Here is a 144,179-nt window from a genome sequence, read left to right as displayed (position 1 = left end):
TCTGTTGAAGACATGATGGCTGGATTGGAATCCATGAGTGTTGATGCCAGTGTTCCAATGGTGGAAACTGCACCCTGATGAAGATTGGATTAGTTGATGGTCTTGGAGTGGTCTCTGTATTGATTCAAAGGCATTTCTAACTCCTAGGTATGTCACTCTAGGTGTGTGCAAAACCCCTTGATGTTTGGACTTGATCTAAGCCTTCAAATCCACATTTTGAAGTTGCTGTCTTGATTGGTCGACTCATTGGTCGATTGGACCAATCGACCAATTGGTTCTGAATTTACTAATTTGGTCCTGTCTCTTCTATTTAAGTCTAATCTCGGGAATACTCTGCCTCATCTGCCTCCTAAGCCTCTGGAACGAGTCAGAACCCTAATCTAATCCATTCCCTTGCATTCTTTGGTGATCTCTCACAAAGACTTGTAGAATTCTTCATCCTCCTATAGCAAAGGTATGATTTCACTCACTCTTTCTTCTATCTCTAATTTTCTCTCTTTAATTCTGTTCTTCGTTGAGATCAGGAACAAGATGATGCACTCTTGCAACCATCTATTCCATGATCTCATCATGTTCTTTAAGATCCATGATCATCATGATGATCTTAACCTCAGCCAGTGGAATCTTCAAAACCCTAACCCTAATCCTTTGAAACCCTAACCTGTGTGATCATCTGGAGAACTTTTGGTAACCTCCCTTGTGAAGGGAAACCTCTTGGGTGACATTGTGTTAACCTAAACTTAATCATCTATATTTTCCTGTTTTGATAGTTAACAATTTATCTCCTCTCATCCAGAGCTCTCAATTATTTTTCGGGGGAACCAAAAAGGGTGAAACCCTAATTTTCTGGGATCAAACCAAGAACCCCTAGTTTGATCATGGTAACCCAATCAATGTGTTTTCCTTACTATATCTGTAATCTTCATATCCTAGTTCTTTTATCTTTGATTATAATATTTTTCCCTCATAATCTATGTTTAACCTAGTAGGTTAACCTTTTTGTTCCTAGGTTACAACTTGGGAACTTAATTTGATTTATGAATTGATATCCTCTATACCCTAGAATACTACCATGATAATTTCCCTCTGATTTGTACCCTTTTGAACCATCAAATTCAGTTCTTAATTCTCAAAATTCGGATTCTTGTAGGCCACTGTCTCCATTGGTCGACTGGTCCAGCAGACCAATCAATCGACCAATGAGTACAGCAACCTCATTCTTGGTCTGTTTCGATTGATTTATGATCTTTTCCTTTATGCATCTTTCCTAACATGTTGTATGCAGTTGTTTAGGACTGTCTTCTTAGGTTTAGTCAAGATCATACTTGATTCTTTAAGTTCCTATCCAAGTTAGAAGGTAAGGACAGTTGATTCCTTAACTGCATTGATTGCTTGTTCTCTGGATTCTACTTTATGAAACTATGAGATTACCTACTGTTGTTGTACTTTAATTCTGATCTCCTACTATGGGAACAGTAGCACTTGTTTATATTGTCTTTTTATTATTCATGATATATGAATTACTTATTATTGCCCAATCTGATTTTGCTTTTACATTCTCTTGTATATGATGAACTACTGGTTGTGTATGTCATGACTATTCTGAGAATGTGTTTGCTTAAGTTTGGTTTGGATTGGGGAGTATCCTTTTGATGTTTTTGTCCTTGGACATCGGAGGGAATAGTATGGGATGTTCTCCGAAGATGCCCATCAACGCTTTCCTGAATCATTGGTTGTCATACCTAGGGATGTCTAGCAGTGTTTGGCTAGGATATACCCCTATTATATCAGACCTGATTCGGAAGGGTATTGAGACCGAACGACCCATGGTAGCAATGGGGATTCATGGGCGCTCAAGACCGGTGAGTTATATCCGTGAGAGGATGGGAATCACATTGTGGGGGACATTTATTGGAGGGTTGCATATGGCTAGACTTGGGCTCATGGGCGCTCGAGACCGGTGAGTTATATCCGTGAGAGGACATGAGAGCTTCCCGTTTACCATATGTGGATAACCAATAGGGTTGATGAGTCCGGTGAGTAATATCCGTGACTCTAGTGTGAAGGATACCGGAAAGGATCCCAAGAGGGGAGGAATGGAAGTATCTGGAACTGACTTGATGTAACTGACTAGATGACTTGCATTGGGCTAGGCTTTTCCCTGACATGCGCCGATACTTATGCCAAATGGTTGTGAGAGAGTGTGTTGACTTAACTCCCTACCATGGTTTGTCCGAGAGGGATGCCCGGACCCACTACCAACAGGAGCCGTATGCTTGACCTACCCAAAGAAGTACGGTGCTATGACTTAAAGCATGTCTACCATAGAGACCAGCATACATAGAGTTTAGATGCATTCATACTTTATCTGTTTCATACTGCATTGCATCATGTTATGTTTTGCCACATGTTATCTATGATGTTATGGATTAACTACCTTACTGAGTTTCTTCGAAACTCATTCCTTTTTGTGTATTCTTTGTTTAGATTATCCTGCAGGTACAGATTATTATGACGAGCAGTACAGTGAAGCGCAAGCCGATGAAGCGTATTACACGTAAGGTGCTGGCGACGATCAAGATTACTCTAATGATCCCCCGGCGGATCAAGCTGCGTACTATGTTTGAAGGCAGCATAGAGTTAGAACAGATTCGTTGGATTGACGAAGTCCATACTTATGAAGACGTTATCTATAGACTAGAAGACGCTTGATCTTAGTTTATTTCTTAATATATTTGTTTCAGTTGTATTTCCTTTTAGACTTTCATACTGCGTTCCGCTATATTGGTGGAGTGAGTTTCCGCCTCACTTTACTCCTTTTGATATCATTGGATATCTGGTATCTTTTTCGCACTCTGATTATACTGATTATTCATTATTGTTTTGAACCTTTGTTTATAATATTAAACCTTGATTATTTCCTGTTTATGATTATGTTATTGTATATGTGGGAGGATGATTTCCTCGATACTTGATCTTCGGGGTTGTGGATCACACTGTCGGGTATGCCAGTTAGGGTACCGGCTGGGAGGATGTGACATAGGCTCCCAAGGTCTTTGAACACGTGCATTTTCTCTTTCAGCTTCTTCCAACTTCTTAGCATTCTGAACCACCTGGGCATAACTCTCAAGAGGGAGGAGGGTGAGGTATGTCGTTAAAGATGGCCGCAGTCCTTTGAAGAATTTCTTTGCTTTCGCATTGTTAGGCTTTATCAAATCAGGGGCGAAAAAGAACAACTCTTCAAACTTCTGCTGGTAGTCCAGCACAGATAGGGAACCCTAAGCTAATGCCATAAACTCTGTCTCCTTGGCATCCTTCACTACCTCGGGGAAATAGTTCTTACAGAAGGCTTCCTTGAATACTTCCCAAGAGACAACACCAACATGGAAGGTTTCTAGAATGGGGCAAGAAGAAGTCCACCATGCATCCGCTTCCTGCTGAAGCTTCTACTCGGCGAAGAGTACTTTCTGTGCATCCGTACACTGCAAATGCCGGAAGGCCTTTTCTAGTTCCCTTAGCCATCTGTTAGGGAACAGAACATCCTTTGATACACTAGTGAAGGATGGCACCTGCAGTTTCAAGAAGCTCTCCATTAGCCTGGTATGCGGGGTTCCAGCGAACCTCTCCATATACGGGGCTGCCATGCCGGGGTTACCATGCCGACCTGCACGGTTCTCCTCCCGAAGATTCACAAAACCAGCCATCATCTGATTGAACAGAGTTTGCTGCTGCTGCATCATGTTCATCATGACGCTAGCAATGTCCTTGAAGCTTCCAATATCAGGGGCATTGGGGATGCCATTTGTAGTATGGCTGTCTTCTTGGGTTCGTTGGTTAGACCCCCCAGCAGGTGTCTCTTTGTTACCGGTACTACCGGAGCCGACAAGACGATTTCTCAGAAGAACCATTCTACAAAAGAAAGTTAACCACCACGAGACACGAAGATTCATCAAAACTCACTTGACCATATGATTAAAATGCTCAAATCATACATAGGTTCATCAATATAATAAGCAAATAATCAATCATTGGTCAAAATCCAAAATATTCACCAAAAATCCAATTTTTCTCAATTTTATTAGCCTTGGTCGACTGGCTGGTTGACTGTCAGTCGACCAAGCTCAACAGTAATGAAAAAAAAAAAAATCAGGTTTTTAACTTCATTTCTCATTTCTAACTCATTTTTCTTGTGGAGGGGCTCTGGAGAGCGAACTAGTAATCATTTCTAAGGAGATTCCAAGTGGTTTGAAGCTTCCACAACATCAACACAACAAACATTACTCAACCAAGTAAGGAAATCACTATTCATCATCTTCTCAATTGATTTCTTCACTTAGATATCTCAAAATACCATGCTAAACTTGTTGTTCTAAGTTAGAAACATGTTCATGCACAGTGGCGGAGCCACGTTGGGACTGGAGGGGGCCATGGCCCCCCCCCCCGTATTTTTTGAAATTGTAAATATCCTTGTTTTTTTCCTTATTTCTCTATCTTTAATTGTGAAATACCACTATTTGGCCCCCCTCCAAAAATTAAAAATAAAATTTTAAGATAAAGATGATGGGTACAAATGTCATTCATAATCTTTATCTAATGGTTATCATTAAATCCCTAGTTTTAAGGAATAAAAGGTTAAATTCTAATTAAAAACTAACTCACGATCCATGAATTTCTCCATATATATTCTCTCCTATTTTCATTTCTATTTATTCTCTTGTGAATCTCTTCTTTTATTCCTTTTTTTTTTCTCACACGTCTCACAAAATATTGAAGTAGTTAGCAAACTTTGGAATTTTCCTAAATCTTCTCCACATCAGGTATTCACTCTCTCTTTTTCAAATTATTCCTTTCTCTCTCTCACACTCACGAATTTTCTATTGGAATTTTTCCTAAATCTTCTCCACATCAGTTATTCACTCTCTCTTTTTCAAATTATTCCTTTATCTCTCTCACACTCACGGATTTTCTATTAATTTACCTAATTTTTAATGTAGACTCCACATTAAAATATAATAATATATTCTGAGATGGGACCTATAGTGAGTCCCACATTGGCCCACATACATTCGGGCCCCCCCAATGTTCAATCCTGGCTCCGCCCCTGTTCATGCATGCTTAGAAACATAATCCCATAGTTTTCATGCAACAACCATGCTTAAACATCAAGCAAACACAAAATCTCAACTTGCTTTCGTTAACGTAGCCGAAAATTTCCAAAATTTAGTAAAACTTCGATTTCTCCCAAACCGCTAGGAGTTTTAACACCAAATTTGATGCAACACATTCCAAATGACATGCTACACACTACCATGCAATTCGTTTCAACCAAATTCAACAATATCAAAAATCCCCAAATTTGACCTAAACGTCGAAATTCCTCTTTTCTAGCTTGTTGAATTTTCAACTTTAGGACGCGATTTCGACCGGTTTTCTTCCAACAAACTTCACAATCGTGCAATTCTAAGTATTGTGCATATGTCAGTATACTCAATTTCAATTTTCCCCAAATTTGAAAATTTTCAAAAAATTATGAAAACGCCCTTTATGTCAAATTTTCGGGTAATCTTCTAACATTGACTTGTTGATCTTTTCTACATATATTTATACACTATGGAGAGATGAGGACGAGGTGGTCGAGCTCGAGGTAGGGTAGTGGGAGCCAGGAGAGGTAGAGGTCAAGTGCCTTTGCTGCCACGAGCGGAGGTGATCGACCGACACAACTTCGTTACACCGTTGGCCGAGTTCCTCTACGAGGTATACTTTGGGCATTGTCACATAGAGTATGGCCGACCATTTCAGGTTGGAGAGTTGAAGACATTTCGGATCGGGGAGAGATTTGACACTTTGGGATGGGCACACCTACTTACTGAGGATTTACCGGTGTACCCAGAGTTAGTTCGACTGTTTTACAGCAATTTGACATCTTTTGTGGAGGGTCCAGCTGATCAGATGGAGTTAGTGATAGCAAGTTAGGTTAGAGAGACTCAGATCAGATTTACTACTCGTACGCTAGCAGAGATTTTGGAGGTTCCACATTGTCCACATGCATGCGTGTGGATATTAGTAGGGGAGGATTTCAGCAGACACATGCTTCCATACGAGTTGTACGAGATATGCATGACACTCTGGAATGATTATAGGTGTTATCAGCCTAGGAACAGGGGCTAGATAATTCCATCGGCCAGGGTCATTGGGCAGATTGTAGGGAGGAGCATCATACCGAGAGCGGGACAACATCATGTGGTTACGGTGATGGATGCCTTGCTCATCTATCGGATCTATATGGGATTTGAGATCGATCTGGCTTATATTATATAGAGTGTTAGGAACCTTTGCTTTAGGATTATATTGACATGCATCTTCAGGTATTTTGGGGTAGACCTGGATGGTGAGGAGAGAGTTGTTGGAGGTGCGGGGTATTCCATCGGCACGAGGACTATTGGACTAATGTAGTTAGATCATATCGATAGGTCTCCCAGTCTAGGGGACGAGTCGGAGTCCGAGGATGATGATGAGGATGTTCCTGCAGAGGAACAGGCTGGGGATGATATAGGTATGCAGTCGGTCCCGATGATCAGGGGGTTCCTGCGCCACAGTTTGAGGTCGGGGGTCCATCACAGGCTGCACCAGAGGCACCGGATCTGTATGCTTAGATGTTGTCTATGACATCCATGATGGAGAGGATGGGGATCAGACAGGAGCATTTGTTCGAGAGTTTAAGAGCCAGGCAGACTCATATGTACGAGAGGATGGAGGCGAGTCAGACACAAATGTATGAGAGGCTGGAGGTGAGGCTTGCACAGATAGAGTCTAGGCAGGATCAGATGCAGTCTCAGCTCACTCAGATCACTGAGGATGTCAGAGTACCCAGAGATCGGCGACGGTCTCCTAGATAGATAGATTGTATTAGGATTTCAGTTTATGCTTTCCATATGTAATCCGTTGTAAAACTTATTTAAGTTAATGCAAGGTATTTTTTGTTTCATCTATTATCGTGCATTATTCGCTTTTCTTTTTCGTTTCATTAAGTGATGATTGTTAAATTACAATTATTGTATGTTATTCAACAATTTACTTATGCTTCATTAATTCGGTTTCTAGTCTGAGTTATCTATTATTCACTTCTAAGAATAATTGAGTCACCTTGGATCTGTGACTCAGAATGTTCCGTTGTCATTTCTGTGGTTGGGGCCTTACTTGATCGTGGGCTCTGATACCACTCTGTCACATCCACCCAGCCGATATCCTATCTGGCATACCCGGGATGTGATCCACAGCCCGAAGATCAAGATCGAGCGGCCATGCTTCCCACATAATCATGAACAATATAATCAATGTTTAAAGTAAATAATAAACAGATCAAGTGAATAAGAAAATATAATCAATTAGAGTGCGGAATTTATCAAGTATCAATTACACATAATGGAATCTCAAAAGGGAAAGAGTGATCAGGAGTCACTCCTTCAAATATAGCGGAATGTGGTTAATCAATCTTAGTTACAACCAATATCAAGAATAAATCCATAAGAGTTAAAGACAACATATCCAGGTGTTTAACAGTAATCTAGGGAAATGGGGCACTACGCAAAGGTTTCTTCTATTTTTATGATTGTTTCTTCATAAGTGTGGACGAAGTGAACCCAGTGCGGCCACTCCCTCACCATGGTGGGGCTAACCCTGGTATGAACCATAATCCACCTCGGCACAATAATCCTGACTCTAATCCTAGTCATCACCAGAAGGGTAGTATGCGGGATCATAGCTTGTGTCGTAGAGTGCGTCATCAGAGTTGTCACATCCACACAGCCGGTATCGTATTTGGCATACCCGAGATGTGATCCACAGCCCGAAGATCCAGATCGAGCGGCCATGCCTCCCACATACACGATAACATAATCATGAACAATATAATCAATGTATAAAACAAGCAATAAATAGATCAATTGAATAAGAGAAGATAATAAATCAGAGTGCAGAAATATTAAATGTCAACTTCATATAGAGGTAGTCTCAAAGAGAAGAAGTGATCAGAAGTCACTCCTCCATCAATAGCGGAAATGTACTTAATAAAGTTAAGTTACAATCTGTGCCGAGAACAAATCCATAATAATTAGAGTGAAGATATCCAAATGATTATAGTTATCCAAGGAAATGGGGCCTACACATAGGTTTCTTCTATCCTAATGATTTCTTCTTCAAAAGTGTGGATGAAGTAAACCCAACGTGGCCGCTCCCTCACTAATGTGGGGCTAACCCTGGTACGCACTATAATCCTCCTCGGTATAGCAATCCTGACTCTCCGTGTAGCCATCACCCAAAGGGTAGTATGCGGGATCATAGCTCGGGTCATAGGATGTGCCATCAAGGTCTTCTGTACCTGCAGTATAATCTAACAAATTGCACAAAAGGAATGAGTTCAAAAGAACTCAGCAAGGCAAGTCGTTTCATAATACACAGTTCATTCAACACAAGTCACAATATGATGCAATATGATATGAGACAATGATGAAATATGATTATAATCTTAAGTATGCTAGTCTCTAAGGTAGACATGCTTTAAGCCATAGCACCATACTTCTTTGGGTCATCAGTCACTCCCCCTCAATCATAAGATATCTTGGGTCTGCCGTGGTAATTGGGTAAGGTCCTCATCAAGCCATGGTTGGGGATTTAGTCACCACTCTCTCACATCACCATTGGTATAAGTATTGGCGCATGTTGTGGCGAAGCCTAGCCCAATGCAAATCATCTACTCAGTCATATCATGTCAGATCCGGATACTTTCCCTATGGCACCAACCAACTCGGTTCCGTATCCTTCACACTAGAGTCAGCGTATCCTATGGCACCGACCAACTCGGACTACGGACTCATCAACCCTATTGGTCATCCACAACTGGTAAACGGGTTGGTTACCAGTCTTAAGCGCCCATGAGCCCAGATCTATCCATTTGCAACCCTACCAACAAATGGCCCCTTTCGGGTATCCGCAGTATAGTTCAAGTCCTCTCACGGAGTGGATACCGGTCTTGAGCGCCCTTCAACCATACTCTACCACGGGTCGTTCGGTCTCAATAACCTTCTGATTCGGGTCTGATACGACAAGGGAAAATATCCTAACCATACACCTAGACAATCCTATACATGTCATCCAACAACCCGGGAAAGCGTCGATGGACACCTTCGGGGAATATCCCATACTACTCCCTCCGATGTCCAAGGACAGAAGTGTCGAAAGGACACTTCCCAATCCCAAGTCATACGTAGTCAATCACAAACTCAATCTCATTATATTATACTAAATCAATGATTCATCATATAAACAAATACATATCATAACATGATTGATCATATATAAAATCATAAGGTAAAATTGAACATGATATTCTAAATGATATATACATTCTATTACTGATAAGAAAACACATAACAGTCATGTATAGTAAAGGAATACTCATATGAACATAACCATTAAGTTCCCATAATGTAAGCATGTAGATATAATTAACATACTTGAGTTAACGACTGTCCTTACCTTAATCAAGTTGTAAATAGATTCAATGATTACCAAGTATGGTCCCAAAATCAGTGTTGATACCCTAGATAATCATACAAGTAATGTCAGAGAAGAAAGCAACTGAATCGGGGTTCAAACTGATCAATTCGGCTGAGTACAGGGCCTTAACAGCTCTTAGTTGACTGGCTTGGTCGACTGTCAGTAGACCAAGCAGTCGACTGTCAGTCGACCAAGACTTGTTAACTTCAGGACAGCAATGGAAACTTGATCCGAAACTGCCCTTCTGGTGCTCCGATCGTCATGAAATTTGGAGTGCATGTTTATAACAGTAAGAGGATACTACACACTAATTTTCATGATGATCCAACGGTTCAATAAAAAAAATACCCAAATCGAAATTTTAGGTTCTATATGATACTTAACAAGAATTAAATTGGAATTGATAGAAATTGTAAATGATGATAGGAATCAATCAAATGAGTGTTAAGAATCAAGCTAGAATCTTAATTTCATCATTGTCTAAGCTTATCATGCATCTACATATCAGATTTGAATCAAAATAGGTTAGATTGAATAGAATCAAAGTGATGGAGTGCAATTAATCTCATTTGAATCATAGCATAGCAAGAGTGGGGGAGGATTAAGGAATTAAAAGGGGGAAACTCATGGTTAAGTGTTTGCAAGGTTGCAGCACTTCAGCCATGGTTTCAAGATCATTAATTGATAGAAAAATGAATAGATTAGAAGAGGAATAGAAGAATTCATATCTTGAGTTGATGATTAATGTATACAATAATGATTGGAGTCAAAGATCTTCCCAAACATCAAGGAATAGCCCAAGAGAGTGTCCAACCTCGAGCTCTGGAGTGCCAATGATTAGTTTAGGTCCTCATTCACGAGTTCCAAAAAGGTAGGGGCAAAATGGGAAGAGATTTAGTGTAATTTCGAATTCCATTACTCTTGGTCGACTGGCTGGTCGACTGTCAGTCGACCAAGCCATGACAGCAACTTCAGGAGTGGATTCGAGAGGCTATACAGGGTCAAATCGAGCGGGGTTTTCTCCTACAAGTCAATCAACAAGTCTAGTTTCAGAAAATACCTTCGGATTGATCACAGGGTTCCAGGAAGTGCTTCAACTAATTCAATCTTCATCGATGCGCAGATTTTCACCCAATACTGACAATGTGCTCAAGTGAGGGCATCATTGTCAATGTCCATAGGCTCAACATCAAGCATCGAATCATCCACTAAGAGGGCCCACAGGTCTCTTCTACCACCACTTCGGGTCTTCGGACCTGCAACAGTATAAAATCCAGGCCGGGTCAGGGTTAGGATAAGGCCGGATTTTACAAGAGTCTTCTACACCTGCAGGATAATCTAACAAATTACACGAAAGGAATGAGTTCAAAAGAACTCAACAAGGCAAGTCGTTTCATAATACACAATTCATTCGATACACGTCACGATATGATGCAAGATGATGTGAGACAATGATGATATATGATTCTAACCCTAAGTATGCTAGTCTCTAAGGTAGACATGCTTTAAGCCATAGCACCATACTTCTTTAGGTCGTCTGTCACTCCCCCTCAATCATACATGATATCTTGGGTCTGCCGGGGTATTTGGGTAAAGTCCTCATGAAAACCGTGGTTGGGGATTAAGTCACCACTCTCTCACATCACCATTGGTATAAGTATTGGCGCATGTCATGGCGAAGCCTAGCCCAATGCAAGTCATTTGCTCAGTCGTATCATGTCAGATCCATATACTTTCCTTATGGCACTGAACAACTCGGTTCCGTATCCTTCACACTAGAGTCAGCGTATCCTATGGCTCCCACCAACTCGGACTACGGACTCATCAACCCTATTGGTCATCCACAAATACTCATCTCGGATAGTATCCTGCCAATCCAAGGAAACTTCTTATCTCAGTCACATGGTCTTTCCCAATCGGTAATAGTTTGCACTTTCTCCGAGTCAACACGGATACCTTCGGCTGAAACAACATGGCGAAGAAACACTACCCTTGAGAGCCAAAAGTCATACTTGCTAAACTTAGCATAGAGTTTCTTTTCTCTCAACCTTTGTAAATAACATTATAAACATGCTACTGTAATTACAGAAGTATCATGATGTAAAGAAAATGAAACAGTAGTAGCTAGATCATGCATTAATGTCATATCACAACAAGACATGTAAATAGGCATATTGTGAGTTGGAATACTCACCTTGAAATCCGAACTTACAACCTTCAAGTAAGAGATCAGAGAAGAATTCCAAAATCACCTAAACAAGCTTAAACAAACATGTATAGGTCATAATAAACAAATCCAAAAGATTGGAGTCGAAATGGAGCAAAACTGAGAAATTTTACTGTCAACAACTCCTTTGGTTGATGGCATTGACCAAAGAGGATCGACCAAACAGACACAATACGGATAGAATACACTAGATTGGTCATAACTTCTTCGTTTGATGTCCAATTACTCCGAAATTCGAAGGGGAGTTCCACACAAACTTACTAAGACTATCTATGGTGATTCAAGCATCTAATAATGGAATGGATTTCTAACAAAACCCCTTTTAGGCTAAAACCATAGATCAACATACAAATGCTAGAATGAATGGGGATTCATTCAAGGAGACAGAATACAGTAAATCATGCTTAGAAAATGATAAGAAATAAGTCTACTATAGGTTAGGATAGAAAACTACAAGGATGTTGAATCATGTTAACAAAATCAATCAAAAACATGGAGAATTGGCATTTGGCTTCAAGGAATGCATAGAGTGAAGGAGAACTCACTCTAATTCAAAGGAAGTCAGAGGTTTGGTGATCACAGTAGTGTGATACCTTCCTCATGATCAAAACAATAAGAATTTACAGTAAGGAGAAGAGATTAGAGAAGAAAGAGGTAGAACACTAACCTTGAATGAGAGTAACCAAAATAGAAACTTGGTGGAATGCTTGAGGATCTTCCTTAACTTGAGAAGGAGGCTCTAGGGTTCTTCCCACGTTCTCCAGTAGTTTAGAGGCCAAACATTTAGGTTTAGAATGAGGTTGCATTATATAGGAGGTCCAAAATCTAAAATTTCCAAAAATAACAAATTATGTTTTCGGGGCATGCTTGGTCAATGGTGCTTGGTTGATGGGATTGACCAAGCAATTCCCCTGTTTCAGAATTGCTGAATTTCGGATCTCCAAGGCTAAAACTGACACTTAGGCCTTCAACCAACTTAGGGAAAAGTTTGACCTGACTTCTTTGGACCTTCTAAACATATCCACACTCAACTCAAAGTCCGACTTCAAGGTCAAACAGCACTCAAGTCGCTTCTTCTTTCAAAACAAATAGGGTGTCTAAGCTAGGGTTTGGGCTGGATTTCACATGCCGTCTGTGGGAAATGCTACAGAAAGTCATGGTTACTAGATCAGCGGTGGCTGCGACTTAAGGGAATCAAAATACTCATCCTCCACCAGTAGGAGACATCCTAGAAGGAGATCTTCTTAAAGGAAGTCGTGCTCGAGAAGTTCGCGAAGATGAAGGATTGGTTAGAGATGAACGTCTTAACAACCCAAATAACCTTCAAGAGAAGATGAATTAAATGCATATTCAATTTCTGCAAATGCAACAAATGCTTCATACGGTGGTGAGGCATTTGGTAGCTCCTCATAATCCTAATATTCATGATCAAGAGGAGGCTTGAGGACGCACACAAAGGATTGGGGTACGACTTTCTCCAATATGGGGATGTTCTCCTCAAAGAAATAGATAGAAAACCGAAGGCCAGAATTATAGGTAGGATCCTCGAAGGGGTCTTGAAGGACAACCTAGAGAAAGAAGAACTGGAAGATTGCCCAGAAGAGATGATCAACATGATCGGGCACAGGAGAGTCGAACTGGAACTCTCACCAGGTTAGAATGAGGGGTCTGCACGCATATGCCAACATCCTAACGTTCTGGTCGAGACAGCATCCGAACAGAGGCAACTTGGGTGGTACATATTGATCAGGAATTGGCAAATATAAATAAGAAGTTGGGACAATTCATAATAGGTAAGAGAACTAATGATATTTATTCAATCATCAGAAAAACCCCGTTTGCAGATGCCATCACTAGGTTCGAGTTTCCTCATAATTTCAGACTCCCAACCTTCTCTTCATTTGATGGTTCTGGAAATCCTATTGCCCACATCAGCTATTACCAGCAGACAATGACCGTTGCTAGAAATTCTAACGCAATTCTATGTAGAGTGTTCGGATCTTCACTCACAGGGGCAGCACAAAAGTGGTTTTCGAACCTTCCCTTGGGAAGAATTGCCGATGTTGAAGAACTGGCTCGAAAATTCATCGGTCGTTTCCAAAGTGGAATTCAGACCAAAAAGACAGGGGAGGCGTTGTTCACCACTAAACAAGGAAAGAACAAATCTCTTCTGGATTACCTAAAAAGATTCAATAAAGTCACCATGGAGATTGAGAACTTGGATGAACAGGTGGCCAAGACTGAACTCTTCACCGGACTCACCAATAGAAGACTCTTGGAGCTGTTACTTCAAGATATGCCAACCACATATTCCGAACTGGTACTGTCACATCCACCCAACCGGTACCCCCATCGGGCATACCCGAGTATGTGATCCACAGCCCCATGGATCAAGTATCGAGCAACCATGCCTCCCACATATGCGATAACACAATCATGAACAATAATAATCAAGGTAAAAGCATATAATAAAAGAATCATGGATAAGATAAACAATTAATCAGAGTGTGGAATAAAATGATACCAAAGTATATATAAATCAAATGAAGAGAGAGAGGGTGGAAAGTCACTCCCTCAATGGCAGTGGAAAGTAGATCATTCAAGTTAAGGTTACAAGTCCAAAATTTAAAGAGTAAATCCACGAAAGTTAATTATAGATTCAAGACTTAAAAGAAGAATTTAAGAGATGGATAATTAAACAAAAGATTCCTCTGTCACATAAAATATGTACTCATAACTATAAATATCATAAGTCCAGCACAGCTGCTCCCACACCCATGTCGGGCTAATCCTGGTGTGAAGCATAATCCTCTTCGGTACCCTCACCGTGATCTTCGTAGTAGCCACTACCCTGAGGATAGTATGACTCATCGTAGGGTGCCTCGAAGGACGTGCCATCAGTCTCTTCAAAACCTATGGAATAGTCTAACAAAACAACTGCACAAAAGGAATGAGTTCAAAAGAACTCAGCAAGGCAGTTAATCCATAATACATAAGCCATATGATACAAGTCATAATAGGATGCGAAATGATATGAGACAGATGATGCAAATATGATTCTAACTCTACATATGCTAGTCTCTAGGATAGACATGCTTTAAGTCATAGCACCATACTTCCTTGGGTAGGTCTCAAATCACTCTTCCCTTAGTTATCTCGGTATCTTGGGTTCTCCGGTGGGAATTGGGTCTTGCATCCCTCGGGACAATCCATGGTTGGGGTTTAGGTCACCACTCTCTCACATCACCATTGGTATAAGTATTGGCGCATGTCACGGTAAAGCCTAGCCCAATGCAAGTTATCTACTCAGTCATATCATATCAGATCCAGATACGTCCATTCTCGCCCCTGGCGATCCTTTCCGGTATCCTTCACACTAGAGTCAAAGATATTACTCACTGGACTCATCAACCCCATTGGTCATCCATAAATAGTAGATGGGAAGCTCCCATGTCCTCTCATGGATATGACTCACTAGTCTCAAGCACCTGTGAGCTCAAGTCTAGCTATTTGCAACCCTACCAAAAATGGCCCCTTTTAGGTATCCGTAGTATGATTTATGTCCTCTCACGGGTTGGTTACCGGTCTTGAGTGCCCATCAAACCATACCACTACCACGGGTCGTTCGGTCTCAATACCCTTCCGATTCGGGTCTGATACGATAGGGACATCCTAGCCATACATCTAGACAAGTCCTATGTATGTCATCCAATAATTCGGGAAAGCGTCGATGGACACCTTCAGAGAACATCCCATACTATTCCCTCCGATGTCCAAGGACAAAAATATCAGTAGGACATTCCTCAACCCCAAATCATACTTATCCAATCACATTCTCAGTTCATCATATCACACATACATGATATATCACCATATTGAAAAACATATTGTATCATCTCATAATCAAGTATATAAGTAAATAACAAGAATTAAATATACATGATATACAAGAGTAAATAAACATGTTGCTACTGTTACAAGGTAACTACAGTAGTCATATGATGTCCAAATACAACTAATAAGCTAAGCCTACTAAGTTGTCAATATCAGTGTATTAATCACATAGTCTATGTCATATGGGTATAAAACTGTCCTTACCTTAATCGAATCGAAAATAATAACAAGTACCACTTAGAATAGTCCCCAACTTAGTGCTTGAACCCTAGACAACATATATGCAACATTATAGAAGGAAACAATCAAATCGGAGATCGAATGGAGCAAAACGAGCAAGTATAGAGTTTATGTCCTCATCTGGTCGACTGGCTGGTTGACTGACTCAGTCGACCAATATGAACAAGAACGGGATGAATAGTGAATTTGGCCCGAAACCAATCTTCCAGGGCTCGGATCGATCCGAAACTTGGATGGAATGATTGTAATAGTATAAGGACACTACACAACAAGTATTAACATGATCTAATGGTCCAATTAGGAATACCCAAATTGAAACCCTATGCTCTATATGCTAAACATCAAGAATTGAATTGGAAATTGTTGCAATGGCAAGGAATGATGGGGAATTAGCTAAGGAAGTGATAAGAACTAGATTACAATCATAAACCAATAGTAAATCAGACCTAGCATACATCTACACATCAGTTTAGATCAAAGAATAAGTTGAAATGAAAGGAATCAAGGAAATGCAATGCTAGTCATTGTAATGGAAGCATAGCATAGCAAGAATGGAAGGAAAACAATGGAAATGAAAGGGGAAACACATGACCAAGTGTTTGCAAGGTTGCAACACTTTAGCCATGGTCTCAATAGCAAGAAAGAGTAGAGGAATGAGTAGAATAGAGGATGAGAGAGAGAGAAATCATACCTTGAGGAAGCAATGGAGATGAAATGCAATGATTGAGACCAAGGATCTTCACCAACTTCAAGAAATGGCTTTGGGAAGGTCACTCCTCGTTCTCTGAAGTCCCAATGATTAGAATAGGGTTCTATTCACGAGATCCCAATAAGTAGGCTTAAAATAATCAAGAAATTTGTGATTTTCGCATTTATTAGTTTGCTGGTCAACTGACTGGTCGATTGGGCCATTCGACCAAGCAGTCAACCAAGCCTGAACAACAACTTTAGACAAGGAATTGGAAGGCCAGACTGATCCAAATTGAGTTGGGTTTTCTCCTACAAGTCAATCAACAAGTCTAGATTAGAGAAATACCTTCGGAATGAGATCGGAGTGCATCACGTACTTCAACTCAGCTTCCCCCTTTCTAGGTGCAGTTTCTCACTGAACACTAACAATGTATCTAAGTAAGGGGCATCATTGTCAATATCCACAGGCTCTGAGTCATACACCGAATCTTCAACTATGAGGGCCCACAAGTCTCTTCTTCCACTACTCAGGGTCTTCGGACCTACAAACAACAAGGGATCCGGGTCGGGTCAGGGTTAGGATAGGGCTAGATTTCACAGGTACAAAGATGTCAAAAGCAAGCTGAAGTAAAGAAGATCCTTGACACATGCCAAGGAGAGATCAATGCCTCAAACAAAGATTAGAAGGTTATTGAAAAAGGCCAGGGGTCTAAACCGCCCAACAATGATCAGAATCGGAAACCTCATTCGAGATGGAGGGAACGATCACCTTACCATGCGAAGTACACACCCTTGAATACTCCATGTCAGAAATCTTGATGCAAATCAAGAATCTGGATATCCTTAAATGACCCCCAAGGATGATAGCTAAACCTTGAGAAAGAAACATGGAAAAGTATTGCCATTTCCATAAAGATTACGAACACTACATGAATGAGTGTAGGCATCTGAAGGCATATATTGAGAGGTTAATATCTTAGGGGCACTTGTCCAACTTCGTAAAGGGACAAGGCAATGAACAAGAAAGAAGGAAGATTGTTGAAAAAAGAAGGGAGCGTTTGGGAAGTAGAGACCGTCGAGCCGAAGCTCCTCTGTCAAAAAAGGGTAAAGAAGCTGTTGAAACTAGTCGATCTCCGATTCTTACCATCTTCAGGGGCCCAAAGCCCGAATCCCTCGGAAGATTGAAGGCAAAATCCAAGTTTGTTGGTTCGGGAGAGGAGTAGAAGAGAAAAAGATTGAACATAGATGAGAGTGTTACGTTCAATGAAGAAGATGAAAGAGGTGTATGCACACCTCATGATGACACGATCGTGATCGAAGTTGAGATCAGTCGTTGAGAGGTGCATCGAGTGTTGTTTGACATAGGATTGTCTGCAGATCTCTTATCATATGATGCCTACCATAAGCTAAGGATGGAAGAAGATTTGTTAAAGCCATCCTCTACTCATTTATATGGATTTGCTGATCATCAACAATTGCGGAAGGATTAGTACAGCTGGACCTCACGGTGGGAAATTTTCCCAAGGAAACCACTATTCAGGTAAACTTTTTAGTTGTTCGGGAGTTACTAGCTTCTAATGTCATCCTTGGGAAACCATCTCTTACAAAGCTGGGAGCAGTAGTTTCAACTAAGCACATGAAGACCAAATTCCCAATTGATAAGGGGATTCGAGAGCTAACTTCCCGATAATGCTATGTTTCCTATCTAATGGACAAAGCTGGGCCTAGGAAGGCTACGACCTTAGCAATAGAAGTTCGTGATGATTAGAGCGAGGATGAGATGTAGAGACCTGAACCTATAGAAAAGCTAGAACTAATCCAGTTGGACCCTGAGGACTAAAGAAAAACAACCCACATTGGGTCCGAACAATCATAAGATTTCAAAGAAGAGTTGAAGAGTTTTCTTCAATAGAACATAGATGTGTTCACATGGTCAGCTGATGACATGCCTAGGATAGACCGAACAGTTGCAAAACACAAACTTTGGATAGATCCGAAGGCCAAGCCTGTAATCCAAAGGAGGAGGAATTTTTTAATAGAAAAGCACGAGACTATCAGAGGTGAGGTCAAGAAGCTGAAGAGTTTAGGCTTCATCGGACCTATTGAATGTTCGACATGGCTGGCCAATGTGGTGATAGTCAAGAAATCAAATGGAAAGTGGAGGATGTGTACCAATTACTTAGACCTGAACAAGGCATGCTCGAAAGACTATTATCCTTTGCCCCGAATAGATCTCCTGATCGATGCAACTACTGGGCATGAAACTCTGAGTTTTATGGACGCGTATTTGGGCTACAACCAGATCTTGATGAACAAGGAAGATGAGAAGTTTACAACTTTCATGACCAATCGTGAAAGTTTCTATTACAAAGTCATGCCATTCGGGTTGAAGAATGCGGGAGCAACTTATCAAAGGCCAGTTAACAAAATCTTTGAAGATCTTATCGGGAAGAACATGGAAGCATACGTGGATGACATGCTAGCGAAAAGTCTACGATGATCGGGACATATTATTGACTTGGCAGAGGAATTTTTTGTGAAATCCAGCCCTACCCTAACCTTGACCTTGACCCGGAACCTTTGATGTTTGCAGGTCCGAAGACCCGGAGTGTAAGAAGGAGAGACTTGTGGGCCCTCTCAGTTGAAGACTTGGTGTTAGATTCCGAGCCCATGAATATTGATAGTGATGCCCCTTACTTGGATGCACTGTCAGTGTTCGGTGAGAAGCTGCACCTAGAAGAGGGAAAATCTAGTTGAAGTACCCAATGCACTTTCGGACTCTATTGGAAGGTAATACTTTAATCTAGACTTGTTGATTGACTTGTAGGAGAATACCCACTTCAATTTGAGTTGTTCCTTTCAATTCCCTGGATCAAGTTTGCTGTTCTTGCTTGGTCAACTGATTGGTTGATTGGGCCAGTCGACAAAGCCAATCGACCAAAGGATTCCCAAATCCAAGAATTTGTTGCTTTTTGGATATTCTCTTCTCTACTTAAGTGAGCCTCATGACTTGAACCCTATTTTACTCATTTAGCTTGTTAAGAATGAGGGGAGAGCTTCCCAAGGCACTCTGTTGGTAGTAGTGAAGGAATATTGCATTCAATCATTGCCAATCATTGTCTCTTGCCTCCATTATCATCTCTAAGGTATGATTTCTCTCTCTTGCTCTCTATCCTACTCTATTCCTTTCTCTTACTTGCTGTTGTAACCTTGAAGTTGGTGCTGCAACCTTGCAACCACCACTTCAAGTGTTCATTAAAGGCTAATGCATAAGCTCTTTCCATTCTTACCTATGCTATACTCTCATTTTGATTCTTGCCTATGCATTTATATGATTTTCTTCTTAGCATTTTGTATTTCTTGTCCTAAACTGAATTATGAAGCATGCTAAGTCTGATTTCTGTGCTAGCATATGATCCTAATCTATTGCATATCAATTCCCCCAGCTAATTCCCTAATTTCCCTTGCAATTGCATTTGATTTCATTGAAGACTACGATTCTTGCATATAGAACTTAGGGTTTCAATTTGGGGATTCCTATTTATACCATTGGATTATGCTAATTACTTGTTAGATAGTGTTCTTATACTGTTACTATCAATCCCTCCAAGTTTTGGATCGATCTAAGCCTAGGAAGCTAGGTTTCGAATCAAAATTCACTATTCAGCCTCGCACTGTTTACTTGGTCGACCGATTGGTTGATTGGGTCAATCGACCAAGTCAGTCAACCAATTGGTTGCTGAACTGTGTGCTTCACCGATTTGACCCGTTCGACCTCCGATTTTCCTGATTTCTTTTCTAATCTTTCATATATGTTTGTCTAGGGTCTATATTCTACCTTTGGATCATTCTCTTGTGATTATCGGATTGTCATCATCGCAACTCAAGGTAAGGACGGTTATCTCCATATATGCATAGACTATATGAATCTTACACTGATATTGGCAACTTAGTAGGCTTAGCTTCTTTGTTGTATTTGAACATCATATGACTGTTGTACATACTTTAGGACTGTAGTACCATATTTATATACTCTTGCTTATTATGATTATGCATTCTTGTCAATTTCATATATGATGGATCATGTGATGTTATGACTTACTTTTCGATATGATGAAGTATTACTTATGTATGATGTGATGAAACTGAGAATGTGATTGGATAAGTATGATTTGGGATTGGGGAATGTCCTACTGACATTTCTGTCCTTGGACATCGGAGGGAATAGTATGAGATGTTCTCCGAAGATGCCCATCGACGCTTTCCCGGATTATTGGATGTCATGTATAGGAATTGTCTAGAAGTGTTGGCTAGGATGTCCTTGTTGTATCAGACCCGAATCGGAAGGGTATTGAGACCGAATGACCCATGGTAGTAATGTGGTTTGAGGGGCGCTCAAGGCCGGTAACCAACCCGTGAGAGGACATAAATCACCTTGTGGATACCCGAAAGGGGCCATTTATTGGTAGGGTTGCAAATGGCTAGACTTGGGCTCACGGGGCGCTCAAGACCGGTAGCCAACCAGTGAGAGGGCATGAGAGCTTCCCGTTTACTATTTTTGGATGACCAATAGGGTTGATGAGTCCGTAGTCTGAGCTGGTTGGTGCCATAGGATACGTGACTCTAGTGTGAAGGATACCGAACCGAGTTGGTTGTAGCCATAGGGGAAGTATCTGGATCTGACATGATACGACTGAGTAGATGACTTGCATTGGGCTAGGCTTTACCGTGACATGCGCCAATACTTATACCAATGGGGATGTGAGAGAGTGGTGACTTAAACCCCAGCCATGGATTGTCCCGAGGGATGCAGGACCCAATTACCAATGGTGAACCCAAGATATCTTCAATGTTTGAGGGAAGAGTGATGGAGACCTACCCAAAGAAGTATAGTGCTATGACTTACAGCATGTCTACCATAGAGACTAGCATGTATAGAGTTAGAATCATGTTTGTATCATCTATTTCATATCATTTTGCATCATGTTATGTTTTGGATCACGTGACTTATGTATTATGGAATAATTGCCTTGCTGAGTTCTTTTGAATTCATTCCTTTCTGTGCAATTGTTTTGTTAGATTACTCTACAGGTGTAGAAGGATTTGATGGCACCTACCTAGAGACGAACCCAGATGAGGCATACTACCCTCAAGGTACTAGCTACCATGAAGATTACAGTGAAGATACCGAGGGTGATTACGCTTCGTACCAGGATTAGCTCGACACTGGTGTGGGAGATGCCGTGCTTGGTCTCATATGTGTACACCTACGAAGATATTTTGTATAAGACCGAGGAAACGATTGTGTAGACTTTTTTGTTATTATTCTCTTTTTAAGTTTTGGATTTGTAAACCTTTGATTGATCTACATTCCAAATCTACTAAGGAAGTGAATTCTGCTCACTCCCTCTCTCTTTTGATTATATACAATGGTATCACTTATTTTTTGCGCTCTGATTATATTGTTTCTTGTCCTTATCATGATTTCATTATTTATATGCTATGACATTGATTTATTATTGTTCATGATTGTGTTATCGCGTATGTGGGAGGCATGGTTGCTCGATACTTGATCTTCTGGACTGTGGATCACATACCATAGTATGCCAGTAGGGTACCAGCTGGGTGGATGTGACATTTTAAGTCTTAAGAAAATACCAAATGAAGTTGAACCTAGAGAAATGTGCATTTGGAGTATCCTCAGGAAAATTCCTAGAATTCATGGTTTCTGAAAGAGGGATGGAGGCTAATCCAGTCAAGATACAAGCTTTCATCGATATGGAGCCTCCAAAGACCATTCAGGACATACAGTGCCTAAAGGGTAGAGTTGTTGTCACACCCCACCTAGTCGGATCGAGTCATACCCGAATACCCTTGGGGGTGATACACCGCAAGATCTAGGTTCAGTGACAATTCCATACAATACATGAATGGGCAAGAAATAAACAAGTTCAAGTATTTAATAATGAAGAATTAAAAGAAAGGATTACAATATCCAAAACTTCCTTTCAAAAACTAAACATTAGAGTTCTAAGAAAAGAAAGAATGTATAATGTTGTAGTGGAAAATCATTTAAGAAACTCTAAGGAAAATAATCTCCATAAGAGCAGTCCTGGCATCAACAAGAAGTATCATGTGCCTCCACTTCCTCTCCAATCTCACCGTCTTGATAGCCACCTGATAAAGGATCCTCAATGTAGGAAGGGTCCTCATAACCTGTAGAGTAGTCTATAGAACAAACAAAAATAAAGGAATGAGTTCATAGAACTCAGTGAGGTAACTAACAATCACATCATATATTCATCCATATTCCATATCATAATTCATAAGACAAACATGTATTTAATAATATAAATAAACAAATGCAAAGTGAGGATATGAGGTTCCTAACTCTATAATGTAGTTTATAAAGTAGACACGCTGTTGGGAAATGCCATGTCAGCATTTGCCACATCAACCTCTATTGGTTTTGATGATAATAAGCATGAATTACTAATGGCTATATTGAGTTATGATGTTTTAGTTCAAGATGAGAACAAGTGGACCAACTCCAAGTCAAAGCCATATGCAAGTCAAAGCCAAGATCATGCCAAGATAGACATGAAGATGGACATGAAGTCTAAGTCAAGATGACCATGCCAAGATGGACATGAAGACCATTGCACAAAATCAAGTCGAAGATCAAGTCGAAGATCAAGACTTAGGTTGAATTAGGGCTCAGGACACTCTCGCATACACATTCATGTAAATGCATCAATTATATGTAATTCATATTACTAGAGTGACCTAGGACATGTTAGTGAGGTGTACAAAATTCACCTCATTTGAGAGCAACAACACTCACACTTGATCACCCACTCCCCAAGTGATCCTAAAGCTCTCAAATTGCAAGAAAGCCTTGTGCTTTGCCTTTCACCTTTTCCCCAACCTTGAAGAACATACCAAGGTGTTAAAGTAAGCTTGTGGAAGTCAAGCTTGAGGCAATTGAAGGCTTTGGCGGTGCATGCATTTCATATCTTGAGCATACAACTCTTATTGCATCACACACACACAAGAGGTAAAGTGTCACACCTCTTGTTAAGGTAACATCCTTCTCTTGTAATTGTTTTCAATTCTAGTCTAGGTAGATTAGAATTGGTTTTGGGTAATCTTGCCCGTGAACAAAGATTGGTTGGGTGCTCTTGCCCGTGAACAAAGATTGAAGAGGGTGCTCTTGCCCTAAGAAAAACAAAGATTGTAAAGGGTGCTCTTGCCCCGTAACAAAGATTGTAAAGGGTTTGATCTCTACCCATTGTATTGAAAGAGAATCATTAGTGAAAATCTCTCTTGAGGCCAAGAGAGGAGGGGACGTAGACTTGTAAAGTTGAACCACTATAAATCTTGTGTTGTGATTGCTTGTCATTGTTTAAATTCATTTGAATTCTCAATTTACCTTGTATTTCCGCACAAACCGAAAAATTGGGACAATCCACTAGTTGCAACCTAATCACCCCCCTCTAGGTTGCACCAACAATTGGTATCAGAGCGGGAGCTCAAATTAAGATTGAAATCAATTTTTAAAAGAGTCAAAGATCATGGCCTTTCCTTTTTATGAAGTTCCTTCAAGAACCGAAGGTCTTAACACCGCTAGACCTCCATACTTTGATGGAGAAGACTTTGCCTATTGAAAAAATAGGTTTGAAGACTTTGTGTGTGCACATGATATCGATGTGTGGAACGTTATAACAAGTGGACCAAATGAGGTTCTCAAAACAGATGAACATGGCCATAAGGTACCCAAACTTAGAACCGAGTGGACTTCGATCGACAAGGTCAAAATTCAATTAAACCACAAAGCTAAAATGTTTTTGCAATGTGCGTTAAGTGAAAAAGTCTACAATAGATGTGGCATTTGCAAAAGTGCCAAAGAAATTTTTGATAAGTTGGTAGTCACATATGAAGGGACTGATCATATCAAAAGGATGAACCTAGACATCTACATGCTTCAATATGAAGAGTTTAAAATGTTAGATTATAAGGATATTACTTCTTTATTTAGTAGATTTACTAACATTGTGAACAAGTTGTATAGCCTTGGAAAAGAATTGGCAAATGAGGACATAACTAGAAGAATTCTGAGAGCTCTTCCACCCTCATGGAGACCCAAAAGGACAGCAATTCAAGAAGCGGGGAATCTGTCTAAAATTACCATTGATGAGCCAATGGGATCTTTGCTAGCTCATGAAGCGGAGCTTGAAGAAGACAAGCAAGCAAGCGTGCAGCAGGATTGAAGGAAGAGGTCCATAGCTCTAAAGAATGCCACCAAGGAAGAAGAAGAAAGTGAGAGTGAAGAAGAAGACTTGGACGGTGAGCTCTACCAAATCGCCAAAGAGTTCAAGAGACTTCTCAAAAAGAAAAGAGGGAAGTATCTTCACAAAGGAGAATCCTCTAAGGAGCACAAAGGTAAAGATCCTTCTAAGAAAAAAGGTTATGTTTCTAATGTCACTTGTAACAAGTGTAGGAAACCGGGCCACATCAAGTCCGAGTGCCCGTGTATGGCTAACATATCCTACAACACAAGTGAGGAGGAAGAAGAGGAGGAGTCCAAGGAAGAAAGAATCAACTTGGCTCTAATGGCAAAGTCCATGCAAGAAGACCTTGAGGTAAATTCTTCCCATAATCCTAATTCCATTAGCAATAATGATAACGGATTAATAGATGACATTGATAGGGACAACTCATTTGGAGTATTGTTCAAAATTATTAAGGACCCTGAAAAAGGGTATTAAGAAAGAGTATGTCATTCTCTTTCCTTTTATGCATTCATGTAGGGGGAGAGTGCATATGTGAGGGAGAGAAGTTGTTAACTTATGCATTAATTCAGGGGGAGCATAAGTTAAGAAGGGAGAATTATTTTGAGGGGGAGCACTTCATGCTCTTCATGCTTGTATCAATGACAAAGGGAGAGTTAATTGAGGGAGAGCATTTCATGCATTATTTTTGTTGATAACAAAGGGGGAGAGTTATTTGCGGAGAAGCATCTCCTATATTTTGTTGATAACAGAAGGGGGAGAAAAATTCTATAAATTATATAATTTTTGAATTAGATAATTCATTAGCTCCTATATTGTTTGTTGATGACAAAAGGGGGAGAAAACCGCATGAATGAATTAGATAATAATTCATGGGGAAAACATGTCATAACATGCATATGAATGAGCATCGACTGCTATTAATGATCATTCATATTTTCCCTCATTCATGTGTTTGTCATCATCAAAAAGGGGGAGATTGTTGGAAAATACCATGTCAGCATTTTGCCACATCGGCCTCCATTGGTTTTGATGATAACAAACATGAAACTTGAATTCACCATGTTTTGATGATAACAAACATGAATTAGAATTCACCATGGAAAAACATGAAAATAACATGCATATGAATGAGTGTTTATTTGCTATCATTCATATTTTCCAATAATTCATGTGTTTATCATCATCAAAAAGGGGGAGATTGTTGGGAAATGCCATGTCAGTATTTGCCACATCAACCTCTATTGGTTTTGATGATAATAAGCATGAATTACTAATGGCTATATTGAGTTATGATGTTTTAGTTCAAGATGAGAACAAGTGGACCAACTCCAAGTCAAAGCCATATGCAAGTCAAAGCCAAGATCATGCCAAGATAGACATGAAGTCTAAGTCAAGATGACCATGCCAAGATGGACATGAAGACCATTGCACAAAATCAAGTCGAAGATCAAGTCGAAGATCAAGACTTAGGTTGAATTAGGGCTTAGGACACTCTCGCATACACATTCATGTAAATGCATCAATTATATGTAATTCATATAACTAGAGTCACCTAGGACATGTTAGTGAGGTGTACAATGCTTAGGGTTGACCAAAAAGTCCAAAAACCCAAGCCATGTCCCAGCCCCAACTTAAGTCAGCAAAATAGAGTTCAGACGGACAGCCGTCTGAGCAGACGGATGTCCGTCTGTACTGATAACTCTGTTTCTCAGAGAAAAACAGAAGGCCGGACGGAATTTCCATTTGGCGGAGTGACGGATGTCCGTCGAGCTGGAGTCCCAGGCAGACGGATGACCGTCTGGGCGGACGGATGTCCGTCTGAGCCAGTTCAGGCCAGACGGACATCCGTCTGGCCCAGATTTGACTATAACGGCTAGTTTAAAGAGAATATCCTCTACAGCTGTTTGCAACGGATACTTTTGAGACGGATGACCATCTAACCAGACGGACGTCCGTTTGGGCTGAAAAACAGGACAAAAATGTGACCGTTTTCTATTCGTTGGGGATTGGGTTTTGGCACTCAAAGGTGCTCTATATAAACCCAATTCACCTCATTTGAGAGCAACAACACTCACACTTGATCACCCACTCCCCAAGTGATCCTAAAGCTCTCAAATTGCAAGAAAGCCTTGTGCTTTGCCTTTCATCTTCTCCCCAACCTTGAAGAACATACCAAAGTGTTAAAGTAAGCTTGTGGAAGTCAAGCTTGAGGCGATTGAAGGCTTTGGTGGTGCATGCATTTCATATCTTGAGCATACAACTCTTATTGCATCCACACACACACAAGAGGTAAAGTGTTACACCTCTTGTTAAGGTAACATCCTTCTCTTGTAATTGTTTTCAATTCTAGTCTAGGTAGATTAGAATTGGTTTTGGGTACTCATGCCCGTGAACAAAGATTGGTTGGGTGCTCTTGCCCGTGAACAAAGATTGAAGAGGGTGCTTTTGCCCTAAGATAAACAAAGATTGTAAAGGGTGCTCTTGCCCCGTAACAAAGATTGTAAAGGGTTTGATCTCTACCCATTGTATTGAAAGAGAATCATTAGTGAAAATCTCTCTTGAGGCCAAGAGAGGAGTGGACATAGACTTGTAAAGTCGAACCACTATAAATCTTGTGTTGTGATTGCTTGTCATTGTTTAAATTCATTTGAATTCTCAATTTACCTTGTATTTCCGCACAAACCGAAAAATTGGGACAATCCACTAGTTGCAACCTAGTCACCCCCCCTCTAGGTTGCACCAACACACGCATTAAGTTATACACCAGTCTTCTTTGGGCGGTCTCATCACTCTTCCCTTGTGGCACTCAAGCACGTCTATTGGGTTCTCCACGGCTATTGGGTAAAGTCTCATCGAGCCATATTTGGGGATTAAGTCACCACTCTCTCACATCACCATTGGTATAAGATCTGGTGCGTGTCAGGGACACCTAAGCCCACTGCAGGTTCATACAGTCTCCTACTACAATGGTCTAGATATCTCCCCTCACGCCTAGTGCTTTGTTGGTTCAATACCTTCCCACCTATGAATGGAATCCTCAATGGGAGGCATTTGTTGGATCCCATTTGTAAAATCCAGCCCAAACCTAGCCTGGTCACCCCTTTTGTTTTGGGACAAAGAAAGACTTGTTTAATGTTAGACCTTGAAGTCAGACCTTGATTTCAATGTTGTTATCCTTGAAAGCCTTAGGAGGCCATGTCCGGCCTTATCCTTACCCTGACCCGGCCCGGAATTTGTATTGTCTGTAGATCCAATGACCCAAAGTGGTGGGAAAAGTCCTTGTGGACCCTTTTGGTTGATGATTTGGTGTCGGAGCCCAAGCCCATGGACATTGACGATGATGCCCCTCACTTGAGAGCGTTGTCAATGTTAGTTTTGAATCTGCGCACTGAAGAGGGGTGAATTAGTTGAAATACCTAATGAACTTCTGTGCACAATCCGAAGGTATTCTCCGAAACTAGACTTTTTGAGTGAACTATAGGAGAAAACCCCATGCAATTTGACCTTGTTTAGCCCTCCAAATCCCTGTCCGAAGTTGCAAAACTATGTTTGGCAAATCCTGCTTGCGCATCGAAGAAGGTGAGCTTATTTTGTGAACCTAATGAACTTCCATTCTTGATCCAAAGGTATTTCTAGAAACTAGACTTCTTTATTGACTTGTAGGAGAAAACCTCACTCAATTTGACCTTGTATAGCCTTCCGAATCCCTGTTCGAAGTTGCTGAACTATTCCTGAAAATTCTGTTGAGACTCTGTTGGTAGATACTGTTGGTCGATACTATCAACCAAAGGTATCGACCAACAAGCCCAGATTCGAATAAAAAGGTGCTTTTTGGATATTCCTTTCTCCTTTTTAAGTGAAACCTCGAACCTAAATCATTATTTCACTCATTTCAACATTTGAGAACGTGGGAAAGCTCCTCTAAGCCTCCTCCTTGGCTTGGGTGTTGATCTTCTTCAAGAATCATTGTCTCTCTTCTCTAATCTCTTCTCCAAGGTATGTAATCTCTCACTCTCTCTCTAATCTACTTCTACCTCATCTTGTTCTTGCTACTAAGTTCGTGAAGAAGGTGCTGCAACCTTGCAACCACCTCTTCTACAAGCTCTTTTGCTTTGATTAAACCTCTCTTCACCCTTTCCATGCTATGATTCTCATACATGATGTTCTTGCCTTCTTATTTTGATTTTTCTCTTCTTTACAACATGAATTCATCTCTTAATCTGATTTTTTCTTTCAATTAGGTCTGATTATATGTTAGTATGTATCTCTAATCGACTACCCATCATTCCCTTAATTGAAGTCCTAAGTTCTCTTGAAATTACAATTGATTTCATTGAAGAACATGGTTCTTGCAAGTTTGAACCTAGGACCTCAATTTGGGGGTTTTCAATTTGACCATTGGATCATGTTAATTCTTGCTACATAGTCTTCTGCTACTGTTCCTAGCATTCCCTCCAAGTTTCGTATCAATCCGAGACCCGGAAGACCAAATTTGGGCCAAAACCCAAAAAGCTAGCTTGTTGTCCGAGATTCTTTTGGTCGATGCTTGTTGGTTGATACTATCAACCCAATATATCGACCAACAGAGTTGCTGTCAGCAACTTTTTCCCAGTATTGATCCGTTCAATCTCCGATTGTTTTGATTCCTTCTCTAATCCTTCATATATGTTTGTTTAGGGTTTTAAGACTATAATTGGACCACTCTCTTGTGACTTCGGATCATCTTCTTCACAATTTGAGGTAAGGACGGTTATTGCCATATAACATAGACTGTATGACTTTTACACTATTGTTGGTAACTTAGTACACTTAACTTATTAATTGATTTTAGACATCATATGACTACTGTAGTTACCTTATGACAGTAGCACCATGCTTAATTACTTGGTTTATCATGTTTACTTATTCTTGTCATTTATTTATACACTGTATTATGAGATGTTATGACATGTTTTCAATATGATAATGTATTGTTGATATGTAATGGATGGAAATAAGCATGTGATTGCTTAGGTATGATTTGGGATTGGGGAGTGCCCTACTGGTACTTCTGTCCTTGGACATCGGAGGGAATAGTATGGGATGTTTTCCGAAGATGCCCATCGACGGTTTCCTGGATCATTGGATGACATACATAGGACTTGTCTAGATTTATGGCTAGGATGTCCCTGTCATATCAGACCCGATTCGGAAGGGCATTGAGACCGAACGACCTGTGGTAGTAGTGTGGATTTGTGGGCGCTCAAGACCGGTAACCACTCCGTGAGAGGACATAAATTGCATTGCGGATACCTGAAAGGGGCCATTTATTGGTAGGGTTGCAAATGGCTAGACTTGGGCTCACGGGCGCTCAAGACCGGTGAAATGATCCGTGAGGGGACGTGAGAGCTTCCCGTCTACTATTTATGGATGACCAATAGGGTTATGAGCCCGGTGAGTAATATCTATGACTTTAATGTGAAGGATACCGGAAAGGATCCCAAGAGGGGAGGAATGGATGTATCTGGAACTGACATGATATGACTAAGTAGATGACTTGCATTGGGCTAGGCTTTACCTTGACATGCGCCAATACTTAAACCAAATGGTGATGTGAGAGAGTGGTGACCGAAACCCCTAACCATGGATTTGTCCGAGAGGGATGCAGGACCCAATTCCCCCCGGTGATGAGTGACTGAGACTACCTAATGAAGTATGGTGCTATGACTTAAAGCATGTCTACCATAAAGACCAGCATACTTAGAGTTAGATTCATGTTTGCATCATATGTCTCATGTCATATTGCATCATGCTATGCTGTGCATCATATGATTTATGTTATTATGGAATAACTTTCCTTGCTGAGTTCTTTTGGACTCATTCCTTTTTGTAACATATTTTGTTAGACTTTTCTGCAGGTACTACTACTGTTGACTGTGACGGTCAACACTTTAAGGACTAAGTTGGTGACTCATACCACTTTGGCTACGGTGACTACATCTGTGAAGGCTATCAGTTCAAGACTCATATTTGTCAGAAGTAGATCCGACCTGGCTTAGTTTCTTATGATTATGTTATTGAGGAGACATTGTATAAATTAGAAGAAACTATAACTTAGTTGCTTACTTTGTTATTTCCCTTCTTTGGAGATTTGGTTGTAATCTTTACCTTATTTCGATCTACCTTCCGCACATGATTGTAGAGTATATTTCCCCTATACTCTATAGTGGTCTTTTGATTTGGTACTTGTTATTCCGCACTCTGATGTTCTTTGTGATCCTTCTGTGATCATTTCTTAACTTTTATTATTAGATTACTTGAATACTATAAATTGTTCTTGCTTTTGATTATATTATTGTGATAAGTGGATATGATCGTTCCTAAACTGGATCTATTGGGTTGTGGATCACTCCTAAGTAACCCAGATAGGGTACCCCCTGGGTGGATTCTGGGCTGGATGTGACACCATTCCTCAACCCAGTGGTCATCCACATATAATAGACAGGATGATCTCCATGTCCTCTCACGGGTTGGTTACTGATATGGAGAAAATATAACCGAACCTGGTTCAACCTTGGTTCGATCCTCGACCCCGGTCGGGACGAAAGGAATCGACTCGCTTTCGAGTGAGCCGGGTCCAGAAGATAGCTTGCTGAGGAAGAAAACTAACTCAGTCACAAGCATGCCCTAATCCGCTACGATCGGAATGGACTAATCGTCAAAGAGACGGGAAGCAGCATTTGCGGTTAATGCTTATTGCTATTATATGGATAACTACCATATAACGATCTTATTATCAAAGGAGTCATCTACTAGTCCAACCTAGTAGGGGTCTATCACTCAATGGATCTATCCGTTAAGATCTGAAGGCTACCTGAAGAAGGCTCAAATACATCTAAGGAGATTTGAAGGTACACTCTATATAAGACATCACCTACCCACAAGGTAGAAGAGGACATATACAATCTGAATCATATTCTTGTTATTCATTCCTTAGCTCTATACTCAAGCAAAGCCATTTGTGATTAAGTTCATCAATTGACTTAGCCTTCGGAGGTGGACTCCCGATCCCAGTGGTCGGGCCACATTTGACGTTCGTTTTTGCAGGTCATCCGTAGGAGATCTAAGGGCTGAGCAGAGGTTTGGACGCATCATTTGGCGCCGTCTACGGGAAAAGCATCAGAAAGCCATGGTTACTAGATCATCGGCAGCTGCGGCCCAGGGAGATGCTTGCGTTCAAATTCTCGGAGTAGATAATCCAGATATTCCTGAGGGGATTCGACCTCTTGAAGTACGGGAAGATGGTGGGCAAGGAGGTAATAATCCTCCAGATCCACTCTAGTATCAATTGGACCAATTGAAACTCCAATTATTGGAGGTGAGTCAGACGCTCCGTACGCTGACCAGGCAAGTGGTGGCACTGCAAGCACCTAATCACCATGATGCGGGAAGGCGCGCGTTACAAAGGGAGCAAAGACTGATCGATGACCAGAATGTCGGGCAGAATTTCCGCGAAGGCGACCGGAGGCGAGAAAGAGAACCTAGGAGAACTGGAGAACTCCCTAGGAGAGATGATCGATTTGAAGGACCACAAGGAAGCACGACCAATTCAAATACGAGGTTGGGTGCAGGAGTACGAACTCACTCACCAACTATCAGGCATGCGGCTCAGGATAATGATCGTGTCGTCGGAGATCGATCAGCTCATATTGGTCAAGAATTGGCCAATATCAATCAAAAACTTGGACAATTGGCGAGAGGAAGAATAACTGATGATATCTATTTGGTTATTCAAAAAACTCCGTTTGCCGAGACCATAGCCGGACATCAGTTTCCTCACAATTTCCGTTTGCCGAACTTTTCCACGTTCAATGGTTCGGGAGATCCCACCGCTCACATCAGTTACTATCAGCAGACTATGGCTGTTGCGGGTAATTCCGATGAAATCCTTTGCAAGGTTTTCGGTTCATCCTTGACTGGAGCAGCACAAAAATGGTTTTCAAACCTCCCTTCGGAAAGGATCGTGGATTTTGAAGAATTGGTGCGCAAATTCATAGGACGATTCCAAAGCGGAATCCAAATCAAAAAGACCGAGGAGACCTTGTTCACTATCAGACAAGGGAAAAGTGAATCGATTCGGGAATACCTGAAAAGATTCAACAGGGTCACGATGGAGATAGAGAATCTAGATAAACAAGTGGCTAAAACTGCTTTGTTCACTGGACTCACTAACCAACGGCTTTTGGAGTTATTACTTCAAGACATGCCTACCACTTATGTTGAGCTGGTGCAAAGGTGTCAGAAGTAGGCAAAGGTGACGGAGATCCTAGACGCATGCTAGGGGGATAATAAAGCCTCTACAAAAGAACAGAAGGCCCCTGAGAACAAGTAGAGGCCGAAGCAGAATATTCGTGATCGAGTTGGAAAGCCTCATCAGGCATGGCGGCAAAGATCTCGCGGTAAAAGTGAGTATACTCCATTAAATACTCCTCGGGCTGATATTTTAAATATTATAAAGAAGCAGAATATCTTGAAATGGCCTCCAAAGCTTCCCACCAAACCTGGGGAGCAGGATAGAGAAAGGTATTGCCGTTTCCACAAGGATTACGATCACTATACCAATGATTACAGACATTTAAAGGCGGATATTGAAAGATTGATATCTCAAGGGCACTTGTCCAATTTCGTTAGAGGGAGACGAGCAGAACCGCGAGACACAAGTAACAAGAGGGAATGTCCGGTTAGTCCAGAACAACCGACGGAGGCTCCTAAATCTAAGAAAGGTAAGGAAGTGATCGATGCCACTCGGTCACCCATACTAACAATATTTGGAGGTCCTGAACTTGAGTCGCTCTGAAAGTTGAAAGCCAAATCCAAGTTTGTGGGAACTGGAGAAACACAGAAGCGTAAAAGGTCAAATGGTGAGGGTTCGATCACCTTCGGCGAAGAAGATGAAAGAGGCGTCTGTTTACCTCATGATGATGCCATAGTCATCAAGGTAGAAATAGCACGCCGAGAAGTGCATAAGGTGTTAGTTGACACCGGGTCTGCTGCAGACCTCTTATCCTATGCAACTTATCAAAAGCTTAAAGTGGATGAGGACTTGATGGAGCCGTCATCCACTCACCTGTATGGCTTTGCAGGATCGTCCACAATAGCAGAAGGATCTGTACAGCTAGATCTGTCGATTGGAAGTTTCCCCAAAGAGGCTACTGTTCGGGTAAATTTCTTGGTGGTCCGAGAACTTCCGGCTTACAATGTCATCCTCGGAAGGCCATCCCTATTGAAGTTAGGTGCTATAGTCTCAACAAAGCACCTGAAAATAAAATTCCCGACAGAAATGGGAATTGGTCAAGTTTCATCTGACCAAAGAATCTCTCGACAGTGCTATGTGGCATATTTGAAGGATAAGGAGGGCCCAAGAAAGGTAACTACGTTACCAATAGAAGTACGAGACGATTGGGATGAGGTAGAGATGCAAAGGCCCAAGCCAGTAGAAAAGTTGGAATAAATTCAGCTATATCCAGATGATGAAAAAAGGATTACTTATATTGGGTCTGAGCAGTTGGAAGAATTCAAGAAGGAGTTGAAGTCTTTTCTTCAACAAAACAGCGATGTGTTCGCGTGGTCTGCGGACAATATGCCAGGAATTGATCGGCAAGTTGCAGAGCATAAACTTTGGATAGATCCGAAGGTGAAACCGGTAATTCAAAAGAGGAGAAATTTCTCCATAGAAAAGTATGAAGCCGTTCGGGGTGAGGTTGAAAAATTGAAAAACTCTGGTTTCATTGAACCTATAGAATGCCCAATCTAGTTGGCCAACGTGGTAATGGTCAAGAAGGCAAATGGAAAGTGGAGAATGTGTACAGATTACACAGATCTTAACAAGGCTTGCCCAAAAGATTGTTATCCATTGCCAAGGATTGATCTGTTGATAGATGCCACGGCAGGATATGAAACATTGAGTTTCATGGATGCATACTCAGGATACAACCAGATCCTCATGAATAAAGAGGACGAAAAGTTTACGGCTTTCATGACTGATCGTGAGAGTTTCTATTACAAAGTCATGCCGTTTAGCCTGAAAAATGCAGGGGCTACTTATCAGAGGGCTGTCAACAAAATCTTTAAAGACTTGATCGGGAAAAATGTGGAAGTGTATGTTGATGATATGATGGTAAAGAGCACTGCGAGGACAAAACACATTGAAGATTTAGCGGAGGTATTTTCAGTACTGCAAAAATACCTACTGAAGGTGAATCCGGAAAAGTGCGCCTTCGGAGTCTCGTCGGGCAAGTTCTTGGGCTTTATGGTATCACAAAGAGGTATTGAGGCTAATCTGGCCAAAATACAAGCTTTGATTGATATGGAAGCGCCCAAGACTGTTCAAGATGTGCAATGCTTAATGGGGAGAGTGGCCACTTTGAACCGATTCATCTCACAGTCGGGAGAAAAGTGCCTACCTTTTTTCAAAGCACTCAAAGATTTGAGGGGCAGTAAGGAGGCGAAATGGACTGAAGAGTGTCAGAAGGCTTTCAAAGATTTGAAGGACACACTGGGAAGACCACCGCTACTGTCCTGACCCGAAAAGGGAGAAATTTTGCAACTATATTTAGCAACATCCCCCTCGGCAATAAGCGCGGTACTCGTTCGAGAAAAAGACAAAAAGCAGTGGCCAATCTATTATGTCAGCCATGTATTACTCGACGCAGAGGCACGGTACTCTCAGATCGAAAAGCAGGCTTTGGCTCTTATAATAATAGCTAAAAAACTACGGCCATACTTTCAGGCTCATCCAATTGAAGTATTTACTACTTTTCCCCTTTGTAAAGCTCTTCGTAAACCTGATTTGTCTGGAAGAATGGTAGCTTGGTCGTTCGAGCTCAACGAGTTCCAAGTAAGCTTTAAGCCACGAACGACAATTAAAGCCCAGGCATTGGCCGATTTCGTAGTAGAGACTACTGCACCAGTGGAGGAGATTTGTCGAACCCACTATTCTGATTGTCTGGGAGGTATACGTGGATGGCTCGAGTAATAAGCAAGGAGCAGGGGCTGGAATTATTTTGAAGAGTCCAGCAGGTTTTATTATTTTGTATGCATTAAGATTTGCATTCGAAGCAAGTAACAATGAAGCAGAGTACGAGGCTCTAATAGTTGGACTTCAATTGTCAAAAGCATTGGCGATAGCGGAGGTAACTATTTTTAGTGACTCACAGCTTATTGTCAATCAAGTACAAGGGGAGTATGGCGTCAAAGAACCCCAATTACAAAAGTATCAAGAGATTGTGCAAGCATTGCAGAAAGAATTCAGGAATCTGAAAGTATGTCAAATCCCAAGAAAAGAAAATATAATGGCAGATGAGCTATCAAGGCTAGCTAATGCCAAGGAAAAGAATTTAAACCCTTCAATCTATATCGAGGAAGTAACATTCCCAAGTTATCAGGAGAAGGAGATATCATATATTGAAGATGAACGGTGCTGGATGGATCCGATCGTGGAATATCTAAGAGATGATAAATTGTCAGAAGATTTAAAAGAAGCAAGATTAATCAAGGTACGATCATCGCGATTCATAATGCAAAATGGAAGGCTATACAAGAGATCCTATGTTGGACCCCTCTTAAGATGCTTGGGTCCCGAAGAATCGGAATTAGCTCTGGCCGAGGTACATGAAGGAATTGGTGGTGCTCATATGGGCGGTCGGGCTGTCACATCCACCCAGCCGGTACCCTACCTGGCATACCCGAGTGTGTGATCCACAACCCCGAAGATCAAGTATCGAGGTAATCAACCTCCCACATAGACAATAACATAATCATGAACATAAATAATCAATGTGCAAAGTATAAATGAGAGATCCAAATAAGGAAGGAATAAATCATATATCATCAGAGTACGAAAGGTAACAATAATGTCAAAATCATAAAGTAAAAGTGAGGCAGAAATCTCACTCTACCAACAGCGGAATAGTAGTTCAGAAAGAAAAAGAAAAGAGATCAAAAACTAATCCCAATAACAAGTACAATGAGTAACTAAATCATTCTAAATCTTATAGAAAACATCTCTATAAGTATAAATCTAAAAAATGGCACAAGGGCGCTTCCACTCTATCGACAGACTAAGCATTGTACGCAACATAACCACCCGCGGAATCTTCAATGTGATCTTCGTAGCCGCAATCACCTTCCTGGAGGTATGTCTCTTCTCCTTGCGCTTCTTCATACGAGCAGTCATGATACTCAAAGCCTGTAGAGAAATCTAACAATACATAACACAAAAGGAGTGAGTTTCAAAAGAAACCCAGTAAAGCAGTTAATCCATAATAACATAAATAGCAGTATTTCAAAGCAAAGTAAGATGCAATGTGATATGAAACATATGATGCAATATGATTCTAACTCTATGTATGCTGGTCTCTATTGGCAGACATGCTTTAAGTCATAGCATCGTACTTCTTTAGGAAGGTCTCATCACATAACGCCGTTTGGTAGTGGGTCCGACATTCCTCGGGACATTCCATGGCTGGGGTTTAGGTCACCGCTCTCTCACATCACCATTGGTCTAAGTACCGACAAATGTCAGGGTTAAAGCCTAGCCAAATGCGAGTCTTCTACTTAGTTACATCAACTCAGATCCAGATATGTCCATTCCTTGCCCCTGGCGATCCTTTCTGGTATCCTTCACACTAGAGTCCTCATAGTCCCTAACTACGGACTCATCAACCCTATTGGTTATCCACATATGGTAAACGGGAAGCTCTCATGTCCCCTCACGGGTTGGTTACCGGTCTTGAGCGCCCATGAGCCCAAGTCTATCCATATGCAACCCTACCAATGAATGGCCCCCACAATGTGATTCCTGTCCTCTCACAGGTTGGTTACCGGTCTTGAGCGCCCATGAATCCCCATTGCTACCATGGGTCGTTCAGTCTCAATACCCCTCCGATTGGGGTCTGATATAACGGGACATCCTAGCCAAACACTACTAGACAACTCTAGGTATATCAACCAACAGTTTAGGAAGGTGTCAAAGGGCATCTCCGGAAACATCCCATAATATTCCCGTAGGTGTCCAAGGACAGAAGTCTCAAAAGGACACCTCCCCTTTCCAAACCATATCTAATCATTCACAACCATGAATCAATCATATCACAAATATAGTAACTCCCCATATGGAAAGAAATCAATAACATGATCCAACATGTATATAATTGACATGTAAATCATATATGAATTAATTAGCATAAACAATTAATGCTACTGTAATTAGAGTAGTTGCATCAGTAATAAGTCAATATAAGAATCTATTTATGGAAATAAATCAAAGAGATTCAAATATGGAAACTAAATCATGCAATCTATGTAATTAAGGAAATAACTATCCTTACCTTAATTACGTCACAAAGGATCTTGGGGATCAAGGAAGATCTTGTCTAAACTTAGAAAGAAAGTCCTAAACAAGTTATATATATATCATATTAGGAAAGAAACCTAGAAGGAAAGAGATCGAATCATCCAAAACAGATCAAATATAAGGTTACTGTCCTCATTGGTCGATTGATTGGTCTACTGACTTAGTCGACCAACAGAGTCAGTGACTGACAAAATCCGAGATTTCTGATTCGAAATCCGAATTTTATCAAGAGGGAATATGCAAGAATAGTATATTGGTCTATAGAAGACTTCAAAACCCTAATAATATCAAGTCTTCATGTCACAAAATAGGAAACAAAAACTTACCATAATTAGATCAATCATGGTTCTTGGAGAAATCATGGCAAATTCATGGACGAGAAACTATAGAGTGATGGATTATTAATCTGATAAAGAATTCATGAAAAGCATGCATACATCTTCTAGAAAAACAGATCTAAGGTTGAAGAACATTGAATCTAAAAAAAGGAAAGAAGATGAATACATGGTTTCCTTCAAAAGCGAGTGATGATCTTGATGAAGATCATCCATCAAGCTTTAAATATGAAAATTACAAATTTATTGATTATTTTAAGCCTACTTATTGGGACCTCGTGAATAGAACCCTACCCTAATCATTTGGACTCCAGAGAACGAGGAGGGAGCTTCCCAAAGCACTTTATAGGGTTTAGTGAAGATCCTCTTCAAGAATCCTTGCATTTTCTCTCAAATTCCTCTCCAAGGTATGATATCTCTCTCTCATCCTCTATTCTCTTCTTCTTCTTGCTGTTGTAACCTTGGAGTTGGTGCTGGAACCTTGCAATCACCACTCCAAGTGTTCATTCCTTACAAATACATGATCTCTTTCCATTCTTGCCTATGCTATGCTCTCATTTTGATTATTGCATATGCATTTCTTTAATTCTCTTCTTAACTTCTTATATTCTTGTCCTAAACTGATGTATGAAGCATGCTAAGTCTGATTTCCATGCTTGCATATGATCCTAATCCATTGCTCATCAATTCCCCTAGCTAATTCCTTCATTTCCATTTCAATTTCATTGATTTCAATTGATGCTATGCTTCTTCTATTTAGAACATAGGGTTTGAATTTGGGGATTCCTAATTAGACCATTAGATTATGTTATTTACTTGCTAGATAGTGTTTTTATACTGTTACAATCAATCCCTCCAAGTTTCGGATCGATCTGAGCCCCGTAAGCTAGGTTTCGGATAAAATTTCACTATTCAGCCCCGCACTGTTCACTTGGTCGACTGAGTCAATCTACCAGTCAGTTGACCAGATGAGTATAACAACCTTGTATTTGCTCGATTTGATCCGTTTGACCTCTGATTTGATTGTTTCTTTCTCTAATGTTGCACATATGTTGTCTAGGGTGCAAGCACTGATTTAGGGACTATTCTAAGTGATCCTTGGTATTAGTTTCGATTCAATTAAGGTAAGGACGGTTATCACCATATAACATAGACTATGTGATTTTTACCTTGATGTTGACAACTTAGTAGGGCTTAGCTTATTAATTGTTTTTGGACATCATATGTCTGTTGTAAGCACCTTATGACAGTAGTATCATGTTTACATACTCTTACTTATCATGATTATAATTTCTTGTCAATTTCATATATGATTGATCATCTGATGTTATGACTTATCTTTCAATATGATGAAGTATCATGTATGTATGATATGATGAAACTGAGAATGTGATTGGATAAGTATGATTTGGGATTAGGGAATGTCCTTTTGACATTTCTGTCCTTGGACATCGGAGGGAATAGTATGGGATGTTCTCCGAAGATGCCCACCGACGCTTTCCCGGACTATTGGATGACATACATAGGACTTGTCTAAATGTGTTGGCTAGGATGTCCTTGTTGTATCGACCTGAATCGAAAGTGCATTGAGACCGAACGACCCATGGTAGTAGTGTGATTTGATGGGCACTAAAGACCGGTGAGTTATATCCGTGAGAGGACATAAATCACATTGCGGATACCCGAAAGGGGCCATTCATTAGTAGGGTTGCAAATAGCTAGACTTGGGCTCGCGGGCGCTTGAGACCGGTGAGTCATATCCGTGAGAGGACGTGAGAGCTTCCCGTCTACTATTTGTGGATGACCAATAGGGTTGATGAGTCCGTATTTAAGAGAGTCGGATACACTGACTTTAGTGTGAAGGATACCGGAAAGGATCCCGGGATGGGAGTAATGGACGTATCCGAATTCGACATGATACAACTGAGTAGATGACTTGCATTGGGCTAGGCTTTACCTTGACATGCGCCAATACTTAGACCAAATGGTGGTGTGAGAGAGCGGTGACCGAAACCCCAGCCATGGATTGTCCGAGATGGATGCAGGACCCATTACCAACCGGCGCTGAGTGACTAAGACTTACCCAAAGAAGTATGGTGCTATGACTTAAAGCATGTCTACCATAGAGACTAGCATATGTAGAGTTAGAATCATATTGCATCATCAGTTTCATATTATTTTGCATCATGTTATGTTTCGTATCATATGTCTTATGTATTATGGAATAACTGCCTTGCTGAGTTCTCTCGAACTCATTCCTTTTTGTGCAATTGTTTTGTTAGATTACCCTGTAGGTATTGAAGAACCTGATGGCTCCTTCCTCGAGATGGACCCGGATTCCTTATACTACTCTGAAGGTCTTGGCTACTATGAAGGTCACGGTGAAGATCCCGAGGGTGGTTACCCTCCGTACCAGGATTAGCTCGACCTTAGTGTGGAAAGGCCATGTTTGGTCCCCTATGTTTATACCTATAAGGATACTTGTATAAGATCGAGGAGACCTTAGTTTAGACTTTTATATTATTATACTCTTTTAAATTTTGGATCTGTAAACTTTAACTTTGATTGATCTACTTTCCGCTATGTACTGAGGGAGTGATTTCTACTCACTTCCTTTCTTTTGATTATATATTTGGTATCGTTTTATTCCGCACTATGATTATCTGTTCTTATGTTATTCATGATTTCTTTTATTATATGCTTTAACCTTGATTATTATTGTTCATGATTGTGTTATCGCGTATGTGGGAGGCATGGTTGATCGATACTTGATCCTTGGGACTATGGATCACATACCCGGGTATGCCAGGTAGGATACCGGCTGGGTGGATGTGACACTATGGACGGTGCCTTACTGTTTAAAGGAAGACTTTGTGTGCCTTCGGATGTTGAAATCAAGAAGGAGATTTTAAAGGAAGCACACTAGTCTATTTTCACAGTACACCCTGGAAGCACCAAGATGTACAAGAACTTAAGAGAACATTTTTGGTGGATTGGTTTGAAAGCCAATGTGGAAGATTTTGTGGTTAAGTGTAATACTTATCAACGTGTGAAAGCCGTTCAACAACCTCCATCTAGATTACTTCAACCCCTTCTAATTCCTAGTTGGAAGTGGGAAGATATCTCTATGGACTTCGTGACCAGCTTGCCTTGGACAAGTAAAGGTAATGATACGGTATGGGTAATCGTTGATAGGTTGACCAAATCAGCCCATTTTATTCCCATGAATATCACTCATACTTTGGATAAGCTAGCTAGACTTTATGTGGACAATGCAATTCGGCTGCACGGAGTGCCTGTGAGTATTGTTTCTGATCGTGATCCTAGGTTCACCTCAAGGTTTTGGAATAGTTTGCAAAAAGCTTTGGGAACCCAGTTGAATTTTAGTACTGCTCATCACCCACGGTCTGATGGACAATCTGAGCAAACAATTCAGATTTTGGAAGATATGCTAAGATGTTGTGTTGTGGATATGGGTGGCAATTGGGATGAACACTTAGCTTTGGTTAAGTTTGCCTATAATAATAGTTACCATGCAACAATAGGCATGGCTCCATTTAAGGCTTTGTATGGTAACACTTGTAGGACACCCTTGTACTGGACTAAGACTGGTAAAGAAAAGTCTTAGATCCATAAATGATTGAAGCCACAAGTGCAATGGTGAACATGATAAGAGAAAAGATTAAGTCTGCTCAGTCAAGACAAAAATATGCGGACAAGAGAAGGACCGACTTGGAATTTCAAGTCGGGGAGAAAGTTTTCTTAAAGGTATCACCTATGAAAGGTGTGATGAGATTCAATGTTAAAGGAAAGCTTAGCCCTCGATTCATTGGACCTTTTGAGATTCTTGAAAAGGTTGGACCCGTCGCATACTGTTTGGCCTTACCCCCATCTTTTGCTAGAGTTCATAATGTGTTTCATGTTTCGATGCTTCGGAAGTACATACAGAATTCGGAACACATACTATAGCAAGCACCTGAAGGACTTAGTGCTGATCTTACCTATGATGAAGAGCCAGCCAAAATCCTAGACAGGGACAAAGGGGGCGCCCCCCCATCGCGGGGAAACACACCCGAGGGGGGGGGGCATGGGGGCCCCTCTTGGCCCGCGCTTGTTTTGAGGACAAAATTTCTTTTAAGGGGGGGGGAGAATGTGAAACCCAGCCTTAACCTTGACCGGAAACCCTATTGTTTGTAGGTCCGAAGACCCGATGTGAAATCCAGCCCTAACCTAACCCTGACCTTGACCCGAAAACCCGGTTGTTTTAGGTCCGAAGACCCGGAGTAAAGGAAGAAGCCAGCTATGGGCCCTCTCAGTTGAAGACATGATGTTTGACTCTGAACCTATGGATATTGATGGTGGAGTTCAAATCTTGGAAGTCTGTACTGATCTGGAAAGGAAGCTGCACTTGTCTGAAGATGAGATTAGTTGAAGGACTTGGAGTACTATCTGACTTGGCTTGAAGGTAATTCTACACACTAGATATGTCACTTGATATGTGTGCAAAAGCCCTTGAGGTTTAGAGCCCATTTGATCCTTCAATTCATTGTTTGTTCCTTACTGTTTGCCTTGGTCGACTCATTGGTCGATTGGGCCAATCGACCAAGCACTCGACCAAAGGTTTGCTAAATCCTAGAAAATGCAATTTTAGGGTTTTTCACTTTTATTTAAACCCTACTTCGTGTTTCTTAGTTACGGCAGCCTCCTAAACACTTTTTGAACGTGAGAAGACCTCTCCGAAACTCTCTCTGGTGATTCAAACAATTCCTCTGCAGATCTGAAGCTTCTCATCTCTGATCTGCCAATTCAAGGTTAGTAATCACTTCAACATTACGAATTTCTTTTCTTCGATCTTGTTCTTGATTGAGATCAGGAAGAAGATGCTGCATTCTTGCAACCATCTATTCAATGATCTCATTCTATTCTTTGAGATCTATGATCATCATCAAGATCTTAACCCTAGCCTGATTAATTTCTTGAAACCCTTACCTTGTATGATCTCTCTAGAAACCTTTGGTAACCTCCCATGCGAGGGAAACCTCATGGGTAATATTTATGTTAATCTAAACTTGGTTTTCAATGATTTTTCTTGTTATTTTCTTGATAGCAATCATTCTCTTTCATCCTGTGATCATAGCCTTTTCATGAGAGCCATAAGGTTGAAACTCTAGTTTCTTGGGTCAAATTAAGAACCCATATTTTGACCATGACTTGATGATTTTATCTTCCCATATAGTTCTAATACATTCTAGGAAGTTCCCCTTCGAATTTCGGATCAATCAGACTTCAAACGAAGAAGTTATGACCAAATCAGTCTTTACATTTCCGTACTAACTCGGTTGGTCGACTGGGTAAGTAGACCAAGCACTCGACCAAAGGAGGCATTAGCTTCATTTTTCGCCCGATTCGATTCGTTTGCTCTCTGATCTTTTAGGTATCTTTCTTAATGTTGTATCTATGCTTGTTAGGGGTTTATTTGCTAAGTTTGGAGTTACTCTCTTTGATCTTTGGATTATCTTCGGCGATAATCAAGGTAAGGACAGTTGTTTCATAATAACATAGATTGTATACTCTTGAGTTTATACCTTATGAAAATCTGAGTTTATGTACTGTTCTTGTACTTTATACTTCTAATGTACTATTGTAAGTACAGTAGCACTTCACTTATGTTTTCTTTTTCATTATTAAAGCTTATATGAATTGCTTACTACTATGTTGTTTAATGATTAGATCATGACTTTATATTCTCTTTTATATGATGAATTGTTAATTGTGTATGACATGACTGATCTGAGAATGTGTTTGATTAGGTATGGTTTGGGATTGGGGAGTGTCCTTTTGACACTTCTGTCCTTGGACATCGGAGGGAATAATATGGGATGTTCTCCAATGATGTTCATTGACGCTTTCCCGAATCATTTGGTGTCATACCTAGGACTATCTAGCAGTATTTGGTTAGGATGTCCCCATCATATCAGACCCGATTCGGAAGGGAATTGAGACCGAACGACCCGAGGCAGTAGTGCAAACACATTTATTAGAAACTGAAATGCAAGAATTAAAACGTGATAAAGAGTTAATAATGTTGCGAGATGGGTGGCCTAAGTACCAATGCCACACATCAAAGGAGTGGGAATGAGTGGATGATGCTGCAATAATGGAGGGAAGCAACTCCAAATAATATAAACCATTATGCTCTTTACCCAATCCAATCATTTACTTCATTGGTAAGTCTTGAAAGACATAATGATGAGGAAAAAATGTTATTGAATAATTGAGAGCTTAATGATTTGACTAACGGATAATAAATTAAAAGGGAATGAAAGAACATATAAGACATTATTAAGAGATATGGAAGGGGTGGGGGTGCAAGTCCCTAAATGGGATATAGGGGTTGTTTCACCATTGAGTAATGTAATCGGAGAAGTATAAGAAACCACCTTATTAGTGTTACAGAAATGTAACTTAGAAGCCATATGAAAATTTGCTCCGAAATCAATAACCCATAGGGAAGGGGAATTACCAACAGCATTAGCTAAAGGTGTGGGATTACCATATTCGATAAATGCCAATAATTGATGATACTGCGCTGAAGTAAAGGAGGGGGCAAAATTTGTTCTTGGGTTGATGGCGGCAAAGGATCGAGCAAAGAGTCCAAGTGATGTTGATTTAATGTATATATTGTTGCTCTTGGGAGGATAACAGTGTTTCTTAAAACAATAGGAATCTGAATGGCTTCCATGCCACAAAAATCACAGTGATACATAGGCTTCTTACCATTTTTAGATTGTGTAAGATGAGTAGTGGCTGCAAGGGCAGATTGATGCAATGATGGGTTCGGTAACTCATGGAGGGAGCGATGACGCTCCTCTTGCAATAGAAGAGAATAAGCACGATTGATGTTAGGCAAGGGTTCCATCAAAAGGAGTTAACTCTGAACAGAAGAATAAGAATCATTGAGGCCCATTAAAAATTCAAGTGATCTTGTTGTTGACGATCAGTGTGTTTTGACAAGAGACCACAAGTGCAAGGTGAGAACAAATTTTATGAGTCGACTTCGTCCCAAAAACCCTTGAGAATAGTATAATAAGATGCCAAAGAAGAGGTTCCTTGACGATGATTAGAAATGCTACGTCGGATCTCAAAAATTCGAGGAGCATTATTTTGAGAAAAACAACCACGAAGATCATCCCAAACCTCGTGGGCAGTAGAAATGTAGAGAATGCTATTAGCAATATCAAGTGAAAGAGCATTTAGCAACCAAAAAAGGATCATGCTATTGCATCATGTCCATGCGTGAAGCTCCAAAGAATCAGTGGCGAGTTTAGGCAAGGAGCTATCGATAAGGCAAGCTTATGTTTGGCCTCAAGAGCCATCCGTATTGTACGATTCCAAGTGGGATAATTATCGCCGCGTAAAAGCTGCGTGACGAATATAGCACCAGGATTATCCAAATGATGTAGAAAATATGGAGAAGAACCATCAAAGTGGATGGAAACAACATTATTGGAAGCAACAATCATAGCAAGAGCATTGAGAGATGGATCCATCATTGTAAAGGCAGCGGAAAAAAAACGTAGGGATCGTTTTACTGCTCTTGAAAAAAGAAATTAGCTTCACTTGGAAAGCTTTGGATCATCCTAAACTGATACCATGTTAAGAAGATTTTGTGTAAAAGTGATTTTGTATTACCTCTTAATGTGTATATATAATACAATAAATAAAGAATAAAATAAATGTGGTATGTTGTACATAAGAAAAGAAATTATTTGCAATGGTCAATTATCCAAGATCTCCAATTGTCATACTCTTCATAGATCTCCAACGGTCATATTATGGTTAATATCCTCTAATCTCCTTTTTTTTTTTTCCTTCCTCATAATCATGGAAAGAAGCAAAATAAGAAAACCCCATGTATGTTAGCGAGACTCCTCACAACATGTTTCTAATGAAAATACTATCTCTAGTAGAACACTGCAAATGAAATTGAATAAGTTAAAACCACATAGGAGTTAAATCCATAATGTTTACTAGTTGTTGGTTTACATACTACTACTTTGACCATTCGCTTTTGTTCATTCCTAAGGCTGCAAAGTGAAATCAATAATAACGTATGTTGACGTTATTATCTCTAGCAATGATTTAGCATGTATCAACCATTTCAAAACTAACTTACACCATCACTTCTAGATAAAAGATTTGGGGAGTGTCAAATTAATCATGGGAAATGAGGTTGTACGAAGCCAAAAAAGATGTTAGAATGTATCAAATAAAGTATGTGTTACGAGTTTCTTAATGAGTGGCAATTCAGACTCGGATCTTTATTTAAAACTTAAAATCAATGATGATAAATATTTTGTGGACAAGAACAGTACAAAAGGTTGTTGGTCTTGCAGTGGGTGTTATTAGTCAATTCATGTAGAGAACCAAGCATGTTCACTTGGTGGATAGAAGTCATATGATAACATATGTTTAGGCTGCTTCAAGATAAGATCTTATTTACCAACCTTGGAATCATATTGACAATGCTGTTAATTTCTAATGCTGAGTTACTATCTAGGTAGCAGCCGAAGGTGATAGGAGCTCTATGATGGTCATTATATATTTGTTGGTGGCAATCTGATTACTTGGGAGGAAGCAACAGATTAGGGTGATCAGGTCTACTGTAGAAGTTTGAGTAGTGCCATGAGTCATTTTTCAGATGAATTCATATAGTTAAACTCACTTCTACACATTTTAAATTTTTTGATCAGCAAGCATCTAAACATACACTACATCAACTAGGCCGTTTATGAAATACTAATAATTCTGTTTTGATACAGAGAAGTGGAATGTCATTCTGTTCAAGATGTGATGTGAAAGTTTATCTCTACTCGTTTCATCAGCTCAATGATTCAACTTGGCGACATGTTACCAGAGCCTTGTTTCAAAATGTCTTTCTTCAAGGATATCCAAGCTGAATTGTGATATCCATGCTCCGGCTCTAGGGGAGGGTTACGAGCACAAGGAGTCTTCTTTAAATATAATTCCTACTCAGTGTGGCAGAAATGAGGATGCTAAGATGGATGAGTGGCAAAACTAGGATGGATAAGACAAGAAATGATCATATTAGAGTTGGTCTAAGAGTTGCTCCCATAAGTGATAAGCTTCGAGAAAGTTGTTTGAGGTGGCACAACCATGTTCAACGGAGACCTATAAAAGCCCCTGTATGGAAAAGTGATATAATCCATATTGAAAGAACTAGAAGAGCTAGGGATAGACCTAAGATAACCTTAGGAGAAGTGGTGAGAAAGGATACGCATAGTTTAGGTGTATCTAGCATGGCCTCGAACAGAACTGATTGGAGGGCAAGAATCCATGTAGCCGACCCCGTTTAGTTGCGACAAGGCTTATTGTTGTTGTTGTATGTGTTAATTTGTAAATACAAACAAGTGATTATCTTTATTGCATACATACATCATTATAAACATGATATTTTATAACCAATTAGGGTAACTTCCTCTAATTGGTCTTCCCTCTTCTATTTTCTTCTTCTTTTTCCACATTTCCACTCATTTCATCTTCTGTTACACAAGGCTAGATGTTTGGCTATTCTTGATCTGGTTCAGTCACAACTTTAACGCCCATGCAAAAATATAGCTCCTACTCTAGCCATCTAATGATCTGTTTCCATTACAATATTAACGCTCATACAAAAGCCCAGTCTTATTCAACCCCTGAGAGCAGAGTACAACCATTCAAGATGCGACCTTCAATCCAGACACAAGTGTAAATTACAAAATATGGAAATAGTTCCTGCTCCTTGCTATGATCCACATTCAACGTTTCGGCTGAATACATTTTCAAGTGTTGCCCATATGATTCCAAAAAGCATTTGAAGAATCAGCTCTGTACACATCGCTTTTAACAGCTGAAATAAAGGAAAGGTCAATACATGGTGTGCTATATGGTTGAGATGAGTTCAACTTGTCAGATCTACTAGACAACTACTCTTACGTGCACAACGTAAGTGTCCTCATTCAAAAACATATTAAGTAAATCAAGAGTCTCCATTTTACAACTCGAATACATAGTTCCCACGACGTTTAGGGCAGTCGAAGCGCTTAGACAATGAAGCACCTATTGAGGCGGAACCATGATGGTGTATATAACTTATATAATTAAAAACTAAAAATAAGCTACCAAAGGTCCCCCCAAAAAAAAAAAAAATCCATGATACATCAGTAGCTTCTCATCTAGTTAATATACTTGGTACTAAATAATAGCAAACAAATTTGGGGAAAAAAATATAATCAGCATTTAGAATTTTTGATAATAAACCGCAGTATAGGACTTAAATATAAATGAATAAATAAACAAAGAAGAATAAAATATGAGCAAGTGAAAAAGAATCCTGAAATTCTTAAACTGAAGGAGAAGGGGAAAAAGTTTACTAGAGGTTGTGGACAACATAGGAGGAAGAGGATAATGGCAGCTGCAGGTAGTGGGGTCCTTAGACCTGGAAAAGGGGGGGGGGGTGTTGGGGGTTGCACTTACCTGAGTTTCAGATGCCGGAGAAAAAGAAGCCAAGTGCCATTGCTGAAGCTAGAAGGGCTTTTGGGAGACATGTAAAAAAGAAGTAACCATAACCACATTTGATATCCCTCTTGACTTCAATCAACACAGACCAAGAAAAATCGATTATTCAGATTTCAATTGTGTTTCAATATTCAATTAGTTGCAGGAAGAAATGGAAGGGAGGGAGGAATGGCATATTTGAAACAAAAAGGATAAGAAAAGAAAGTAAAAAACAGATCCAGATGTGTTGATATAGTTGACTGGAGGTAAGAAAGAGGGGAGAGGGGAACAAAAAGGGTAAGTCTCAATGGAGCTGATATATAATGTATGTATGTGATATATATATATATATAAGGTTGGGCTGAGTTGTGTGACACTTGCCAATGTCCTTAAGACTGTAGATGCTCCCATATGATGTAGACAGGTATGCTGCAAATCGGCCTCTATGATAAAACAACCCCTGGCTCCCCTAGTAATTGTGCATTTAACTACTAGACCCCTTTAAGTGCTATTCGGTAGCGCTCAAACTATAGAGGACTCACAGAATGGATCTATGGAATTTCGAAATAGAAACTAGATATGCATGAATAACACATGCACATAAATCACGTGACACAATATTACAAAAACTTTGATTTCCTAAATGCTAAATGACTTTAGAACTTTAGATGCTTCAATGTCAAAGCCCTACCCCGTATTTATATACACAGCAAAAACTTGAGAAGAAGAAGGTTAAATGCAAAAAGAACATGAAATAAATGAGGTAGTTTACTAGAGTAGAATTTAACGAAGAGAATTAAACTTGAGAAAACCAAAGCTACATAATAAACAACAAAAAGATTAGTAGTATTAATGGGATGAGACACAAAAGACAAATAAAATTAAGAAACTGGTATTTTAAATCTTTGATAAATTAATTAACACTTACAATTCACCCACAAGATTCAAATATCGGTGACAAAAGTAGACATACCTTGAGCACATTAGATTGGTAGGTCACATCGTTGTAGATACCCTTCGGACATGAATCTACACTAGGTCTAGTAAGCTAAACTATAGAGTACGGGTGAAGTCAGACTTCTTGAACTTTTTCTCATTGGTGTAGCCAACTGACTTACCATCCATATCCTACCACCTGAGGCCATAGTCACTCTTCATATACTGGACATTATTGGCCGTGTCCCCATTATGGGTTCATGAACCCCTAGAATTCTCATTGGAGGCAATCTACCCCCAACATCCACTTAAGTTGGCCTATAATATGCACCACAGTATTATCCCTTAATATCTAGTTTTCATATGAAATTCGATAAATCTATTCCACAAGTTCTTCCCTATAGTTTGAGCACAACCTTATAGCACTCGAAGGGGTCAAATAGTTGAATGCACGGTTACTAGGGGAGCGAGGGGCTGTTTTATCTATGTTTCTCAATATTTTGAGAATTATTCTCTAATTATGCAAAGCAATGCAAAAGCACATGTAAGATGAGATTTACATGGTTCACTCAAAGGCTATGTCCAAGCCGAGAATAGATGGTTTTCACTATGATGAAGAAGAGCAGCTACAACCCTAGTTCCTCTACCCCTCTCAACCTACTAAGAGACTATAAATAGATATAGGTGACAACCCCTACTTCAAAGAAAAAGACCAAACCAGCCCTGTACCCAAAAACATGACCAAAACAGCTAAGCAAGACCTTTTAACAGTTTGGGGCCCACAACCAATCATTTCGAAGAGCTTGAAATTCTGAACATGCCCAGATGATGGTCAATGTCAATTATGGCCATGTTGATGCATTCAGGCCTCAAAACAGCCCCAAAACAGGCCCTAGAACGTCTTACATGGTGAAAATTTGTCTTCACCACAAGAATATATACTGGAAGTAACAATAGCAGACACTGGAGCTGGAGACAAAGATGCCAGTTGTAGACTCTTTATATGATGTGATCAATGGAGGTGGAAGTAGAAAGAAAAAATGGCAAATCTGAGAACTGGTGGACGGTTCATATGCACCTCCTGTTATGACTGATTGATATTGTTGTCCAGGGAAAAAGGAAGAGACTAAGGGCAGTTGGAGGAAGATTCGCTGCAGCCAAGGCAATCTGAGGAAGACAATCTAGGGAACCACTGCCGGAACTGGAGTCTATGGTTGCTCCGGCCAGTCACTACTGTTACTACCTAGGGTTTTGTTGGTTTCCCCCTTCACGTAATCGACAATTTGAGGTATGAGGTTTAGCAGTTTTGAGTGTTAGATATGACTAGGCAAGTTTATAAAAGATTGATCCAATGTATCTCCGGGTAGATACATAGTATAAGGTAGCTAATGACAAGTCAATAATAAGAATAACTGGAAATAATAAATAAAAATTGGAGAATATTATGCAAAATGTACCAAACACATAAGGCTGATTACTGCTTCACACTTATTTTTCAGCCTCAATGCCAAGGCACCACCTAGGTGACACTTGATAACCATGCTCAGATATTTAGGTTCTCTTTTATTTCTAGAATATTAGGTTTTAATTGATCTTTAACCTTCTAGTTGTGATCATTGAACACAAATAAATTCTGTCTTAAATCTTCTTTCTAGAGTGAAGGAAAAAGCTTAAGACAGACAACACAATGTAAACCATCTCTCTTTTTTCTGGATGAAATATAAACCATACCTAACGCATTATCTTAACATTTAAAATATAAACCATACCTTACGCATTATCTTAACATTTAAAATATTATCAGAAGAATTGAATAGACGTTTTGCTATTGCACAAATGCATGCATGCAAAATTAACAACCATGAAATATTTAAGAGAAAGCATCTCCAAAAAGAGCATATATTTATTAGAATGAAAAAAGTGTGCACCACAAAGAAAACTTGCCTCGGGAGGATAGTACAGCCAATCCCAACAGAAGAAGCAGAGTCCTGTTCAAATGCAAACTTCGGCGCACAATTATCATGTTCAACTTGTTTTAGCAGTGTTTACAGCAGAAGCCACCTCATTGGTTCTGCTCCTTGAAACCAATTCCTGTCAGTTACAGTCAGCACTATAAGTTAACCATCAATTTGATCACTTCAGGGCAGTAGAACTGTGACACAAATAATAAAGCCAATTACCTACAAATCCTGGTAAATGAAAGTCCATACAGTCTTGAGTCTTCTGCTAAACTCTTTCCTTCACCAATGTTGTTATGAGTTCTTTACTGTTCCATTCCAAAATTATGGTTTCCTTGTGCAATGGCCTTCTACAGTCATCCAGATTTTGGAGATTGAACGGAGATCTCCATTGCTTACATCTTGCAATTTTAACGATATTCAAGGAGAACCTATTGGCAAACTGAGCAGAATGTCAGAAGATATAAAACTGTTGTCACCGTCAAGCACTGAAGGATGTTTAGCGGCTATAAACATATTTGGCAACCCACACTTTTGTCATCACATCTTTGCTCCTCCCCTTCATAAAGGAGGCATACTTGACTTTGTGTCAAATAACAACGCAATGATATCAGTTCTGACTGTGCCTATGTTTCTATATGATCAAATGCATGGTCTACTCATAAACCTGCTAAAACTGTTATCCATCCTTCAGATATGGTTATTAGCAATCTGTTGACACTATTATCAAACTGTTTAGCAACTCCGATCACCAGATTCTGCTGAGGTTCCTCAATTATTGAATTCAGCCAGAAACTTAAGCCGTTTAGATTTCATCTATTAAACCACAACTGATTCCAAGAGTTCTTTTTGGTTAGTTGTATCAGTTGATAATCCTGGCAAAACTGAATACCTGGCCAGCCTTTCAGGTGAATCAAATGGTTGGTCTGAGAGTAATCAAAAGCCTTCTCTCAATACCAATTCTCTCCTGTACCCTTCATAATGATTCTACATAGATCCTGAAGAATTCTATAGTTCTTGTTTCCAGATTCTTTCCATAACAGTCAACTGCATTAGTTTTATCCCAGCATTTCAATATTTGCATACATGATGAAAGGATCCATTGCCAGTCTTGTTTTGAACAAGAACATTTGATTGACAAAAACGCAAACAGATGAACTGAAGCTATATGATACATGTTGAAGACACAAAATATTTTTCTTATAAGAACAGGACAGTTTCTACTCTTTAGACTTCTGCATATTCCTTCAATGATTACAAGCTAATTGAATTTTTTTTTAATAAGAAACAGTGACTTTCTACTCTTTTGACTTCTGTTAGTGATAAAAGGAGCAGATTCCTTCAATGATCACATGCTAACAAATGAGGAACATCATCTCCTTCATCTTTGTTGTTTTCAAACTATAGAGGGAGAAATGAATGCAGAGAAATAATACATCATCGGACATTGGTAAGGAGGAGCTTCACAGAACAGAAAAAAGGAATACCAGGAACTAAGGGGGTTTCAGATGAAAATTTGTTTAATGATGTTTGAATTCAGCCCCTTGGAGCTCCAAACCCCGAATCTGACATGTGGTCATAATTTGAAGAGGCATCTACAAAGTAGACACGAGGAGAACCTTCCACCCTTGAATGGATAGTCTGGGGGCTTATGCTGGGTTACATTTAGTAATTTATTGCTACCTCATAAATGTGACTCTTGACCATAGAGGTCCCTCAAATGTTTCCCAGTGATGATTGGGGAAAATCAAGGCCACTACCCACCAGTAGCAGTTAGTATTTTAAAAGGTTTACTTTTTAGTTAGTATTTTAATATGTAAACTTCAAAATAAAGGTTCGAAGCCTTGGAAAACTTACACTAGGACTATCAAAACCACCATCATTTGCATCACAGAGATCCAGTGCTAATTTCCGAAGCATAGGCATCTGTATCATGGAAAAAAAGGTTGAATGTAGATGTCACAGATAAATTTTCTGTTCAAACACATGCATCTACTAACTTACCTTAGAAGCAGCATCAACAATGAAGTTTCTTCGGATCCCGGAACCCTGTATTGCAATTGAAAGAATTCATATATACTCATCAACCACAAAAGAAAGATCGTATATACACTAAACAATACAAGGGTTATAAAACTGCTTAAAAAAGTGCTTTACATTTCTTTATGTGCTGATGTACGCATTGTAAGAGATTAGTGAAAACTTAGGACCATCTCAGCCTACTTAGGCTCACAAGGTGCATTCTGATGTTTTGAAAGATTCATAACAGTTTTCAGGAATATGCATTTTACTGCAGAATGTATTTTAAGATAAAATGGAGATATGCTGAGAGCATTCAAGAGTAAAAAAAAATGAGGCAGGACAAGGCATCCAAAACGAAATGCAAACAAAGGACATGAACACGACCTCTTTCCAAATATGTTATCAAAACCATCAAGCTACACATTATCTTTTATCCTAAGTATCATAAAATAAGAACCATTTGGAGCACAAGTATTACCTTTTCTGAAATCCTAAAATTTCACAAATGGTAATATAGTAAAATACTGCTTAAAACCAAAAGCGTGGGAATATCCATTGATTTCATATTAAAAAAAAAAAATCCATTTGAAGCAATACTGACAACTTTTGCATACCCCAAACAAGGTTTGACCAAAATATAACTCCTTCAATATACATAAGATTTAAGGAATGTTTGATTTGTTGGAAAGCTGGTTAGGTGCTCTATCTATTACAACAAAGTCTCATGGGAAAAATAAAATTATTTGATAAAGTTTCTAAGAGATGGACATGTTTACATGCTATATTGCTGCAATGTTTACAGGCTATATTTCTGAAATAGTGGACATAGTGGACACAGTTTATTTATTTACTTATTCTTTTTTATGACATTTTTGCAATGCTAAGATTCTTTAATATTTATTTAGCACATAAAAAGAACTTTACATGTGGGTTTTCATGCTGATAGGCCTTTGAGAGCATGACGCATGGAGGACAGAGAGCGACCACAACCAACTGCTGTTGGTGGGTTACAAAATGGGGGGAAGATGTGACAGAACAGATCAGAGGATATCAATTGTAGTATTAGTGTTTTGGGCAGCTTTGGGCGGAAGGACCACATGTTTCTGACTTGCTGTAAAGGGTGACTGGCACCATTATAATCAGGTTTATTTCTTTAATTTCAAATTGAAGTGTTCATTCTTTTTATCCCATAATTCAATCCTCGTTTAGATAGGAGGTTTGATGTGAATGCAGAGATCCCCACTTGGCCAAATGCTAAGTGGGCCCACTAGATGGCTCCAAGAAACCCCTTGAGTTGGCCAAACACCCTAGTAGGGGTCTTTAGGGCATTTTCAGCCCTATTTTATTGCTGGAATTATTTCCAGATTTATTTCTAGAGTTTAATATGGGTTTTGTTTCTTAGTTTGAGTTATGTTTGAATTGGTTAGGTTGTGGATAAGATAAGACTCTTGTACAAAGAAGGTTCCTATCTTTTAGGAGTTTACTTTTAATTAGATGTTGTCTTTTAGTTGTTGGTGGTTGAGTGTCCCAGGGAATTCTTTTCAAATGGAATTCCTTAAATAGAGTCTTGAGTTATTTAGTTTTTTATTTTCAGTTCATGTCTTTAGCTGTTTAGATTCCAAATCAATACTCCAAATTATGTGGTGGGATCTTTGTCTGCCAAGGAACCCCATTTAGTCCTATAGTCATTTGAAGGCTATAAATAGCCTAGTATTCTTTGTAATTATTCAAGTCTGATTATTGAATAAAATTGATCGAGTGAAGGATCATGGTTTCCTAGCTAAGGGGGTCATGGATGAAAATTAAGAATTTTCAAGGATCAGCATCTCCATCATAGGGTACATCAATTTCAAGGCATTCACTGTCATGTTCTTCAAGTCCAGCAAGGTCCAAGTAAGTATACACAGATCCCACTCCCATCCCCTGCCTCCTCTCTCTCACGCAAGCCCTCCCCACCCTCCTCTGCCTTGCACTGCCCCATAAGACCCACCCCATCCCATCGTAACCTCTCTCTCCTTCTTTGTCTTCAGTCTCAGCAAAGCCCCATACCTTCTCTCACCCTCCCCTACACCAGTAAGGTGCCAATGCCCTCTCCCCTGTTCTACGCACAAACCACCCTCCCCCAACTCCCCGCAGGTCCTACAGCCCTTTCCCCTGGCTGTTTCAGAACCGTAGACACCCTCCCCACCCCCTGCGATCCTGATAGATCCTTTCCCAAACCTTCCCAGCCCCTGCAAGTCCCCTTAAATTCCCCCTCCCATTCAGTTCTCTGTTTTTGGAGGAAAAACAGAAAAAGAAAAAAAAAATAGGAAAAAGAAAAAGAAAAGGGAAAAAAAGGAAAGTGAAAGAAGAGAACACAAAAAGGAGAAAGAAAAGATTCTTTCAAGATCTAATCCATTTTTTTATCTTCATCTTGATTATCCTTCCCATTAAGATTAAAATATCCCAATCTTATCTTCCTTCCCAATTACCCTACCCTACTCATATAGATTTTGGGTTAAAATCCTAACAACCTTTAGGATCTCAATTCTTATTTCCTAGTTTTCGCCTCCAACTTCCAACTATGCATAGGATCCAAAATAAGATCTTTTGAACTATTTGCTGGGAGATTTTGGGCAAATCCTAAATTCTAGGGAATCTTCCTAAGAAACTCTAAACCTAGAATTGGATTTACATCAAGGTTCCTATCAAATTGGTATCAAAGTGAGTGTGATCCGAGGGAAGGAAGATGGAGATCGAATTATCCATGTTTTCCAATAAAGTGTGTGAATGCATGGCTTGGGGAGATTTTCTATATGGAAGAAGAGATTAAGTAGGAGTATCAATTGCATGTGGCTTTCGAACATCTGTATACTATTGCAGATCTACACTTTCATGGGAAAAAATTTTAATTTTTTAATATTAATTAAAATTTAAAATTTTTTAATTTAAAAAATATAATTTCTAAAAAATTAAAATTAAAAAAATATAGAAAGACACTAATGATATGAGTGTGATTCTAACTTATGTTGGACTACATTAAGAGGCCTACAACCCTATGTAGTCATAGCTTGAGTTTCACGCTTGTTGTATTTATTTTTTTAATTTCAGATTTAAATAATTGTGAAAAATAATATTTTATTAAAAATTTATCTTTTATTTTATTTTATTTTCTTACTAAATGATTCTTATGTTATGTAGTTTACTTTAAAAATACAAACATGTCTGTTTGAGCATTGTATGTATGTTATCTTAGAAAAAAATGTGTGTTTTGTTGTCCTATAAATTTTTTGTACATGATTTTAATTACGTCAAAATCATTCTAATGATTATATAGGAACATTCATGAATGTATTTGAATGTTGCAGCTTAAACGACAACTAGTGGGAGTGGTACTGGCAATGGGGCCCAAGACATTGCTTGGCAACATGGGGATCCATTGGCTGCTGACAAAAAAAAAAAAAAAATCCCAATGCAAGTATTCCCTCAATACATTGAATTCCGGTGGTTCAGCCAGAATGAAGAACCACTTGGTTGGTGGCTACAAAGATGTTGCCAAGTGTGTGAAGGTTTCATATGAAGTGCAACAAGCAATTGCAACAAGTTTAAAGGGAGGGAGATAAGGCTCAAATGCAAACCCTTCTCCATTGGAGTATCTATTGGTTTGCAGTTGTGCATTTGGTATCTGTTCAAGACATTGTCAATATAGACTCTTGAGATAAACCCAATAATTCTCTTTTGCCTATTGTTGACAATCTTGACACCAAGCACATAACTTGCTTCACCCATGTCCTTCATATCAAATACGGAGGACAACCATTTCTTAATGGTTTCCAATAGCTCCTAGCTATTGCTAGCCATGAGTATGTCATCTACGTAGAATGTCAGAATGACAAAATCACCATCGGATCTCTTGGTGTAAATACAGTGGTCTTCCTCAAGCATGGAAAAACCATTTTCCATTATAGCTTGGTGGAAGCGCACATTCAATTGTCTAGATGCTTGCTTTAAGCCATATATGGATTTTTTGAGCTTGCACACTTTGTGCTATAGTCCTTTAGCTTCAAAGCCTTGAGATTGATCCATATAGATCTCTTCTTCAAGTCTCCATTGAGAAAAGCAGTCTTTACATCCATCTGGTAAAACTCCAAGTCCATCTAAGCAACAATGGCTAATATGAGGCAGATGGAGGCAAACCTAACCACAGAGGAAAAAGTTTCCTCACAATCAATGCCCTCTCTTTGGGTGTAACCCTTAGCCACTAAACAAGCCTTGAATCTTTCAATAGATCCATCCGCCTTTCTCTTGATTTTGAGAACCCACTTGTTCCCAATTGCCTTTCGGCTCGGCGGAAAGTCAACTAAGTCCTATACATGGTTAACTTTCATCGACTCCAACTCTTCCTCTATCACTTTCAAACATTCCTTTGAGCTTGTTCCCACAAGAGCTTCCTACACACTCTTCGGTTCATGCTCATTGACTGGAGTCATCTCAATCACCTCATAGTCAGTCTCTTCAGGAGCTACAATGTAGGCTTCATCCTCTATGTTGAAATGTTGACGAGGAACTAGCCCGTACTCACTACGGCGCAAGTGCATGTTAGATTGCTCCCCCTCTGAAGAAGCTATCACATTTGCACTTCCATTCCCACTAGGATCTTCTGGATGAACCCTAGGTTCATTATCTAGCATCTGAATCCCTGGAGTGACACGGTCATTATCTTGTATTTCAAAGAATTCCGATGATTCTTTGTTAACTCCTGCAAGAGATGGAAAATCATTTTCCAAGAATGTTGCATCCCTAGACTTAAGTTCCGTTCTCCTCTCACTCTCATCCAGCCCAATAAAGATATGACCCTTCGAGTGTTCAGAATATCTCAAGAAGATACACTTTCTTCCTCTGAGTCTAAGGTTCCCAAATTGGTGAGAGGTAGAGTGAACATATGCTGCACAACCTCATGGGCGCAAGTGACTTAAATCTGCCTTCCTTCCAGTCCACAACTCATATGGTGTGGAAGGAACCGACTTAGTTGGAACTCTATTGAGGATATAGGCTGCAGTCAGCAAAGCATCTCCCCAATAAGAGATGGGTAGATTTGTCTGTGCCATCATGGATCTCACCATGTCTAACAAGGTTCTAATCCTCCTCTCAGCAACCCCATTTTGTTGTGGAGTCCCTGGAATAGTAAGTTGCCTAGATATCCCTTTTTCATCACACAACCCTTTGAACACATTGGAGAGATACTCTCGACTTCTATCTGTTCTAAGAGTTTTTATTCTTTTACCTAACTGATTCTCAACTAAGTTCATGAACTTCTTAAAACATTCTAGAGCTTCTGCTTTATCAGAAATTAGACAAATGTGACCATACCATGTATAGTCATCTATGAATGTAATGAAATAAGCCTGTCCTTTTCTAGTATGCACATTCATGGGTCCACACACATCTGAATGGATAAGTTCTAGAGGAATAGAGGCTCGTAAAGCCTTTTGAATGGTTTTATAGTTGCTTTTCCTGCTAGACATGATTCACAAGTTGGCAAATCAAATAGTGAACCTTGGCCTAAGAGACCTTTTGCCAATCTGTTCATCCTATCTAAAAGCCAATATGTCATTGTCTAGAATGCCACATATTAGAATCAATACACACAGTATTTTGGCAAACAAAAGCATTACTAGAATTAGATAAATAATCCATTGTATCTAATACAATAAAACCATTCTGAAGAAAATCACAACTATAAACTATATCACTTAGATACAAAACCAAAGAATTGTTCTCAAATACAACTCTAAAACCATGTCTCATAAGAAAAATAACAGAAATAAGATTCTGCCGAATGACTGGAGCATACAGCACATAATGGAGTAACAGCGTTTGGCTACCTCGCAAACTAATTTGCACGTGCCAATGCCATGAACCTCCACACTTGAGTTGTTCCCCATCGTTATTCTTCTGCTTCCTCTTGGAATACGATGGTATTCCATGAAGCTCAAGCGTTCCCTTGTTATGTGTTCTGTCGCACTTAAATCAACAATCCACAAAGGACTTAATTTAGCAAGCATAGAAGAACTTGTTACATAACAAGATGAGGTATAACACAAAGTACATACCTCCTGCTCAGTGCAATCACGAGCAAGGTGACCAGGCTTTCGGCAATTGAAGCAAATCATAGATGATTTCTTTTTGCCAACACTAGTCCCCCTTAAACGCTTGGGGCCACTCTTGTTTTTGTTCCCACCTTTATTACTTTGTCTGGAACCTTAAGGTTGAGCTTTTTCCCTTTTGCGCTTAGAGCTTGTACCCTTACTAGTGCTTGCTTTAGCAGCAAATACTTCAGTGGGAGGGGCATCAGCCAACATTCGATCCTCCTCCAACTCAAGGTGCTTGGCAGCTTGATCAAAAGTCTTAACATCATCAGCACGAGTCAAGAAGATTTTCATATGCTCCCAAGTCTTTGGCAGTGACTTGATGACTGCAGAGACTTGTTCCTCATTAGTCTTTTGGTGCCCACATGCGCTCAACTCACTTATCATGTTGGACATGATGGTTATGTGATGCCTCATGGTGTGACCCTGACGCATCTTGTAACCATCAAAAGTGACTCCGAGCTGGCGGCCTCTAGTGGTGGAAGTCCCTCCATACTAGAACTTCATTGCCTTATGCTTCTCAAATCGAAGCATCAGGTCATCTCTCATAAAGCTTAGGATAATAAGCCTAACTACCCTATCCTTCCTCTTTCAAACATTGTAAAGCTCAAGGTCCCTGTGATGCTGTGCAATAGCACCTTCTTCAGGTGGGGACATGGTCTGGTTTATGGTTTCCAGCATGTCTTGCTCTTCTAGGAGATATTGCACCTTTTGGTGCCAAAGGTCATAATTCCTCTCATTCAGCTTACCTCCTTTGGTGAGGTCAGCAATGATGTTGTTGGTAGCAGCCATTTAAAGTATATACAAGGATGAGTTCTACTATTCCAACATAAAACACAAGCAACAACAATTCACAATAGCATGGTCAACCTATGGGATAAGCATTTGAACCAAAAGAAATGCTAACAAATATCCAATCAAATCCTCATGCAAATCCATATAGAATTTATCTACTAATTTCATTTTGTGCTAGAAGCATGATTAAATGACCTAAATAAAAAATGTTTTCCTATTTAACAAAAGTAAAACACTCTATCATGTTCATGCTATGAGGTGGTTCACACGAACGCTTATACCCCCAAGAGCTCCCACTCAACCCCATTAGGCTCTTAATGCCCAAACATCACTCAAAGTGTCAGGCCACTGGCATTCTGAAAGTCATAAACACATTCTGAATCAGACGGACAGTAAAACGGATTCTGAGACGAATCACTGTTAAGGAGTCCGTCTCGCAATCCGCTAGACTTAAAATTCGTCTGGTCCTCTATGACCAGACGGACTTTCCGTCTGGTCCACTGTGATCAGAAGGACGTTCGTTTGTCCATCCGTTTGGTCCTTTGTGACCAGACAGAGATCGTGTACGAATCACAATTCCATCAAATGGAAAAAAAAATCCATTTTTCTCCTAAAAATTCATCCAAAAAACGCATGAAAATTCCAATAGACATCAAACAAAAATAATTCTCATGGATTATTCAATTTATGCATGTTTTTACAGAAGGGAAATCACAAGGATCCTCCCATTTGGATCCCAACAAAAAATTTACGATTTTTATTAAACCCTCGATCATTTATAGGTTTCCATTAAACCTTAGATTCTCCATTGTGGGTTTCTATCAAGCCCTTGATCCTCCCATTGGATCCATTCAAGAAAAACAAATAATTGGGAGGAACAAAGAATAGTGGGAACCTGGCTCTGATGCCAATGAAGGTTAATCTATCTATTGTCTATAAATATATGGGAGAAAGATCCTTACCTGGATTTACTTTTCCCAATATAGAAAGATCGCAGCGGAAGTAAACTTGAATCCATGTCCTCATTCCTCCACGAAATTGTCACTGGTTAATTTCCACAGTCACGCGGAAAGGCAATAGATTCCACAACCCAAATGCTGTGTGGATGAATGGTATAAGATTGACATCCAAAACTAGGAGAAGACAATTCTCGAAAGATTCCTCCTTTCTGCGTTTCTTGGAGAGAGAGCGAGAGCCGTTTTCAGAAAACTCATGAATGTTGTAAGGCAAATTGTTGTGTTAATTGTGATTCGGCGGTTACCTAAATATAACCCTATATTTAGTAACCACCCATAAGTAAGTTTCCAATTTTTCCCTTGGGCATATTATTATTAATAAAACCCAATAGTACTAATATTTGGGGTTAAGGTAGTAGGCTGCACAATATAAAAACTCACAATTAGATATAAGATTTTCATTAATACCAAATGAATAAATTACCATCAAATTGCATGTTTACTTACCAACCTTGTGCAGTGGATGTATACGATGTGCATTCCATTGATGATTGATGATGTCCAGAAAGTGCTTGTAGCCTCATGGATTTGCATGACATACAGCCCCCCTCATGACCTTAATGGCTGTGTAAAGATGGAACATAGTGGGCCCCTTCATAGAGGAGTCCACCATATGTAAGATCTTTATAGTAGGCTCCATTGTCAATAATATCCCCAACTATTTCCATAACTCATCTTAGGATACCATACCTTGTGCTTGCACCCGCCTAGGGTCCTTAACCTTTCCAATCACACCAAGGCTTAGATGCAAACATGGATTTTAACCCTATTTTGTTGCCGTTGATACCCTCTAAAGGAATATAGTTCATAAAATACCTCGCAACACCCAGTCACACTATTTCACCCCCACGTAAAGTTTGTAACTTGTCTAGCCCTACTAGCTACACTCTCCACAATATGGATCTTCCTAATGTTGCTTAGCATGAGGTCAAAATACAATGGGCCGCAAAAGGTGTCCAAAATACATTGTACTCCATAGACTGCATCATCTCATTGTCTTTTTTGAAACTGGAGCCATAGCTTATCCCAATCTGCACCACATTCTTCGGCCCCACCTCCTCCACCGCCTTCGGCATAAACCTATAGGTGTACTCATGGTCTTTCACCCACCTGGGTGCATCCACAGATCTCAAGAAGATGGTCCTATCACAATAAATCATAAAGTTAATGTTGGACTTTTTGGTTAGACTGGTCCATCCATTAGACATTATGGTGACTCTATACATCCCCTAGAAGGGCCTCATCCCTACATATAAGCCTTTAGCTCCTCGTTCTGCTATGTGAGGTACTTGTTCATCGCCTCATGAGGGGTGGTGCCATGATAATCAAGACTTACCTTTGCAATTATGTCAATAATGGACTAATATGTGCAATGTTGGCTGGAATGGTGTCATAAGGCAACCATTTCGTCGCTACTTCCTTCACCTTCCCCCTCATGTTCTTCGATGCTCTGAGATCTTGGTCTATTTAGCCCCCTTCTTCATGAAAACATCAAGATCCTACTCTAGTATGGGATCGATCCGCTGTGAAAAACTTGTTGAGGGAGAAGGAGTACCCCTCTAACTTTATGACCTCCTAAACATGGCAAATACACCACCTGACCCAGATCATCCAGCTCCTACAACTCTAGATCTGGCCCTCACTTGCTCCTGATGGTGTGATGCCTCGCTCTTTGCCGTTGCCCACCTCAACTCCTTGGCCTCCTCCGCTCTATGGGCATCGATAGGATTAACATTGTCCTCGTCACCATCAAAATCAATGGGGTATGCAAAAAACCCCCTCATGGCCTCATCTAATGCTCTAGTGACTCTTTGGTTGTTGCCTTCTTCTTCCCTGCCACCTTTTCTAACTCTATAACCACTTTCATAACCTCGACTAAAAAACTATTGCACACCTGAGCATCCTTTGAATTATCGGTGAGGTGTGCCTTAAACCTACTAATGACACCTCCCAAAAACTTCCAATCGAAGATGCTACACCTATATATTTGCTTTATTACTATATATCGGCATGCAGTACTGCCATGTAGAGTCATCCCTCACTCGGGAGCCAGCAGCTTGTCCCTATTCTTTGCGTTGTAAACCACCCCCTTCATTAGTCCATTTATGACGCTACATGCCTCCTATTCCTAGACATGATCAATGTTCCATACACAAAATGAGTGCATAAGTCACCGAACATCATCAACTGTTGTAGAAAAAGAAACGATCATGCATCCAAGTTAGAAAATTCGACCGAAATAGGAATTTCAACCTTGCAAAAGGCCGAAATTTCGACGGAAACTGGATACTTTTTTCTAGAAATTGGAACTTCAATTTTGGGCCTCATATGGACTCAAAATGATTTAAATTCTTGCATACTACCTATTTCAAGCATAATAAACACAATGGAACTAGTATTTTGCCAAAAGAAAAACCATTAAAAATTTATCATTCAAGTATACTAACAAATGACTGGTTCTGACAAGTGCAAATTGTATTGCATACAAGCATATAATCATCAACATACATGAATTGTTTGGTAGAATGGTTACATATACAAGTCAATAAAATAAAATGACCGACTAAATCAAGTGATGGTGTCTCACATATATTAAGTTGAAGCCTATATATCATATATATAAAAAATAAAAATACATAATTTTAGAAAATAATTATTAAAATCATAAAATGAAAAAATGTAGCAAATAATAAAAAGATAAGTTTAACAAAACACAAGCATAGAATATAGTCTTGGGCTAAATATATATTAATTTCAAGGCAATCCAAGATCATTTAAGGCATGAACAAAACAAAAATAAAGAAAGGGGAAGTTTGGAACTATTGGGTATGGCTAATGCTTCACATTCTATTGTTGCTGGAGTTTCCTTTGTAACTGTTGTGGCTTAGGAGGTGTTTGGAGGCAAAAAATGAGCAAAAGAAGTGGTTGAAGGCAAAGGAGTCATGGAAATGAGGTGAAAATGGGATAGAAATCAACAAAAACTAAGGAAAAACAAGTTGGATTGTTTAAATGGTTGAGATTTTGGTCAAAACCTCCGAAATGGTCGAAATCTCTGAAATTTGACACTTTTCCAAAATAATTAAAATTTCGTTTTGTTTTTGCAAAAATACAAACATTTCGACTGAAAATTTTTACAAGTTTAGTCAAGTTTTCTTCTATGCATGTATCTAGGTAGTAATTTTTCACTTGCCTATGTAATTTTTTAAATAAAAAATGATTTGTTAAACTTTTCTTGACAAGAAAATTGGCTGCCTATAGCAACACTGGTGACAAAACCATAATAACACACTTCAAAAACACATAGAGAGCCACTTTATATTTTTCTGTAATTATGAAAACCTTTTTCCCTATTCTTCCACAATTATTTATATTTTTAATTAAATTATAATAATTTATGAAAAATAAAATAAGGGTAATTTTCATCTGGACCCCCTGAGGTTTAGTCCATGTCATTTTTAGTCCAACTAAATGGACACTTTGCATCTGCCTCCCCTGAGGTATCCAATAAGATCAACTAAGGACAAATTGTATTTTTTTATGACTAAAATACCCTTATATTTATTCTACCGTATGATTTGCATCATGTCTTCATAATTAAATGAAAATCAAAAGAGTCTAAGAGAGCAGTTAAGGTTTTGCACACGCAATGATATCGCCAACTTGAGAGTCACCTGGTTTTGGGTGATTGGATTGATATAGACCCACGTCAAGGCCTGTTCTTGCTGAGCTAGAGGCGAGAGTCCAGGAGCTGTCCTCCCAGGTTGAGAGATCTGCACAGACGGTATACCTGAGAACCAAACCTTCTCTTTCATCTGATACATTCTTCTTGCTTGAACTGGATGTAATAAGAATGCTTGGTTGCAGGCCAAGCATTTGGAGTTTATTCCAAAATCCACAAGAGAGTGAAACATGGAGAACAACCACCAGCAAGCTCAGTCATCTTCGTTTCCAACAACGCAACCACCGTTTCATCATCTTCTACAACAGAAATAGCAGCAACTGCAGATGTTCTGGACATACTAACATCAAGAGATGGAACAAGTGAATGATTTCAAGAATCATCAGCTTCCTTTAGCCCGAATCAAGAAGATCATGAAAAACGATGAGGATCTTTGCATGATCTCTGCTGAAGCACCAATTCTCTTTACAAAGGGCTTCTGAGCTTTTTATTCTCGAGCTTACTATCCGTTCATGGCTTCAAGAAGAGGAGAACAAGCGTGCGTAGGACATTGCAGAAGAATGATATCGCTGCAGCAATTACCCGTACCGATATCTTTGATTTTTTGGTTGACATTGTCCCGAGGGATGAGATTAAGGATGAAGCAGGGCTTGGAATTCTAGGGAGTACCACCAGTGGAATGTCTTTACTATTATCCTCCGATGGGTCAGCCTGCGCCGGGAGTAATGATTGACCGTCCTGCATTGACCGGAATGGATCCTAGTGTGTATGCTCAGTCACTGTCTCAAGCGTGGCAGTTAGTATGGCAGTCAGCTGAAGAGGAATCATATGGGAGCGGTGATAGCAGTGGATAGAAGAAGAAGAGACCTGAAGATCGTGACCGTTGAAGAGGAAGAATTTGCACAGTACGAATTAATGATGAAGACAGACTTATCGAAATTTGGTTTTTCTTTTTAATGAAGCTGTATCATAACAGAAGCTGATATAAATCCGATGCAACTACCCCCATTCTTTTGATTTTTACCATTAGATTTAATTGTGAAGACATGATACAAATTGTACGGTATAATAGATATAAGGGTATTTTGGTCATAAAAATTACAACTTGTCCTTAATGATCTTATTGGATACCTCAGGGGAGGCAGATGCAAAGTGTCAATTTATTTGGACTAAAAATGACATGGACCAAACCTCAGGGGGTCCAGATGAAAATTACCCATAAAATAATTATAGTGTAAAAATGTTTTGACTCCGTGAGACTGTACTCGGCCAATGGAGTTCAACATATATTTATTCGACCACAATACAAGACAAATATCATATATATTTTTTACATTTTATAGGTAAAAAATACATTTTTGACACTAAAGATAAAAAATAATCCCCTTTGCGAAAAAAATTTCCACACCATAAGTTCGTTAATTGACCCACAATGTTTAACACATTATTTTTTATGCCTATCCAACAACCAACAACTTTTTGACATGCATTTTGAAAAGAAAACTAGTTTGGAGAAAAATGATACACCTGTGAGATGAAAAACTCCAAGATCTTACTGAAATGCCATTGGATCCACCCAATGTAGGTGTTTGCTAGCAAAATCCATGTAAAAACAAGCCAAAAATGATGAAGATCGACTCTAAAATCGCAAAAATCGTAGTTAGAACGGAGAGAATCTACTCATTCAACAAGGGTCGAAATTACAACCAAATTTTGCTCACACGTATCTTGGTCAAAAACACCTTGCAAGATTTCGCCGAAATTTCAGCGAGGATTTGAACTTTTTCATTTTGCCTACCATTTCGTTTGTACTCGCTGAAACAGTGAAATTTTGTGCAAAATTTAATACTATGATTATATCCCTATATTGTTTACCTACATTTCCTCCAAGTAATAGCCCATTCCAATGCTTGTAAACCTAAGTTACTCATCTGAAGTGATTTATCCATATCTCCCACAGGCTAGGTAAGTATCCTTGATACCCTTTAAAATCTAGCTCTTTTCCCTTGAAAGCAAATCTAAACCCCTGACATGAGATTAATGAATTTTCACATAGACCAACTACATCCTTTAGTGTTGATTTCATCCATTGCAGCCCATATCACAAGAAACCCCCAAAGCCAATAGACAAAATACAAGGAACCTTTTCTTGGTTTTGCTTGAGTTGGTTCTCCTAAAAGAATCTTGGTTAACTGGATCTCATTCATTTGAGGCTACATCAAATTTGCTATGGAAATTGTAAAAGGAAAATAAGAATCTGGGAGAGAAGGTAATTCAGCTCTATATTGGAAGAAGATCAACCAGAAGCCAATGACCAGAATCCGCAACGAACAGAGTAATTAGGCCAAGCTGATTGGTCGATTAATGTTTCAATTTTAACTTAGTTGATGTGAAGGAGCATTCCAGTGAAGATCTTGTTAAGTTTTGATGGAAGTAAGCTGGAATGAATCAGCAGCACAGGTTAAGTGTAAGGTTGAGTCTTGAAAGGAGGAAGATGAAGCAATGTACAGTTTAGGATGGTCAGATGAGGAAGCAGCTTGGATTCATTCCTGTAACAGCAGGGGAAGAATTGGTCCAAAGATGAGGGAGTTGATGGCTGATTTGGCCTTGATGATTACAGGGTTGGGAAGTGGGTTCAGAAACATCTTTAAACACTTAAAAACCCTCTAAAACACAAAAGATACTAAATCATAGAACCGCAATATTTAGTTATTTAGGTTGATCTTATGGTAGTATGGAAGAGCTTAGGAACCTATGGGTTAGCTTGGCTGACCAAGTTGTTTAATAACATTATGAGCACAAGGTAAATGCCAAATGAATGGAAGAGCAGCGTTAGGGTCCCAATTTACAAAAATAAATGAGATATTCGAACCTATAAGAACTATATAGGCATAAAACTGCTGAATCAAACTATGAAATCATGGGAGAGAGTAATATAAACTTATTTGAGGCAAAAAAACCACTATTACAGGGACCCAATTTAGTTTTATACCAAGAAGATCTACAACAGAAGTTATATATCTTATTAGGAGACGAATGGAAAGGTGTAGAGTGTAAGAAATATCTCCACATGGATTTATTGACCTAGAAAAAACTTATGATAGTCCTTAAAGCATTAATTTGGCAAGTTGTAGAAAAAAGAAATGTGGAAAGTTAATACGTGAACATGGTAAAAGTCTTAAAGGTACGTATGATGGTTAAGCGACAAGTGTAAGAATGTTGGAGGGACAAGGTGATAAATTATCGATTACAGTCAGGCTGCATGAACTATCAACTTTAGGCCCTTATTTATTTGCACTTATAATAGTTTATATAACTTAAGACATTCCAGGTGAGGATCCGTAAGTGTATGCTTATGGTATTGTTTTGGTACATGAGACACAAGGATTGATACCAAGTTAGACTCATGGAGAGCAACTTTACAATCAAAATGCTTTAAACTAAGTAAAACTAAGATGGAATATGTAGTGTGTAACGTTGGTCGGGATCAAACGGATGATGAGGTGGTGAAACTTGATTAGGAGTAGATTCCACAATGCAATTATTTTAGGTGTCTTGGCTCAATTGTAACAAAAAGAAAAGTGATATAGAGGATGACTTCCCAAAGAATTAAAATAGTGTGGATGAGATGGAGAGGTGCATCTGGAGTCTTGGGTGACCCGGGTATTCCATTAAAGCTCAAATGGAAATTATATAGGACCTCGTATGACCACCTATGTTGTAAGGTGCAGAATGTTGGCATGTTAAGGAGCATCACATGGATAAACTCAATGTAGCAAAAAGAATGATGCTAAGATGGATGAGTGGCAAAAGCCACAAAATTAGGAAGATAAGGTAAAGAGTGATCATATTAGCTTGGTCTATGAGCAACTCCCATAAATGATAAGCTATGAGAAAGTTGACTGAGGTGGCATGGCCACATTTAATCTAGGTCAAAGGAATTAAAAGACATAGGGATAGACCTAAGATAAACTTTAGGAGAAGTGGTGAGAAAGGATATGTATAACTTAGGCCTTATATCTAGTATGACCTTAAACAAAGCTGATTGGAAGGCAAGGATCCATCTAGCTAACCCCATTTAGTTGAGATAAGGCTTGTTGTTGTTTAGTGGTTGATTTTAGGGTTTCAGTGGTTTGTTCGCATTGCAGCAATAAATGACTAAATAATGATGATTCTTAAGTTACTTTTATATCTGCATTTCACTCAGCTAGGAATGAATAATTCTTTTTAAGTGTTAACAATGGAGTTGATGTCCAGTACTTACTTCTCTTAAATGTAACTAGTTCCTAGAATCCAAAAAAACCCCATAGATCGAAAAGTCTAGGATAATGAGCTTAAACATAGATTTGGACTAGTTCGTCCATCTTCATCTGACATTGGCTTAAATGGTCATAGTAGGGGAACAGGCATGCGTCAAAGGATGGAATTTATTCTTCTTTGGCATAAACACAAGAAGTAGCAATTGATCAAATACATAGAGAATGACACAAGTGATGAGAAGTTATTGAATACTCACATTGTGGCGCAGTGAGAGATCTTCAATAGCTTTGCAGTCAAAAAGAGAACAAACACCATACTCGGTCACTTCCCCACATTCCTACAGAATAAAATAACATGTAAAGATGGTAGCAAAAACATCTAAGCACCCAAATATTATTTCAAAAATCATTTATAAGAGGTACAACAGATAAAAATACAATGTAAATGGGCAATATCCAAAGAGAGATTGATTTCGTAGCTTATTTGTTAACAACTGTTGTAATCCGAAAATGAAAAAGATTAAAGACCTACATGTTTTTACGAATGACAAAATTTATTTAATACAAAAAAAAATTAAGAGTTAATTTGGCAAGTACTAGAGGAGAAATGTTTCAAGTAAATGGATAGACATAGCTAGGATGTGTATAATGGTTTAATGACAAGCGTAATTGTTGAGAATTGTGCTGCCTTGGTGCTCAAATTATTAAGTTTCTAATTTTAAAGATGGTGACTAAGTTTTTGAGAATTGAGTTACATACTTTCCTTTCTTAGAAAAGGTTCCTTGGTAATCACAATTTAGGAGAATTAGAAAGTATAGTTTCTATTTTCAACATAGTTTCTATGTTCAAGTTCTTTCTAATTTCATTTACTTTCCTATTTGGTTCTTTCTATTTTGGTCAAATTCATGAGTCCATGAGATGTACTTATTATTTCCTTTTTTAGAAGGCAAGATGGCTTGCTTCTCAAGTTGTAATCTAGACAATTGAAGTCTATAAATAAGAGGCTACAATTCTAGGAGTTCTAAGCTAGAATCGCAGCCAATTGTCGTTGCTTCTTTTCCTTCTTCTTCATCAGTCTTCTTCTATTCTTTTTCTTCTTTTTGAATTTCCTTTCAGTCCCTAGGTTGATTACAGGTGTTGAAATTCTAACATGGTATCAGAGCATGTTTAATCAGTTTGGGGACTGTTTTTCTCTCTACTGCTATGTTTCTATGTTTTTTGTTGTTCAAGTTTGAACTAGACCTTCTTCTAAACAAGTTATAAAGGTTTGAAGATTTTGAAGTTTGATTACAGCAGAACATGTGTGCTGTTCCATGTCTCCAATTTTCTTGAAGACCAAATTATCTACCACTTCACCAATTGATGTTGCTGCTTTTCCGAGAGATGTGTGTGCATATCTAAAGGGAGAATTGATCCCAATCCTGATTTATTCCATAGGATGGATTTCTCTACAAACAGTACATTCTAATTTTGGACCCTACCTTGTAATTCCATTGCAACAACTTATCATCAATTATACCCATCAGAATGACACCAAATTTCCAGCCAGTTGTCACCTCCACTAGACCTCCATTCAGTCCAAGTTTTAGTCTCAATAGGTGGCCAGTTAGGCTTGCAGAATCCTATTTTCTAATTTGGGAGCTACTACCATATCTTTTGATTGCACCTCCAGATTGGAGAAACCTTCAGCAGTCTTTACCTACTACATCCCATCATCATTCACTACAAATTTGAGCAAGATCTACAATCTAGTTCTCTTAGAATCCTACACCTAATTTCTGAACTTATTTATGATTGATTTAATGCCTGAGGTTTTATGCTGATTTTATTGGAACTGGAACATCATACTTGGAACTCTTTACCTTTTGTTTACAACTTTTAAGTTACCAGGGTTCTAAAGGTGTATTGATTACCATAAAACTTGTTGTTGCTCTGTTTCTAATAAGCTTTGTTGGGGTTCTAAAGGTGTATTGATTACCATAATATGCTTCCTAATTGTTTCTGACTATCTATGGCTTTGATTATATCTCTCCTCGTCTATATTTACATATCTTAACATTAAATTCCATCTATACCATAAATCCTTGCCATTGGACTAATTATCATTAATCCTCACAATGTATTTACCATATTGCATCATTCACTGCCATGAAGGAGCATGGAAATTGTTTTTTGGGGTTTAACTACTTGGAGATTATTTATACCATAAAGTGGAGCAAGAATTGGAAATTATTACTTGGGATCTTACTATTTTGGTTTCAGTGCTACTTTTGGTCATTGTCCGTCCATGTGTAATGCTACATGTGAGGGGGAGATTGGAGCCTTAGTCTATATCTACTCAAGTCTTTTGAAGAGTATTATTTGTCGACACTTTTATCCTAAGATGGTATTCTACCTTTTACCTAAATACTTGGTCCACAGTAATCTAGAGTGCCTTTTATCTACCTACCTAGTCTTGCCTTTATTTACCTACGTGGTCCACAACAATCTATAGTGCCTCTTATCTACATACCTGGTCCTTGCCTTTTTTACCTACTTGGTCCATAGTAACCTATACTACCTTTTAGGTACTCATGGTCTGTAATAACCTATATTACCTTTTACCTACTTGTGGTCCGTAGTAACCTATACTAACTTTTATGTATTTGTGGTCTGTAGTAACCTATACTACCTTTTACCTACTTGTGGTCCATAGTAACCTATAGTACCCTACTTGGTCCAGAGTAACCAATATTGTTTCTTGACCTACCTACACCTTTGCCTACTACTTTGCCTTCTTAGAAGAGGTTATGTATGGACATTAAAGATACACTTTTTTTTATCTGTTAGTATGGAGATTCCTCCTTAATACTGGCATTACTTGGATAGTGCCTTTGATGCTGCTATACTTATGGACTTTGTTCATCTTCAATATTGCCGATTGTTCTCAGTAAAGGATGGTTCGTCCAACATGAACAATTAAAATATTTTTTAAGTTGATTCTCTCCTGGGTGAAGTACTTTGAGTGTTTATTGGCGTATCCTATTGCTACACGATTCAAAACTAGTGCTCCCTTTCAAGTTTATTATTATTGTCCAAGCTGGAGTTTTCTTTGTGTATAATCCAGGTTGAGGGGAAGTGTTGAGAATTGTATTGCGTTGGTGATCAAGTTATTGAGTTTCTAATTTTAGAGATGGTGGAAGTTTTGGTGAATTGAGTTACATACTATCCTTTCTTGGAAAAGATTCCTTGGTGATCAAGGTTTAGGAGAATTAGAAAGTATAATTTCTATTTTCAACATAGTATTTATGTTCAAGTTCTTTTTAATTTCATATACTTTCCTTTTTTGTTCTTTCTATTTTGGACAGATTCATGATTCCATGTGATGTACTTATTATTTCCTTTTTTTAGAGGGCAAAGATGACTTGCTTCTCAAGTTGTAATCTAAACAACTGAGGTCTATAAATAAGAGGCTACAATTCTAGGAATTCTAAGCTAGATCCGCAGCCAGCCCATTCTTGCTGCTGCTTCTTTTCCTTCTTCTTCTTCATCAGTCTTCTTTCATTCTTTTATTCTTTTAAATTTCCTTTCAGTCCCTAGGTTGATTACAGGTGTTGAAATTCTAACACTAAAAATGGTGGGAGGCCAAGGTGGTGAATTCTTAATTACAATTGGATTACATGATTATATCAAGGATCAACTTTAAACCCTTATTATTTGTACTTATCAGTGATGACTTACCAGAGACATTCAGGATGAGGTTCTTTGGTGTATGCTTTTTGCTAATGATATTGACACTAGTAGGATTTAATGCCAAGTTAGAGCTATGAACATCAACTTTGGAACCAAAAGGTTTTAAAAACTGAGAAGAAAAAAGATGGAAATTCTAGTATGGGGCTTTGGTCGTACCCGAACAAATATTGAGGTGGTGAAACTCAATGAAGAGACCTTGCAAAACAATTATTTTGTGTACACTGGTTCAATCATAAATAAAGAATGTGATATAGCAAATGATGTTTCCCAAAGAATTGAAATAAGATGCATAAAGTGGAGAGGTGCATTCGGGGTTTTATATGCTCAGAAGGAAAATTTCATAGAAAACTATTGCACAACCAGCTATGATGTATGGTGTAACATGTTGGGTTGTCAAGAAGCATCATATAAATAATCTTAGTGTAGCGAAAATGAGGACACTAACATGGATTGAGTGGCAAAACTAGAAGAAAAGAGTAACGAATTATCATATTAGAGTTGGTTTGGGAGTAGCTCAATAAAATATAAGCTACATGAAAAATCACTTGAGGTAGCAAAGCCATGTTCAATGGAGGCCTTTAAATGTCTTAGGTAGAACTGATTTAATCCATATTAAAGGAACTAAACGAGCTAGGGGGAGACCTAAAATAACCATAGGAGAAATGAGAAAAGATATGTATAGCGGAGGCCTTGTATTCAATATGGCCTCGTATTGATCTGACTAGAAGGCAAGGATCCATGTAAGCAACAGCATTAGTTGGGATAATCCTTTTGTGGTTGTAGAATAACTGAGAGTCAAAATACAATTCTCCAGAGAGAAGAAATTCAAAAGGCACAGTTTCCCAAAATTGGTAAATTACAACAGGATAGATAGGCCACAACAAATCCTTTAGGCCTTACAACTGACAAACCTGAATGAAAATGAAACCCAGCTTTGCTTTGTTTCCATTGATATCAGATTGGTTGAAGCAGCATTAATGCATCAATCAAGTTTTGGCTCCATTACCCCAACACCCCTCAGGAGGCTGGAGGACTAGCTCACAATCGTAATGTCCTATAGTTATTCTAATTTTACATTTTCTTTTAATTAATTTCTGCCATCAGATGGATTTGTCAGTTTAGGCATGGTTATAGGATAGCAGAAACACAGAGTGGGCACAATATCTATAACCCAATAACGTTTTCATCTTAGTGGACTATCAACATTCAGATATTTCTCAGAAGTCAATGTGTTGAAACTTCAACATTCAAATATTTCTCAGAAGTCAATGTGTAGAAAGTTGAAACTATGAAAACAAGCAGGGATGGACCCAAAACCCATCTAATAACATCTGGACATCTTGTACCAACTCTGAAACGCAAACAACTTGACAGGGAGATTTCTTAGAGAAAAGACTAGTAACCAAACATTACTCTTGCAATTCCATGGCAATTTTAGATCCTCAACAGGCCTTACTTAGCCCCAAGATCCCAGCACTATTGGGCTAGATAAAGAAAATAATTAGAAAATATTTCAAAAAAGAAAACCTCTAGATGGATAGATATCAAGCCTGGCCATCCATTTGAAATAATCCTTTGAGATTCTGCAGAAAGATCAATCAAACAAGGTAGGTTAACCATTGACTCAATATGAATGTTGATTTGGCTGATGGAAAGGAAAGGAGAAACGCAGGGAAACTAAAATTTCCTCCTTCCTCAGAAAAAGAAAAAGAGACTCGCAAAATGTAACACTTTTATAGAAGCCGCAGAAAGAAATCATACAAGAAATACTCAATCTACGTTAACTTCTCAGATGGGATGTCAGAAAATGATTAAACTACGCTCTTACACTGATGTCTCCTTACCTGAATTTAGATGTTTGCATCCTGATAATGAAAACTCAATCAGATTTGGGCAGCTCTGAGTGAGAATAACCAAATCAGCATTTTTCATCCATGGAGTCACCCTTTCCAACCTCAGTTTCCTCAAATTTGGCATACTAAACTGGAAGCTTAACAAAGACAGGTCACCAAGACAGTAACATAGACCCAAGAATGTCAAATGTTTCAAGGATTCCACGATACTTTTCACAACAACATCAGATATAACCTGTTTGTAGCATACAAAAGCCATAAGATTGATAACACTGTAGGATGTGAAGAGCTGGTCTAGATATGATGAATCCAAATGTTACATTGCAACATGTACCCAAAGGAAACCAGGCAATGGTGGCCCTTAAAAACAGCACACATTGTTCCCAAAGGCACCAACATTTAAGCAGTCCCACCAAGGATATCCAAGTGGATGACTAATTATCTAATATAATTTGACAATAAACTTATTGTCACCATGTCAGTTAAATGAATTCCATCCATGTCCCACATGGTCTGCTACGTGGCAGTTCAGGTATAACTGAAGTTTTGTACATGGCTTCCACCTATTGGAGGTAGTGTGGTGACAAACCATTAAAAGAAGTTGAACAACAATGGGTTGCACTACAATTGATGGGGTGCATAGTGCATACAGCCAGTTGCCAAACTACACCTAGGCATGTCCAGGTGCCTTAATTTCCTAGGCAACTTTTGGATCCCTTAGTGTGCAGGCATCCTCCACTGCCTTGGGACAGGCAGACACCTTGATCCCAGGATGGCATGGCATTACCTGAAAGGGTAAATGATTGTATTTGGCTTGAGATTTGACATATGGTCAGTCTGTAACTAACCAAGGTCCGACTCTGTCATGTTACTCATTCTTCCCCAAGGAAGAACAAGGATCATTGTTAAAATCCATTTGCCACCATGTAAGGTAACACCCAGTTTGGTCATAGTTGCAATACATTTTCTACCATGTGTGGTGACTAGGAGTTTTCACTTTATTGTATTATTTTGGAGATAGAAAAGGTATATGAATATGACTGGAAACACAAGCAACAGATGATTTAAACATTAAAGAAATCTAACTTCGAAAAGCAATAGCCAAATAGTTGATTCACCATTCAGATTGTGTATCAAATCCACCAATAACCCATTGGTTTCCAGTCATCACTACCAACACTTATCTCAGATCAGTAGCAAAATATACCTGAAAGTAAAGAACCACCGCTTCCAGCATAGGACAAGTCTCAGGCAGTAGCGTGAGTTCATAATTGCCAAATGATGCACCAAGACCCACTGTTATGGTTCTTAGTGATTTAATTGCTGATCCCAAATACTTCAGTGAGAAAAGAGAGAATCCCCATCCAAAGGCCACTTCTTCCAAAATGCATTTCCTGCCTAACTCAAAATACATGTCCTGTCCAAGGGGACAACAATTGTATGACAAAACTTCAGACATAACTTCACCTTCTTGTCTACTCCCACCAGGACACAAGTTCCTGCACCCTTTCGCCTTGAAAAACCGTAACCCAGGATTTCTTCTGATAATGTAAACTAATGAGGCTTCAGAAACCTAAATTGCACAGGTACAAGAAAATTCTACTATTAGCATACATAATTACATACTTTACATCTTTCTTGTGTCTATTTGAGAAGCTTAAATAACTAGATTGTGAAAAGAGATCTCAATGTCATTCCGAAAAGAATGGCCCCAGCCATATACTTTATTATTGATACTTTCTAGGGACAATGTTGCCAATGTTTTCTATTCTTTCATTTTTTTCCTTCGGCGCCCTCTTTTTGTTGAAGTGATGTATTTATAACTTCCGCTAAGAGTGACATGGCAAAAGCAGATGGCTATGTAGTAGGACTCAACATCCACTCACCAGGTAAGTTTCAGCCCCAAATTAACAATGGCATGTGGCTCAAAGTTAGATAAATATTAACAAAAAATTTCCAACTGCCCCCAGGTTTGGTTAATATATAGGAATTTCTTCTCTTTCTTCCCTCCCAACCACTTTTTGGAAATAAGCCATGGTTGAGGGCATGAGGCTTAAAAATTGACCTATAAGCCAGGTACAAATTCATAGAAAAACAGAGACCCTTTTGAAAAGAATATTCAATCTAGGCAAACAACAGGACTGGTGACCAATGCGAAATTTAAGTGTCCAGGAGGACAGTTAAGGCCTAAAAATGACAAACTGAGACAGAAAGGAAACTTCTCAAGGCTCACCAATGAATTAGAAGATATCTCCAAGAAAGACAGGACTTGCAGAAAGTGAAGCCAAACCCAAATAATCAACAACAGTAGTAAATTCGATAACAAAGTTACATACAAAATTGCATTAGTTTCCAACATGGGTAGGGTGTCTGATACAAACTCAAGAAACATCATAGAGGTGTCTGCAGAAGCATGTGACAATGATGTTTTTACCGAGAGTGACCAGCCAAGTGCTACTGCTAATGTGTCACTTGTTAATGTGAAGACGTAATTTTCCATGCATGAAACTTCTCTCAGTTTTTCCATCACTCTCATTCTCTCCTCTTCTGTTTTTTGAGAGCTTCTTGTACATTATTTTCTTCTGGTTTAACAGAATTCTTATTTGCCTTGTCATTTGGATCATTTTTTCCATGAAGTTTTTTTGGGTTGGGGATGGGGGTAAGAATACATTAAGCATTCAAAAATGTCAACGTCCATGACTGACACAGAGTCGTAGCCATAAAATGGAAATCAGAGTATCAAGCTACATACGATTTGGATGCTGAACCTGACGATAATTCTTTTGGTGATACTTACGATGATTCCATTCATTTGTAATGTGGCAGGTATTTTACTCCCACGACTACCTCCTTAACTGATGAGTGACAGAATACCATTGATAAAGCAATGAAAATTGATTCCCAGAAGAAATATAACCCAAAAGATACAACTATGTACATGGTTTAGCAACACTTTCACCAGAAAGGCTGTGAAACAAAATATAAAAAGACTAAGGACCATTCAAAAAGCCTGTCACCCATCACCCATGATAACCAAACCAAGTTCCAAAGGAAGTGGACAAGAAAAACAACAAACTTGGAAACAAGAACTAGAAAACCATCGAACTTCTAGATGAGAAGTTACTTAACAGCTACTTTTGTTTCAGGGAGATTAAATCCTCCTGAACAGAGAATTTGTGCAGCAATTATCATGCAGAAGTTGCTCAATTCTGAGCCAAGGTGCTTGACAATAGAATTGAAGACATAAAAATAACAGAAAAGCTTTCTCAGTATGTAAACTTACCATGGTATCTGAGACATCCAGCTTCTCCAAGGATAAACCCTCCAAATTAAAAAGAGCATCATCAGCTAGAACAGTATCCCTCATGCACAAACTTTTAAGAAGGTATGTGTGAGATAACAACTTTAACAGAGACATTTCATCAACACCTGGGACAAAAACGATCCATCACATGTGAAAGAAATCATATTCCCCCAAAATCCACACTTACATCAATAAGGTTCCAGCTAAATTGGAAAAAATTATAAAATGAGGAAGGGAAATCTAATGGACCCCGATAGACCAGCAGCAGCACAAGCTTGATCTACATGGGGCCAACAGCCACTGTACAACCATTGGGCTTTCAACTAAAATTCTGTATGCGTTATATTGCACATTTTAGGAAGCTGATGATGAGTCCTACACAAAATCCTTCAAAAGAAACAGCTCTGTTTTAGTGTCTTTAGTTCCAATTTTGGAAGCTTTAAAGCCACAAGTAATAAGGTTGAATTGGGAAAAAGAAAAGTAGATTGAAATATACTAATCCCAGCTCAAATGTATTTTGACTTCGATTTGTCTTAGCAAGCATACATATAGATACATGTTTTTAGATGAATATAGGGATTTTTATTTGCGGCAGCCGCTGCTGCCAGCAGCTAGCGGCTGCAATCACACCACGTGCGCAGATGCAAATCTAATGGTTATGAATTAAAGGGCAGAGATACAAGTGTAAATATAAATGTTTTAATTTTACAAAATCTGAACTAATTTTTCAAAATTTACAAATACAACTCCCTAAACACACCAACTGAACACGGGAGGATGAATTCGATTTAGGGCTTTTTGATTCTTCCACTTTCTTCTTCCTCTCTTCCCTTTCCCGCTGGTACTCTTCCCTGAATCCATGCTCGCCTTGCAGATCTTTGAATTCCGACATCGCATCATGAGGCACACCCTTCTCCAGACCGATCTCCTATTCGGTGTTGTCTACCACAACTTCAACTATGGCACTGCCGATGTTGCTGCGTCGGCGAGGTTATCAAGCACGAACGCCTCCTTGATGACAGATTCTATATAACATGCAAAGGGCAGGAGATATTTCGTGTTTCACAATCATTCGTAACAGGCCTTACTTGGTTGGCAAGGTCAGTTGGATGGAAGATAGACCCTCGCCGGACGGCGACAATAATCTCAAAACCCTAGCCAATGATGTTGAGACCTACATGAAGAATGTTATCCGTTATTCTAACCGAGTGAATGGTAAACTAGAGGCTAACACCAAAGATTTGAGGCGGAATATGTTTCCCACGCCGTTCTCCTTTGTTGGCAGTACTTTCAAAGGTGATCCCATGGAGCAACAAGCTCTGCTGGAGTTGGAAGACACTGCTATGAGATTGAAGAGAGAAAAATAGACGTTGAGGAATGCCTTTAACTATTTGACTGTTGCCTCATCCATCAAAGATGTCTTTACAGCAACTTAGGTGAAGTGAAAACGGGAACAAGTGGAAAAGAAGAGAGGAAGAAAAAGTGGGAGAATCGAAAAACCCAAATCGAATTCATCTCAGTCGGAGTCGGTGAACACAGGGAGTTTATTTGTAAATATAAAAAAATTAGTAGAGATTTTGTAAAATAAAAAAATTCATATTTACTTTTACATCCCACACTTGTATTTATAACCGTCAGATTTACATCTGCGCACGTGGCGCGATCGCAGCCACTAGCAGCAGCTAGCTGCCGCAAATAAAATTCCTGAATATACATCCATGCATATGCAGACATGGGTCTATGTGTGCATGTATGTGTGTGAGCACATTTATATTATGAAAGAAACTATCATCATGAAGCCTACAATCACTCACTTCTGCATCCACCGATGTTAAGTTTCTGGAGTCTGAAGGCCAATGACTTAGAATTCTTCTGCTCACAATGCACCAAAGGAAAACCATCCGAAGGAAAGGACGAACAAAGTGACACAACTGAATTCCTTCCAAAGCGAGTATCAGAAGCAACAAGAGAGTGAAGCTTCATGCAATTGCATATGAGTTTGGATATACCAATGTCCGTAACAGAATAGCAGCATTTAATGTTCAAGTGGGATAAAGAAACAAATAATGAGGAGATTCTCTCAAGGTCCACATCTGGAATTTACCATCAGAAAATATATATTTTCAGTAGGGTGATTAATGAAACATTGGAAACTCAATTGAGAAGCAAAAGAAAATATTAAAAGCTATAACAACTATGAATCACAATGGAGATATATAGTTCCAGACATGGTTGTCCAGGTGTGGGCTTAGGCATCCAGACATATTTAAAAAAAAAAAAAAAAAAAAGAACTTCATTGCCTCGGCCCTAGGCAGGCTCAGCTTGGTCACCCTGTTACCACTGCCTTCTGTCCAGGGTCCCTTCAACACCTTGGATCACCTAGACATCATGCAAAATCAAGGTTCTGAAGACCCCACACCTCCTGAGAAGAGTCTGTTCACAAAAGCATAATTTGCAATTAAAACTGCAAAAGCTCAGCAAATATGAATGCATTTTCCCCAATCATTCATCAGCTTATCATCTAACCAGGTACAAACAACATAACTGCTTCACCAAAAATTCAATGGTCATGATTGTCCAGTGGAATAATATACTGGACTAGCACATCCCTTAAATGTTGGAATCATTGGACACTTATGGCAACAAGACAGACAATGTGAGATATCCATTATTTTATCCATCAACTTCAACAACCAAGCTTCTCTATCAAAAATATTTTGTTAAATAAAAACATCAGAAAGGTATTAATGACTCACCATTAATATCACTTCGGCCCTTCAACGTGAGCTTTGTTATACATGAAAATGATAGTTCATCTCGGACCATTTTGTATGATGAACCACTTAAATCCCTGTAACTCTCAATATTTGAAGATATTATTGAAACTTGCATTGGTTTTGCTGGATTAAGATCAACAGTTAAGTCAACTTCATCAACAAGAGGACATTTCTGTACCAAATGATACAGAGTCGTCATTCTGAAATTCAGACAGTAAGATGCCTTGAATGTTCTCAATGATGGGAATAACTTGCAGAAGAGCTCAATGGCAGCTTCAAACTCCCCTGACCACTTGGAAATGTCCATCACATGTACTGCTTCAAAAGACAAATTTTGATCCAAACATTGTGAGATAGGATATTTATCCCCATCAAGATTTTCAAGCCCAAGCAAAGATTGTTCAACTCTCTGTGGTAATAAGGGTTCCACACTATAAGAAGGAAATGTCAACTGCAGAAAAGCTGATGTAATCTGTGGACAATCGGACAGATCCACTCGCTGGACATAATAAAGAGGGAAAATAAGTAATACATTCCTGAATGTTATGCAATGAATTGGAATTCAAACACAAAAAGTAAGACTTGAAATATATATTCCATTTAATGTCAGATATAGGGTTTCCCAAAAGAGTACATTTTGAAAAGGATAAAGGCACTTTTAACACATTGGATTCAATAAGTGGTAGTCAAAGTAAAGAGTAGGAAGATCAAGGGCGTAAAATTTCATGAGGCGCTCCTTTCTAGGAACGTATACATGAAAATAACATCTGAGATATAGTGCGCAGATAAGTATAGGATTTATTCCCTTGCCCATAGTTGTCGAGACACCTAGGCAAATCCAAAGCGGTAGAAGGTCAACAAGGAACCCAACTAGGTAGGCATCCTAGGCATGTAGGACAACTAAGCCTTATCCCAATTGAATGAGGTCAGCTACATGGATCCTTGCCCTCAAATCAGTTGTATTTGAGGCCATACTTGATAGTCAATACAAGGCCTAAAGAATGCATGTCTTTCCCCACTACTTCTCATATGGTCATTTTAGGTCTGCCCTTGGTCTTTTTAGCAAAAATTGTTGGGGGTAAGGCTGCGTAGGGCAAAATGCCCCTTGATTCTGCTTGTGCAGAAGCCTTTGCACACGGCCTGGGCTGGAGAGTGATTCTCAAAATTAGAAATTCCAGCAGCAAATTCGTCTTCTTCAAAGCATTCCAGCAGCATTAATTCAAGTAATCAAACATCTTCAAGCTTACATCAGCAAAATCCCAGCAAAGCACCGACCCATAGTAAGTCCAAGACATCCACAACCCCATCAAGCATCTCCAGCCCCTTTTCCCAAACCCTAGAAGCCAACCCCCATCTCCTTCTTCTTTCAACGTTTTCAGATCCCACCCCAACCAGGACTCCCACATTCCAGCCCCAAAACACCCCATTATACCCTTTTCAGGATCACCCAAGCCTGCTGAACAAGATCTAACCTCTGTTTGCCCAAAGCAGCAGCCATCTTTCTTGAGTTCTGAAATTTTCTGCACATCATCTTCATCCTTGAAAAGTTGCAGAACTTTTAGACTCCAGAAAGTTCTCAGAACTTCATTTCTCAGCCCCTACCTCCTCCAACCAGTCCCTAAACCACAGAACAGAGATATTACCAGCTCTAAATTACCAGCTCTGAACTGCAGGATACCCTCCCACACCCCAAAGCCTAACCCTAGCCGAAGCCTAGTTCACCTAGGACTTGAGTTTCAAATCTGAAATAACAATCCCAGCAGCATTATTGGCCTTATAAAACCCTTGGCCAAAACATTTAAAGTCCTTAATCGTGAGCAGTTTCTACTTAAAAGATCCAGGATATCTAACCCTAAACCCTGGGTTGCATCATTAGGACTCAATTTTAGAAGACAATCAAACTAAGACTCCTATGTGGAATCAGGACCCATGCTCATACAAGGACTCTTTCATATCTCTAAAAGGATCCAAATTGAAAACTAAGAGGAAATATGGAATCCTTGCAAGAAGTAGACTACAACTAAGGGAACCCTTTTGGGAATCCCAACCTAACTAAGACTCGTCAGTAACTTGACAAACGAAGACTCAAATTCAAAATAAAAGTAGATCTAGGATCCTAGTAACATACTGGATCCAACTAAAGGAATCCTTCTCTAATTAGGACTCCTAGCTAGTTTAGGATTCTTTGATAACTTAACAACTAAGGACTCAAATCCAAAAACTAAAGTAGATCTAAACTCCTAACAAGACTCTGAATCAAACTAGGTTAGATTGGGTTTGACTAGGAGACCCAAAATGACCAAAATACCCGTATGTTGGCTGAAATTCCCTGGGTTGCTGGTAGGGCTGCAGGGTACTAGTAGCCTCCTTTCCAATTCACATCAAAAGCAGCCTACATAAAGCTGCAACAGACTGGATTCACAGGATATATGTGTGTACAGTTGGAAAGAACCATGCAAGAGAAGTCACATGCATAGCCATCAGGAGAGTAGAAAATCAAGAAGCAGTGATATGATAAGATAAATTTCAATCAGATGCAAACCCCAGTCTAGTCAACTGAAAGCCAAGTCTCACCTGCATGCTCATTGAAACAAAGATCAAAGGAGATAGTTCAGTAAGAAACCTTCGTAAACTCAGTTAAACGAATCCTCAGACTTTGGAAGTCACCATCTCTTAGTATACGCCTTAAGGTTGCGACTGGATCTTTTACTAGATTGAGGATGCCATTACAGCTCTCATCTGCAAGTTTAAAAAAGTAGCAATCCCTCCGTTTTCCTGAAAAAATGGACCTAATTTAACTAATACTGTTGAGGACCCTGAAAGAAAGGATTTGAGCCAGATATAATTTACTTGTGCAAGAAAAAACAGAATGACAACATGAGGTTGGTACCTGCAGCAAACCATAAAGGCAAAAGGCGAAGACGGACCTGTTCAGAACAAATGGAAAATATGTCTTAAAATGCAGAAATTGGAATGGTAACATTTTCCCATGGCAGTAAAATGCAGACACAAGTAGGGAACTAGCTGCCCCCCAGCAAACCAGGAAAGGAAAGGTTTAACTTAATCTGTTCATATAATGTCAACAGTATTGAAAAGAAAATAATATCAGCATAGCATAAGACAAAATACAACACAATAATTCAATTTGAATAGGAATGCCAACATTTATGTGTATACAGAACTTAGTAGCCAGGAAGGTCCTCCTATTGCCATCAATTCATGTATGAAAACATATAACTCATCGACGCTTCAGCATAACAGGTTTACTACAGATTGTAGTTCAGTACTTTACCCTGTCTTGGATGGTGGTTGGAAGAGAACACCTTCCCTAAGCTAGAATTTTCTCCCCCAATTGGGAGTTCAAGGGGATCACCTTTTTTGAATTTTTTACCCTCTCTTAAAATTGAAAATGCTTCAACATAACATAGAAGTATCAATTCATCCTTATTTCTACTTCTTTAGACCTTCCCTATCCTACACTGTAAGAACTTAGCCCCACTTTCCTTATGTAACCAACCTGACTAACTCCAAAAAAAGGCTTCTAAAGAACTAATATATTTATCTTAAAATTTCTGTGTCAACTCAACAACCACATTTCCATGATGATCCCAAACCTATTAATTTAAAAGACATCAATGGAGCTACATCAAAGCTTGCATGACTTAATACGGGTGCAAGTTTGGCCCTGGCGGCCCTGACCCGCCCTAAGCCCGAATAGGGCTTGGGCTAAAGATTGTGGCCCTAAGGGCGGGTTAGGGCCAAAATATTCTGGCCCTGAACTAGGGCTAGGGTCAGGGCCAATTAGGGCCAAGGACAGGGCCAATTAGGGCCCAGGACAGGGCCAATCAGGGCTAGGCATAGGGCCAATCAGGGCTAATCAGGGTCAGGGCCAATAAGGGTCAAGGCCAGGGCCAAGGCCAATTAGGGCGGGAATGGGCTTGGCTTGGTCCTGTAGGGCTTAGGGCCAGGGACAATAATCCTTGGCCCTGAACTAGGGTCAGGGCGGGAATGGGGTCAGATTAGAACATATAGGGCTGGGCTTGGGATTGCAAAAGCCCGGCCCAGTTTCAGCCTCGAACCCTTTAGGATGAGAACATGCAAGTCGAGTTTTTTGTATTATTTTGTAACACAGCAGCCAAAAACAGGAAACAATAGAAGAAACCAGAAACCATTTAAGCAAGGAAATCAAGCCACAGGTGAGTAGCAGAAATCATTTTGGCAGTTTTTTTTTCCCTAAATAATTATCAGCAATCTCAATGGAGATCTGGAACAGCTTCTAGTTTGCACAAGGTTGCAGAAACATATACAATGTATGGGACATGATTGGGAGATCTCGCTCTCGAGCGAGATCTCGCCACTCAGAAATACCGAGATCTCGACCAAGATGGCGAGATCTTGGTCGAGATATGCCAGAAAATTGGCGGTAGTCTCAGTAGCCCATTTCGGTGAGTTTTAGGGCTCTGGTTGGGCTGAAACTTGGTATTTAGCCTATTTAAGGCCTTTTGAACACATTGGTGGCCTTAGATTTGTGAGAAAATAACCCTATGTCTCCTACGTCGACCCTATGTGTAAAACCGAAATTCTGTGAAATGCAAAGTTAGAGTCTTAGAGAATAGAGATTATAGATATAGAGTTAGAGTCTTTGAGAGTTAGAGACAACATGTAATGTAATTATGTAAAGATATCAAGTAATTCAAGACTTCAAGTTAATGAGTTATCATTTATCAACCATCAAGTATCAAATACAAATATACAATAACATTACACATCAGAACACCTATATGTAAGGTAGAATGTTGGCATACATATACATCACATGGATAACCCAATGTAGCAAAAAGAATGATGCTAAGATGGACGAGTGGCAAAAGCCACAAAATTAGGAAGATAAGGTAAAGAGTGATCATATTAGCTTGGTCCATGAGCAACTCCCATAAATGATTAAGCTATGAGAAAGGATTGACCGGGGTGGCATTTGGCCACATTTAATCTAGAGTCAAAGGAATTAAAAGACACAGGATAGACCTAAGATAACTTTAGGAGAAGTGGTGAGAAAAGGATATGTGCTGATAACATAGCCTTAAATCCAGTTGACCTCCAACAAAGCTGATTGGAAGGCAAGGATCCATCTAGCTAACTTCTATTTAGTTGAGATAAGGCTTGTTGTTGTTTAGTGGTTGATTTTAGGGTTCCAAAGTGGTTTGTTCGCATTGGAGCTAAATAAATGACTAAATAATGATGATTCTTAAAGTTACTTTTATATCTGCATTTCATAAATTTCGGCCAGGAATGAATAATTCTTTTTAAGTGTTAACAATGGAGTTGATGTCCAAAGAGCCATTTCTCTGAAATGTAACTAGTCCTAGAATCCAAAAAAAACAACAGATCGAAGAATAGGATAATGAGCTTAAACATAGATTTGGACTAGCCCTAGATCATCTTACACTCACATTGGCGATAATTGGTAATAGAAAGGGGAACAGCATGCGTCAAAGGATGGAATTTATTCTTCTTTAAAGGCATAAACACAAGAAGTAGCAATTGATCAAATACATAGAGAATGACACAAGTGATGAGAAGTTATTGAATACTCACATGTGGCGCAATGGAGAGATCTTCAATAGCTTTGAAAATAAAAGAGAACAAACACCATACTCGGTCCCCACTTCCCCACATTCCTGAGGTAATAAAATAACATGTAAAGATGGTAGCAAAAACATCTAAGCACCCAAATATTATTTCCAAAATCATTTATAAGAGGTACAACAGATAAAAATACAATGTAAATGGACAATATCCAAAGAGAGATTGATTTCGTAGCTCATTTGTTACCACAACTCGGTAATCCGAAAATGAAAAGATTAAAGACCTACACGGTTTTACGAATGACTAAATTTATTTAATACAAAAAAAAATTAAGAGTTAATTTGGCAAGTACTGAGGAGAAATGTTTCAAGTAAATGGATAAGACATAGCTAGGATGTGTACCTAATGGTTTAATGACAAGCGTGAATTCAGCGAGAATTGTGCTTGCCTTGGTGCTTAAATTATTAAGTTTCTAATTTTAAAGATGGTGACTAAGTTTTTGAGAATTGAGTTACACACTTTTCCTTTCTTAGAAAAGGTTCCTTCGCGAATCACAATTTAGGAGAATTAGAAAGTATAGTTTCTATTTTCAACACTAGTTTCTATGTTCAAGTTCTTTCTAATTTCATTTACTTTCCTATTTGGTTCTTTTTATTTTGGTCAAATTCAGTGAGTCCATGAGATGTACTTGATGGTTTCCTTTTTAGAAGGGCAAGATGGCTTGCTTCTAAGTTGTAATCTAGACAATTGAAGTCTATAGTAAAGAGGCTACAATTCTAGGGAGTTCTAAGCTAGAATCTAACAATTGTCGTTGCTTCCTTTTCCTTCTTCTTCAGCTGCCTCTTCTATTCTTTTTCTTCTTTTGGAACCTTTCAGTCCCCAGGTTGATTGCAGGTGTTGGAAATTCTAACACTGGTATCAGAGCAGGTTTAATCAGTTTGGGGACTGTTTTCTCTCTACTGCTATATTTCTATGTTTTTTTTGTTGTTCAAGTTTGAACTAGACCTTTTTCTAAACAAGTTACAAAGGTTTGAAGATTTTGAAGTCTGATTACAGCAGAACATGTGTGCTGTTCCATGTCTCCAATTTTCTTGAAGACCAAATTATCTACCACTTCACCAATTGATGTTGCTGCTTTTCCGGGAGAGATGTGTGTGCCATATCTAAAGGGAGAATTGATCCCAATCCTGATTTATTCCATAGGATGGATTTCTCTACAAACAGTACATTCTAATTTTGGACCCTACCTTGTAATTCCATTGCAACAACTTATCATCAATTATACCCATCAGAATGACACCAAATTTTCAGCCAGTTGTCACCCCACTATAGACCTCATTCAGTTCAAGTTTTAGTCTCAATAGGTGGCCAGTTAGGCCGCAGAATCCTATTTTCTAATTTGGGAGCTACTACCATATCTTTTGATTGCACCTCCAGATGTTGGAGAAGCCTTCAGCAGTCTTTACCTACATCCCATCATCATTCACTACAACTTTGAGCAAGTTCTACAATCTAGTTCTCTTAGAATCCTACACCTAATTTCTAAACTTATTTATGATTGATTTAATGCCTGGAGGTTTTATGCCCTGATTTGTTGGAACTGGAACATCATACTTGGAACTCTTTACCTTTTGTTTCCCACAACTTTTAGGTTACCAGGGTTCTAAAGGTGTATTGATTACCATAAAACTTGTTGTTGCTCTGTTTCTAAAAAGCTTTGTTGGGGTTCTAAAGGTGTATTGATTACCATAATATGCTTCCTAATTGTTTCTGACTATCTATGGCTTTGATTATACCTCTCCTCGTCTATATTTACATATCTTAACATTAAATTCCATCTATACCATAAATCCTTGCCATTGGACTAATTATCATTAATCCTCACAATGTATTTACCATATTGCATCATTCACCGCCATGAAGGAGCATGGAAATTGTTTTTTGGGGGTTTAACTACTTGGAGATTATTTATACCATAAAGTGGAGCAAGAATTGGAAATTATTACTTGGGATCTTACTATTTTGGTTTCAAGTGCTACTTTTGGTCATTGTCCGTTCATGTGTAATGCTACATGTGAGGGGGAGATTGGAGCCTTAGTCTATATCTACTCAAGTCTTTTGGAAGAGTATTATTTGTCGACACTTTTATCCTAAGATGGTATTCTACCTTTTACCTAAATACTTGGTCCACAAGAATTCGAAGTGCCTTTTTATCTACCTCCACCGGTCTTGCCTTATTTTACCTACGTGGTCCACAACAATCTATAGTGCCCTTATCTACATACCTGGTCCTTGCCTTTTTTACCTACTTGGTCCTAGTAATCTATACTACCTTTTAGGTACTTATGGTCCTGTAATAACCTATATTACCTTTTACCTACTTGTGGTCCGTAGTAACCTATACTAACTTTTATGTATTTGTGGTCCGTAGTAACCTATACTACCTTTTACCTACTTGTGGTCCATAGTAACCTATAGAACCCTACTTGGTCCGAGTAACCAATATTGTTTCTTGACCTACCTACACCTTTGCCTACTACTTTGCCTTCTTAGAAGAGGTTAGTGTGGACATTAAAGATACACTTTTTTATCTCAGTAAGGTGGAGATTCCTCCTAATACTCGATTACTTGGATAGTGCCTTTGATGCTGCTATACTTATGGACTTTGTTCATCTTCAATATTGCCGATTGTTCTCGTAAAGGATGGTTCATTCAACATGAACAATTAAAATATTTTTTAAGTTGATTCTCTCCGGGTGAAGTACTTCGAGTGTTTATTGGCGTATCCTATTGCTACACGATTCAAAACTAGTGCTCCCTTTCAAATTTATTATTATTGTCCAAGCTGGAAGTTTTCTTTGTGTATAATCCAGGTTGAGGGAAGTGTTGAGAATTGTATTGCGTTGGTGCTCAAGTTATTGAGTTTCTAATTTTAGAGATGGTGGAAGTTTTGGTGAATTGAGTTACATACTATCCTTTCCTTGGAACAGATTCCCTTGGTGATCAAGGTTTAGGAGAATTAGAAAGTATAATTTCTATTTTCAACATAGTATTTATGTTCAAGTTCTTTCTAATTTCATATACTTTCCTTTTTGTTCTTTCTATTTTTGGAAGATTCATGATTCCATGTGATGTACTTATTATTTCCTTTTTTGAGAGGGCAAAGATGACTTGCTTCTCAAGTTGTAATCTAAACAACTGAGGTCTATAAATAAGAGGCTACAATTCTAGGAATTAACTAAGATTCGCAGCCAGCCCATTCTTGCTGCTGCTTCTTTTCCTTCTTCTTCTTCATTAGTCTTCTTTCATTCTTTTATTCTTTTAAATTTCCTTTCACCCCTAGGTTGATTACAGGGTGTTGAAATTCTAACACTAAAAATGGTGGGAGGCCAAGGTGGTGAATTCTTAATTACAATTGGATTACATGATTATATCAAGGATCAACTTTAAACCCTTATTATTTGTACTTATCAGTGATGACTTACCAGAGACATTCAGGATGAGGTTCTTTGGTGTATGCTTTTTGCTAATGATATTGACACTAGTAGGATTTAATGCCAAGTTAGAGCTATGAACATCAACTTTGGAACCAAAAGGTTTTAAAACCGAGAAGAAAAAAGATGGAAATTCTAGTATGGGGCTTTGGTCGTACCCGAACAAATATTGAGGTGGTGAAACTCAATGAAGAGACCTCGCAAAGCAATTATTTTGTGTACACTGGTTCAATCATAAATAAAGAATGTGATATAGCAGATGATGTTTCCCAAAGAATTGAAATAAGATGCATAAAGTGGAGAGGTGCATTCGAGGTTTTATATGCTCAGAAGGAAATTTTCATAGAAAACTATTGCACAACCAGCTATGATGTATGGTGTAACATGTTGGGTTGTCAAGAAGCATAATATAAATAATCTTAGTGTAGCGAAAATGAGGACACTAACATGGATTGAGTGGCAAAACTAGAAGAAAAGAGTAACGAATTATCATATTAGAGTTGGTTTGGGAGTAGCTCAATAAAATATAAGCTACAAGAAAAATCACTTGAGGTAGCAAAACCATGTTCAATGGAGGCCATTAAATGTCTTAGGTAGAACTGATTTAATCCATATTAAAGGAACTAAACGAGCTAGGGGGAGACCTAAAATAACCATAGGAGAAGTGAGAAAAGATATGTATAGCGGAGGCCTTGTATTCAGTATGGCCTCGTATTGATCCGACTAGAAGGCAAGGATCCAAGTAACAACAGCATTAGTTGGGATAATCCCCTTTGTGGTTGCTAGAATAACTGAGAGTCAAAATACAATTCTCCAGAGAGAAGAAATTCAAAAGGCACAGTTTCCCAGAATTGGTAAATTACAACAGGATAGATAGGCCACAACAAATCCTTTAGGCCTTACAATTGATAGACCTGAATGAAAATGATACCCAGCTTTGCTTTGTTTCCATTGATATCAGATTGGTTGAAGCAGCATTAATGCATCAATCAAGTTTTGGCTCCATTACCCCAACACCCCTCAGGAGGCTGGAGGACTAGCTCACAATCCAGCAGCCCTCCAATAGTAATGTCCTATAGTTATTCTAATTTTACATTTTCTTTTAATTAATTTCTGCCATCAGATGGATTTGTCAGTTTAGGCATGGTTATAGGATAGCAGAAACACAGAGTGGGCACAATATCTATAACCCAATAACGTTTTCATCTTAGTGGACTATCAACATTCAGATATTTCTCAGAAGTCAATGTGTTGAAACTTCAACATTCAGATATTTCTCAGAAGTCAATGTGTTGAAAGTTGAAACTATGAAAACAAGCAGGGATGGACCCAAAACCCATCTAATAACATCTGGACATCTTGTACCAACTCTGAAACGCAAACAAGTTGACAGGGAGATTTCTTAGAGAAAAGACTAGTAACCAAACATTACTCTTGCAATTCCATGGCAATTTTAGATCCTCAACAGGCCTTACTTAGCCCCAAGATCCCAGCACTATTGGGCTAGATAAAGAAAATAATTAGAAAATATTTCAAAAAAGAAAACCTCTAGATGGATAGATATCAAGCCTGGCCATCCATTTGAAATAATCCTTTGAGATTCTGCAGAAAGATCAATCAAACAAGGTAGGTTAACCATTGACTCAATATGAATGTTGATTTGGCTGATGGAAAGGAAAGGAGAAACGCAGGGAAACTAAAATTTCCTCCTTCCTCAGAAAAAGAAAAAGAGACTCGCAAAATGTAACAATTTTATAGAAGCCGCAGAAAGAAATCATACAAGAAATACTCAATCTACATTAACTTCTCACATGGGATGTCAGAAAATGATTAAACTACGCTCTTACACTGATGTCTCCTTACCTGAATTTAGATGTTTGCATCCTGATAATGAAAACTCAATCAGATTTGGGCAGCTCTGAGTCAGAATAACCAAATCAGCATTTTTCATCCATGGAGTCACCCTTTCCAACCTCAGTTTCCTCAAATTTGGCATACTAAACTGGAAGCTTAACAAAGACAGGTCACCAAGACAGTAACATAGACCCAAGAATGTCAAATGTTTCAAGGATTCCACGATACTTTTCACAACAACATCAGATATAACCTGTTTGTAGCATACAAAAGCCATAAGATTGATAACACTGTAGGATGGGAAGAGCTGGTCTAGATATGATGAATCCAAATGTTACATTGCAACATGTACCCAAAGGAAACCAGGCAATGGTGGCCCTTAAAAACAGCACACATTGTTCCCAAAGGCACCAACATTTAAGCAATCCCACCAAGGATATCCAAGTGGATGACTAATTATCTAATATAATTTGACAATAAACTTATTGTCACCATGTCAGTTAAATGAATTCCATCCATGTCCCACATGGTCTGCTACGTGGCAGTTCAGGTATAACTGAAGTTTTGTACATGGCTTCCACCTATTGGAGGTAGTGTGGTGACAAACCATTAAAAGAAGTTGAACAACAATGGGTTGCACTACAATTGATGGGGTGCATAGTGCATACAGCCAGTTGCCAAACTACACCTAGGCATGTCCAGGTGCCTTAATTTCCTAGGCAACTTTTGGATCCCTTAGTGTGCAGGCCTCCTCCACTGCCTTGGGACAGGCAAACACCTTGATCCCAGGATGGCATGGCATTACCTGAAAGGATAAATGATTGTATTTGGCTTGAGATTTGACATATGGTCAGTCTGTAACTAACCAAGGTCCGACTCTGTCATGTTACTCATTCTTCCCCGAGGAAGAACAAGTATCATTGTTAAAATCCATTTGCCACCATGTAAGGTAACACCCAGTTTGGTCATAGTTGCAATACATTTTCTACCATGTGTGGTGACTAGGAGTTTTCACTTTATTGTATTATTTTGGAGATAGAAAAGGTATATGAATATGACTGGAAACACAAGCAGCAGATGATTTAAACATTAAAGAAATCTAACTTCGAAAAGCAATAGCCAAATAGTTGATTCACCATTCAGATTGTGTATCAAATCCACCAATAACCCATTGGTTTCCAGTCATCACTACCTACAATTATCTCAGATCAGTAGCAAAATATACCTGAAAGTAAAGAACCACCGCTTCCAGCATAGGACAAGTCTCAGGCAGTAGCGTGAGTTCATAATTGCCAAATGATGCACCAAGACCCACTGTTATGGTTCTTAGTGATTTAATTGCTGGTCCCAAATACTTCAGTGAGAAAAGAGAGAATCCCCATCCAAAGGCCACTTCTTCCAAAATGCATTTCCTGCCTAACTCAAAATACATGTCCTGTCCAAGGGGACAACAATTGTATGACAAAACTTCAGATATAACTTCACCTTCTTGTCTACTCCCACCAGGACACAAGTTCCTGCACCTTTCGCCTTGAAAACCGTAACCCAGGATTTCTTCTGATAATGTAAACTAATGAGGCTTCAGAAACCTAAATTGCACAGGTACAAGAAAATTCTACTATTAGCATACATAATTACATACTTTACATCTTTCTTGTGTCTATTTGAGAAGCTTAAATAACTAAATTGTGAAAAGAGATCTCAATGTCATTCCGAAAAGAATGGCCCCAGCCATATACTTTATTATTGATACTTTCTAGGGACAATGTTGCCAATGTTTTCTATTCTTTCATTTTTTTTCCTTCGGCGCCCTCTTTTTGTTGAAGTGATGTATTTATAACTTCCGCTAAGAGTGACATGGCAAAAGCAGATGGCTATGTAGTAGGACTCAACATCCACTCACCAGGTAAGTTTCAGCCCCAAATTAACAATGGCATGTGGCTCAAAGTTAGATAAATATTAACAAAAAATTTCCAACTACCCCAGGTTTGGTTAATATATAGGAATTTCTTCTCTTTCTTCCCTCCCAACCACTTTTTGGAAATAAGCCATGGTTGAGGGCATGAGGCTTAAAAATTGACCTATAAGCCAGGTACAAATTCATAGAAAACAGAGACCCTGTTGAAAAGAATATTCAATCTAGGCAAACAACAGGACTGGTGACCAATGTGAAATTTAAGTGTCCAGGAGGACAGTTAAGGCCTAAAAATGACAAACTGAGACAGAAAGGAAACTTCTCAAGGCTCACCAATGAATTAGAAGATATCTCCAAGAAAGACAGGACTTGCAGAAAGTGAAGCCAAACCCAAATAATCAACAACAGTAGTAAATTCGATAACAAAGTTACATACAAAATTGCATTAGTTTCCAACATGGGTAGGGTGTCTGATACAAACTCAAGAAACATCATAGAGGTGTCTGCAGAAGCATGTGACAATGATGTTTTTACCGAGAGTGACCAGCCAAGTGCTACTGCTAATGTGTCACTTGTTAATGTGAAGACGTAATTTTCCATGCATGAAACTTCTCTCAGTTTTTCCATCACTCTCATTCTCTCCTCTTCTGTTTTTTGAGAGCTTCTTGTACATTATTTTCTTCTGGTTTAACAGAATTCTTATTTGCCTTGTCATTTGGATTATTTTTTCCGTGAAGTTTTTTTGGGTTGGGGATGGGGGTAAGAATACATTAAGCATTCAAAAATGTCAACGTCCATGACTGACACAGAGTCGTAGCCATAAAATGGAAATCAGAGTATCAAGCTACATACGATTTGGATGCTGAACCTGACGATAATTCTTTTGGTGATACTTACGATGATTCCATTCATTTGTAATGTGGCAGGTATTTTACTCCCACAACTACCTCCTTAACTGATGAGTGACAGAATACCATTGATAAAGCAAAGAAAATTGATTCCCAGAAGAAATATAACCCAAAAGATACAACTATGTACATGGTTTAGCAACACTTTCACCAGAAAGGCTGTGAAACAAAAAATAAAAAGACTCAGGACCATTCAAAAAGCCTGTCACCCATCACCCATGATAACCAAACCAAGTTCCAAAGGAAGTGGAAAAGAAAAACAACAAACTTGGAAACAAGAACTAGAAAACCATCGAACTTCTAGATGAGAAGTTACTTAACAGCTACTTTTGTTTCAGGGAGATTAAATCCTCCTGAACAGAGAATTTGGGCAGCAATTATCATGCAGAAGTTGCTCAATTCTGAGCCAAGGTGCTAGACAATAGAATTGAAGACATAAAAATAACAGAAAAGCTTTCTCAGTATGTAAACTTACCATGGTATCTGAGACATCCAGCTTCTCCAAGGATAAACCCTCCAAATTAAAAAGAGCATCATCAGCTAGAACAGTATCCCTCATGCACAAACTTTTAAGAAGGTATGTGTGAGATAACAACTTTAACAGAGACATTTCATCAACACCTGGGACAAAAACGATCCATCACGTGTGAAAGAAATCATATTCCCCCAAAATCCACACTTACATCAATAAGGTTCCAGCTAAATTGGAAAAAATTATAAAATGAGGAAGGGAAATCTAATGGACCCCGATAGACCAGCAGCTGCACAAGCTTGATCTACATGGGGCCAACAGCCACTGTACAACCATTGGGCTTTCAACTAAAATTCTGTATGCGTTATATTGCACATTTTAGGAAGCTGATGATGAGTCCTACACAAAATCCTTCAAAAGAAACAGCTCTGTTTTAGTGTCTTTAGTTCCAATTTTGGAAGCTTTAAAGCCACAAGTAATAAGGTTGAATTGGGAAAAAGAAAAGTAGATTGAAATATACTAATCCCAGCTCAAATGTATTTTGACTTCGATTTGTCTTAGCAAGCATACATATAGATACATGTTTTTAGATGAATATAGGGATTTTTATTTGCGGCAGCCGCTGCTGCCAGCAGCTAGCGGCTGCAATCACACCACGTGCGCAGATGCAAATCTAATGGTTCTGAATTAAAGGGCAGAGATACAAGTGTAAATATAAATGTTTTAATTTTACAAAATCTGAACTAATTTTTTAAAATTTACAAATACAACTCCCTGAACACACCAACTGAACACGGGAGGATGAATTCGATTTAGGGCTTTTTGATTCTCCCACTTTCTTCTTCCTCTCTTCCCTTTCCCGCTGGTACTCTTCCCTGAATCCATGCTCGCCTTGCAGATCTTTGAATTCCGACATCGCATCATGAGGCACACCCTTCTCCAGACCGATCTCCTATTCGGTGTTGTCTACCACAACTTCAACTATGGCACTGCCGATGTTGCTGCGTCGGCGAGGTTATCAAGCACGAACGCCTCCTTGATGACAGATTCTATATAACATGCAAAGGGCAGGAGATATTTCGTGTTTCACAATCATTCGTAACAGGCCTTACTTGGTCGGCAAGGTCAGTTGGATGGAAGATAGACCCTCACCGGACGGCGACAATAATCTCAAAACCCTAGCCAATGATGTCGAGACCTACATGAAGAATGTTATCCGTTATTCTAACCGAGTGAATGGTAAACTAGAGGCTAACACCAAAGATTTGATGCGGAATATGTTTCCCACGCCGTTCTCCTTTGTTGGCAGTACTTTCGAAGGTGATCCCATGGAGCAACAAGCTCTGCTGGAGTTGGAAGACACTGCTATGAGATTGAAAGAGAAAAATAGACGTTGAGGAATGCCTTTAACTATTTGACTGTTGCCTCATCCATCAAAGATGTCTTTACAGCAACTTAGGTGAAGTGAAAACGGAACAAGTGGAAAAGAAGAGAGGAAGAAAAAGTGGGAGAATCGAAAAACCCAAATCGAATTCATCTCAGTCGGAGTCGGTGAACACAGGGAGTTTATTTGTAAATATAAAAAAATTAGTAGAGATTTTGTAAAATAAAAAAATTCATATTTACTTTTACATCCCACACTTGTATTTATAACCGTCAGATTTACATCTGCGCACGTGGCGCGATCGCAGCCACTAGCAGCAGCTAGCTGCCGCAAATAAAATTCCTGAATATACAACCATGCATATGCAGACATGGGTCTATGTGTGCATGTATGTGTGTGAGCACATTTATATTATGAAAGTGACTATCATCATGAAGCCTACAATCACTCACTTCTGCATCCACCGATGTTAAGTTTCTGGAGTCTGAAGGCCAATGACTTAGAATTCTTCTGCTCACAATGCACCAAAGGAAAACCATCCGAAGGAAAGGACGAACAAAGTGACACAACTGAATTCCTTCCAAAGCGAGTATCAGAAGCAACAAGAGAGTGAAGCTTCATGCAATTGCATATGAGTTTGGATATACCGATGTCCGTAACAGAATAGCAGCATTTAATGTTCAAGTGGGATAAAGAAACAAATAATGAGGAGATTCTCTCAAGGTCCACATCTGGAATTTGCCATCAGAAAATATATATTTTCAGTAGGGTGATTAATGAAACATTGGAAACTCAATTGAAAAGCAAAAGAAAATATTAAAAGCTATAACAAATATGAATCACAATGGAGATATATAGTTCCGGACATGGTTGTCAAGGTGTGGGCTTAGGCATCCAGACATATTTAAAAAAAAAAAAAAAAAAAAGAACTTCATTGCCTCGGCCCTAGGCAGGCTCAGCTTGGTCACCCTGTTACCACTGCCTTCTGTCCAGGGTCCCTTCAACACCTTGGATCACCTAGACATCATGCAAAATCAAGGTTCTGAAGACCCCACACCTCCTGAGAAGAGTCTGTTCACAAAAGCATAATTTGCAATTAAAACTGCAAAAGCTCAGCAAATATGAATGCATTTTCCCCAATCATTCATCAGCTTATCATCTAACCAGGTACAAACAACATAACTGCTTCACCAAAAATTCAATGGTCATGATTGTCCAGTGGAATAATATACTGGACTAGCACATCCCTTAAATGTTGGAATCATTGGACACTTATGGCAACAAGACAGACAATGTGAGATATCCATTATTATATCCATCAACTTCAACAACCAAGCTTCTCTATCAAAAATATTTTGTTCAATAAAAACATCAGAAAGGTATTAATGACTCACCATTAATATCACTTCGGCCCTTCAACGTGAGCTTTGTTATACATGAAAATGATAGTTCATCTCGGACCATTTTGTATGATGAACCACTTAAATCCCTGTAACTCTCAATATTTGAAGATATTATTGAAACTTGCATTGGTTTTGCTGGATTAAGATCAACAGTTAAGTCAACTTCATCAACAAGAGGACATTTCTGTACCAAATGATACAGAGTCGTCATTCTGAAATTCAGACAGTAAGATGCCTTGAATGTTCTCAATGATGGGAATAACTTGCAGAAGAGCTCAATGGCAGCTTCAAACTCCCCTGACCACTTGGAAATGTCCATCACATGTACTGCTTCAAAAGACAAATTTTGATCCAAACATTGTGAGATAGGATATTTATCCCCATCAAGATTTTCAAGCCCAAGCAAAGATTGTTCAACTCTCTGTGGTAATAAGGGTTCCACACTATAAGAAGGAAACGCCAACTGCAGAAAAGCTGATGTAATCTGTGGACAATCGGACAGATCCACTCGCTGGACATAATAAAGAGGGAAAATAAGTAATACATTCCTGAATGTTATGCAATGAATTGGAATTCAAACACAAAAAGTAAGACTTGAAATATATATTCCATTTAATGTCAGATATAGGGTTTCCCAAAAGAGTACATTTTGAAAAGGATAAAGGCACTTTTAACACATTGGATTCAATAAGTGGTAGTCAAAGGAAAGAGTAGGAAGATCAAGGGCGTAAAATTTCATGAGGCGCTCCTTTCTAGGAACATATACATGAAAATAACATCTGAAATATAGTGCGCAGATAAGTATAGGATTTATTCCCTTGCCCATAGTTGTCGAGACAACTAGGCAAATCCAAAGCGGTAGAAGGTCAACAAGGAACCCAACTAGGTAGGCATCCTAGGCATGTAGGACAACTAAGCCTTATCCCAATTGAATGAGGTCAGCTACATGGATCCTTGCCCTCAAATCAGTTGTATTTGAGGCCATACTTGATAGTCAATACAAGGCCTAAAGAATGCATGTCTTTCCCCACTACTTCTCATATGGTCATTTTAGGTCTGCCCTTGGTCTTTTTAGCAAAAATTGTTGGGGGTAAGGCTGCGTAGGGCAAAATGCCCCTTGATTCTGCTTGTGCAGAAGCCTTTGCACACGGCCTGGGCTGGAGAGTGATTCTCAAAATTAGAAATTCCAGCAGCAAATTCATCTTCTTCAAAGCATTCCAGCAGCATTAATTCAAGTAATCAAACATCTTCAAGCTTACATCAGCAAAATCCCAGCAAAGCACCGACCCATAGTAAGTCCAAGACATCCACAACCCCATCAAGCATCTCCAGCCCCTTTTCCCAAACCCTAGAAGCCAACCCCCATCTCCTTCTTCTTTCAACGTTTTCAGATCCCACCCCAACTAGGACTCCCACATTCCAGCCCCAAAACACCCCATTATACCCTTTTCAGGATCACCCAAGCCTGCTGAACAAGATCTAACCTCTGTTTGCCCAAAGCAGCAGCCATCTTTCTTGAGTTCTGAAATTTTCTGCACATCACCTTCATCCTTGAGAAGTTGCAGAACTTTTAGACTCCAGAAAGTTCTCAGAACTTCATTTCTCAGCCCCTACCTCCTCCAACCAGTCCCTAAACCACAGAACAGAGATATTACCAGCTCTAAATTACCAGCTCTGAACTGCAGGATACCCTCCCACACCCCAAAGCCTAAACCTAGCCGAAGCCTAGTTCACCTAGGACTTGAGTTTCAAATCTGAAATAACAATCCCAGCAGCATTATTGGCCTTATAAAACCCTTGGCCAAAACATTTAAAGTCCTTAATCGTGAGCAGTTTCTACTTAAAAGATCCAGGATATCTAACCCTAAACCCTGGGTTGCATCATTAGGACTCAATTTTAGAAGACAATCAAACTAAGACTCCTATGTGGAATCAGGACCCATGCTCATACAAGGACTCTTTCATATCTCTAAAAGGATCCAAATTGAAAACTAAGAGGAAATATGGAATCCTTGCAAGAAGTAGACTACAACTAAGGGAATCCCTTTTGGGAATCCCAACCTAACTAAGACTCGTCAGTAACTTGACAAACGAAGACTCAAATTCAAAATAAAAGTAGATCTAGGATCCTAGTAACATACTGGATCCAACTAAAGGAATCCTTCTCTAATTAGGACTCCTAGCTAGTTTAGGATTCTTTGATAACTCAACAACTAAGGACTCAAATCCAAAAACTAAAGTAGATCTAAACTCCTAACAAGACTCTGAATCAAACTAGGTTAGATTGGGTTTGACTAGGAGACCCAAAATGACCAAAATACCCGTATGCTGGCTGAAATTCCCTGGGTTGCTGGTAGGGCTGCAGGGTACTAGTAGCCTCCTTTCCAATTCACATCAAAAGCAGCCTACATAAAGCTGCAACAGACTGGATTCACAGGATATATGTGTGTACAGTTGGAAAGAACCATGCAAGAAAAGTCACATGCATAGCCATCAGGAGAGTAGAAAATCAAGAAGCAGTGATATGATAAGATAAATTTCAATCAGATGCAAACCCCAGTCTAGTCAACTGAAAGCCAAGTCTGACCTGCATGCTCATTGAAACAAAGATCAAAGGAGATAGTTCAGTAAGAAACCTTCGTAAACTCAGTTAAACGAATCCTCAGACTTTGGAAGTCACCATCTCTTAGTATACGCCTTAAGGTTGCGACTGGATCTTTTACTAGATTGAGGATGCCATTACAGCTCTCATCTGCAAGTTTAAAAAAGTAGCAATCCCTCCGTTTTCCTGAAAAAATGGACCTAATTTAACTAATACTGTTGAGGACCCTGAAAGAAAGGATTTGAGCCAGATATAATTTACTTGTGCAAGAAAAAACAGAATGACAACATGAGGTTGGTACCTGCAGCAAACCATAAAGGCAAAAGGCGAAGACGGACCTGTTCAGAACAAATGGAAAATATGTCTTAAAATGCAGAAATTGGAATGGTAACATTTTCCCATGGCAGTAAAATGCAGACACAAGTAGGGAACTAGCCGCCCCCAGCAAACCAGGAAAGGAAAGGTTTAACTTAATCTGTTCATATAATGTCAACAGTATTGAAAAGAAAATAATATCAGCATAGCATAAGACAAAATACAACACAATAATTCAATTTGAATAGGAATGCCAACATTTATGTGTATACAGAACTTAGTAGCCAGGAAGGTCCTCCTATTGCCATCAATTCATGTATGAAAACATATAACTCATCGACGCTTCAGCATAACAGGTTTACTACAGATTGTAGTTCAGTACTTTACCCTGTCTTGGATGGTGGTTGGAAGAGAACACCTTCCTTAAGCTAGAATTTTCTCCCCCAATTGGGAGTTCAAGGGGATCACCTTCTTTGAATTTTTTACCCTCTCTTAAAATTGAAAAACAGCTTCAACATAACATAGAAGTATCAATTCATCCTTATTTCTACTTCTTTCGACCTTCCCTATCCTACACTGTAAGAACTTAGCCCCACTTTCCTTATGTAACCAACCTGACTAACTCCAAAAAAAGGCTTCTGAAGAACTAATATATTTATCTTAAAATTTCTGTGTCAACTCAACAACCACATTTCCATGATGATCCCAAACCTATTAATTTAAAAGACATCAATGGAGCTACATCAAAGCTTGCATGACTTAATACGGGGGCGAGTTTGGCCCTGGCGGCCCTGACCCGCCCTAAGCCCGAATAGGGCTTGGGCTAAAGATTGTGGCCCTAAGGGCGGGTTAGGGCCAAAATATTCTGGCCCTGAACTAGGGCTAGGGTCAGGGCCAATTAGGGCCAAGGACAGGGCCAATAAGGGCTAGGCATAGGGCCAATCAGGGCTAATCAGGGTCAGGGCCAATAAGGGTCAAGGCCAGGGCCAGGGCCAATGAGGGCCAATCAGGCCCATCCCGACCCGGCACAATTAGGGCCAATTAGGGCGGGAATGGGCTTGGCTTGGTCCTGTAGGGCTTAGGGCCAGGGACAATAATCATTGGCCCTGAACTAGGGTCAGGGCGGGAATGGGGTCAGATTAGAACATATAGGGCTGGGCTTGGGATTGCAAAAGCCCGGCCCAGTTTCAGCCTCGAACCCTTTAGGATGAGAACATGCAAGTCGAGTTTTTTGTATTATTTTGTAACACAGCAGCCAAAAACAGGAAACAATAGAAGAAACCATTTAAGCAGGGAAATCAAGCCACAGGTGAGTAGCAGAAATCATTTTGGCAGTTTTTTTTTTCCCTAAATAATTATCAGCAATCTCAATGGAGATCTGGAACAGCTTCTAGTTTGCACAAGGTTGCAGGAACAGATACAATGTATGGGACATCAAATATCGATGGAAGAAATAGTTAAGTTTGACTCCATACAAAGTCACCATCTTCATCAAAACCCTAGTTTTTTTCCTCTTATTTGAACTAGGGTTTTACCATAAGCAAGAGGAAGTTGAAACCACTCTCAAACCAGTAAGTGAATAATAGCAACCTAGGAATCAGAAATGCTCTAACACCATGTGACACAACCACCAAAAACAAAAAATCAATAGAAGAGGTGGTGAGAGAGAAGAATGGAGGAGATAACAATCCACAGAATCAGAGCTCTCCCCCTCACGCATAGATTATACAGATTAATTTCAACATTCTGTTCAGGAAATCTTTCCTTGACAGTTTACAAACAATTTAGATTTTCTCCCTGGCAATATAGAAGCAAATAAAATTAAATCTGACAAATAAAATCAGATCTGTCTCACATATATCTTTCCAAAAATAACCACAACACTATAGACCAACATAAGATCAATGAATATTCTGCAATATCTTGCTGACCAAGTAACAGTTAAATATTATTCTAACTCCATTGTTTAACAGTTTTTAAATGAATGAGCCAAGAAAAGAAAAGAAAAAAATAAAGGCCATCTTAGAAGAACTAAAGAAGCATTACAAAACAAAAAAATCCAAAAAAAAATGCAAAAAGCCTCATTTAAACCAAACAAAACCTCAGGAAGAAAACAACTCCTCTCAAAATTGAAGATACATGCCCCAACTACACTTTCAACCTCTATAACTCATCTCATCCCATCGGTGCATGCTCCATACATCGCTATGGCTATGATGGATGTACATGTCTATGTAATCAATTAGGGCATTCTTTGGCAAGGTTCATTCTGTAATTAAACATTTATGTAATTTAATTTAATACATTCACATCTATCATTATATTATTGTGACCAACATGTGTCCATGGGTTATAATAAATTGGTAGTCATGACCAAAGTTCAAAATCTTGACTCGTCTTGGTGTCTCGACCCAATATATCAAGATTTCTGACAAGATTTCAGAGAAACATGGTACACCATGGCAATTCGATGTTTTGGTGGTTATTTGGTGGCTTTTGGGTCTAATTTTTGGTGTTGAGGCCAATAAACACAATGGCGATGTTTTTTTTTTACTAAAATTTAACACAAAGTGGTGTTCTGAATTTGCACATGTATTTGTATGGTGTATGCAGAAGAAATTGGATCATGTAGTTCACAAATGTAAACACGGATATACAAGAAAATATTGACACTTCCATTAGAATGCAAGAATAGATATTGAGAAGTAGTCATATCTCAGTTATAATTTAAAAAATTTACAAATTACTATTTACAAACACAACCCCTTAGAATTCATAAATTTCATCAAGAATTTCTAAATTCACCAAATACCAAATTTTTTGTCAAAATTCAGTGAACTGAGTAAATTTTGTTTTGATAAATGTTTTGTCTTGGTAGTCTCGAGATTATCAAAATTTCGCGAAATTTTGTACATTGGTCACGACTACGGTTTGGGTTGGATAGCCATCATCATACGCTCATATATTTGGTACACCTAGTCACAGCAAGGGGAACGTACAAATGTGAGTACACATTGGTGGAAGAATCACTGTTGTCAAAGCCTCCACCTCGGCATGCCCAGGAGGCAAGGCAGTTTTTCAAACCCCTTGTTTTGAACCGCTTAATTGACACGCCATTTTTTTTGCCGCTTTGTGCACCTTCTTGCCGCCTAGATGCAAAAGCAACCGTTTTTTTAACATTTTGTACATAATATTTTTTTCTTAACTTCTTTTTTTTTTTTAATTAAATTTATTCTACAAAGCCGTATATGAATTTAATAGCTTATTCATTTCGAAATTAAGGCCCAAATTGCAAAGGAACTCGGAGGCCCAAAGCGGGATCCGCGTGCCCATCGGCAATAGAATGTGAAGCATAAGCCATACTCAACATCGAGAATCAATGAATCATTAAATGGACAATGACTTGGAAATCAGAATAATGAGATCTATTAATTTATCGTGTTGGCCTTGTTAGTACATAGTCATTGTTATGATGCTTGATGAGATGAGCTTATGTTTGTGTTCTTTTTTTGGATAATTTTTCATAATTATGATTCTTGAATGCTTTCTTTTTTAGATGAATGTAACTATTGAATGTTTGTTTAGCTTCTTATAGAAAGTAGTTGTATTAAAAAGTAGTTTAAAAGTAATTGTATTGAACATTTTTAACCCAACCGCTTTGGTCACCTTATTGCTGCCTAAATGCCGCTTTGTCACCTAATCGACTCAGGGAACCCCAATCACTTTGGTCGCCTTGCCAACCCTGAGAAGAACAACAATTTTCGTTCCTACATGTATTACCATGGTAGGGATCTTGCTCGAAACCTCACTTTTCCAGCCCAACAAGAAAACATGGTCAAGACCTGGTTTCTACAACTGAGATCTCAGTCTTCTTGAGATCTCAGTCAAATCCGAGGCTTTTTTACTCCCTCTTGCTCGATTAGAGACAAGATTCCAGTCTTGTCTCGACTCTCAGTCACTCCTCTAGCCTCCTATGTCAAATCCTTGATAGCACACTTGAAGGGTGAATTTAGCTGGATTTTCACTTAAATCTCGTCAAATCTTCACCTGCAACACACTATGGACTCTTTAACACACCCACATCAACAAAACAACATCAATCAAGCAATTTGAAGGTATTTTTGAAACAAGGTGAAATTTTTCCACAAATTTGATTTTTTTCCAAATACTAAGAGCTAAAGTAGGACTTTAAGTGTGGATTAAACATATGTTTAACATCTTTGTCTGATCTACACTTTCACGGAAAAAATTTTCTTAATTTATTTTTTGAAACTTTGGATTTAAAATACGTTTTCTAAGAAATTAAAATTAAAAGACATTGAAAAATACTTACATTGTGAAAGTCAATCTAATATAGTTAGACTCCATTGGAAGGGCTACAACCTCATGGAGTCAAAAAAAATTAATGGTTGTCGTATTTTTTTTTAAGATTTAACAAATTAATTAAAATAATTACAATAAATATGATGTTGTATTCCACTCGCATGGATGGAACAATTTGAGTTATCTGATATATCTTATCACTTGGTGATGTAAACCCAGGTGTAGGAGTAAGGGTATTATGGTAATTTTCCCTAGATCTAAGGGCTGCCTAGGAATTCCAGCAAAAGGGAGGGATGATTCAGGGTGTTCAGGGTATTCTGAAACTCCGAAAACCCCTGCTGCAATAGAAAGTCTACCTGAATTTTACTAAAATAGAAAACTAGGGTTTTGGAGGGAATTTCGGTTAGGGTAGTAGAAGGAAATTGGCTTACTGTTCTGAAGTTTCAGAACTGGTTTATTGCGGTTCTGCCACTTCAGAATTGAATTTGATTGATCTGGACTTTAGAATATGAACAGAACCTAAGAAAGAATCAGATATCAGAAATTTAAGATCTGCAGAAATTCTCCTAAGGAAGAAGATGGTGTCCAGAATTTGCTAACAGTTAGGGAAATAGGGTTTAATCATGGAATCAACAATAGGACTACTGTCTAGAGATAGGTGCGATTCTAGGGTGAGGCAAAAGGGAGCTAAAGGAGCTGGGTGAGTGGGATTGGCAGAGGGGGTAGGGTTGCTGCTACTGCAGGGGAGAGAAGGGGTGGGGGATGCCTACAGCTGCAAGGGAGAGGGCTGGGGGCTTGCTGGAACAGAAGGGGAAGGGAAAGAGAGAGGTCACAATTGTGGTGGGGAAGTCCTTATGGGGCCACGCAAGGCAGGGGAGGGTGGGAAAGTTTTGCATGAGAGGGAGGAAGAGGGGAATGGGGCTGGGATATGTACCTACTTGTTGGAAGCTCTGAAGTTGGTTAATGGCTGCTGTGAATCTAGAATAGCTGCTGTTTGTGATTGGAAAAAAAATTCCCTCAAAGCCGTCGTGGCCCTCCCAAAGGGGACCACGACCCTGTATTCCACAAACTCAAAATTTATTCAACCCAAACTGCCATTTACAATGAAAATAACAGGCCATTTACAGCATCTAAAAGACATTGACCCAATGTGGGAATCCCTAATATACAAGGATCCTAATACTTGTCCTAGACTCTTTAACTTGAACTCTTAACCAATAAAAGACAAATCTCAATGAAAAGCAAACTCCTAGAAGATAAGAACGCTCTTTGGTAAAGAGTCTTATCTTATCCACACTAACGAATTCCACCACAATTCAAACTACTAACTTACAATGGACTTGGACTCTTTCGTAACTCAAAAAATACTAACTCAAATTAAGGAAAAAAGGGAAGACATCCGCAATCCTTCAATCAAGGGGTTCCAAGCACATGCAGACCCATCTTGAGCCGTAAAAGGGCTGGGAAAATGACAAAAATGCCCTTGGGAGAATTTGGCCTGCTTTGGATTAGCTTTTTTGGGACTGGGGTTTGGGTCCGATTTTTTTTTTTTCGGGGGGAGGAGGGGGGTTGTCAACCTGGTTCACCTCATTTGGTTTTCATTTATATCAATTAATGGTTCTAAATTTCATGTTTTATAACATTGCATGTTCATTCATGCAGCATTTTCGGTTTTAAACTTAGTGTCGAGTTGGAACTCATGCATGGGGTTGTTTTCTCACAAATCAAGGCCATTAGTGTGTTAAGAAGGCATAAAACAGGCTAAATATCAAGTTTCAACCCAACCAGACCTTTAAAACCTCCCAAGATAGGCCCTCAAGTTCACTCTAGATAAGCTCCCAAAATTTACAATATCTTAATGAGATCACGCCAACTCGAGCGAGATCTCAGTTTTTTTGAAGGGCAAGATTGCCCTCGAATGGTAGATATCCAACCTTGTGTAGTACTCCCAGTTGTGATGGAGGAATTGACATGTGTGACCTTGATCTTTTACTGATGGGCACTTGTGACTATAATACACTTCAGATTATGAATGACCATTGTTCAAATGAACCTAGGGCAAATATTCGGGAAATATGAATATAGACTACAAATGATAGTGTCACCTTAAACAGTAACCATTACCCAGTGCAACAAATATTTAAGATGGGAAAATACTTAACCAACTTGTAAAATTAGTGTCACTGGTTTGAAAAATGATTTAACATTAAGACTTTAAAATATTTTATTATATTTAATATTTTGTTAAGCTGGATATTTCAAATTTTGATTTTCCACACTTGGGCTTCCTAGATGTGCCTAAAATGGATCTAAGGGTTGGCAGTAATTTCCCTTCTTTCAACTAATATTAGAATTTAGAAGAACAAGGGTCTTGTACATAATTATGCAAAGTAGTAAGGGTTTACTTGCAAATACATAATTAAACAGAATTTATTTGGAATATACGTTTATAGCTAAGCAATTAGTTAATTTTGTTTATTTAATTAAGGGTAAATATCACTTACCTCCCCTCTTAGCTGGACAAATAGCACTTACACCCCCTCTTAGTTGGATAATATCACTTACCTCCCCTCTTACTTAGCAAATGTATCAAAAACCTCCCCTCTGTTAACTTTTTTGGTTAAATTTAACTTTTATTGCTAAATATTTTTCTAAAACCCAACAAACTACCCTTGGTTAAAAATATTTTTTTATTTTAAACCATAAATTGCCGTAATCACCCCAGTTAAAATACTAAATTATCCTCAATTAAAATAATTATTAAAAACCAAAACTAAGACCCAAATTATCTTTAATTATTAAAAGCCCAACATGCCTTTTTTTATTTTATTTTTATCAAACAATTAAAAAAACACGTACTACTATAAAAATTAAAAATGCAATTAAAAAAGAAAGGGTATGTTTATAAAATTAAACACGTACTACTATTTTGGGATTTTTTAATTGTTTGATAATTTTTTTTAAAAAAAAAAAGGGTACGTTGGGCTTTTAATAACTAAAGATAATTTGGATTTTAGTTTTGGTTTTTAATTATTTTAATTGAGGGTAATTTAGTATTTTAACTGTTAGGGTGATTATGGCAATTTAGGATTTAAAATAAAAAATATATTTTTAGCCAAGGGTAATTTGGGGTTTTAGAAAAATATTTAACGGCAAAAGTTAAATTTAACCGAAAAGGTTAACAGAGGGGAGGTGTTTGATATATTTGCTAGGTAAGAGGGGAGGTAAGTGATATTATCCAACTAAGAGGGGGTGTAAGTGCTATTTGTCCAGCTAAGAGGGGAGGTAAGTGATATTTACCCTTTAATTAACGAAATAATTATCAATCCCATTTAGATTTTTCTTATCCGCTACTAGCCCCAAACTAGAACTTCTAATCGAACCAAGCCAGAAAAAGTAAACTCAATTGCACTCAAAATTGGTGGGGCAGCCCAATGAGTTGCTGATGCAGATCCACCACCAAATTTGCTTCTTTCCCCAGAGGTTTGGATCATACACGTATTTGGCCTTTAAGTCCATCGGTTTGTTTTGTAATTTGCTTCAATGGCCTAAAATATGGGTAGAAAGTAGGAAAAAAGAGGAATTATTTCATTAGAATTGTTAAGAGTCCTGTTATGAGTCTACTTCCATTATAATCTCAAGTTCCTAGTCGGTTTAGATTATTTAGATTATTTAAAATGAGGATCCCGTAAGGCATTTCCTCTTCTGTATAGGAGTATAATTTTGGTGTCCGTGTCACTAAATAATTTGGGTCTAAATTTGAGTTTAAAACTTATGATAGTCAACGTTGCTCTAAGTATAGATGTAATTGCTCAGTTGAGCCATGAACTCAAATTGATTTTCAGTTTTGTTTATTACTACTAGAGAGGTAAAATGGCATTGTATGGTTGTATGACCATGTCTCTCATGTGATTTCTTCTCCATGTTATTGCAAAAGTCCCTACAAGATCAAGGTTTTTTTCAAGCATTACACCTTTATTTCTTCAAATCAGCAGTACGTCATGTCACCCCATCCCCAAGATTCTCTTCTAATCCTCTAAATTCTCCAAACCTTGGCCATTATAACCTACATCTATTCAAAATTAACCATTAAAATAGATTTGAAATCCATTCCACAGCCTATATATCATCCTCTTTTTCCAATCAAGTTTACACATCAAACTACCATCTGATGTGAACACAAAGACCCCCCACCGAAACCCTAAGTAGGGCCCCTTGGATGGCCCCAAGAAGCCTCCTTGATCTGGCCGAACTGCCTAGTATGGGTATTTAGCATTTTAGCCCTCTTTTCAATGCTAGAATTAATTCCAGATTTAATTCTAGAGTTTTATTTGAGTTTAATTTCTTAGGTTGAGTAGTGTTTGAATCGGTTTTAGGAGTTGTATTTGATTAAAGTTTGTTTTGTTCAGTCCTTGGTAATCTTAAAGTGGTATATGTGCTTTAGAGTTTTAATTAGAAAAGAATTCAGGCATGTGCTTATTCAAGTTAAAGTCTTATTTAAGCATATATCTTTAGTCATTAAATTCCAAATCAAGAGTCCATGCTAAGGATCAGAGTCCACGTTAAGTGTTGGGATCCTTGTCTGTTAAGGAATCCAACTAGGTCCCAGCGTCTTTTGAAAGCTAAAATAGCTTAGCAGTTTTTGTAATTTTCAATTTTGATGATTTATAAAATTAATTGAGTTTGAGGATCATGGTTTCCTAAGTTGAGGGGACCATGGTTGAGCAAGTATTTTGTTCAAGATTAACAAATCCACCATTGATTAGAGCCTCTTCTTCTTCATTCTAGCAAGCTTCAAGCATTCCTCAAGCTTTACATTCCAGGAAGCTTCAAGCATTCCACATGCTTTACTTAAGTCATTAAGTGTAATTCGATGGGCATTCTCTTTAACAACTTTGGTCCCCGAACTGTCTATGATTCCCGTATCCCCCAAAACCAACCCCTTGTCCGATTTCATCTCAAATGGATCCTGGAACCCAATTCCCCTCCCCATTCTCACACTGGTTTGGGAATCTCCCCCCCCCCCCCCCTCCCGGGGGTTCCACTTGTGACCTTACGTTTGGCTCCCTTCCCCCACCAAAACCTTCTCCACCTCATCAGCCTAGAATCTCCTAAAATCCCACAACCCTAAGCCCCCATTGGTTTGGTTCAAAGGCTACATTCCTCGTCACTCCCTTACCCTTTGGAGGGCCCTTAACAATGCTCTCCCCACCCAATCCTTCCTTGTTGACCACCATATTCCTGCTAACCCCAAATGCATCCTCTATTGGAACGGTTTGAAGAAGCTTGAGCACCTTTTCTTTTCTTGCCCCTTCTCCAGATCTATCTGAGAAAAAGCCCTAGCTTCCATTTGGCCCCGTTTAAGGCATTCCTTCCGGTTTACTAGTGATTGGTCTTAGATTTTGAGGAACTTTTCAGGTAATTCCATTTGTGATTGAATTGGTAAGCTAGAGTACTATGCCTCTATCCATCACCTATGGTGGGAGCGCAATCTTCACAGATGGACCTCCAAATCCTGCTCTATAGACAAGATTTAGAATGCCATCTATTTTATATATCTTCTGGACTGTTAGCTATCCCCGATCTTCCAGTTGATGATACCCCAAGGAATAGGCTTATTGTTGTCTCCTGGGGCTTTATTTCTTCTTTTCAGTCTTCTGCTTAAGACCTTGTTCTCTTGTTTTCTCTTTGTTTAATATAATTATTTATTCATCCAAAAAAAAAAAACTTCAGCCAATTGAGTGAGGAGATAAAATGGAGAAGCTTGAGGACCAAGAATTACAACAGGAAGAATGCTTTACATACTTGGGATCAACCATTAACAAAGAAAGCAACATAGAGAATGATGTTGCCAATTTTCTATTTTTTTTGGTGGGGGATGGAGGGGGTGCTTCTTGTAACCCCAGGTTTAAGGTTAACTTCCAAAACCCTCAAATATGGTTGCAGGAACTAAGGCTTGAGGATGTGTTTAGGGTTTTCAGAAGTTTTGGCCAGTGGGCTTTTGGGCTCTGACTTTGCTGCTTTTATGTTTCAGATTTAGAACTGAGGGTTTTGGAAAAGTTAATGGGGTCTGGAAGGTCTGGTTTAGGGTTTTATGGAGCTTCTAAAATTTTGTTGAAGAAGACTTGCAGAAAATTTCAGATTAGGGTCAGAAAATTTTGTTTATGTTCTAGGGTTGGTTGTGATTCTAGGAAAGGGGGAAAGGGCTCAAGAGAGGCCGGGGTGGTGGGTTCAATTCAAGGAGAGGTGCTGCTGCTTGCGCAGAAACAGGGGTAGCAGGGATGATCTACGGTTGCAAGGGGGAAGGTCATTTGGTCTAGGGGCTAAAGGGGGATATTCTAAGGCGATTTGCGATGGGTTGGGGGAGTATAACCAAGCCAAACAAGAGAGCAAAGGGACTGTTAGGGTTGCAGACACAGAGAGGAAAGGGTTACGGTTTGGGCGGGGGTATTTCACTTACTTGTAGTTGAAGAACTGCAGAAATCTTCATGTTCAAATGCTTGAAATAATGAAGAAAACCTTGAGGTTGAAGACACAATACACAATACTAGCTACAAGTCACCTTCCCAGGGATCCCATGACTCCTCAAGTCAATTTGTCAAACTCTGGTTTCATTCAATAATCAAGACTGCTATTACAAGAAAGACTAAGGCTAGTAATAGCCTTGTAAACCCAACTAAACTCAAATAAGTAACTTGCTCCCAAAGTAAACAAAACTTGAAAAATTAGGACCCAACAACTCATGCTTATACTCCAAAAGGAGATAACTCTTTCCTAATAAAAAATAGGAGTTCTAAAAAGGAAATAATTCTTTCCTAGTTAGAACTCTAAGACTCAAATTCTGACTTCCAAATATGAGCTAAACTCAAAAAGGTTAGATCCCCTTTCTAAATAGGGAAACTTATCCCCACCTTAAAAGCTTTATAACTCTTAACTGGCTCATCAGAATAAAAAAATAAAAATTATATTCCTGACCCTGGGATCGTGGGGAGCAAAATAATACCTATATTGGATCCCAAAAGAGTGGCTTGGAAATGACCAGAATACCCCTGGGGTATTTGGCCATCCTTAGGTGCACCTTTCGGGTCTTGTTTTGTGCCCAATTTTAGGAGGCCCATCCCTGGTTACATCAGTGATTTGACAATGTAATGTGACAAACACATGCTAGTCAAGCTGAGGGAAAATTCTAGAAGACCATAATTCGACAGCCATGGCATATGAAGCAGAATAATGGGCGGTGAAAAAGAATGATACAGATAAGTTCAGAGAAGATGAGGATGTTAAAGAGGACATGCAGCAAGACTGCAAGACTAGGAGAGGTAGAGTAGGAAATGATCAGAGCTGTTATTGCACTGACCCAAGTTAAGTTCTATGTGCCGTTTGAGGTGGTATATGTTTGAAGCCTTGAAGGAGACCCTAAGAGGCACCCGTAAGGAAGAGTGACTGGATTCAGTTTGACACAGTGAAATGAGATAGAGGCAGACCTATAATGATCACTGGAGAAGTACTTAGGAAAGATATGCATATGCCAGGGTCAAGCCTAGCATAACTGCAAATATAATTGTTTAGAGGACAAGTACCCATGTAATCAACCTTACATAGAGGGATGTTTTCTTAGGATGCAGCTAAGTTTACTCCTCTGTATTCCTCCCTCTCCATCCCTAACCCCCAAACATCCCCTCCTCCCTTTCTTATTTTTTTTTCTTTTTAAATGTGTTGTGATAACTTCCTTTCTTTCTATTCGAATCCTTATAGATGATCCCATCTAGCTACAATAAGTTGATGGTGGTTGTTGATGATGACTTGATATCACTAAATGTTGATTTTTTATGACTTGATGTGGCTTAACATAAAAACAATATATGTCTATGATGTGGTGGGACTGATTGATGCTCATAGATCAGGTCTAAAAATAAACTTTTAATTCTATTTTAAACACAAATGGCCAATTCCCAAGGTGACAGAGACTGCAAAATGGACTATACAAACTTTGGGTCAACCTATTGTGGAGCTAATACTAAGTGAGCTTAGGAAAGGTAACAGAACCACAAACACATTAAATAAAGCAAGCCTATACTGGTTGAGTGATAAATTTGGTGGAGTTGCCTTAATTATTGGTATATTTATGTCAAGCAAACCAATTCTGTTTGAAATTCAAGAAGTATTGTCTTCCACAGTGGAGAGAGCTAGTGCATTTATGTATAGGAGATGTGCTCTTGGAGATAGAAGTTACGTATCAAGAGCTGAGTCTACCGAAGCAGATGACACAACCATAACTCTGACAGATATCACCATATTTTTCTGACTTTGATGGTGTTGAAAATGAAGGCTATACCAGTTGCAACTCAAAAATAATACACAACTAACAGATAAACAAGAATCCATAGTCATGATTGGAACCATAGGTAATTTTTAAATAATCTAGTCTTTTTGTTGCATATTTTTATATTTTTGTGGTGTATTTTATTCAACAAGAAAATCATAAAAGGGCATTCTTGTACACAAATATGGGACAACTTGCATATTAATAAAAAATCAATTGGATGAACCAAAGAGATCACCTTCCAATCCTGTGTCTAACTATGGTTTTAGCATTAAGGTTTCAGCTCAGTTAGTTGGCATAATTGACCTTTCAGTGTTCACTGTAAGATAGGGAACAAGATGCCAAACCTGCTCCCTAGTCCCTAGGATTGCTGGTCACCTTTCCCTGTCTGAATATAAATATAAAAGTATGACTGTATGAGGCAACCCTCTGAATAGGGTGTAGCCGTAGCTGAATATGGAACCCACTAGCACACCCTCCCAATGATTACGTTCTCTGAGGAATACTTATCGAGGTTCCTCTATTTTCCTTCTGTCTGTTTATTTCCTTGATATAATTTACTGATTTACTCCTAAGAGATGAATTGAGTGGATAAGCAAACTTCAATGTTGCAATCAAGAAACTCTTTCATGTTCTGATCAATGTAAACTGCTTCTTGTATACCTTTCTCAGGATGCTAACATAGTCCTTTTCAGTGTCGTCAGGATGCTTACATGGTTCTGCATTACTAGCTAGCCAAACCAGAAGTGCTTCACACAAATGCCGCTCACTGCAAGACTCTAAACAAATTAGAATTCCACACAGATAAATGAATCAGTGTACTGTCAGTGATATAAACTACCTGTCAACTGTCAGATGCGGATGTTCCAGACACGAACTTAACAAGTCATACGGAACATCACAAAAGGAGCTACATGACATTACCCACATCTGGAGGAAAGACAACCCTTATGAGCTTTATATAATTGACAGGATAGAAAACAGACGGAAGCAATTGAGAATATTTAAGGACATTGATCCTGCATAGATCTCAAAAAAGCAGAGATACATACTATTATAATAATAAATATAAATTTAAATGACATGACATGATAATTAGACATCCACAGGTTACTAAATTCATACAAACATAAAGTCAAATCTTAAAGCTAAAATTCTGCCTTGACATGGGTAGTTGTGGCTTAAAACGATATTCGTCATTGACACTGTGAAATCCAGCCCTAACCTAGCCCTAACCTTGACCCGGAAACCCAGTTGTTTATAGGTCCGAAGACCCGGAGTAAAGGAAGAAGCCAACTGTGGGCCATCTCAGTAGAAGACATGGTGTTTGACCTAAAACCCATGGATGTTGATGTTGGTGTTCCAATCTTGGAAGTCTGTGCCGATCTGGAAAGAAAGCTGCATCTGACTGAAGATGAGATAAGTTGAAGAACTTGGAGTATTATCTGACTTGGTTTGAAGGCATTTCTACACACTAGGTATGTCACCTGATGTGTGTGCAAAAGCTCTTTAGGTTGGTGTTCATTTGATCCTCCAATTCCCTATTTGAACTTTGCTGACCTGATTGGTCAATTGATTGGTCGACTGGGCCAGTCGACCAAGCATTCGACCAATGTTGTGTTAAATCCGAGAAAATACAATTTTAGGGTTTTTCATTCTTTATTTAAACACACTTCGTGTTTCTTAGTGTCCTCTGCGTCCAAAACACTCTGAGAACGTGGGAAGACTCGTTTGAAACTCTCTTCGGTGATTTCGAAGAATTCTCTGCAAGATCTGAAGTCTCTCATCTCTGATCTGCTAATACAAGGTTAGTAAGCTCTTCGGTGTCGTGATTTATCATTCTTCGATCTTGTTCTTGTTGAGATTGGGAAGAAGATGCTGCATCCTTGCAATCATCTCTTCCATGATCTCATTCTTTCTTTAGGGTTTATGATCAGCATAGAGATCTCAACCCTAATTCTTGTAAGATCCTTTTGAAACCCTAGTTCTTCTTATGGATCTGATTTCTTAGCCGACCAAATCTAATTTTCATGACGTACTTGTATTTGATTTTGATTACCTTTCCCTTGGATGAGATCTAAATCATCCCTTGTCTTTGCTATAATTTCCATAGTATATTTTTCATCAAATTCTAGGGTTTTCTCCCAATTGGGGAAACCATGATTTTAAATTGAAGATAATGTTTTTAATCATTATTAGTGCCCGATCTTTACTCCCTTAGTGTTAGAATACTATCCTAAAGTTTTCCTCTAAGTTTCATAAAGTTTCGAACCTTGTAGATTGAGTTTTAGATCAGAATTCCCGTATTTGCTTCGTACTGACTTTGTTGGTCGACTGGGTCAGTAAACCAATCAATCGACCAATGAAGTCAGAAGCTCTGTTTTTCGCTCTGTTTGATTCGTTTTCTCTCTGATCTTTTAGGCATCTTTCCTAATATTGTATCTATGATTGTTAGGGGTTTATTTGCTAAGTTTGTAACCTCTCTCTTTGATCTTTGGATTATCTTCGGCGATAATTAAGGTAAGGACAGTTATTTCATAATAACATAGACCGCGTACCCTTTGGTTTCTACTTTAAGAAACTCTGAGTTTATTTACTGTTCTTGTATTTTATACTTCTGATGTACTACTGTAAGTACAGTAGCACTTCACTTATGTTTTCTTTTTCATTATTCAACATTATATGAAATGCTTATTACTGCACATTGTTTAATGATTGGATTATGTTTTTACATTCTCTTTGTATGATGAGTTGTTGATTTTGTACGTCATGACTGATCTGAGAATGTGTTTGATTAAGTATGGTTTGGGATTGAGAGGTGTCTTTTTGACACTTCTGTCCTTGGACATCAACGGAAATAGCATGGGATATTTTCAAGGTTGCCCATTGACACCTTCTTGAACCATTGGTTGTCATACCTAGGGCTATCTAGCAGTGTTTGGCTAGGATGTCCCCGTTATATCAGACCCGATTCGGAAGGGTATTGAGACAGAACGACCCGTGGTAGCAATAGGGATTCACGGGCGCTCAAGACTGGTAACCAACCCGTGAGAGGACGGGAATCACATTGTGGGGGCCATTTATTGGTAGGGTTGCATATGGGTAGACTTGGGCTCATGGGTGCTCAAGACCGGTAACCAACCCGTGAGAGGACATGAGAGCTTCCCGTTTACTATATGTGGATGACCTATAGGGTTGATGAGTCCGTAGTCCGAGAGGGAATACGCTGACTCTATTGTGAAGGATACCGGAAAGGATCCCGAGAGGGGAGGAATGGACGTATCTGGATCTGAGTTGATATAACTGAGTAGATGACTTGCATTGGGCTAGGCTTAACCCTGACATGCGTCAGTACTTAGACCAATGGTGATGTGAGAGAGCGGTGACTTAACCCCCAGCCATGGAATATCCTAAGGGATGACGGACCCATTACCAACCGGAGCCGAGAGACTGAGACCTTCCTAAAGGAGTATGGTGCTATAACTTAAAGCATGTCTGCCAATAGAGACCAGCATACATAGAGTTTAGATGCATACATACATGATCTGTTTCATATTGCATAGCATCTTGTTATGTTCTGTTGCATGTTATTTATGTTATTATGAGTTAACTTGCCTTGCTGAGTTCATTCGAACTCACTCCTTTTTGTGCAATCTTTTTGTTAGATTATTGTACAGGTATTGACTACTATGAAGGACAATACAATGAAGCGCAAACCGATAAAGCGTACTACACGCAAGGTACTGGCAACAATGAAGATCACACTGATGATCCCTCGAGCGATCAAGTTGCGTACTATGTTTAGACATAACATAGAATTGGAACATCTGTGTTGGATTGATGAAGTCCACTATTTTGAAGATGTTATCTATAGAATAGAAAAGTCATAGTTCAGTTTGATTTTCTTTCCTTACTTTTCTTTAGAAACAGTTGTAATTCTTTTTAGACTTACGTGCTACATTCCGCTGTAACTGTGGAGTGAGTTTCCGCCTCACTCTACTTCTTTTTGATGTGCTTACATCTGGTATCATTTTCCGCACTCTGATTAGACTGATATTCATTTCCTGATTTAGATCTTTGTTTATAGTATTAAAACATTGATTATTTTTCTGTTCATTATTATGTTATTGCATATGTGGGAGGATGATTTCCTCGATACTTGATCTTCGGGGCTGTGGATCACACACCCGGGTATGCCAATTAGGGTACCGACTGGGGGGATGTGACAGACACAGCATGGTATTTTGACAACAAAATGTGTTAACAAATGATATGATGTAATTTCTCATTTAAAAAACAACACCACACTTCAGTTAGACTCATGAATAGGGGATTGTGAATCAACAGCCCTGGCAAGCAATCTGCAAGACCTAGTGTTGAAAGAGGTGAGTGAATCCTGACTTGTGTCATTGTGACACTGCAAGCCTTTATTTATAATAATTGAATGAAGTGAAGAGTACAAGTGATGCTGAATTAAAAACATAATTAAGAAATAAAAAGCCCATTGGTTCAGGCCCATCAAAGGCCTAAAGCTATCACTTAAATCAGCCCATGGCTTTCATGGGCTAGGACTATTTTAGTGGGTTAAAGTTAGCCCACATATTTTGATCTCCATGCTCTAGACCTAAGCCCAAGTCTAGTTCTTGAAAAGTCAATAAAAAGGGTTGTGCTTTGAAAATAAAAGAACTCTTTGTCAAAGGAGTTTTCCTTGTCAAGAGTTAGGTAGTAGTTGAGTTATTAATAGGTAGGTGGTATTAGCTAGTGGTTGGATGTTACCATTAATGTTTATGTTTCTTTAGAATGCTATATAAATAGACTTATGTAAGAGGTAAAGAGACAACTCATCAATTGAAATCAAATTGGTTTGTTAGCATTCCTTCTCTATGGAGACTCCTTGTGTTTGATCAAGGTAGGTTGGTGTTCGATCCAATCGCTCCACCTTGCGGTGTGAAGCTCGGGTGTTACATTGTTATTTTCAATTCCCTCATATTGTCCCTTCAATTTCTTTATCATAGTTCTACCCCTGTTTTGAAGATCTAGTCAGCCAGTATTGTTATGCTATTATCCTTATTATACCACTCTAGTTCCAGCCCTCTTCACATCTGAATTCTGTTTTATCTTAAGTCTATCAAATCTGAAATTGATTCCCTATGAAAGGTCTTATTTGGCTACTATTTTGATCAGTCAAATATAGTACTACTTTAGCAAGAATACCCAATGTGGGACTAAAAATGATAAAACTCCTACCAAAAGAAAACTACCTTTCTTTGACTTGCAAAACTCCCCCTCAAGTTGGTGCATAGATGTCTATCAAGCCCAATTTGCTAAAAATGCTACTAAACAACTTGAAACTCAAGCTCTTCGTGAAGATGTCAACTCGTTGATTATCAGATGTGACAAATGAAATCTGAATCAGCCCATACTCAACCTTCTCCTTGATAAAATGCCTGTCAATCTCTACATGTTAAGGCATGTCATGCTGAATTGGGTTATGTGCTATACTTATAGCTAATTTTCTATTAGAAAATAGTCTCATAGGTCCGTTTAGATCTAGCCCAAGTTCCTGAAGAAGGCCCTTCAACAATAATGCTTCACAAATGCCTTGAGCTAAAGATCTAAACTCAGTTTTAGCATTGGATCAAGCAAGTACAGCTTGTTTCTTACTCCTACATGACACAAGGTTACCCCCTACATAAGCACAGTAAAAAGACGCAGCTCTTCTATCATCAAGACATCCTGCCCAATCTACATTTGTATATGCTTCCACTCTAAAATGCCCTTGCTAGGAGAGACCTTTAAGTACCTCAAGATATGGTACACTGCACCTAGATGCGAAGAGTAAGGATCATGCATGTATTACCTAACAATGCTAACTGCGAAGGTGATATCAAGTCTGGTATGTGACAAATAAATCAGCTTCCCAACCAGTTTTTGATAGTTGGTCTTATCAACAGGTTTTCCTTTAACTTCAAATGATGATTGGTTCTACTAGGGTCTTAGTAGGTCTACATCCTAGCATCTCAGTCTCTTCTAGTAGGTCCAATGTGCACTTTCTTTGAGACAGAGAAACACTATCAGAAGAATATGCCAGTTCCAGTCCAAGTACCTAAGCTTGCCCATGTCTTTTATCTCAAACTCTGTCCCCAAGAATGTCTTCAAGGCTGAAATTTCTTCCTCACTACTTCCTACGATGACTATGTCATCCACAAATACTAAAAGAACTATAATAAGAGAACCATCCCATTTAACAAATAGGGTATGATTTACATTGCTCTACTTGTAGCCATAGGAGACGATAACCTTATGAAACCTCTCAAACCAAGCCCTAGGGCACTGCTTTTGTCCATACAATGCTTTCCTCAATTTTCACACTTTGCCATGTGTTTCAAGACCAAAATATCCAGGTGGCACATCCATATATACTTTTTCTAGAAGCTCTCCATGAAGGAAAGTATTCTTAACATCCAACTGCTAAAGACTCCACCATTGGTTCACAGCACAAGAGAGAATGGTCCAAACTATAATCATCTTGGCAACTGGAGCAAATGTCTCTTCGTAGTCAATACCATTAAGTCTGAGTGAAGCCTTTGGATACCAATCTCGCCTTATACCTCTCAATGCTTCCATCAGTTTTATGCTTTATCACAAACACCCACTTGCACCCAACAGTCTTCTTTCCTATAGGCAAAGACACCAACTCCCACTTTTTTTTCTTTCCAGTGCTTGCATTTCCTCATCCATAGCTTTCTTAAAGTTTAAGTCAGACAATGCCTCCTACCAGGATTTAGGAGTATGGGTGGAGGACAAAGAGGAAACAAAGCTTTGAAATTCTAGGAATATGGACTGATATGAAACATAATGAGATAGGATGTTTAATGCATGTGTGTGGTTGTTTTCTCAAAGCAATAGGTAGATCTAAGTCAAAGACAGACTCACCAGGTGGAACTACTTCTTCAGGATTAGGAGTCGGTGCTTCCAAATGGGACCAGTTCAAAAGGGGATTTCTTCTTCCTTTGTAGGTCTTTAGAGGTCTATGCTCCCCCTGCACATCATCCACCAGCTATTCTTACCCAATCACTCCATCTTCCAAAAAAAAATCTATCAAAGGGGACTCAATAGTAGGAACTTCAGGAGGAATCTCAAGAAATACCAATGCTTCTTCACTAAAACTCTTCCCCTGAAGAAGAGGAAGGGAATAGAAAGAGACCTACTCTTGAAAAACCTTACGAAATTCAGAGTGATAACATTTATAGCCCTTCTGTGTAGGTGGATAACCTAAGAAGACACTTGTAACCCACAGGGTCAAACTTACCTTATCTATGTTGGTTACAAACAAAGCAACGCATCCAAAGACCTGAGCCGGGACTGAAAGTTGGCAAAAGAACCTCAAGAGGACAACGTTGGTCTAGGACACGAGAGGGCATTCTGTTAATTAGATAGGTCGCAATCTGAATGGCATCACCCCAAAAACGAGAAGGTACATTCATGGTAACCATAAGGGATCTTGCTACCTATAGGAGATGTATATTTTTGTGCTCAGCCACCCCATTTTGGGGAGGAGTATCCACACAACTGGTTTAATGGATAATCCCATAAGCAGCAAAATAGGAGGGAAAAGGCCCACCTGAAAATCCAATCCCATTATCAGTCCTGAGAATTTTCACAACAGCACCAAACTAGGTCTTAACCATATTATGGAAATTTTGAAAATAGGAAGAAAAAAATCACTTTTCTAATGAAAAAAGATACACCCAAGTAGTCCTAGTGCAACAATCAATATTGACAAGAAACAGACACAGTCTAACTAGGACTCCACACATCAAAATGAATGATAGAAAAATGCACTTTACTACGATTATCAAAAATAGGGTAAACATGTGTAGTTTGCTTGGCTAAAATGCAAGCATCACAACGAAAGTCATTCAAGTTACAACTCTTAACTAAGTTTGAAAAAAGTCATTAAAACAGATAAATCAGTCCATATGGGAAATTTTCACTTTTTTAGTACCCTAACATTTCCCTATCATTCCACAGGATCCCAATTTTGTTTCCTAGTCTTTCCCTCCAATTCCCATCTAGATCAAAGCATCCCATATCTTTCCTAAGAGCTCCCCACAACTTTCTTACATACCCAGAGACATCCCATAATATTTTGTTATTCATTTACTAGAAGATTATGGCAACCCCTAATTTTAGGGAAACCATCCTAGGATGTAACCATAAAATTGGGTTTCCATCACAATGTATGGAATTAAATTCTTTGCTACTTCTTCTATTTTTATGCTACTTCTTCTATTTTTATTTTTTTTATTTTTTTTGGATGGGTGTGTGGGGGTGGCAAATGAGTATTAACCTTTGATAGGGCCCTAGGGTAAGAAAGATAATGGGGGGAGAGTTATCATGACTAAACAATAAGGGGGTATATATAGGGGGAAATATGTGAGGATGGGTATCCGTTATTCTATGTAAGGTTTGGGCAGCCATTGGCTGAGGCAGCATCGTGTGAATGATGTAGGGGGGTGACTGACACCATCAAAACCGGTGTTATCTTTCAGTTTTGCTGTAATCCATATCCTAGTAATTCAATTTTAGTTCAGATAGGAGGGTTCCTATCAAATTGGCATCAGAGAAAATTTCGATCCAGGGGAAGGACAATGGAGACCGGATTGTCCATGTTTTCTACTGAAAGGAGTGTAATGCATGGCTAGCAGAAGTTTTATTCTTTTGTTTGAAAGAGGAGTCGGGGTATGAATATCGGTTGAGTGCGGCTTCCAACACCAAGATGGGGATGCATTGTGTTGGGTCTATCAAAGGAAATGGCCAAAGTGTCAATTGGATAAGCTTCAAGGAGGCCAGAAGAGAAGACATCGGTGAGGGGAAGGCTGAACTGCAGAAACCAAAAGAGGTCATAGAGAAAGAAGAGTTGGCAGTAGGATTTGGGGCAAAATCTGAGGATTTGACTAGTGCTGGGGACCTCGCAATGGTGAGAAGTTACAAAAAGCTTCCACCTAGATCTGGCTGATGAGATCAAAGCAGAGGTACTAGGGATTGATCCCATAACCGAAGAAGGCACAGCTAGTGTTCTCATGAACTCAGCAGTAATACTCAATGTGAACAGCCACAATATCATCGTGCGAGACAAGAAGTCGAAGGCTGATTTTATGCACGACAGTCAAGAAATAAATGAAGGAGAAAATCTCTTTAGAGAGGAGGAAGAAGAGGATGTCGGGAGTGGGAAAATGCAAAGAACCCATCGAATTGAAAAGAAGATCGTATGGGGGTGCGAATTCCAGTGAAACCTCCTTGGTTGCAGGTGGCGAAGACAACACAGGCAAGTGGTAGTTGGTGCCTAGAGTGGAAGAACCACAAAGCAGGTGCGGGCAGTTGTTGCGTGAGCTTAGGCATCCTTCCATCGACATTCATTTGCCCAACTCCCACGAAGAGGTGGTTGCTTCAATTTCAGCAGCAGCAGTTGGAAATATACTGCAGCGGTGAAGCTAGCAGGAGAAGAAAAGGGAAAGGTAGGGTTTAACTTGCTGACCTGGTTGGGCCTGTTTGAGCAAACAAATTAAAACCAAGAGATGACCTTTAAAGAACCCAATTAAAAACCTACCCTTAAAAATGTTGGACTTCATCCATTGAATAGAGGTTTGCATGTTCCAATATACCCAAGGCAAGCAGACCACCTGGAGTGTTAGAATGTGCACAAGCAGCAGCCCAGGATCCATACAGCCCATTCAGATTCCAATATACCCAAGGGCACTTTTGGGAAGTAACTATTCATTCATCCCTTGCCTTCCTTCTTGCAACCAGTTCAGCGCACCAAATAGGGCAGCAAGCAGAGGCTGAGCACACACTTCTGTCGACGTTGGCAGAAGAGTTCCAGGTTCTTTGACAAAGTTCCGACAGATTTCAGGCCTCTAACAGGCCGATCCACACACACCTCGGCAGAGGCACTATTTGCAGCCACAACGAGTGAAAGGAAAAAATGGCTGGAAAAATCCACCGCAAGATGCTACTCTGACGATTTCCTGCAGATGTCGATGCCAGAGAAGACGGAGGCTCGTGCGCCTTGGTCTGGGATTGAGTCTAGGCCACCCTTCTGTGTGTTGCCCGAACCAGCATTGGGTTTGATTGCAGTCAGGAGCAATACTTACCAGGTCGACGTCTTCTGGACAGAGGGGTTAATGCTCCAACTGGTTTGCGATCCATCTGGAATGATTGTCGAAGCTTCACTCTGGCAATTAGTTCCGGCAGAAATACATTGGGAAAGCCACAGGGGCTGCCCATCGTTTTACATTTCTGAAATCAGAGCTGCTACCAGGACATTTGAGAAGAAAACTGGGTCAGGGGACTCTGGAATGGTTGATTTTAAAAGGGTAATTGCAACCGAAATTCAAACCAATAATTCCTATCACATGAATTTTCAACCGAGAAAATTATTGTGGGAACTGCCAGGACTACTGTTGGAGTTCCTCCAGCACCAAAGATGTTTCAAGGGAGAGTTTGTAAACACAAGTACAAGATTGATGGTCAGCATGCTCAAATTCATCAATTAACTAATGGTCAGCATGCTACATCAAATGGGAACAATGTTGAAAGGATTCTTGGCACCGAATTAGCATTGTTGTATGGCAACCATGTGAAGACTAACCTCTTGACTTACCTTCACCTTGAGGACAAGGTGAATTTCGAGGGGCCAGTTATGATAGGGCCCTAGGGTAAGAAAGAGAATGGGGGAGAGTTATCATAACTAACAAAGGGGGGTTTATAAAGAGGGGGAAATATGTGAGGATGGGTATCCGTTATTCTATGTAAGGTTTGGGCAGCCATTGGCTGAAGGCAGCATCGTGTGAATGCTGTAGGAGGTGACTGACACCATCAAAACCAATGTTATCTTTCAGTTTGCTGCAATTCATATCCTAGTGAATTACTTCAGATAGGAGGGTTCCTACCAACCTTATCTATCTCGCAGAAGTGCTATGTTTTTTGGTTGTCGACTTTGCTTTCATGTCAACATATGCCTTTCTGCAATTTTTTCCCTAAATTAGAAAGGAACAGTAAGAATCTAACATAATGCAACACAATATAACCTTCCACATTCCGGTTATATCACAACACACATCATACAATGAATCTAGAATTTTAGAATAAACAAACTAGAAATACTGAGAATGTAGTATACATCAATTTGGTCTTTGAATAATTTGTTTTCTTGTAAAAAGAAAAATAAGGAATTCAAAGTCACATATATAAGATTGAAGTGTGATGGCTTGCTTAAATAAAAGTAAGGTACCCACAAAGTTTCTCGCCAAATAGTCCGTGCACATTTCTGCAGTAAAATTAACAGCTGCAACACATTTCACTACCTGCTATCAGAGTGAAGGCCTCATATTTGACCATATATCATAAACTAGAAGTGGCAAGATTGTTCTGACAGTGTAATTCCTACAATTCAAGAAGATCTCAACCGTTTATCAAATAAAGAAGGATTAGAAAACATACCATTCTCTAATCCAAAGTTCCAAACTTCAACAATGGCATCTAATGTTATTTGTGGCAATTGAAGACCCCTGGTAGAGGTCATCTTGGAGAACCATGTATTGCACTCCAGTAATAGTGACTCCAACCCGAAATATAATGCACCCTGGAAAAATTTAAACATATCTTAGGCACATAACTCATGCACAATTTCTCAAAAATTGGAAGAGAGAAAAGAAAAAGGAGTTTGACGAGAGGAAATTCATCCATCATCGTCGACGAATCACTAACACTGTTGCAACAGTAAATCCCGAGCCAACTGGCTGAATAATGTTGGCTGTTAAATGGTTTCCTGGCTTAAATGCTGGGCAAGCCATTCAACCCAAAATACAAAGTCAAATTCTGCTGTTTGGTCACTACCAAACTACTGACTACAAGAATATAGTCAAAAAGATTACAGAAATTAGGATGTGTAGTCACTACCAAGGATCTCATTCAATCTTTTAGGGTGAAATTTGGATGTTTAGTCACCAACTTATTCATTCAATGCGATTTAAGTATTAATCATGCATTATATAGTCAACTACGAATAAGCCAAATTTGTTGTCATGGTCATCCAAGAGGTAGTCCAAAAATAAAGCTTTCCAAGTGACACTTCAGTGGTGATCTAAATAAAATTTAGTGGAGATGATCATGCCTCAAAGTTGGGGAAACTGACATGATGGTTAGGCAAGAAGCAGATGGAAAAGCCCGTTATTTATTGAGGGAAAAAAGCCTTTCTTAGCTTTAGCTGATTAGTTCTAACTAAGGTATGCCCCCGTCTTTTTCCTTTTTCATTTTTCTTATTTAATTGTTACAATTTTTTTTGTCTGCAAAGTCCCAGTTGCATATTGTACCAACAACTATTCCTTGAATGTCCCATCGATAACAGTGACGATGGGGGATATGACAATCTACCAGGCTCCCAGTTCTAGTTTTCACTGTAAGATCCTTGGAATCCCCCAAGGTTTCCTTCAGAAAAACAGAATGATATAAACCCAACTCCACGATCAGGGCTTATTGAAATAATTCCGAAGTTTAGGGTTAGCCCAGAATATTCCAGCAAATAATCACCAAAGTTATAAAGGATGGATGGATAATATGGTGGGATAGTTATGGTTTGCTGGGAAGGACAAGGAGATAAAATTGAGATCCAAATAGATGGGTAGGGAAAAGTTAGGGTTTTCCCATATTCCCATGGGAAGATTTGGAAGACTAAAAATTATCCTAGGATTAATGGGATTCATATGGGAAGCACGGTTGTCAAAGCATCCACCTAGATGAAACAAAAGATAGAAAAAAAATTAGGGTTTTGGGAATGGATCTTGAGTAGGGTTTTGAAGATCTTGGGCAGTCTTTCTCAATCCTTTCTTTTCTTTTCTTCTTTTCTTTTTTGTTCTTTCTTTTTTTTTCTTCTCTTTTCTTTTTTCTGTTTTCTCGGGTTCCACAAGTCGGAAAGAGTGGAGGAGAGGGAGAGAGAGAGAAAGAGAGAGCCGAGAGGGAAAGAAGGGAGGAGAGTCGGTGGCATACGGGTAGGTGGTGTTGGGGGATGGGTTTAGAAAAGTCATAGGGGGTGGGGAAGGGGAATTAGGGGGCTGCGATGGTAGGGGTGGGTTTCATAGGCTATGCAAGAGAGGAAAGGGGAGGGGGAGGGTGACGATCATGGTAGGAGGTTGGGGAAGGGGCTGAGGGTGCTGATCTGCTGGACATACTTGGTGGAGCTGCCACTGAAACAGATGGCTGCTGGTTCTTGAAGTAGGTTGCTGCACTTGAAGGCAAGAAGCTAAGAATCCTACTGAGGCCCTCCAAAGATAATCACAACTTGTCAATGCAGACTAATTTTAAAATGAAGAAAATGGCTTATTTATAGCCTTAAATCAAGAAAGAAAGAATTTGACTCTAACTAGGTACTTGACTTAGACTCAACTAGGAATTAGAAACTAACTCAACTAGGGTTTCCTTTATAAGTTAGGATACCCTTAACAATTAAATAACAGCCACATAAACAAAAGAACCCAACTTGAATAGAAGACTTAATTATCCCTAAAGAGTCCTACTTAAAAGATAGATTCCCGATGTCACTAGGAGTCAAACTAGGACTTCAACATAGAATTGGACTCAGAAAAAAAATAAAATAAGCAACTAAATCAAAAGGGAAAATGACCAAATTGCCTTGTAGGGGTTCGGCCAACCCTAACTGTGCCAGTTTGGTTGGGCCCCAAGGCCCAAACCAAAGTGTCGGCCAAGGGGAGGGCCTTTGTTCACATCACAAAAGAAGGCCAATGACCACACCATCAGTGGCATCAGAAGTGGTAAATGACAAAAATGCCATTTCCTTGAAATAAATGGAGCATCTTTCAAGCATAAACAACAAAAGAGAAACATTCCAAGTCACATTGACGCAAGCTTGAGAGACTCACTTAATAAAACTAGGCTGAACAAGCTCAAAGGGAATTGACCTTAAGGACTGAGGGTATTGAAGGAACCCATGGATCATACCAGAGATGATTATTCTCACCATTCCCAACATGCTTACTTAAAGAGTTCTTAAGACTCAGCGACACAACAGTAAAACTATTCCACACCCTGGACCTTTTCTTTTTCCAAACCTTAGGATCTAACAGGGAGGTACTGGGAAAATATTTTCCAGTGAGCATTCTTAGTCAAACATAGGATGGCCCATTAATCAATCACCAACCCTATTTATGAAGTAAAGCCTGATTAATAAATCCAAGCAGAGCTAAAACCAAGTCCACCAAACTCAATAGCTAAAAAGCATACTCTTTTTACACGTGAGATTAGAAGGCTTACCCACATCATTATTTCAAATCGATGGGCTAACGAATCAAGAGTGTTACATATAGATTCAGGAAATTCACAGCAACCCATCAAAAAGGAAGGAATAGAAGCAAGGCCAACTTGGATTCTAAGATTCTTCATTCCAGGAGCACTTTTGAATTGATAATTGGCAATGTTCTTTGTCTCAATCTGGGAAATTCTACACTCAAATGGCTGCTATTCATTTATCTTTAGATAGATATATTCAACGGAGTTAGTATTTTAGGAAAAAGTTTCATCTTCATCCAAGGCATTAAGTTTTCTTGTAGAGAGTTTTGCATAATGGATTGCCTGTTAGGAATTTGGTTGCAAGTGGTCGTTTTCTTCTACCTCTTGTGTTACGTGTGGTGCGTTTCATGAATCGGTTTGGCATATTTGTTTTGAGTGTAATTTTTCTAAAATAATTTTAGCAGCTGGACCTTTGGGTATTAGACCCGAGTTTATTACCATGGCTTCTATTTTGGATGTCTGCAGGAGTCGGTGTTTTTGCCTAAACTAGGAGATTTCCTCTCTTAATAGGGTCTTTTCAATTTTGGCTATCTCATTTTATTATATCTAGGGGGCTTGTCATTTAGCTGTCATTAGGGGCATCTCTCCTAATCCTTTGCAGGTGTCAGAATCCATTCAGTTTTGGCTCAAGTAGTCAAACATTTATCCTCTTGTGAATAGTTGCACTGATATACAGTGTCGGGATTTAGTATTCTATTCTAGCATCGAGGCTCCACTAAGTCTTAGTTCTATTGTGCTCTATCTCCCAACTTGGTGTAGTTTTGATGGTTCTATCTTAATGGTTGCAGGTGTGCTCACCACTCAGTTAGCAGGTTGCTCATGGGGGGTTCTTTTTGGTCCATGAAAGATGATGTGTTACAGCTGATGGGACTTTGTCTTAGGATAAAAAGCTGGAAGCCACTTTGGAGGGGGTTGTGCAGGGACAGAGTAAAGCAGCTGAAACGGGTGTTTCTTCGATTGTTGTTAGGTCTAATTCTAGGATGTTATGTGAACTATTGCCGAGTCCATCAGGTCACAGTTGGCCTTACTATTTAACACCAATCTTGTTAGTCCTTGCTCAATCTATCTTGGATGCATCTTTTTGTGTTTTTTTGGATGTTATGTCTTTTTAGTACCTGAGACAGTTCATCCTCTTGGAAAACCATCAGGTTTCATAGTCTGTTGTTTATCAAGAGAGCTCCCAGGCACATGACAGCTAGGAATGGGGTAATGAATGGACTCAATGGAGCACAAGAAGATCAAAAACTTACTTCCAATAGTTGAACAAAATTCTTGGGTGTGATATCAAGCTGACAGCCAAAAATAAACTTCAGAACATTGAGTACAGTTTCCGGGTTCCAATCAACTGAAATACAGTCCAGACATGATTCCCTAAAGGAACAGAAAACATGAAGTACGCTTTTTAGTGTGAGTATAGACAGCACAAGTAAATAGAATAAATACAAACTCAAGGCATTAGTTGAAAATGAACAAACTAAAGTATCAAAATTTTGCTGTCATTGTAGCATAAGGGAGCTCTAGTCACACTAAGCTCCTGCCCAAGTGATGATCGTCAATACAAAATCTTTAGGAAGTTGCACAGGGTCTAATTCTGCTTTGCTATTGGCATCTGATTGATGGTTTTAGTCCTCAGACAGGGTAATTACTTTTCCACCCAAACAGCAATTTAGCTTAATTCAATTTAATGCCATGAAGATGTCTCTTCATTCAAGTATTCAAAACACTAGATAGATCTCCAGGCAAAATTCGGAAGGGGGAAAACTAAACTGTGTCAATAAATTTGTACATTTACTTCTAATTCTTTGAACAAGAGTAGGGTCAACTGCTTCGACCAAGATACTCTTCAGCTTATTGACTTAGTTGCCGGAGTAAGGCGAGCCTAGTTTGTCTCAATAGAAAGTGAAAGTTCAAGAGCATTCATATGTAGAGAGGAACAAGAAAGAAGAAGGTTTGTAGCTAGGTGATAGGTCTACGGTTAGAGAAGCTCAGTAACCAACCTAAAGCTTCCACCGAGTAAGCCTTGGAAGTACGACGATTCCTGAATAAGCCTGCATTCGTGATGTGAGGAAACGAATTACAGATTAATGCTACAAGTCGATACAAAATCTCAAAAGAACGAATTGACTTAGTATCTACCTGTTTCGATTTGCTTGAACTTTAACGATTTGACTGCTCAGAATCAACGGGAGGTTCCAAAAATGGACATCTGCGGTTGAAATGAAAATCTCTTCCTGCCGAACCTCCGGTTGGGTCGACGGAAGATTCCTCAATTCGATAACCACCAAATCGTCGATTGAGGTAGAAGCCATGGAAAAACTCTATAGGTGACAGCGAGCTTCAAACAACCCCTTCTTCGAAATGAGCCTTGAGACAATCGATATGTATACGAACTAAAGCGGAGAGCACTGGCTCGTGGCTGGTGCATGCAGGATCTTCTTTTTCCATTTTCATTATTTTCTGCAGGCAGGGTGTCATGGTCCGGTTTGGGCCGGTTTCGAACTTTTAACGGTTTCGGGCTACAAAATTCGAAGTCCACACACAGCACCATTAGAAAAATAACGGTTTCAAGACGGTTTTTGTTCTGAGCAGTTTGGATTCAGAAAAATAACAGTTTAAACACAGGTTGATTAACAATTTATGGTATGCAAGAAAAAGAACAAAAATAAATATTTGAACATCCTACAACAAAAGCTAAAATTATGTGCAAAGCAAAATTGTTATTGGTCAATTTCTAATAAAAAATTAAAAGTCATTACACATTGTAGAAACTAGAAACCCATCAACCCTATAAAAATCAAAAGCCCAAATAGTATAGACACTGCAAGTTCATTCTTTGGGCTCTACCGGATGGTCCTCCATAAATAGATCCTCAAATCAAAAACCCTTTTAAATTTCATCTTGTGCTATAATTGATTGTCTTAAGATTGGGTTATTATACTATGAAAATGTAGATTTTTTTTCCCCTTCTATGAAATCCATCTATTTTTTGAGTTGTATTACAAATATGATACACACGTGCAAACACGCATGATTGGATCGGATTATTACTGTCACATCCACCCAGCCGGTATCTTACCTGGCATACCCGATTGTGTGATCCACAGCCCCGAAGATCAAGTATCGAGGAAACCATCCTCCCACATAAGCAATAACATAATCAAGAACATAACTAATCAATGTGCAAAGTATAAATGAGAGATCAAAATAAGGAAGGAATAAATCATATATCATCAGAGTACGAAAGGTAACAATAATGTCAAAATCATAAAGTAAAATGAGGCGGAAATCTCACTCTACCAACGGCGGAATAGTAGTTCAGAAAAGAAAAGGAAAAGAGATCAAAACTAATCCCAATAGCAAGTACAATGAGTAACTAAAATTTTCTCAATCTTATAGAGAACATCTCTATAAGTATAAATCTCAAAAATGGCACAAGGGCGCTTCCACTCTATCGACGGACTAAGCATTGTACACAGCATGACCACTCTCGAAATCTCTAACGTAATTGTCGTAACCGCAATCACTTTCTTGGAGATATGCCTCCTCTCCCTACGCTTCTTCATACGAGCAGTTATAATACTCAGAACCTGTAGAGAAATCTAATAATACATAGCACAAAAGGAGTGAGTTTCAAAAAAACCCAATAAGACAGTTAATCCATAATAACATAAATAGCAAGATTTCAAAGCAAAGTAAGATGCAATATGATATGTAACATATGATGCATTATGATTCTAACTCTATGTATGCTGGTCTCTATTGGCAGACATGCTTTAAGTCATAGCACCATAATTCTTTAGGAAGGTCTCATCACACAACGTCATTTAGTAGTGGGTCCAGCATCCCTCGGGACATTCCATGGCTGGGGGTATAGGTCACCGCTCTTTCACATCACCATTGGTCTAAGTACTGGCGCATGTCAAGGTAAAGCCTAGCCAAATACAAGTCTTCTACTTAGTTACATCAACTCAACTCCAGATAAGTCCATTCCTCGCCCCTGGCGATCCTTTCCAATATCCTTCACACTAGAGTCCTCATAGTCCCTAACTACGAACTCCTCAACCCTATTAATTATCCACATATGGTAAACGGGAAGATCTTACGTCCCCTCACGGGTTGGTTACCGGTCTTGAGCGCCCGTGAGCCCAAGTCTATTTATATGCAACCCTACCAATAAATTGCCCCCACAATGTGATTCCTGTCCTCTCACGAGTTGGTTACCGGTCTTGAGCGCCCATGAATCGCCATTGCTACCACGGGTCGTTCGGTCTCAATACCCTTCCGACTAGGGTCTGATATAACTAGACATCCTAGCCAAACACTACTAGACAGTCTTAGGTATGTCAACCAATAGTTTAGGAAGGTGTCAAAAGGCATCTCCGGAAGCATCCTATAATATTCCCGTTAATGTCCAAGGACAGAAGTGTCAAAAAGACACCTCCCCTTTCCAAACCATACCTAATCATTCACAACCATAATTCAATCATATCACAATTATAGTAACTCCCCATATAGAAAGAAATCAAACACATGATTCAACTCATATATATAATTGGCAATTAAAGTCATACATAAACTAAGTAATGTAAACAAGTAATGCTACTGTAATTAGAATAGTTGCATTAGTAATAAATCAATATAAGAATCTATTTATGGAAATAAATCAGAGAGATTCAAATATGAAAACTAAATCATGCAATCTATGTAATTAAGGAAATAATTATCCTTACCTTAAATAACTTGCAAGGAATCTTGGGGATCAAGGAAGATCTTGTCTAAACTTGGAAAAAAAGTCCTAAACAAGTATATATATCATATTAGGAAAGAAACCTAGAAGGTAAGGATCAAATCATCCAAAATAGACCAAACATGAGGATACTGTCCTCATTGGTCGATTGATTGGTCTACTGACTCAGTCAACCAACAGAGTCAGTGACAGACAAAATCAGAGATTTTTTATTCAAAATCCGAATTTTGTGATTCTAAAGGACACAAAACAAGAGGGAATATGCAATGATAGTGTATTGGTCTATAGAGGACTTCTAAATTCTAATAACATCAAGTCTTCAAGTCACAAATTAGGAAATTAAAACTTACCATAATTAGATGAATCATGGTTCTTGGAGAAATCATGGCAAATTCATGGACGAGAAACTATAGAGTGATGGATTACTAATCTGATAAAGACTTCATGAAAAACATGTATACATCTTCTAGAAAAATAGATCTAAGTTTGAAGAACTTGAATCTAAAAAGGGAAAGAAGATGAAGACATAGATTCCTTCAAAAGCGAGTGATGATCTTGATGAAGATCATCCACATCAAGATCATCCATCAAGCTTTAAATCCTTAGGAAAAGAGAGAAGATGAGTAGAGTTATGGTTGCAACAGAGATGCAACATCAACTCCACTGTTCTCAAACAGAAAAGGAAAGAAAACTATAGAAAACCAAAGATAAAGAAGAAAGGAGGATGATCACATACCTTGTGATGCGAATGCAAGAGATTTGATGAAGATCTGACAAGAAAATCACCAAGAGATGCAGAGGAGATGACTTGAGGAGAGCTCTGGTTCGTTCTAGGAAGTTTGGAGACACAAAAGACAAATTAGACTTGAAGTTGGGCTTAAATAGAGAAGCCAAGACCTAATTCAACTAAACAGACCCCATTGGTCGATTGATTGGTCGACTGGTCCAGTCGACCAAGCAGTTGACCAATCAGGACAGCAAGTCCAAAACAAGGATTTGAAGGCTCAGATCAAATCCAAACATGAAGGGGTTTTGCACACACACCAAGTGGCTTACCTTGTATGTAGAAATGCCTTCGAACCAAGTCTGAGAGTACTCTAAGTTCATCAACTAATTCCATCTTCATCAGGGTGCAGTTTCCTTTTCAGTCCTGAACAAGTTTCCATAAATGGAACATTGTCATCAACACTCATAGATTCTAAGCCAAACACCAAGTCTTCCACTGAGATGGTCCATAGTTGATTTCTTGCTACTTTGGGTTGTCGGACCTACAAACAACAAGGTTTCCGGGTCAAGGTTAGGGCTGGGTTTCACAATTACTCGGGTAATCACCCGGCTATATGGTCAGGATTTATCTCGGTCAAGTAGGACTAATATGGAATGCACCACTCACACTAAAACAGAGAAGGAAACACCAACATAAACAAAAGGTCTACCCCATAAACAATTGGGCGAGCAAGTGCTAGGGACCCTGTCGGTTCTAAGAAAGGCAACCTGCACACTATTTAACAAGGTCTCAATCCTTAGGTAAGGACATGAACATTCTCTGGTTAATCCCTGAGCAACACTTGCTCAGGACCTTAATTTGATCCCTTACTAACTTAGCCATCGGAGGTGGTTGCCTAGCATCCAAGTCAGCCTGTGTCTAACTGCTTTTGCAGGTCTTATCTTTTTCATTGTCGGGACCTCAATCGAGAGTCAATTCACTTAAGTCGGGACCAGGGTCAAATCTGAGAGACAACAGTTTTTGGTGCCGTCTGTGGGAAACGATAAATCATGACAAGACGAACAAATAAAACTAGGCAAACTACCCAACAAAATACTGCAACTGGGGACCCAAACCTAGATGATCAAAACCTCCGGAAGGATAGAGGCTAACATTCCAGTCAGGATGAAACTTGAGTTGCCCAAAATCATCTTGGGGAAGGTATATCGACAGGATTCCAAGGACCTACTACCGCTGCAGATCTAGACGAGATCTGGAGAGGAATGCTCGAGCTGCAAGGAGTGTTGCGTGGGTTGGTACACCAGGTAGGAATCCAATAGGGACCTCCACCCAACACTCAGGCAGGGAGATTGCAACAGGCTGCCCGAGTAGCAAGGGGTACCCAGCCATTGAGTGCCAACCGGGATAATAACTGGGCAGACGATTGGCTGGAGGCACGACACAAGACCCAGGAAGACAAAAGACCCAGGGACGGAACAAGGATCAACGCCTTCCATCGGCTTTCAGGACCTAGACAAACCCAAGATCTCCCCCAAAGAAGTCAACCAGGAGAAAATGACCAAGAGGGAGAAAGTCACCCTCAAGGATCCCGATCAAGAATATCAACCTCCCGGTCATAATCAGTCAGGGCAAGCTCCATGTTGTTTGGGAGAAATCAATCAGGACAGAACTAGCTATGAAGGAGGGTAGCAGAAGTGGAGTGAAAACTAGAGGATCAGGACCAAGATGAGGACTTCGATGTCATGGACTGGGAACCCTTCTCAGATGAAATAATGAACATGCCCCTCCTTCTCAACTTCATCATGCCGACCTTCACCCCATTCGAAGGGAAGACCAACTCGAAGGAACACAAAAGTTACTTCAAATCTGTAATGATTGTCTTGGGTCGAGAGGACGAGCTGCTCTGTCGTACTTTCTCGGCATCCCTAAAGGGACCAACAATAAAATGGTTTAGCAGCCTACCGGGCTCCACCAAAAACTTTAGAGAACTGGCTAGGAAGTTCATAGCTAGGTTCAAGAGTGCAATCGGGAGCAAGAAGACCTCTGATAGCCTATTCTCCATTAGGTAAGGTAGGAATGAGCCCATTCGGGATTACTTGAAGCATTTTGATGAAGTGGCCATCGAGATCGAAGAGCTAGACAATCAGGTGGCATACAACACTTTGTGGAGTGGCATCACCCACAAGAGACTCTTGGAGGTCCTGCAATTAGACAAACCAAAGAATTATGGAGCCCTACTACGTAAGTGCCAGAAGCAAGCTAATGTGTACTAAGTAATAGATGCCCGGGTAAAGGCTAATAAGGAACGCAAGCCGGACGGGTAGAGAGACAGGCACTCCAACACCCAGAAGAAAGGAACCAAAAGAAAGTGGAAGAGATCAAGGCCGGCAAGGACACCCCACTCAATACCAAGCCTTCAGAAATCCTCATGTAGATTCAGGACAAAAAGTCCCTAAATTGGCCTGGGACATGAATACGTATTGTCTTTTCCACAAGGACTACGGCCACAACACGGACTACTGTCGTAGCCTCTAGTCAAAAATTGAAAAATTAATACAAGAGGGCAAACTTGGTCAGTTTGTGAGGGGGTCGGGACGTTCGCGGGACAAATCACCAACAACAAAAAAAGACCCCGATCATCTAGCTCGGGAGAAGCTGCGAAGAAGATGGATAAAGGGAAAGAACAAGAGGAGACTCCTATATATGTCATATAAGGACGACCGACTGTCGAGTTGGTCAAGAAAGCAAAGCAAAAGGCCCAATTCGTGGGGGTTGTACACCTGTCGAGGAAGAGGAAGAGCCAATCCTGTCTCGAGCCCATTACATTCACCGAGAAAGACTTAGACAGGATAGCCACTCCTCACGAAGATGCAGTCATCATAAAGGTAAATCTAGCCAATCAGGAGGTTCATCGAGTCCTAGTCGACACCGGCTCTTTGGTTGATCTGCTATCATACGAAGCCTTCAAAAGATTGAAGCCAGAGGACGAAATGATGAACACTTGCGCAACCCCCCCTTATGAGTTCGCAGGGTTTTTAGCCATTGTAGAAGGAACGATACAGCTCGACCTCAGGACTGGGACCTCCCCTCAGGATGCGCTTGTTCAAGTTAACTTCATGGTAGTCTGGGACTTATCGGCCGATAACATGATACTCGAGCGACCAACAGTCAACACGTTGGAAGCAATGGTGTCACCCAAGCACATGAAGCTCAAATTCCTGACTGAGGCTAGAGTAGGGGAGTGTAAATCTAACCAGTCCACGTCTCAACAGTGCTATGTCAATCACTTAAGCAGAAATGAAGGTCCGAGAGATTGGTAATCGTACTCACCGTCGATATCAAAGACGATCGGGACGAGGACAACATGAAAAGGGCTAAGGCGGTGGAGAAACTAGAGAGAATCCAGCTACACCCGGATTGCCGGGAGCATGGGACGATGATCGGGTTGGAACAACTTGAACCCTTCTAGAAAGAGTTGACCAAATTCTTACAGGACAATTCAAACATTTTTGCTTGGTTGGTAGAACACATGCCCAAGATCAACAGGAGGGTAGCTAAAAACAAGTTATGGATTCAGAAGGATGCAATCCTGATCATCCAAAAAAGAAAGAATTTTTCATTGGTAAAACACAAGGCAATCAGAGTAGAAGTGGAGAAACTAGAGCGATCGGGTTTCAATGAGCCAATTGAGTGCCCGACCTGGCTAGCGAATGTGGCAATGGTCAAGAAGGCAAACGGGAAGTGGAGGATGTGCGTCGATTACACAGGCCTCAGTAAAGCTTGCCCGAAAGACTGCTACACATTACCTCGAATAGACTTGCTCATCGACACAACTGCTGGCCATGAAGTTCTCAACTTCATGGACACATATTCTAGATACAACCAAATACTAATGGACCGGGATGATGAGAAGCACACTTCATTCATGACAGATCAGGAGAGCTACTTCTACTGGGTAATGTCATTCGGGTTGAAAAATGCCAGGGCAACCTACTAGAGAGCCGTAAACAAAATCTTTAAAGACCAAATCGAGAGAAATATGGAAGTATATGGGTCACATCCACCTAGCTGGTAGCCTATCTAGCATACCCGAGTGTGTGATCCACAGCCCCAAAGATTAGTATCGAGGAAATCAACCTCCCACATTTATAATAATATAATCAAGAAGAAGACTAAATCAATGTTAAACTACATTAAGTTAAAGATCAAGATAAGATTCAAAAGAATAAATAACATAATCAGAGTGCGGAAAAGAATGATACCAATAGTATAATCAAATGTAGAGTGTAGTGGAAAATCACCCTACAATAACAGCGGAAATGTAGATCGAAGCTAAAAGAAAGAATACAACCGATTCCCAAAATGGAAAGAAATAAGTAAACTAATCTAAACAAATGTTTCCTCAAATCTATAAACAATATGTCGATAAGAAAAAGAGATGATGTCCCATCGCTAACACACAAGTACTAAGGTCGGACTAATCCTGATAAGCTACATCTTCGTACTGGTAGTCATCACCGTCATAGTCACCATAGCCAGTACCTTGGGTAATGTATGTGTCACACCCCACCCGTCGGTCTCGGTTACCCGCCCGACAACCTGTGGGAGTGATCCGTCATAGGATCCACGGTTTTAGTCTATCAACAATAATAAATACAAATAAAGACAATCAAGAGCAAAAATAGTTCAATTAATGAATTAAAGGATTACAGAAGTCCAAATACTCCAATAAAATAATCAATGAAAGAATAACAAATCAAAATGAATACGAGTTCAGCGGAAGCAATTCAAAAAGAGTTAAATTATTTTCTTTCCAGTTTCATTTTCTAAAGCTAAGTAATGTTTTTCATGAATTTCTAAAAAGGGGGTCCTCCAGTTCTTCTCCATTCGTTGAGCGAACTGCTTGGCAACTTGTCTCCTCTGCCCATCAATGGGTGCAATAAACGCATTCCATGCACTCGCAGGAGCTCCCCCGCAGGCTATCTCCATTTCCCATTGTCGGTGCCACATCTTCTTCATACGGGAAGGTTCCTTCATAGGAAACCAGTCCTTGTCGGATCAGAGTGACTAGACCTACCCAGAGGAGGGATGGTGTTATATCTTAAAGCATGTCAGCTGTTAGAGACTTGCATAATTAGATCTAGTAGCATTCATACTTTGCACTCATACATATCATATATGCATTTCTGATTTGTTGGTCATATGGATGGGAATTGTTATTGTTCTTACTAAGTTCTCCAGAACTCACTCCTTTATTTGTATATGTTTTATTAGTCTGCGCAGATGGAGGAAATGTGTTGGAAGATGGACTGGTTTCCTATGAAGGAACCTTCCCGTATGAAGAAGATGTGGCACCGACAATGGGAAATGGAGATAGCCTGTGCGGGAGCTCCTGCGAGTGCATGGAATGCGCTTATCGCACCCATTGATGGGCAAATGAGACAAGTTGCCAAGCAGTTCGCTCAACGAATGGAGAAGAATTGGAGGACCCCCTTTTTAGAAATTCATGAAAAACATTACTTAGCTTCAGAAAAAGAAACTGGAAAGAAATAATTTAACTCTTTTTGAATTTCTTCCGCTGAACTCGTATTCATTTTGATTTGTTATTCTTTCATTGATTATTTTATTGGAGTATTTGGATTCCTGTAATCCTTTAATTCATTAATTGAACTATTTTTGCTCTTGATTGTCTTGATTGTATTTATTATTGTTGATAGACTAAAATCGTGGATCCTGTGACGGATCACTCCCACGGGTTGTCGGGTGGGTAACCGAGACCGGCGGGTGGGGTGTGACAGAGTGGTATTCGAGCGCCAAGGTTTTACGAAGTCATTAATACTTAATACAAGTGTTAGATGAGCAATCTGAGTCATAGATCCAGAAGTGACTCAAAAGAACTAGAATGAATAATAGAAAATCTTTCATTAGAAACAAACTAAGAAAGTAAGTGAATCTTTCTTTTACATAACTTACTATAAGTCAAGTGAAACACATCCTCACATTATAATTACCAAGAAAGTGCATAAGAGACAATAATATAAATGCAACAAGCTTAACTATACTTCATTAAAAAGATAATGCTTTACATTATTTGGAGCGTACTCTACGGTTTACAAAATGATAGGGAATGAACATGTGCTGAATAAAACTACAATAAACATATCTAAATCCTAAAGTTAGTCTGTACTGAATCAAAAAGGATAAAAGCCTAAGTCTACTACTGCTGTGGTGGTGGTGGTGGTGCTAGTCTCATCTGGCGGGGTATATCAAGTCACTCTGCTATTTGGCCCCTCATCTCTGCCTGCCCCTGCTCGAACTGGTCCATCCGAGTGAACAGACCTCTAGCCCAAGGTGGTGTGACCTCCGAAGTGTCCTGAGCCCCGAATGTGCCCCCTGTCTCGAACTGAGAAGGTGGTGGTGAGTCTGCATGATCAGCATCATCAGCCTCTACATCCATGTCCTCCGGCTCGGCTGGCATCTCTGGTGAGTTTGGTCCACCCAGTAAGTGCATCTAAGAAACCAATCTGTGACCTATCGTGCCGCCATGACCCACCAGAATAGCCTCCTCTCCCTCGAAGTCGACTCCGAAGTGCTCGAAGATCCGTGTTAGAACTCGCTCGTATCCAAGGTTCGCTCCCCTCGGATATGCCGCTCGATAGATCATGGCATTCTGGATGATGTATGCCAAGTCTATCTGGTAGCGGGTGTCACATCCACCCAGCCGGTACCCCATTTGGAATACCCGGAATGTGATCCACAGTCCAAGGATCAATGATCTGAGGTCCATGCCTCCCACATACACGGTAACACAATCATGAACAATAATAATCAATGGTAAAAATAGTTAATACTAAATATCATGAATAAGATAAGACTAAATAAATCAGAGTGCGGAAGGCAATAACATTAAAGCATAATCATAAGGGTGAGAGAAGGTATGACAACCACTCTCTCAGAACAGCGGAAAAGAAGTGTGATAACGTCAAATACATGTCTAAGTATCAAAAGGGTAACTCAAAGATAAGTTAGTTACAAGACCAATGGTTCCACAAATACACCAGGGGAATGGGGCACTATGCTAGGGTTTCTTCTATACTAATAGTAGTCTCCTCAACGATACGGATGAAGTAAACCCAGTGACTGCCGCTCCCGCACAAGCGTGGGGCTAACCCTGGTGCGAATAATAATCCTCCTCGGCTCCAATATACGAATCCTCACCGACGCCACTACCCGGAGGGTAGTATGTGGAATCATAGTCCGCCTCATAGGAGGTGCCATCGTAATCTTCGGTACTGGAATGTAATCTAAAACATTTGCACAAAAGGAATGAGTTCGAAGAACTCAGCAAGGAAGTTATTCCATAATTAGAAATCATACACATTTGGAACATATAATAATGCAATGTGATATGGAACATATGATGCGAGATATGAGCCTAACTCTATGAATGCTTTGGTCTCTAAGGTAGACATGCTTTAAGTCATAGCACCGTATTTCTGCGGGTCGTCAGTCACTCTCCCATTTCCATATCTTGGGAATGCCGGGGAAGATCGGTAAAGTCATCAAAACCATGGTAAGGGGAATCGGTCACCGCTCTCTCACATCACCATTTGGTCAAGTCTTGGCGCATGTCACGGTAAAGCCTAGCCCAATGCAAGTCATCTACTCGGTCGGTCAAGTCGGATTCAGATACGTCCATTCCTCGCCCCGGCGATCCTTTCCGGTATCCTTCACACTAGAGTCAGTGAAATCCCGGATTTCGGACTCATCAACCCTATTGGTCATCCACATATAGTAAACGGGAAGCTCTCACGTCCTCTCACAGATTGGTTACCGGTCTTGAGCGCCCGTGAGCCCAAGTCTATCCATATGCAACCCTACCAATAAATGGCCCCTTTTCGGTATCCGTAGCATGGTTTATGTCCCCTACCGGATTGGCTACCGGCCTAGAGCGCCCATCCAACCATACACTACCACGGGTTGTTCGGTCTCAATGCCCTTCCGATTCGGGTCTGACATGACAAGGATGAACCTAGCCACACAACTAGACACTCCTATGTATGTCATCCAATAACTCGGGAGAGTGTCGATAGGCACCATCGGAGAATATCCCATACTATTCCCTCCGATGCCCAAGGAACGAAGTGTCGGTAGGACACCCTCCAATCCCAAGTCATACGTAAGCAATCACACATCAGATCTCATCATTTCTCATGCATCCAATGCATATTCATAATAGTACTCAAATCATGATATTGAAACGAATGATTATAAACATAAGCAAATCAAAATGATAGAGTAACACAACAATTGTACAAAGATTTAAATATTACTGTTCCAACACATATGTATCAGTATCATAATGATTGAAAGAATTTAGGGACTTCATTCTTTGAATAAAGCATAGTTCAATATTTAATGACTTATATATTTATGGATATAACCATCCTTACCTTGGATGAGTTGATGATGAATTGAGAATACCAAGAATAGTCCAATAGAAGTGTTAAGGCCCTAAACAGACATCAATAATAAGTTAGAAAAGAAGTCGGGAAGATCGGATGTCATTCGAGTCAAAACTGACCAAGGTTGCTGTCAGCAACAACTTTGGTCGATGGTTTTGGTCGATGGTATCGACCAAAATAATCGACCAAAATAGTCCTCGGGCAGAATAGTGGATTTTGGGGATTTTTGGTCCGAAATGAGTCTTCTGGTGTTCGGATCAATCTGGAACTTGGAGGCATACTTAACAACAGTAGTAGGACACTATAAATCAAGGAATTAACCCAATCCAATGGTCTAATTAAAAAGCCCCAATTTGAGCTATCAAGTTCAAGTGATAAACATCATGGCATGAGTTGGAATTGATTGCATTGATGAGTAATAGCATGCAATAGTTAGAGGAACTAATAGAAATTCGATTGGAATCATATGGCAATGTCAAACATGAACATAATACACTTTATAGCTCAGTTTGGTATCAAATGATATGATGTTAATAGGTAAAGCATGGAATACATATGCTATGCATGAGATATAAGCATTAGCATCAATGAATGGCTAAGGGAATCATGGATTGAGCATGAGTAGGCACTTGGAGTGGTGGTTGCAAGGTTGCAGCACCATTCCAAATGTCCCATCAGCAAGAGGACAATAGAAAGGAGTAGAAAATGGTAGGGTAGAGAGTGGAATGAAGAGTCTTACCTTAGTGTAGAAGATGAAGGCAAGAATCAATGATAAACTAAGTGTCTTTGATGAGATACCCTTCACACTAACCAAGGAGATGCTTTGGGAAGCTCTCCCCACGTTCCCAGGTGAGAAAAATGATTGCAAAAGACTCAAGGCTCGAGGTCATATTAAATAGAAAAGGAATATTCCATGGAATCATTAACTTGGCAGACTGGGACATTTTGGTCAATGCTTTTGGTCGATGGTATCGACCAAAATGATCGACCAAGATGATTTCAGCAGAAAACTCAGGTTTAGAACAGCAACTTCAAGTAGGGATTTGAAAGGCTATACAAGGTCAAATTGAGTGAGGTTTTCTTCCACAATTCAATCAAGAAGTCTATTTTCGGGGAATACCTTCGGATTGTGCACAGGAGGTCATTTGGTACATCAACCATGTTAATCTTCTCCGATGCGCAGACTTTCCTTAAACACTGACAATGCATTTAAGCAAGGGGTATCATTGTCAATGTCCATGGACTCGGTCTCCAAATCATGATCATCAATCAGGATGGTCCATAGATCTCTTCTTCCACCGCTTCGGGTCCTCGGACCTGAATACAACAGTGGATCCGGGTCAGGGTCAAGGTTAGAATAGGGTTGGATATTACAGCGGGTGTACACGGAGAAAGTCATCATAGCCTACATGAGTGAAATCTCACTCGATGATCTTGCCTTAGGCAGCAGGTTCTGTGCTATGATCCATGAGATGAGTCGGCATGAGGGAAGCAGCTCGACCATTGACTCTACCCCGCTGCACTCCTGCATGCAAATGCCTGAGTAGATGAGAGCCCTCTCCTCCCAGTGGATGACATCATCTGACTCTGGCCCCGGCTTGAACCATCTCCTGTCACTGTGGATGTATGGCACGTCAAGGATGTGAGCCA

At 39.3% G+C, this 144,179-nt stretch overlaps 2 protein-coding genes and 3 pseudogenes across 2 annotated transcripts; 3 read left to right on the top strand and 2 right to left on the bottom strand.

Annotated features, from left to right (window-relative positions):
• Positions 1 to 42,888: 42,888 nt before the first annotated feature.
• LOC149024136 (BTB/POZ domain-containing protein FBL11-like) lies at positions 42,889 to 84,857 on the bottom strand. The gene is made up of 15 exons (XM_089143420.1): positions 84,822 to 84,857; positions 84,535 to 84,571; positions 84,268 to 84,419; positions 81,624 to 82,143; positions 80,682 to 80,960; positions 78,847 to 78,992; positions 76,771 to 77,136; positions 75,555 to 75,798; positions 75,238 to 75,293; positions 70,236 to 70,316; positions 54,084 to 54,128; positions 53,937 to 54,005; positions 52,302 to 52,521; positions 52,066 to 52,212; positions 42,889 to 48,538 (listed from the first exon to the last, which is right to left on the bottom strand). The coding sequence occupies exons 1-13, from the start codon at positions 84,855 to 84,857 to the stop codon at positions 52,348 to 52,350; spliced, it is 2,205 nt and encodes a 734-aa protein (XP_088999546.1). The 3' UTR covers positions 42,889 to 48,538; positions 52,066 to 52,212; positions 52,302 to 52,347.
• Positions 65,950 to 66,573, top strand: LOC149024138 (nuclear transcription factor Y subunit C-1 pseudogene; annotated as a pseudogene).
• On the top strand, positions 79,691 to 80,303 carry LOC149024137 (uncharacterized; annotated as a pseudogene).
• Positions 84,858 to 91,571: 6,714 nt separating the features above from the next.
• On the bottom strand, positions 91,572 to 131,035 carry LOC149024134 (BTB/POZ domain-containing protein FBL11-like). The gene is given in 16 exon segments (XM_089144464.1): positions 91,572 to 92,326; positions 92,588 to 92,831; positions 93,804 to 94,116; positions 94,118 to 94,167; positions 95,877 to 96,022; positions 97,710 to 97,988; positions 98,652 to 99,171; positions 101,297 to 101,448; positions 101,564 to 101,600; positions 114,887 to 114,992; positions 115,065 to 115,153; positions 125,524 to 125,573; positions 125,729 to 125,870; positions 129,841 to 129,961; positions 130,588 to 130,638; positions 130,727 to 131,035. Coding segments are annotated over 16 exon segments (2,580 nt in total). The 5' UTR covers positions 130,900 to 131,035; the 3' UTR covers positions 91,572 to 92,219.
• Positions 96,721 to 97,332, top strand: LOC149024135 (uncharacterized; annotated as a pseudogene).
• Positions 131,036 to 144,179: the final 13,144 nt, after the last annotated feature.

Source organism: Hakea prostrata, chromosome 2, assembly GCF_041222555.1.
Source record: "Hakea prostrata isolate BN-2017 chromosome 2, UWA_Hpros_2, whole genome shotgun sequence".
Taxonomy (NCBI): domain Eukaryota; kingdom Viridiplantae; phylum Streptophyta; class Magnoliopsida; order Proteales; family Proteaceae; genus Hakea; species Hakea prostrata.
The sequence above is the reverse complement of the archived record's forward strand: the minus strand, read 5'-3'. Positions and strand labels throughout refer to the sequence as shown.

Coding starts and splice junctions, on each gene's coding strand:
- LOC149024136 (XM_089143420.1), bottom strand. CDS start 84,857: ATGGCAATAGGAGGACCTTCCTGGCTACTAAGTTCT. Junction 78,993..80,681: donor TAACATCGGTGGATGCAGAA/GTGAGTGATTGT, acceptor TTTTTGTCCCAG/GTGTTGATGAAATGTCTCTG. Junction 54,006..54,083: donor TTGTTGATGCTGCTTCTAAG/GTAAGTTAGTAG, acceptor TCCATGATACAG/ATGCCTATGCTTCGGAAATT.